General features: G+C 38.8%; 3 protein-coding genes and 1 pseudogene across 12 annotated transcripts in view; 2 read left to right on the forward strand and 2 right to left on the reverse strand.

Moving 5' to 3' along the window:
• Window positions 1–7,465, forward strand: part of CAP2 (cyclase associated actin cytoskeleton regulatory protein 2) — a 168,669-nt gene extending 161,204 nt beyond the window's left edge. For all 8 annotated transcript variants that reach the window (XM_079935519.1, XM_079935518.1, XM_079935525.1 and 5 more), the window contains 2 exons: window positions 2,175–2,315; window positions 5,422–7,465. In XM_079935519.1, coding sequence (XP_079791645.1) covers window positions 2,175–2,315; window positions 5,422–5,532 — 252 coding nt within the window. In that variant the 3' untranslated portion in view covers window positions 5,533–7,465. The remainder of the gene's footprint in view (window positions 1–2,174; window positions 2,316–5,421) is intronic.
• A 17,342-nt stretch (window positions 7,466–24,807) lies between these two features.
• LOC307193549 (small ribosomal subunit protein uS2B-like) lies at window positions 24,808–26,206 on the reverse strand (annotated as a pseudogene). Its single transcript has 2 exons — window positions 26,079–26,206; window positions 24,808–25,560 (listed from the first exon to the last, which is right to left on the reverse strand). The product of its transcript is annotated as a small ribosomal subunit protein uS2B-like (transcript).
• Window positions 26,207–34,819: 8,613 nt separating this feature from the next.
• FAM8A1 (family with sequence similarity 8 member A1) lies at window positions 34,820–41,566 on the forward strand. Its single transcript, XM_079935692.1, has 5 exons — window positions 34,820–35,791; window positions 36,869–36,989; window positions 38,601–38,724; window positions 39,236–39,375; window positions 40,871–41,566. Exons 1-5 carry the CDS (start codon window positions 35,062–35,064, stop codon window positions 41,013–41,015), a joined length of 1,260 nt encoding a protein of 419 aa, XP_079791818.1. The 5' UTR covers window positions 34,820–35,061; the 3' UTR covers window positions 41,016–41,566.
• A 139-nt stretch (window positions 41,567–41,705) lies between these two features.
• NUP153 (nucleoporin 153) lies at window positions 41,706–121,315 on the reverse strand. 2 transcript variants are annotated; one of them, XM_079935690.1, is made up of 22 exons: window positions 120,681–121,315; window positions 100,846–101,071; window positions 91,208–91,456; window positions 90,919–91,058; window positions 90,709–90,837; window positions 84,462–84,578; window positions 84,330–84,374; window positions 84,163–84,219; window positions 81,510–81,656; window positions 78,610–78,662; window positions 78,220–78,346; window positions 74,824–74,961; window positions 74,085–74,183; window positions 72,962–73,049; window positions 63,542–63,667; window positions 61,052–61,669; window positions 58,050–58,244; window positions 54,938–55,822; window positions 52,422–52,778; window positions 51,462–51,734; window positions 48,520–48,688; window positions 41,706–48,099 (listed from the first exon to the last, which is right to left on the reverse strand). In XM_079935690.1, the coding sequence occupies exons 1-22, from the start codon at window positions 120,789–120,791 to the stop codon at window positions 48,018–48,020; spliced, it is 4,431 nt and encodes a 1,476-aa protein (XP_079791816.1). In that variant the 5' UTR covers window positions 120,792–121,315; the 3' UTR covers window positions 41,706–48,017. The 2 variants fall into 2 exon arrangements, with proteins under 2 accessions (XP_079791816.1, XP_079791817.1); XM_079935691.1 differs by lacking the exons at window positions 90,709–90,837; window positions 90,919–91,058; window positions 91,208–91,456; window positions 100,846–101,071; window positions 120,681–121,315 and adding an exon at window positions 89,053–89,758.
• Window positions 121,316–121,896: the final 581 nt, after the last annotated feature.

Below are 121,896 nucleotides of genomic sequence, written 5' to 3' on the forward strand. Positions count from 1 at the left end.
TAATCTGGAAGGATAAATCATGGTTATCTGTCCAAGAGGGATAGAAACTTGGCAGCGTGGTTCAGAAACAAGGGAGAGACATTTTACTGAACACTTCAACCTTCTGGATGTTCAAACCAAGCGAATGTCATTACCTATTTAAAACATTTAATAAACTATTTTAAAAGGGCCTGGACACAATAAAGACAGAACGCAGATTAGTGCAGGCTGCCTGGGGATGAGGACGGAGATTGGCTATAAATGGGCATGAGGGGTATTTGGGGGATGACGGAAATATTCTAAAACTGAATTGAAGTGATGGTTGCACAAATTCACTAAATATCATTAAATTGTACACTTAAAGCAGGTGAATTTTATGTTTTCACATTTTACTTCAATAATGCTGTTAAAAAGATTGAAAGGAGGAAAAGCGCACAGAGGAAAGTTCATATGATTTACTTCAGTAATTCTGTTTTTTTGCAAACTATCCTAGAAAAATAGTACAAATTATGGGAGAGAGGAGACTAAGATATTATGTGGAAATTTTTTTAAACGTATAGAGAAATAAATTTAAGAAAAACAAAGAATACAGGTACATGTATTAAATGCTAGAGCATTGGCCTGGGCAAGGTCACATAGCACCTGTCACTCAACAGGGGAGCTACTTTTTAGTCCGGTTCTCCTGATAAGGAACAATCTCTGTTCTCAAAATGTTTACAGAGTACCAGGGAAAAAAGGCATGTACTGTATATAATTTACTCTAAGGAAATATTGACTAAAAATGATGTGGAAATGACAATTCTTATCCTCTCAGGTCTATTTAAAAAGTCTACTGCTTTTCAGATTTTCAGATACATCGATATTTTAGCATTTTATGTGCTAAATGTGCTATCCTCGTGTGACCCCACTCTGTCTCATAAATGAATCTCCTAAGACACACTGACAATTTACTTCTTTCCCTTTGCTTGCCTGGTATTCATACAGTTCTGGTCGCTATGGAAATGCTCTTCATCATTATAAAATAAACCTAGAAATTGCCAAAACATTACTGCTGACACATTCTTGATATATACATATAGATTTTATTTTATTTATGGCAAAGCCCTGTGCTTACCTGACCTTAAACTACCTCTGCCTTTTTTTTTTTTTTTTTTCTTTTGGCACTGGGGCTCAATTCCAACTTGGTGTCCAGTTTCTGTGGGGAGAGGAGAAAACAGAGAAGTGTGGTGACCTGGCTAGATTCCCCTAAGGAATTCTTTACATCACCTTCACCATCACAGGAGTTGCTCCTTTAATTTGCAACCCAGCCTATTCTTCAGGGTGAAAGAGGAGATGTTGTTATCACTTCAATTACCATTACGAGAAGGAAAATTATGTAGTTGTAATATGGTCGTTGGGGGAATAGTCTGTGCCTGTAGAGATTTGGGGGGCAGGAATATCTGAAAACTGACTGTTAAAAAAGAAATTTAAAACTGATCATAATGTTTATAGCACTTGATATTTGTAACAATACAAAGAACCACCTCCTCTTGTGTATGGTACTATTTACCTATACAGTGAGTAGCCTGAACCAAGTCTCCAGTTTGGGCTCCTGAAATGAATACATTTCAGAATACCTAGACACTCATTATCTCATTTAAGCTTCACATTCAGCCAGTGAGATTTTTATCTAGCAAAGGACTTATGTGAAAAGAATTGTAGTGTTTCTTATTTATTCTTATTTAGATTCAGGAAAAATCTTCTCAATTACAGAATAATTTATTTACTCTTAAATGACAGTATTAGTGAGTGTTTTAATCCAAGTTTCCTAGAGATTCGTCAAAACTAAAATTTTAAGCACATGAAAGCAAATGCATCTTGTTTCTTTTATCATGAAATCAAATATATGTTTCAAATCCACTAACGGGGTTGTGAAACTTTTTCTGAACATTTAGCTGCTGTTTTCCAATTAGTCCCTTTATTTTGTGTCAGGAAAGAGACCCTGAGGTTTGAGAATCCCCTTGTGTGGTCCTTTCATTCTGTCCCCAGATGACACGTACTAATTCACCCTGGAGACTTTGTTATTCAGCCAGCCTCTGCAGCCCTAACCCAGCCATTCCTAATGCTTGTTTAGGCCTGTGGACTGTACTTATTTGGGGACATTGGAATTTCTGTTTATTTGCTTTGGCCCTAGATTTTTTTCCCTTCTATTTCAGGTGATGGGGAAAGTGCCAACAATTTCCATTAATAAGACAGAAGGCTGCCACATATACCTCAGTGAAGATGCGTTAGACTGTGAGATTGTGAGTGCCAAGTCATCTGAGATGAATATACTTATCCCTCGGGACGGTGATTATGTAAGTACCTTTGAAAAGACTGTGAAGAATTTTTCTTATTAACATTCTTAGAGACTGATTAATCACCTCCCAACCTTTGACCTTCCTTTGGAGAATAATTCACAGGCAGGAGAGGAAGTCAGAGGGTGGCTTTTCACCTATCTGCTCCCCTGTTAGTTTCTTGACTATGCCCGGTCCTGGATCTGTGATTCTCACAGCATTTTCCTAATAACTACCTTAATGGGCTAGCTCTTATCAAATAGTACACCAGGCATCTGAGTTCATATTATTTAGGACTAAATATTTTCCTTTGCTGTGGTGGAGGCAAACAGAAAAGAGGGAGAAGCACTTTGGGGGAAAAAAGGAGGGAAAGGAGGTAATAATAAGTGGACCTATTTGTATAGGTATTCTCATGTCAGTGGTTCTCAAACCCAGCATAAGAATCAGCTGGGAAGCTTGATGAAAATACCAGCTCCCAAACTTCACACCCAGAGGTTAGATTCAGGAGGCTTGGAGGGGGCCCAGGAATCTGTAGTTTTAATATACCCAGGTGATTCTGATATTATCAGTCCATCCAGTGACCCTTCTAAGAAACGGTAGCCTAAGCCACCATGTATTTTCTTTGTCTCCTCTCCCCAGCAAAGCAGTTTCTAGAAAAAGCAAGCAGATATTCTCACACACTGAAGAGGAAGCATAAATAAATACCTTTTCTGCATCATGCAGTGTGATGGACTTGCTGGCTGTTGCCATTTGAAAGCAAGTTATTACTTCCTATTAGTTGTTGCTTTTTTTTTTTTTTTTGATGTGGACCCTTTTTAAGGTCTTTATTGAATTTGTTACAATAGTGCTTCTGTTTTACCTTCTGAATTTTTGGCCGAGAGGCATGTGGGATCTTAGCTCCCCAACCAGGAATCAAACCCACGCCCCCTGCATTGGAAGGCGAAGTCTTAACGCCTAGACCTCCAGGGAAGTCCCTAGTTGTTGCTTCTTGAAAGTGGAGAAGTAAATCCAGAGATCATTCCCTCTGGTTCTAGCTGTGCAAGGAAGCAGTGAACTGGGAAGGATGGGAGAAAACGTAACTTAGGCACACCTTTGAAAGAGGACCCCCCCCCCATTAGCCTATGGGTCAATCACCAGCTGTCTACACTGCAGTCAGCACTCAGGTTAATCTCCTTAGGCAGACAACTGGATTGCTGCCATGTTCTCCTTTCCCCACCTGCCAGTGAGCACTACCCAGGCACACACCACATATTTCAGTTCAGAATTCATTGTTTAAGTCTAAAGAACAAAACTCCACAAGCATTGGAGTCACTAGGTATCTGGACAGCCTAACCCTGAGCTAGAGAAGTATCTCCTCTTGGGCTCTCCACCTAAAAAAAAAATACTGAAGAGCTAAAGCCAATACAGAACAGCTTCAGAAGAGGAAAGCTAAAAATTAGGATGATTTCTGGCCTTTGCAGCTGTTTAAGCAGAAGGCTCAGCTTCATGGAAACTGGCTGGAACTGCTAAGAAAAGCAATGGGGGTTTGGACGAGCACTGCAGACTAATTAAACTAGAATCCCTGGATGTGGTATCCAGACATCTGTATTGGTTAAAACTTCCCGGGTGATTCCAGTGTGGAGCCAAGATTGGGATCCACTGACCTAAAGGATGAGTATAGCTCAGAACCTGAGCTTTTATGCTGAAAATGTAGTCTCCCCTCTATAGGTGAATTATCTTGTGTCTTCAGTCCATGGCCCACTTCACGCATTTTCTAACTGGGGGTAGTAGGGAGCAATACAGAGGTCCTGCCACGGGCATTGTAATCTCGAAGTAGATGGTGGGGATGATTCATCCTGAAGGGAATCAGTCTCCCAGAGAAGGTCTGTCATCACATTACTATCATGTCACTCCCAAGAAAGACTGGGAACAGCTGTAGTGCAGTTACCATCAAAGAGGTACCTCCACTCTGGAGCACTCTCCACCTGGCTTGGTTTATTCATCAAGAAGAGCCCCAGAAAGGATGTTAGCCACACACACACACGCGCGCGCACGCGCGCACACACTAGGTTTCTCAGACTGTGGCTTCTTTGCTTTCTCTTAAGACTATTGCAGATTTCACTCTAGGAGAATTCACCACTCATGACAGAAAGGGCCTTCCCTTTAAAGTAGTTAAATAAATAGCTTCTTCCAAAAGAAACAGCTGGACCCAACATCTAGGAAGATACGTGTTAGTGTGTGTATTCCAGTAGATGTGAAACATCACATCTCACCGACAGATGAGCACAGGCACCAGCTTATCACACTGCGGTACAGGAAGTCCAGGGATGTCACAAAGCCAGGGCTCAGGGGACCGCTCCTCAGCTTCCTTTCCTGCCCTCTCCTGCAATGACTGGGGAATCACTCTCCAGGAAAAGGAGAGAGCCCAAACTAATTTTATTTTGACTCTTCTGCATTTTTCTTTGTATGTGTGTGTGTGTGTGTGTGTGTGTGTGTGTGTGTGTGTGTGTAGGGGTGTGTGTGGAAGGGGGGCATGTATTCCCCAATGGGAAGAGTAGGAAAGCAGGATGAAGGGTAACAAGTTTATATATAACTTGCAGCACATTTTAATATTTCATCAGAGGGTAGACATAATGCCGGGATAAAGCCCTTATTCAGACTGGGGGCCAGCAGCCTTGGCATCCCCTTGGAACTTGTGGGAAATGGAGATTGTCATCCTCTTTCCCAGATCTACTGAATCAGACAGAGTCTGCCTTTCAGCATGATCCCCAGTGCATGTTTGAATCTGGTGCAGGGTCAAGGGTAAAAAGTCTCAGGTTTGATCTTTGGCTGCTCAGAGGCTTGACCTCTCAGGCCTCTGTTTCCTGTAGATGGCATCTCAATAATATCTAGCTCTTAAAGTTCTTGCAGAGATTAACTGAGTTCACGTATATCTGGTGCTTAGCAGAATGCCTGGTTCTTAGTAAGTGCTAGCATCAGTGAGGATGCTGGCAGGCAGTCACAGAGCTGACACGTGACCATGCATCGCTCCCTGATGCAGGTTTGGGTTCCATAAAAATGTCTTTGTCCATCATGTGACACTAATCAGCCTTCCATCTGTTTGCAAAGCCTTGGTTTAAATAACTTTGTTCTTCTGGCCTTTTTCCAGAGAGAATTTCCCGTTCCTGAACAGTTCAAGACAGCATGGGATGGATCCAAGTTGGTCACTGAACCTGCAGAAATTATGGTTTCTGAGAGACCCCCGAACCCCCTGACCTGAATCCCCCGCATCAAAAAAACAAACAAATAAAAGCAGCATTAAAGACCTAGAAGTTGCAGTAGCACCTACTGCTTTAGCTTTGGCCTCCAACAATTCTGTGCTATAGAAACAGCATAATTTCTGGCACGCCTTCGTGGGCATTTTGGAATATTTAACGTTTCTTCATGATTTGCCTTTGTGTGTGATTTGAGTTCCACATGATGACTTGTGAGCATTATACATTTAAAGGAAAAAAAAGAGAACTCTGTTCCCCTCATATCATTATCACAGTAGTTAAGAGGTAAAAATATTGCATGACTCACTTTTACACTTACATTTAATTGCTAGTTGATAAATAAAACCTTTGAGAATCTAAAATGTACATTTTTATCTTTCAGACAATTTCCATATATTTGGTAGTATGCTCTAAAAAATGTACGATTTTTGTTTTCTTCTTTTTACCACCTTTATCAGCATGAATACACTGTCAGCCTGAATACATATTTCAACCCATGTTTTTAAAACAACATAAGTTCCGTACTAAGAACCACATCCAGTTTCTTGGTCCTTGAAAAGACCTTTATTCTTTGCAGTTACCAGAAACCAAAAGTAAACTCTAATGATTTATCTTAAATACTTTTCTGCCATGTCACTTGGAAAACTTTTACTTTTCTGAGATTTTTTTTTTTTTTTTTTTTTGCGGTACGCGGGCCTCGCACTGTTGTGGCCTCTCCCGTTGCAGAGCACAGGCTCCGGACACGCAGGCTCAGCGGCCATGGCTCACGGGCCCAGCCGCTCCACAGCATGTGGGATCTTCCCAGACCGGGGCACGAACCCGTGCATCATCAGGCGGACTCTCAACCACTGCGCCACCAGGGAAGCCCTACTTTTCTGAGATTTTTATGCCAAAAGATTGATAGGAAAAAGCAGGGTGTTTTTTGCTCTATAATACCTCACAATGTTGCTCTAGGAACAAGCTCAGTTGTTATTTTCCAATTTTGAACCTGTGAAATATCAGATGCCTTGTAAGTGATGTCTTTAATGTTTTATTATAGACTTTCTTCTTTTCCACTTGCCAGACTCGCTAGCCAGTCTCAAAAATGAAAATGAAAAAGCCGTAGTTATATTACAACTTCTAAAGCCTAAGGGATTGTTTGTTGGCTTGGCTTGCCGCTCCTGTTTTGCAGTGTTGATAGTACATGCTTTTTCAACGCGAGAGTAACTCTGATACTCCTTTCTGTCTTGTTAGTACATAGTGCTGAAAACCTGCAACTTCTTGGATTACATGTAATGAATTTTAGTATAATGCTTGCAGACCCAATACAAGCATATATATTGTGCCTAGTACAGCCTTTGGAATACATCATTTCCATTTTTTAAATATCTTCTATAACCGTATAGTATTCAAATTAGTAATGCTTGTGTACCACAGTTTTGCTAGAAAAGTTTTTGTCCGTATGAAGAATGTTGTGGCTTTAGTAAATACCTTTTTTTCAGCTGTAAACTTATTCTGAAATAAAGTAAAATTCTAATTGTTTAAATACTGTGATGAATTCAGGGTGTTAAAATATTTTCCTCTTTGATTTGCTCCTTGCTCGTATGTCAGCTTTAGAAAATGCAGCTGAGCTTTTCTAGTTGAATTAGAGAATTTACCCAGCATGCCATCAGTTTCCCTGAAGAATAGCTTCTTCTAGATAAATATCAGATAAAGCCATTTTCAGTTGGAAGAACTGTCAGAAAAGTCTAGAATCAAGTTTTTTTAAATATTGCATTAGTTTAGTTTGAGGTGTACAGCATAGTGATTCAGTTATTTTTTTGCAGATTGTATTCCATTCTAGGTTATTACAAGATATTGAATATAATTCCCTGTGCTATTCAATAAATCCTTGTTGCTTATCTGTTTTATGTATAATAGTTTGTATCTGTTAATCCCATACTTCTAATTTATCACTCCCCTGCACTCTCGCCTTTGGTAACCATAAGTTTTCTATGTCTGTGAATCTGTTTGTGGTTTGCATGTATCACTAGATTCATTTGTATTATTTTTTATTTTAAGTTTTATTCATTTTTATTATTTGTATACATATAAGTGATATATAGTATTTGTCTTTCTCTGACTTATTTCACTAAGCATAATATTCTCTAGGTCTATCCATGTTGCTGCAAATGGCAATATTGCATTTCTTTATGGCTGAGTAGTGTTCTATTGTATATATATACCACATCTTCTTAAGCCAGTCATCTATTGATGGGCACTTGGTTTGTTTCCATGTCTTGGCTATTGTAAATAGTGCTGCTATGAGCATTGGGGTGCGTGTATCTTTACAAATTAGAGTTTTTGTTTTTTCCAGTTATATACTCAGGAGTGGGATTGCTGGATCATATGATAGTTCTATTTTTAGTTTTGTAAGGAACCTCCATACTGTTCTCCTTAGTGGCTGCATCAATTTACATTCCCACCGACAGTGTAGGAGGATTCCCTTTTCTCCACACTATTGTTTGTAGACTTTTTGATGATAGCCATTCTGACTGGTGTGAGGTGATACCACATTGTGGTTTTGATTTGCATTTCTCTAATAGTTAGAAATGTTTAGCGTTTTTTCACATCTCTGTTGGCCATATGTATGTCTTCTTTGGAGAAATGTCTATTTAGGTCTTCTGCCCATTTTTTGATTGGGTTGTTTGGGGGTTTTTTGATATTGAGTTGTATGAGCTGTTTGTATATTTTGGATATTAACTCCTTGTAGTTTGCATGATTTGCAAATATTTTCTCCCATTCCATAGGTCTTTTTGTTTGTTGATGGTTTCTTTGCTGTGCAAAAGCTTTTAAGTTTGATTAGGTTCCACATGTTTATTTTTGCTTTTATTTCTTTTGCCTTGGGAGATTGATCTAAGAAAATATTGTTACAATTTATGTCAAAGAATGTTTTGCCTATGATTTCTTCTAGGAGTTTAATGGTGTCATGTCTTATATTTAGGTCTTTAAACCATTTTGAGTTTATTTTTGTGTATGGTGTGCGGGAATGTTCTAATTTCATTGATTTACATGTAGCTGTCCAGCTTTCCCAACACCACTTGTTGTAGAGACTGTCTTTTTTCCATTGTATATTCTTGTCTCCTTTGTCATAGATTAATTGACGGTAGGTGTATGGGTTTTTATTTCTGGGCTCTCTATTCTGTCCCGTTGATCTATATGTCTGTTTTTATGCCAATACCATGCTGTTTTTTTATAAGATAAATTTATTATTTTTTTGACCAAAGTGCAATGATTTTTAAATCTTCTTAGACAACTATGAAAAAAAGTATTCAAGAAAATAAAATACAAATGGAAAATTTAACCATTAGATTTCTTCTACCATGCTGTTTTTATTACTGTAGCTTTGTAGTATAATCTGAAGTCTGGAAGGGTTATACCTCCAGCTCTGTTCTTTTTTCCCAGGATTGCTTTGGCAATTCTGGGTCTTTGAGGCTTCCATATAAATTTTAAGATTATTTGTTCTAGTTTTGTGAAAAATGTTGTGGGTATTTTGATAGGGATTGCACTAAATCTGTAGATTGCTTTGCATAGTATTGTCATTTTAACAATATTAATTCTTTTCATCCAAAAACACAAATTATCTTTCCATTTCTTTGAATCTTCTTCAATTTCTTTTGTCAGTGTTTTATAGTTTTCAGCATATAGGTCTTTCACCTCCTTGGTTAAGTTTATTCCTAGGTACTTTTTTTTACATGATTTTAAACAGGATTTTTTTTTTTACCTTCTCTTTCTGATATTTCATTATTAGTGTAAAGAAATGCAACAGATTTCTTATTAATCTTCTATACTACTACCTTGCTGAATTCACTTATTAGTTCTAGTAGTTTTTTTGTGGAGGCTTTCGGGTTCTCTACATAGAATATCATGTCATCTGCAAACAGTGACAGTTAGAATCCAGTTTTATAATTCAAGGCCTCTTCACTGAGAGAATCCCCTTCACTGATCTTTGTTAATGTAAACATCCCAGAAAATAAATGTAGTTTATAAATGTAATAGAGTATTATATATACTATATAATTAAATATATAATATAAATAACTTTTAGAATAAATTTATAAACGTGTGGAGGAAAACAATTTGTGGCAAGAAAAGACTTTTAAAAAACTGCTATATACCTATTACATAGTAATAATTTTATAATGAGAAATAAGTTCACTCAAAATTCTTGGAATCTCTCAACCAGCTTTGGACTTGGCATCCGCCTTTCAAAATACTTCATTGAAGATATTGAACATCTGCATTTGAGGTTCACAGAATTATTTTACCAGCCTTGATGGCTTAAATCACCTACTGGCTTTTTGAGCAGGTTGGATTTATTGAAAAAGAAAAAGAGAAAAACAAAAACAAAACCTTTGGCAATGTATAGGAAAACAATTACCAAAGACAACACTGCATTTCCAATATGTTTTTTTTCTTGTACTTCGTTGAATTCCAGTGTTACCAATGCTGTGACCTAATAAATATTGTCAAAGGAGTAAGAAATCCATACTTCGCAGAATTGCATGTTGTACACATTCACAAAAAGTCAAAACAGAAATATGTCAGAAAAATTAAATGCCAAGGGTCTCCTATCTCTCTTTGTAATAATACAAAGTATCATTTTATATGATCAAAATGATGAAATAATCCAAAAGAGTCCTCGCTGCCTTGAAAATCTTTTCCTTGATAATACTGTCTCCATTAGCTAATCTATTACTGATAAACTTGCTTTCACAGCAAGATGTCTTGAAGTGAGTAGTCAGTACTAACCACTTCTCCTTATCTATGAAAAGTATTTCTAGAACTGGTAGGAAATACACTTAGTTTTATTTACTCTTTCATTCATTGAAAATATCTACCTCAACTTCCTAGAATCTAGACGTGTTTATCAAGGGAATCCCCTCGTTTTAAAGATAAAAAGCTGAGGTCCAGTGACATTAACTTGTGTAAAGACAAGCAGCCAGTTAGAGATAGAGCAAGGAGTGGAGTGTGTGAGCATGCGCGCGCGCACACACACACACACACACACACACACACACACACACACACACCTTTTTATCACCTTGTAATGCGGCTTCTAGTCTCACCAAGTTTCAGAAACTCTCAAAGGTCATTAAATCCAGTGGCTTTATCTCATTCCTCATCCATTGAGATTCTTGATGCTTCTTGTTTCTCATTAAACTTCCTTAGATTTTGTGATACACAGTAGACTTCTCTGACTCTTGTCTCTTCTACCTCCCCCCCTGTCTCAAATGCTCATTCCTCTCCCTTAACTTCATCTATCACCTCTATGTAGATGACTCTCCAACTCAAATCCATCTCCCAAGAATCTTTTTTTTTTTTTTTTTTTTAATTTTGGGCTACATTGGGTCTTTGTTGCTGCACACGGGCTTTCTCTAGTTTCGATGAGCATGGTCTACTCTTTGTTGCAGTGGCTTCTATTCTTGCGGAGCATGGGCTGTAGGTGCGCGGGCTTCAGTAGTTGTGGCACACGGCTCAGTAGTTGTGGTGCATGGGCTTAGTCACTCCGCAGCATGTGGAATCTTTCAGGACCAGGGCTCAAACCTGTGTCCCCTGCATTGGCAGGTGGATTCTTAACCACTGCGCCACCAGGGAAGTCCCTTCCCAGATTCTTAACTCCAGGTGTCCACAGAGTATTTCAACCTGCCTGTCCCAACTTCATTCATCATGGCTAAAATTAATGCACATTGCCCACGCATAGCATATTTTCCTCATCTGCATTTCTAGTTTCAGTCGTAGCCTCCTCATACCTTTCATCATAGATGTAAAATCAGCTCTTTCCTGTGATAGGAAACAGTGAAATAGAACCAGGATCTGGAGGGAACCATGGTTCAGTCTTGAACATGTTTAGCTCAGGGCATCTTTGTGACACCTAATTGGAAATGGAGAATAGGTGGTTGGATATGGGTCTGGAGTCTTTTCATTATGTCTGATACCAAATCCTTAAGAATCATTTCAAAAGTATAATATTTTTTAAAATGACTTTCATTAAACATGTTCATTGCAAAAGAATTATTTTAAACCATTGGCACTTTCTGCACCACTTGAGATACACATATAATTTTAAAGACTTTAATTGCCTCAGCTGAGAAAAGCTGATTTTATAGTCTTTCACAGATATCTTTTGCAAGTTTAACCGTTTTAATGTTTCTGTGTATGATGAAGCTTATATCTATGCTACAAGCGAAAAATGAACCAACTCAGATTAGCCCTTGATAATTCATCCATATTTCTCCAAATGTTTTTTGTTCCTGTACTGTCTAGTAACGTGGCAAAGAATATGTAACTAATGAAGGATAATGTTTGCCTGTTGGTAGAGAATTTTTTTCAGGTTTCCCTCCAGTACAAGGTACTTATATTTAAAGATAATTCTTGCTTAAAACTACAAATTTGAATATTTGAGTTCTAAGTCAACTTTTATTTTAATATCTTGCTTTTTAGGATCCTCATAGTTAAAAAATGATACTTCATGCTGAAATGAAGATCCAGATGAAAGAAATACATCATTGACCACACTTACTAAACCATGATACTAATTATTAAATTTCTTTCACCAATATCACAAGGGTTTTTTCATTAAAATTCAATTAGTAATTTTCCATGGTGTCAGTAATTCATCTTAGAAACTAATCAGAAGGTACACGTTTAAAAATTTTTTGTTATTTTTAATAATAACTCTATGGCCTCATTTCAACTCATAAGCCAAGAAACTTGCAATAGGAAGCCTTCCCATGAACATAACAGTTCTGTAGATTTGTTTGGTATGATGAGATCTGTTTGGGAAGACTGTACTTTCCTGCTCGTGGTCCCTATAGGGCATAATCATGCCCACATATAATGAATGGTACACATTCCTAGCAGGGATGAGCTAATGACACATGTTCCCCAGCAGCCTTCCCTGCGTGCAGCTGATATTATGACACCCCGTGCTTCAGGTATTCCTCTTCAGCTTAAAAGCTATAGAGAAAATATCAGAGTTAGGCAGATGCAGACAGTTCCAGGGGGGAGCAATTGCCTTCTGCAATCAAACATGATAAAATCTTGGATCCTTTGTGGATATTTAAAGACATCATCCGGTAGCATTACTAAAAGATGTATAGAGGTCCAGAGAAGTATTGTACAAGAACCATGTATCATATGTGTCTTCAGGAAAATGATACAAGTTTATGGCAATAGGATATTTAAAGGAGTTGTAAGTTGTATATATTCTCCATATCCTGGGATAGAGAAAAATTGGATTAAAAAAAGCAGGAGTTTCCTCCACCATTGTGAATCTCACTTCTTTACCTCTGACTGTAATGGCAAATCAAAACAGATTTTTATATTTATCTAACTAACTTAGGCAAAAAGAAATTAATTGTATATGCCTATTGAAAAAGAAATAGTATTTGAAAACCAAAGGTATCCAAATTACCCATCCAGATTACCTGATTAAGTGGCCAATATTTTACTATATGCTCATTCACAGGTCATGTGTAATTGTCTGAATAAAAAGAATATTTTAATATAAGCCCATTCAGTGGATGTGGAATTCAGGGAGTGATGTCCCATCATTAACAACTAAAATCTGGTTCTCTATAGAGAGTTATCAAAATGTTCTCTCCTTTGTTAGCATCTAAAATAATTACACCAACAATATCGTCTACATTCTGCAGGCTGTTTCTACCAACTGGCTAGACAACTATTTTCTCAAATTAAATTAATTCCATACTCTTTAGTTTACAGAAATAAGTCTCTCTTCATCTACCAGACAGACATATTTCCAATAGAATTTATCTTCAGGGGAAAAAAGCTCACACTTCGTTAACTCTTCAAAAAAGTAAAATAAGTCTTGCATTAATCAGAAAGAACTTTGGCGGGGAATCAGAAGCTACGGTTTTCATTCTGGATCGGCCACAAACCAGAGATGTGCCCATTTGACAAATGCCTGTGACACCTTTAAAGACATGTAATTCTTTTAAAATGAGGTCAGTGTGTTAAAATGTTTTTCAAATATACAACAAAACTGCCTGTGACAGAGTCACTAGTTGACCACCAAGATCTATTCTTCTTTCCTTACTAGGCTGCATTTCCCAGTCTCCACTGCAGTCTGTTGGCCATGTGACTAGATGCTCCTTGAGGGAATGTAAGTATTAAGTAATGTAAATCCCACTTCAGGACTTAGTCTTTTAAGAGAGCATATTTTCTCATGTTCCCTTTCCCTTCCACCAGCCAGATCCTGGATATGGCAACCAGCCTCAATCATGCAGATGACAATATGCTCTTGTTACGCAAGAATAACAAGTTAGAAGGAGCCTGGGTCCCTGAGTTACAATATGGAAGACAGCCACTCACTGACCTGACCTGCTTTAGGTAGTTACATGGGAAATAAAATTACCTTGTGATTAAACTGTTACATATTTGGATTTAGTTATCAGAGAAGGCTAGTCTACCAAATCTAATATGCTATCCAGAAACCCCTGATTTACTGATTCAGTCATTAGAAATACCTCTAAAGAGTTTGAAAGATGTGCAGAGTACATTAAAATGAGCATGTATCAGAAAAACAGATTGTAAGAAAATTTTTATTAAAGTGTATGTAATTAAAAGAACTATATTTGTATATAAAGATGTAAATATATATTTGATGAGAGACAGTTTAGTATAGTTTAGTGGTTGAGAGCTTGGATCCTAGTTTTATCACTTACTGGCTGTACGATTTGGGAGGAAAAAAATCACTTCTTTACACTTTGGTTTGTTCATCTTTAACATAGCTATAATAATAATAGTACTTAGCTGTTGGGTTGTTTTAGGGAGTAAATAAATATACTCATAGCACACAGTACAGGTCATAGAAGCTTTAGTTACTATTATTATCATCATCATTATAGCATAGAGAAAAATATAGAAAGATACACACTAAAATGGCAACAAAGGCTTTATTCAGAGTATGGGGTTGGAGGAAAGAATCTTTCCACTTTTGATTCTTCGTATTGTTTGAATTTGTCAGAGTAAACGAGCATTTGGTTATTAAATTTCTCATAATTCTTAGTGATTACTAAACATCCAATAATTTAAAAAATATATTCAAAAGAAGAGAATTACCTTTTCATCAATTTATTTTATCTGATTCAGATTATAGGTTTTCGTTTCAAAAGAGTATACATGAAGAAAATGTTTTATAATCAACTTGAAAAACAGTCTGAATGGCAAAATCAAATGATATTTTTAAATGTTTATTTTACAGAAAGAGTGGTAAAATCTAACAGCACAAGTGTTTAGAACCTAGTGATTTCAATTCAGCAAGTTAAACATTTTTTAAGTACTTCTATGTAATTGGTACTAAGGATACAAGGAGCAAGAGTCATGGTCCCTGCTTTGAGCAAAATTATAGTTTGAAGAATTCTTTGAAGAAACTTACGTTTTATTTTCAATTTCTTAAAAATTATTTTAAAGATAAATACATACTTTCTAAAACACTAGAAAAGAGAAAACACAAAAAATAATTATATAGGGAGCCAATAAATGCCATCTCAGAGCAGCAAAAAAAAATAATAATAATTATATACAAAGTGCAGAAAATAAAAGGACGAATGAAATAGTAAAAATAGAGCAAGAGAAAAAATAGACCAAAGATAGTATAAAAATAGGTATAAATGTGACAAATTATATCATGAGAATAGAAAAACTTGATTCAATAATTATATACACTGTTTTTAAAAGCCAGATCTAAAACAAAGCATCTCAAAATATTACAGCTAAAAGGATGGGCAAAGGGATATTAAATAAATGCAAACAACAAGAAAGCAGGAATCACAATACTAATAATATATATAATACAATAAAATTCAAAGTAAATATATTAAACAGAACAATAAAGTTTATTTTATAATGAAGGGTGTAATTCACACTGAAAATATAACTCTCAGAAAAACTCTTTAATTGTATGTGTTAGTTTTTATTGCTGCATAACACATTACTACAAACTTAATGGCCATTACTATCTCTAGTTTATGCAGTCTGAAGTCTGAGCATGATGTATTTGAGTGCTCTGGTCAGGGTCTCACAGACCGAAATCAAATCAAGATGCCAGTCAGTCTGTGTTCTCATCTAGTGTTCATCTAAGGCTTGGGGTCCTCTTCCAAGCTCATTCAGGTTATTAGTAGAATTCAATTCCTTGAGGTTGTAAGACTGAGGTTCTCTTACTGGATATTGTCTTCTTTAGTTAATTTTGGCAATCTATCTTTTCTAGGAAATAATCCATTTCTTCTGGGTTTTCAAATTTGTTGGAATGAAATTGAACATCGTGTTCTGTTTATTTTTTTAATTGCCTCAGTATTATGAATTATATGTTCTTTCTCATTCTTAATGTCCTATAGCTATAATTTCTTCTTTTTTCTTAATTAACATTGCCAGAATTTTATGTATTGTTTTTTCTTCAAAGAACTAGTTATTGGATTTGTTGACAAGTTATACTATCATTCTACTTTCTAATCTTTTAATTTTTGATGACTAGCTCATTTCTTTTTATTGTTTTACTCTTATAAATAATCCTACAGGAAATATGCGTGACTTGCATCTTTTTACCCTAGTGCTCTTATGTCTATAAGGTAGATTCCTAAAAGGGGGATTAAAGAGTCACAAGTCTGATATTTTTTAATGTTGATGGATGCTGCCAAATTGTCCTTTTAAAGAGTTGTGCAGACTTACATTTCCACAAACTGTGAGTGAACCTGTCTCTCCATACCTCGTCAACACTGGGTACCATCAGTCTTAGTAATGTTTCCAGTCCAATAGGCAAAAACATGATACGGCCTATCAATGCACGGAACTGATGGGGTGGGAGTGGGGCAGGCTAGTGTATAAAAAGCAGGTACGTTATCATGGTTAGCTAGTGAGAATAAACTGAGCCAGGGTATTACATTTAGAAAAGAGTATACAGGTCAACAAAACTCTATGATAAGAGAAAATGGAGAAGAAACCAGCAGAATTGTGGAATTTTTCATTCTTTTGACCGCAAGAGTGAGGGGGGCCAAGAACAGAGTGGGCACTGGATGGAGCTGATTTGAAGTTTCAGTTAATGTCCTACGTGTTACAACTCCGGACTGGCCTGGCAGGGGACCCCGCTTTATCATAATGATAAGAAAAAATCATGTAAATAAAGTAAATAATAATGGGGTCTTGGAGGGAGCTCAGGAAGAAGCGTGGTAGGATGTGCCAAGGTCAAGGAGGAAGTTCCAAGGGGAGAATCTGAGTTAGGAAGCTGAGGACTAAATTGACCTGCGTGCTCAAAAGGTTCCGTGGCTTTTCCCCCTGGATTGGTTGCTTCCGGTGTTGTTAAATAAAGGAGAAGCCGACAGAGGCAAATCAATTGTTTTCACGTTCATCATGATGTACCGACACTCGATAGCTTAAAATATTTGTTCTTTGTCTTTCTTAACAGTTTTCCATTGTTGCCTGGACCAAAGCCAAACTCAGCCTCCTTCCTTGACCTTTATGCAAATCCTAACACTTTCCAACATCTCACCAGGGCTCTCTCTTCCTGGCCTCTTTCCTCCCTTATGTCATAGTCATTTTCTTCATACACCCCACTTATTTTCAGCTTTTTATCTCATGCTATACATACCTAAAAAGCTTTCACCTTACCCCCAATGCTCATATTTCACCAGTAAAATCTAATCCTAACCTAAAATAGTCTTTCCTTTTACCGGAATTTCCTGGGCTCTATGTGTATATGTAACTCAAAGCTAGTCAACATACATAACGTGAAGCTAGTCAACAGTCCTTGGTTTCTGTTAGGATAAAACGGAGAAGACTGGATGGATGACTTTTAAGATTCTCAGATTCTGAAGGCGGGTTTGGGGAGTGCCGTGGTTCTTAGCTTTGGAAATTCCTCCACCTACTGGTTGTCTGAAGTCAGTTTACGCTGAGATTGATGTTGCTTTGAGTCCGCCCATTTTCAGGAATAACATGTGCCTCTAGTGAATGCTGACACATTTATAAATCACTTCGAATTCCTAAAGTAAAAAAGGCTGTTTTGAAGAAAATGTATTCTTATAATATACAATATTTTTAAACAGATGATAAATTTCTTAATGCTCTTTGACAACCACTGGCGGGCAGAAAAACATAGAGCAACTCACTCCAAGTTTGGCTAGAGTCGGAAAAGATGCCTTATTTTAATGTGTATTTCTAAAAGTTAGAAATCAAATTATCTTAAAATTTAATCTTTTATTTTGTGCATTGGACATCTTTTCAGATGAAACCTATGGCAGTGGTTATACTTTTTTTTTCAAATTGTGTTCTATCAATGTATCAGATCAGACAAACCTTTATTCTAAAGTACACTTTAAAAAGCAATTTGCCATCAGGTGTGGGTTTGTCAATATTACTAATAAGAACAGTTGAAATATGTTGATAAGTTAAATATCACTAAAAATTAGAGAAATCAACACTAAAACCACAGATTCATAGCTGCCTGATTTTTAGGAACTCTCTTTTCAGTTATCTTAGCAAAACACAGCTTCAAACATGGCTTAAAATTATTAGCTATTTCCCTAACACCTTCTCTTCCAAAATAAACTCCCAGAAGTTTAGTATACAATTACTATGTCTACTTCCTCACCTTCCATTCCTTCTTCAATCAACCTTTCACCCTTCACCTCAAGAAACTACTCAGGTAAAGCCATCAGTGACCTCTTAATGGCTGAATCCAATTCAGGTTCTTTAGCTAGAAGGATCATAAACCAGCACTTGCTAACTTCCACGTCAGAGGAACTTACTGGAAGGATATCACAGTCTCTGAAATTAAAGAAAAATGTGTCCCAGTCTCCAATTTGGCACCTCTCCACCCCATATTCCACAGGACTACCAGAGAGATATTTATAAAAGACAAATATGACCAGGTTTATCTCCCTGATTAAAAGTCTTCAACAGCTCACACAGAACCAAGATGGCGGAGTAGAAGGACATGCTCTCACTCCCTCTTGTGAGAATGCCAGAGTCACGGCTAGCTGCTGGACAATCATTGACAGGAGAACACTGGAGCTCACCAGAAAGGGTACCCCACATCCAAAGACAAAGGAGAAGCCACAATGAGACGGTAGGAGGGGTGCAATCACAGTAAAATCCTATAACCAATGGATAAAGAGGTTGTGGTACATATATACAATGGAATATTACTCAGCCATAAAAAGGAACGAAATTGGGTCATTTGTTGAGACGTGGATGGATCTAGAGACTGTCATACAGAGTGAAGTAAGTCAGAAAGAGGAAAACAAATATCGTATATTAACGCATGTATGTGGAACCTAGAAAAATGGTACAGATGAACCGGTTTGCAGGGCAGAAGTTGAGACACAGATGTAGAGAACAAACGTACGGACACCAAGGTGGGGGAAGATGTGGTGGGGTGGGGATGGTGGTGTGATGAATTGGGCGATTGGGATTGACTTGTATACACTGATGTGTATAAAATTGATGACTAATAAGAACCTACTGTATAAAAAAGTAAATAAAATTAAATTTAAAAAATTTTTAAAAAGGATAATAAGGGAATATTATGAAAAGTAAAGCATTAGGCTAATAAATTCAACAACTTAGAAAAAAATGGACAAATTCCTTGAAAAACACAACTTACCAAAATGAATAAAATGAATTAGAAAACTTGAATATCTACTTAGGATATTAATTCATTATCAAAAACCTTCCCCAAAGACAACTCCAAGCCCAGATCATTTTGCTGATGAATTCTATCAAATACTCTGCAAAATTCTATCAGACACAATACCAAAGAAGATAAAGGAATAGCTAACAAGCCCACAAAAATATGTGTGATATAATTAGTCTTCAGGGAAATGCAGATCAAAATCCTATGAAGTGATATTACTTCATACACACTGGAATGGTTAAATGTAAAAAGGCATTGTGACATCAAATGCTGGCAAGTGTCTGGAGCCACCAGAACTCTCATACATTGCTTGTGCACTACGACCCCTTTGGAAAACTTTCTGGCACTTTCTTACAAAGTTAAAAATAAACCTATTCTATGACCCATAAATTCCATTTCTGGGTATTTACCCAAGATAAACGAAAACATATGATTATGAAAATACTTGCACAAGAATGTCTACAGGAGCTTTTTTTTTTTTGCGGTACACGGGCCTCTCACTGTTGTGGCCTCTCCCGTTGCGGAGCACAGGCTCCGGACGCGCAGGCTCAGCGGCCATGGCTCACGGGCCCAGCCGCTCCGCAGCACGTGGGATCTTCCCGGACCGGGGCACAAACCCGTGTCCCCTGCGTCGACAGGCGGACTCTCAACCACTGCGCCACTAGGGAAGCCCTACAGTAGCCTTTTAAAAATTGGGTACAAACTTTCAGTTATAAGATAAATACATTGTGAGGATCTAATGTGCAGCATGGTAACTATAGTTAATAATATGGAATTGTACACTTGAAATTTGCTGACAGTAGACTGTATGTGTTCTCAGCACACACACGAAAAAGAGTTAACTATGTGAGCTGATGGATGTTAATTGACTTGAATTTGGTAATCATTTCACAATGTATATGTACATCAAATCATCAAGTTATACACTTTAAGTATAAAAATTTTATTTGTCAATTACTCCTCCATAAAGGTAAAGAAAATAAATAAAAGTTAATAGCTCCAAATTGAATGTCAAAGGACAAATGAATGTCCTTCAACAAGAAATTAGAAAAAATACAGTTTATTTGTACATTGGAATGGTGCTTAGCAACAGAAAGGGACAAATTACTAATAAATCACAACACTGATGAATCTCACAGACATCATTTTGTTGGAAGAAAAGATACGAAATGTTATTCCATTTGCGTGAAGTTCAAGAACAAGCAAAAGTAAACCTATGTTGATTTGCCTCTCTGGGCATGGAGGATTGACTGAGAAGGAGCATGAGCTACAGTTTGCTGGAAAACTGGCTCTCGGGGGCAGGGGGGCAGGGGGCAATCTCTGGTTTGTAGTATTTGCTGATTTCCCGTCATGGCCCTCTTTAAGATAACAGCAGGATATGGGGATGAGATGTCTGGAGTTGCCTGTGTGGGAGCTATCTCCTGCACACCACTGGACCCAGGAGACTTTTCTGGGTTGAAATGCTTTGTACTTTGACTGGGGTGGTAGTTACTTTGGTGTACACAGTTGCCCAAACTCACTGCACTGTATAATAAAGATCTGCATATTTCACTATTAAAAAAAAAAAAGTCTTCAACAGCTTCTGTTGTCTACAGGATAAAGTCCAAACTCCCTCCTAAGGGATAAAAGCCCTTCATAATCCAGCCCGTCCCTACTTTTCCAGATTTACCTTTACTCCAGACCATAGTATCAGCTTAGCTCTCTGCACGATTTTAGCCTTGTTCCTCCCTCTCCCTGGAGTAACCTTCCCTACTATGCCCTTATAATAAATAACTATATGACTCAACTCAGCTCAAAATCACCTCCTATATAAAGCCCTCTGGATCCACACTTCTTGCAGCTAGAACAGACAGTTGTGCAAGACTAGAATTCTAGAGATCTGCTGTACAACATCGGGCTTATAGTTAACAATATCGTATCGTACACTTACAATGTTCAGAGGGTAGATCTCACGTTAAGTGTTCTTAACACACATACGCACACACACACACAGAAGCTGTCACTACACAACCAAACACTAGCTGTTCTCCTCTCCCTCTGCTCCCAAACCTCAGATGTCAGAGTAAGAAGGGTTAGGTAAAGATATAAAGCCTATTTTCTGTGATCTTGTTACCTATTAACTAAAAATATCAAATGTGTTTAAAGTAAAATTTTCTAGTTTGGATCTGAAATTCAAAATATTTAATAACAATTACAGAAGAAGAAATAAAATGGCCCCCTTGATACTTTATGTGTATAACTCTGTGCTGCCTTCTAATGCAGTTGTATTGTTGAGGTTTCCACATGTGTGATCTGTACAGAGACCTGGTCACCTTGGATGGGGTTCATCTTTTCCAGCATGGATCACCTGGGAAGAGGAGTTGCTGGACTCGGGTAAGGTATCAAAGACTCTGTCTTTCTCTTTACTGATTATCTGGATTTAGAGGCAGATATAACATTTCCTATAACTGTGTAGGAAATGAATTGGAGCAGGTCAAGACTAGAGAACCCTGGAGGCCGGGAGGCCGTTGTAGGCAGTGTTGTAGCGTCTGCACTAAAATTGATGATGGGAATTCCCTGGTGGTCCAGTGGTTAGGACTCGGTGCTTTCACTGCCTGGGCCAGGTTCGATCCCTGGTGGGGGAACTAAGACCCCCCCACACTCTATGAGGCTCGGCCAAAAAAATAAAATTGATGATAACCTGCTGTAGAGTAATACAGAGATGAATTCATTGGAGAATTTCAAAATAAATGTTTTCTGGTTAAGTGATAAAGTCCCACAGTTCAAGCACCCTCTCACCCTTTTCCTTATAACCTAGTTTCCATCCCCCTCAGTAGATAACCATATTATTTCCTATTTGTCCTTCCAGAGGTTTTGTCAACATACATAAAGTCATTGCATTATATATATATATATATATATATATATATATATATATAAAATTTTGTTCCTTTCTTATTTTACACAAATGACAGCACACCACACATGCTATTTTGCACCTTGTTTTTGCAACTTAATCTGGAGATATGGGTATAATTTATCTGGGCGACATCAGTGCATGAAGAGTTTCCTCATTTTTATTATAGCTACATAGCATTGTATAGAGTAGCTGCAGCACTGTAGAGTTTACCAGTCCCCATTGATGGACATTTAGTTTCCAATCAATAATGCTACAACCTTGTATATGTCATTTTGTCTGCATGCAAATAACTGTAGGGCACATTGCTGTAAGTGAAAATCCTGAGTTAGAGGGTATATGCATTTCTAATTGTGACCAATATTGTTAAATTGTCCTATATCGAGATTTTACCAATTCACACCGCCAACAAACTTTAGCGTGCAACTGGAGGTCTTATTAAAACACAGCTTGGTGGGGCCTGGGCCCAGAGTCTCTGATTCGGAAGGTCTGACGTGGAACCCAAGAATTTGCATTTCTAACAAGTTCCCAGGTGGTGTTGCTATTGTTTGTTGGTCCAGGAACCAGACTTTGAAAACCACTGTAACAAAACGACTGGGCTGCCACTGCACCATGGAACTATCCTCTCAAAGTCAGCAATGTCTTCGTCAATGTCGTGGTCTTTTCTCCATCTTCCTTTTCCTCGACTTTTCTGCTATATTTTAAACGTTCTCCTTTTTTTGAATCTTCTCTTCCTATTTGACTCTGTTAATGTTCTTTCCTGCTGCTGTTGTCTTGTTTTCAGTGACTTCCCTGCCACTTAACTGGTCCAGGCTCCATGTATTGACCCACAACTTTTCAGCCCTAGAAAGCTCACTCCTTCTGAAGACTAGGAACACAGAAAGTAAAGGCTGAAGCAATCTTTTGATCCTAACAGGAGCGCTTGCGTTGCTGAGAGAATCCAGATCCTGATGACATTACTTGAATCCTCTCTATTTAGCCATACCTGAAGCCAGCCCCTCCCTTCACTTTTTCTTTCTTTGCCATCAGAGTAATAGATATACATAGTTTAAAAAAATCAAACTGTAGACGAAAACTGGAAATACTCTGCCCCACCTTTCCCCGCTGCAGACCCCATTCTGCTCCCTGGAAGCAGGCTTGTTGCCGTGGAGAGAGTGCACTGCGTAACCCTTGCAGGTGTATTTACAGCACAGACATTATTTTCTTGCAAATGGCAGTGATTTTTTGTCTGTTTGTTTGTTTTGTTTGTGTTTCCTTTTTGGCCGCACTGCGTGGCATGCAGAACTTCCCCAACCAGGGATCGAACCCCCAGCCCCCGTGGAGTCTTAACCACTGGGCCACAAGGGAAGTCCGATAGTGTTTTTGGTTTTGCTTTTACAAAATCAAGATATTAAAATAACTTTCTTACAGGTTTATGTGTCTTGGAGAAGGGGGGCCTTCATTTAGTTTCCACGAAGGTGACCCTATGTACCTTCCATTCTTTTAGTTATTTCATCTGACATTTGCTTCTGTATTTAAAATTTTTTTTTGCAGTATAGTTGATTTGCAGTGTTGTGTTAATTACTACTGTACAGCAAAGTGATTCAGTTATACATACATATACATTCCTTTTTTTATATTCTTTTCCATTATGGTTTATTGTAGGATACTGAATATAGTTCTCTGTGCTATACAGTTGGACCTTGTCATTTATCCATTCTACATATAAAAGCTTACATCTGCTCACCCCAACCTCCCACTCCATCCCTCTCCAATCCCCTCCCACTTGGCAACCACCAGTCTGTTCTCTATGTCCATGATTCTGTTTCTGTTTTGTAGACAGGTTCATTTGTGGCATATTTTAGATTCCACTTATAAGTGATAACATATGGTATTTGTCCTCTTTCTGACTTACTTCATTTAGTATGATAATCTCTAGGTCCAACCATGTTGCTGCAAATGGCATTATTTTGTTCTTTTTTATGGCTGAGTAATATTCCATTGTATATATGTACCACATCTTCTTTATCCATTCATCTGTTGATGGACATTTAGGTTGTTTCCATGTCTTAGCTATTGTGAGTAGTGTTGCCATGAACATAAGGGTGCATGTATCTTTTTGAATTAGAGTTTTGTCTGGGTATATGCCCAGGAGTGGGATTGCTGGATCATATGGTAATTCTATTTTTAGTTTTCTGAGGAACCTCCATACTGTTTTCCATAGTGGCTGTACCAACTTACATTCCCATCAACAATGTAGGAGGGTCCCCTTTTCTACACCCTCTACAGCATTTGTTATTTATAGATTTTTAATGATGGTCATTCTGATTGGTGTGATGTGGTACCTCATTGCTTCCGTATTTCTAAAGAATATGTTTACTCTGATTTTCTTATATATCAGTTTTAGATGTCAACTATTGACTTGTATTAATAAGGAGATCAGCATTTAGCCGACTTATCTCTTCCCCCACTTCCTCTATTCTCTCTCTTCCTCTGTTCTCTCATAGTAAATACATCACAAATTTTGGTTAAAATAATAGTATTGATATTGTTATGACTCTGTAAATATTATTCAATGATAAGCCAAGTAGTAATTATGATTAATGTTTCCTTTCCTGGGCCTTTTTTTTTTTTTTTTTTTTTTTTTGCTATTCTGTCATTTAACTGTTTATTTTCCATCACCCTTATTTCCATTTTCTATTTAAGAACTAGTCTTAAGCTGGTCTGTAGAACAGCTTAAGACCCCTCAGTGGTTGCTCCTTCCCATTCAGTGGTCTAAGTGGTGGGAGCTGCAGACCAGTCTTTGGTGGCCAGCTGAGCGCTCCAGGCCTCAGCAGGAAACTGCTGGACAGACTCGGGGGCACCTGTGCTCCTTCAGACCAGTCTGTGACCTCAGGTTGAGTAGCAGTCAACTCAGAATCTGGAGTGGTCCATCCCCCCTGAAATTCTCCCTGGGTCCCGGCCTTTTCAGCAGCAGCCTGCTCTTCCTTTTCACTCTCCTCAGGATCTCTGTAGAAGAAATGATCAGGCCTGACTTCCCAGGGGTGGTCACAGGAAATGGTGCCGTACATGTGCAGAACCTCCTGAAGCAGCATCCACTACATCAGACGAGCTGAGTGAGTTCTCCTGCTGGTGCGTGGTGCGGCCGTGTCCACACAGCACAGAGGAGTGTCTGTTATACAGAGCAGCGGTAGGCAGGTTAACATAAGACGCCTCTGTGAGAGGCTGGTGGTCAACCCTGGGATCAGTAACCACTAGAAGTCAGAAAGCCACTCGCATCTGGCCAGTGAAGGTCCCAGGAGTAAAGCAGCCAGGAAGAGGAGTGGCTCCAGTGGCAGCAGCAAACTTCAGCACAGCTCACTGGCCGGTATTCCTGGAGTATTTCACGTGACACTGACATCAGCCAGGTTTTCAATGGCAACAACAGCAAAAGCTGCCAGGAGAAGCTTCTCCCAGGTTCTCTTCAGATTTATGATGTAGATGTCATCACTTTTTGCAGATATGAAACCATAGGTAATCATGAGTTAAATATATTTCATCTGCCTTCACTAATCAAGGTTATTTTAATTGCATGTCCTCCAAGCAGCAGGTAGCCTAACTTGGGACTTGGAGTCAGCTGTGTCTAGTTCCATCTGAGCTGATTAAACCTGGTTAGGACCAGCCACCCTCCAACAGGGCATGCGCTAGTGCCCCCTCGGTGACCTTTGACATCAGAGGGCTGAAGACTCCACCCTCAGATTGTGCTGAGTGCCTCCTCATTGGAACGTGGGGAGGCCTGTAGCTTATTACGCCTGCGCAGAACGACGATTACCGCACCTTTTTCTAATCACCTTTCCCGACTCTCCCCACACCTCAGACCGCCCTGCTCCCCTTCAGGGAGGCGGTTTTGAGATTTGTCCGCCCATATCCTCGTATCCTCACTTGGTTGCCCTGTGAACAAACCCTCTCTTGGCTGCAAACTGCAGGGTCTCAGCGTTTCGGCTTGCTGCACATCCCGCAAAATGAACCCGATTCGGTAACAGATGCTGTATTCCATTTGGAAGTCAAGGTTGATGCCACCAAGGTAGGTTCCTGCTGCAAGGAATTTGAGGACACCCTCCTCCTTCATTTTCAGGCTATCGGGGGCTCTGGACATTGTGATAGTTTCCTTTTGAGTTAAGATGGGAACTCAGAACAATGCCATATGGACCCCTTTCAGGGTAACACAGAAAGGCTTGCTTTTCCCGGTATTAACGATTGCCTTTCTTTTAAAAATTTGTTTGGTTTTCTGTATACCTATCCAACTATTTTTTTAATTGTCAAATACTCATCAATATTATTCTCTGCAATTCATATTTATAGATTTCACTTTTGTTTGGGTGACTAATAGGTTTGTTTGGGGGGACTTCTTTCTACACTTATTTTTATATACTAATAGGTTTCAGGTGAGAGTGATAAGCTGGTAAACCAAACTTTTTGCTCTTGGGCCTCCAAATGGCAACATATAGAAGGCTTTCTCTGGGACCATTCAGTTTCTCGAAAGAATAATACTCCAGTATCTAGTTTAGGAGGCATGGCTTTGGCTGATGGAGTTTCAAAAAGAGGAATGGGAAAAAAATGGGGGATAAGGAGTCACTATTCAGCATACAGATTTTTACTCATCAGCTTCCTGTAAGCACTTTCCACTTCCCAAAGTACCTTATACCTTCAAGTTCTGAGCCTCTCCTCAAATCAATGACCTACTGTCTTGCAAAACTGCAGCCACCTTGTCAGTTTATAACTATTCCTTTGTTTCACTTCAGTGGGTGCTTTGGAAAGAAGATGAGTGAATGTGGTCAATTCACTATGCTTTTCCAGACTCTCTTTCTCAAATTCATTTAACTCAGGAATTATATTCTTTCAGGATCTAATTTACTCAGTCATTTCTTTTTGCATCTCATTCCTTGCTTTTGAGTTCCATTTCCCTCTTACTAAAGTATATACCCTTTAGAGTTTAGGTGTTTGAGTGAAAAATTCTCCATTTTTGTCACTTTCATTAACAGCTTGGTTAAAATGTTTCATTAACATCTTGGTTAATAAACAGATGGTTGATTACAGGTGAACACACTTGTATTCGCTTTCCAAATCAAGAGTTTTGTCAGTCACACCAGAAGCCTGTGTTCTCCATTACAATCACAAATCCCCTGCCTCCCCCAAAAGTAATCACTATCTCGACTTTGATAATCACCACTTTTAAAAATGTTTTTAAGTGTGCCTCTAGACACTATAATATAGTCTTACTCTTTAATTTGATGTCTTTTAAAAAATACTTAATTGAAGTATAGTTGATTTATAATGTGTTAATTTCTACTGTACAGCAAAATGATTCAGTTAGACATATATATATTCTTTTTCGTATTCTTTTCTATTATGTTTTATCACAGGATAATGAATACAGTTCCCTATGCTATACAGACACTGTTGTTTATCCATCCTACATACATAATAGTTCGCATCTGCTCGTCCCAAACTCCCGTTCCTTCCCTCCCCTACACACCCTTCCCCTTGGCAACCACAAGGGGGAGTAGTATTCCATTGTGTATATGTACCACATCTTCGTCCACTCATCTGTCAATGGACATTTAGTTTGTTTCCATGTCTTGGCTATTGTGAACAGTGCTGCTATGAACATTGGGGTGCATGTTTCTTTTTGAATTATAGCTTTGTCCAGATATACGCCCAGGAGTGGAATTGCTGGATCATATGGTAACTCTATTTTTAGCCTTTTGAGGAACCTCCATACTGTTTTCCATAGTGGCTGCACCCATTTACATTCCCTCCAACAGTATAGGAGGGTTTCCTTTTCCCTGCACCCTGTCCAGAATTTCATATATGTAGACTTTTTAATAATGGCCATTCTGACCCTGTGAGATGGTACCTCCTTGTAGTTTTGATTTGCATTTCTCTAATAATTAGTGACGTTAAGCATCTTTTCATGTGCCTGTTGGCCATCTGTATGTCTTCTTTGGAAAAATGTCTATTTAGGTTTTCTGCCCATTTTTTGATTGGGTTTGTTTTTTGATAGTGAGTCATATGAGCTCTTTTAATATTTTGGAAATTAAGCCCTTGTCAGTTGCATCATTTGCAAATATTTTCTCCCAGCCTGTAGGTTGTCTTTTCATTTAATTTATGGTTTCCTTTGCTGTGCAAAAGCTTGTAAGTTTGATTAGGTCCCATTTTTAAAATTTTGTTTCTATTTCTATTGCCTTGGAGACTGACCTAAGAAAATATTGGTACGATCTATGTCAGAGAATGTTTTGTCTATGTTCTCTTCTAGGAGTTTTACGGTGTCGTGTCTTATATTTAAGTCTTTAAGCCATTTAGAGTTTATTTTTGTGTATGGTGGGAGGAGGGTGTGTTCTAATGTCATTGATTTACATGTGGCTGTCCAACTTTTCCAACAGCACTTGCTGAAGAGACTATCTCTTCTCCTTTGTGTATTCTTGCCTCCTTTGTCAAAGTAATTGACTATAGGTGTGTGTGTGTGTTTGTTTTTGGGCTCTCTATTCTGTTCCATTTATCCATGTATCTGTTTTTGTACCAATACCGTGCTGTTTTGGTTACTGTTAGCTTTGTAATATTGTCTAAAGTCTGGGAGGGTTATGCCTCCTGCTTTTTTCTTTTTCCTCAGGGTTGCTTTGGCGAATCTGGGTCTTTTATGGTTCCATATAAGTTTTAGGATTATTATTTTATTTATTTATTTTTTTTTGCGATACTCGGGGCTCTCACTGTTGTGGCCTCTCCCATTGCGGAGCACAGGCTCCGGACACGCAGGCTCAGTGGCCATGGCTCACGGGCCTAGCCGCTCCGCGGCATGTGGGATCTTCCCAGACCGGGGCACGAACCCGTGTCCCCTGCATCAGCAGGCGGACTCTCAACCACTGCGCCACCAGGGAAGCCCAGGATTATTTTTTCTAGATCTGTGAAAAATGTCATGGGTAATTTGGTAAGAATCACACTAAATCTGTAGATTGCTTTGGGTAGTATGGCCATTTCAACAATATTAATTCTTCCAATACAAGAGCATAGGATATCTTTCCATTTCTTTGAGTCATCTTCAATTTCCTTTATTAATATTTTATAGTTCTCAGCATAATATAAGTCTTTCACCTCCTTGGTCAGGTTTACTCCTAAGTATTTTATTTTTTGACGCGATTTTAAAAGGGATTGGTTTTTTACATTCCCTTTCTGGTATTTCATTGTTAATGTAAAGAAATGCAACTGATTTCTATATGTTAACCTTGTATCCTCCTACCTTGATGAATTCGTTTATCAGTTCTAGTAGTTTCTGTGTGGCTTTTTTTAAGGTTTTCTATATATCGTATCCTGTCATCTGCATATAATGACAAATTTACCTCTTCCCTTCCCATGTGGATGCCTTTTATTTCTTTTCCTGATTGCTGTGGCTAGGACTTCCAATACTATGTTGAATAGAAGTGGTGAGAGTGGGCATCCTTGTCTTGTTACAGATTTTAGTGTCCTGAAAATATCAATTAGTCTAACTGTTCTAATGTATCATTTAGGATAATTTGATGTCTTTTAAGTCTCCTTTAATCTGTTGGTTCTCCCCCTTCTTTTTCTTACAATTTATCTGTTGAACTCAGCCGTCTGATCGCAGGCTTCCCCACAGTCTGGATTTTGCAGATTGCACGCTCATGGTGTTTTCAATGTGTCTTTGTCCTCTATTTCCTGTAAATTGGCAGTTGATCAGATTCAACTTGATCAGATTCAGGTTTAATCCCTTTGGTAAGACTACATTATTATTATGAATTTATGTATTTAAACTTATTTAATGGGTTTCAGTCCATTCTAATTATTACCCTTATTGAAACTCAAATTGTCCCATCTTTGGCCAATGGGGAGCCTCTTCAAGTTGGCTCCTGTGTCCTTTGGACATGACCCTAGAAGTCTTTAATAGTTCCTCTGCTCTTCAGTATGTCAAGATATTTTATGCTCATTCTATACATTTCCTACCCCAGATCAAGAATCACCCATTTCTCCAAGTAGCCTTTGTTTCTTTAAGTGGGACTTGGTATTTCAAAACCACACTCCAGATGATAAAAATGAGCACTGCTACTGAAAAGATGCAGGAAACTAGATAGATAGTTCATACTAATGATAATTACTCATTTTACCCCATATTAAACATACATTCTCAAAATACTAATATTGCCACCATCAATATACTGAAAAGTTAAATTTTTGTCGATGCTCCTCCCAAACTCCTTTCCAGTTTTACAGTAATTTTGTACCAATATTTCAGAATACAAATCCATCTCAGATTATACTTTTTGTGGCTCTCAGCGCCAAATCTTTGTTTGCTGTGCAATAATGGAGCTGAACTCTATAAATACTTCTCCCATATCAGCTGGTTTAATGTTAGGCTTTGTTAGCAGAAGGTACTGTTGCAAGGAGGGGGCGGGGCCGGAGTAGGGGCGGGGAGGCACTGGAGGAGGAAGAGGCTTCTCTTTCTGATTCTCCTGTACTTAATCTCCCTGGGCTCCTGCAGAGTGTGTGGTTCCTTTCAGCAGCGCCCAGTAGCCAACAACAAGTGGCAGCTTCCCAGGGCAGCTTCCCCCAGTACACCGTTTCTTAGATGGCTTCATGAAGTGGTGTGCTGCTGGTACAGCACCTTCCTGTAAGTGGCTTCTCTGGGCACTCTGCGGTGAATTCTGGTAAAGGCACCTTGCTGTGGCTAGTTCTCCAAGAACTCCAGAGAGGATTTCTAACGGGGCGCACTGAGGCCACAGCAGGGAGCCACAGTCATGCCTTCTCCAAAAAGGAGGTGGATGGGGCATGGGGGCAAGGGTGCTTCTTGGCCATTCTATTTCAGTTCAGGAGTGGTGGCTGTTCCCTGTATCTACTGTTCCTATATGGTAAGAATTCTCTTTGCCTTTTGCTAGTCAGCCTCCCTTTATTCCAATTCCATTAATATTCTTCATAGTAAATGTCCTCTGTTCAAATTATTGTGTAGTTTCTTTCTCTTGACCCTGACTGAAACAAAGCCTCATTTAGTCTTGGTTCTACAAGTAATATTGAAAGTTTCACTAACTGTCTTTCTGTCACTGTCAGTAATTTTGTTGCCAAGCTTCACCCCTCAGGAAGCACTCAAGTAACAGTCTGAGCCCTTTCATTTTGATAACCAATAGGCTTTTATACTTTTTGTGTGTGTGTGTGTGTGTGGGGTACGCGGGCCTCTCACTGCTGTGGCCTCTCCCGTTGCGGAGCACAGGCTCCGGACGCGCAGGCTCAGCGGCCATGGCTCACGGGCCCAGCCGCTCCGTGGCATGTGGGATCTTCCCGGACCGGGGCACGAACCTGTGTCCCCTGCATCGGCAGGCGGACTCTCAACCCCTGCGTCACCAGGGAAGCCCCAAGGCTTTTATACTTTCAAGTCAGTTTTGATGGATACAGGGTACTTGGTTCTCATTTTCTTTCTTTGAATATTTTAAATGTTTCACCATTTTCTCCTCACATAAAGTGTTAATGTTGAAGTCTTATGGTAATCCAATTTTCTCTCATAAATTTTTTTTGGCCTAAATGACCATTTTTCAAAACGTAAAGTCTAGTAATTTTACTGACTAGAATACATCTTGTTCACGCTCAGTGCTTTCAGGCGCACAGTGTACTCTTTCAGTGTGAGGTTTCGAATATATATGTAAATGTATATATGAATATATATGTGAATATATATAAATAGAATATATGTATTTTACTTCAGGAAAAGTTCTCTTGAATTATGCGTTGTATTCTGTTAGCTAGCTTTGGTTTCCTTTATCAAGAACTCTTAATCCGTACACTGGATTTTCTTTACCTATCTTCAATATTTATCTTTTCTCTAAAATCATTTCTGTTTCTATATTTATTTAAAATCTCATTTTCAAATTCTAGTTCTCTTGGGCACCATCTGTATTTACTCCTGTGTTCCTTCTAGTTCAGTATTTTCTGAAACCACTTTTTCTCTTACTTCTAATTCTTTCCCAAGTTGTTACTTTATTTCTGAGGTATTTTTAATTCTGATTTTTTTTTTTTTTTTTGCCGCGTCATGCGGGACCTTAGTTCCCTGACCAGGGATGGAACCCGTGCACCCTGCATTGGGAGCATGGAGTCTTAACCACTGGACCACCAGGGAAGTCCCTATTCTGATTTTTCTTTCATGTCTTATATAATTTTCTTAATATCTTCACAGTTTTTATCTGATTTTTTTCGGCATTAACACTATGCAATTTTGCGTTTGTGGTTTGGTCCCACACTTGTATTTTGGGGTTTGTGGAGTTATCTGTTACCTAGTTTAGTTGTAAATGTTGCCCCATGCATTTTTGGTTTCACTATACAGTCTGTTTTGATGTGGTGATTCATGGAGATTCAAGATTCATGTACTGCCCTCTTTCCAGAGTCCATTTATATTTTTGACTCATGAATACTTCCCTTTTTATATCCCTGAGACTTCAGCCCTTGGCTGAGTATGATGGGAAAGGACTAGGGTTGATCCAGGGTGTTGTTTGGATTAGCAGTGGTGCATTACATCACATCCTCATTCTTGAGTGATGATTTACTATGTTGTCCAGGTTATTTATATATATATATATAGTTATATATAGTTATATACTCTGTACTATATATGTTCCACTATCTTTGGCATATTTTTACTTTTGACAATATGGCTTCCAGTCTAAATGTCATTTCTTTCTAGTTAGATTACGTTTTAACTGCTGCTATTTAAGATCATTATTTTTCTCTTTGCTTACATTCATCATATATGTGTTATATGTATATGTTATTTTCCTAAGACTTGATGTGCTTCTTCAATGTAAAGAGCCATCTTCCTTCAATTCTAGAAAATTATTGGCCATTATTTCTTTTTCTCTCTTTGGAATGCCTATTAGATGTACTGTTGAACCTTCTTCTATTATGTAGAACCTCTGAATTTGTTGATTACAAAAGGCAATAATTTTATTTTTGCTTAAGCCAGTTAGAATTAGGTTTATCACTGAAACAGAAACACTCTTACTTTCTCAAAAGCGAAGTCAAAGAAAGAAAAACAGGTGATTCCTGAAGCTGTTATGATTATCTGTAACTAGATATCCTTGAAACCTAAACTACTCCTGAACTTTCTATGCAAGTCAATAAATTCATTTACTTTTTCTCTCTTAAATCAGTTACAATTGGATTTCTGATAAAGCAGCAAAGAGTGCTGATAAATATAAATGTCTGCTATGTGAGTGGCACTATGCCAGGTGCTACCTAATCAGTGGTATGCAAAACAAAGACCAGTGTCTCCAATAACCACAATATTTTACACTCATTCCATGCCATCTTCATTTATTTGTTCCTGCTTCTCCTTCCTCCCCTACCCAAACTTGGAATGCATGTTTAAATGTTACAACTTTTTCACAGTTGATTTTTTTTTTTTAATTTTTGGCTGTGTTGGGTCTTCGTTGCTGCGTGCAGGCTTTCTCTAGTTGCGGTGAGCAGGGGCTACTCTTCACTGCGGTGCGTGGGCTTCTCATTGCGGTGGCTTCTCTTGTGGAGCACGGCCTCTAGAAGTGCCGGGTTCAGTAATTGCAGTGCGTGGGCTCAGTAGTTGCAGCTCGTGGGCTTCATTGCTCCACGGCATATGGGATCTTCCCGGACCAGGGATCCAACCCATGTCCCCTGCATTGACAGGCAAATTCTTAACTGCTGCGCCACCAGGGAAGTCCCGGAGTTGATTTTTAAAATCACATCTGTAAGGGTAACCTTTCTAGCAATAGGCCACCATTATCTTTCCCTTATTTTGGACTCATATTATATTGGTATTGTCTTAAATAGGTCTTCGAGTGTTTCATGAAAGTCTTTCCCTTTAACCAAATCATTAGCTCCTTCAGGGCAAAAGTTAAACCTTTTACTTTCATCTCCCAGAGCAAAGTCAAGAGTGATTAGGGGAATCATTGTTAACAAGTATAACCCACGATACCTGGCCCCTGTAGATCTCCTGTATGGGACTGGGGATACGAAGATATATTCCTATCACTTAACCAACTTAAGGACATAGGAAGGTGTATTAAACTATACATATGTAAGGCGCCATATATAATTTAGAGGAAGGGGAAATCGTGCCTGGGCTTCTGTACTCAGAGGAGGCTCCAAAGCCCTGGGATATGAACGGGGGCCTTGCCTTAACAGAAAATAAAAGGCAGGCACCAAAGGTTGAGATAACGGGTCTGAGGAAAGGCACAATTTTGCTGAAGTAGGCTTGTGTCTGCAGCAGTGGCGAGTAAGATATTATGGACACAGGTCAGCTCCAGGATAAGGACAGAGTCTAGCTCTAAAATCAACATAACTCCTCTTTTCTCTTACAATCAAGATCTCTGCCGCTGAGCCATACTATCTTGATAGATCCCAGTATGGTTTGGTTATTAATTTCTTATCCTCTAAGGGGATATGCCTCATATCACCTTGAGTACAGATGGGCGAGGACCAGTTAAGTGGAATGAACGCAGGCGGAAACAAGTAACAAGCCCTGTGCCTAGAGACCAAAACTGTCGCGGTCCCAAACAGAAAAGGCGGCGCCGAGCCCTGGGACCTCTCTCTGAAATCTTCTTCCATCAGCTCTTTCTCCCGGAGCAGCCTGAGTCCACATCCTGTGAGATTATCTGGAGAAGCCTCGGGCCTCCAACTTCATTAAAACCACAAGAGGTGTGTGTCTGGGGGACCGGTGATAGTCTGGGTCCCTCAAGGGATAAGCCCACGCCCAGCCGGTGAGGAGTCCTCCTGCCTCCCAAGGCTCTGAGCACCAAGGCCCACTCTCACGCCCCGCCTCCTGGCTCCGCCCCGCGCCGGCGACGCCGACGAGGGGGTGGGTTTCCGCTTCCGGTGGCGAATTGTTGACGCCTGCGGCTGCGGCGGTGGTTACCGGGCCGTTGGGGAGGGGCCAGTGGGGGAGTGAGACGGCGCAGTGACAGGACCGCCGAGCGTGCTGCTGAGGCGACGATGGCGGAGGGGCCGGAGAAAGCCCGAGGCCGCCCTCCCGGGCAGGACGACGGCGGAGGGGACCACGAGCCCGTTCCTTCCCGAAGAGGCCTTCCCGCCGCCGCCCCACGGCCCCGGGACGGGCCGCAGGCCGAACCCCAGGCTCCGGGCCGGCCCCCAGCCCCGGGCCTCGGTCCCCCCGCGGCCGCCACTGAGGAGTCGGAGCTGCCGCGCGAGCCCGAGAATGGCAGGGAGGCGGGCTCCGGCTCTGGCTCCGGCCCCGGCTCGGGCTCGCAGGCACCGGCAGGCTGCGAGGCGCCCGAGGCGGCGGCGGCGCCGCGGGAGAAGCCGGCGCGGCTGAGCGCCCGAGAGTACTCCCGGCAGGTGCACGAGTGGCTGTGGCAGTCCTACTGCGGCTACCTCACCTGGCACAGCGGCCTGGCCGCCTTCCCCGCCTACTGCAGCCCCCAGCCGCCCGCGCCCAGCTACCTCGCGGGCGCCGGCGCCGCCGCTGCCCCGGCCTCCGGGCCGCCGCCCCTGCAGCTGGGCTATTACAACCCCTTCTACTTCCTGAGCGCCGCGGCCGCCGGGCCCGAGCCGCCGGCCTCCGCCGGCCTCACCGCCTCGGCTCCGGTCGCCGGCCCGGGAGCCCGCGCGCCTCACGTGCAGCCGCCGGCCCGGGCAGCCCCCGCGACGAGGGTAGGACCCGCCGCTGCCTCGCGAGCCCCGAGCGAGACCGGGCGGCAGGCAGGTGAGAGGCTCTTCGGGGAGCGACCTGGGGGCGGGGCCGGCGGGCCCCTCTCCGCTGTCACCGCTGCCGCGGTCGCCGCGGCTTCTGCGCGTCCGTCAGCTCGCAGGGTGTACAGCGCGGCCCTGCGTGCGCCTCCCCTTAGACCTAGCGCTCCGAATCGGTTCCCTGGCCCCCCGGTCTGGTGGTTTCCACGTGCAAAGAAGTCTTTGCTCCTCAAAGCGTCCTCTTAGCCTTCGTCTCCACGGTGTGGAGTGAGATCCGAAGCTTAATTCACTCTCAGACGGCAAACCCGGCTTGGGGGTAGGGGAAGTTTTGACTGATGATGCTGGAAAGCATCCAGACATGGATGTATTAACTATATTATCTATAGTTAATATGATAACTTTTATGAATTAGGGACAGTGGAACTGACGGATATTAAAGGAGATTTTCAGGAATGCAAATGGAATTATGAACCTTTGGGCCTTGACTTCATCTTGTGTGTTGTCTGTTTACTTCTGTATGGGAATTAGAATATTCTGAATCACTTACACTTTTTAGTGTATTATTTAGACTTTTTGTTTACTTTATCCAGCCACAGATAATATGGGACAAGACCTAGTTGCCTGAATTTGATTCAGAATTTAGGATGGCAGCTTGATAATCCCTGGATTTGTTAGAAAGACATAGACAAACTAAATAAGGGGTAAGATGAGGGGCTCAGGGATTTACTTTGTACCGTCTACACTTGATATTTTGCTTAAAAAGTTTAATTTTGTGTCATAGGCTTGTAATCACCTGGAGTCTCCTCATTTGAATCCCTAGTGAAATGTATTGAGTACTTGAAATTTATCTGTGAAAGCATTTCTAAACATTAAGGGGGTGAAAACAAGCTTTAAACTGCTCAGTAAATAGTGAAGTAGCGTTGCTGTTTTAATAACATGCCCTATTGAAGTCAATACCAATAATTGTTGCAGTTATAAAATTTTTTTTATCAGCAAGTTGTACCTTGACTTTACATTCATTACCTAGCTTGGGTTCCAAGGTCTATGTGTAACGATTAGTTTTCCTAACTTTTTTTTTTTTTTTAATTTACAGGTAGAGAGTATGTTATTCCATCCTTGGCCCACAGATTCATGGCAGAGATGGTGGATTTCTTTATTCTCTTCTTTATAAAAGCAACCATTGTCTTAAGCATTATGCACCTCAGTGGAATAAAGTAAGTTAAGGCCATTTGCAGAAGGGTTTTAATGTCTACTGTCTAGAGATCTTGCTTTAATTTTTTTTCATGCCTGCAAGTGACTTTATGGATAATCTGTGTGCCAGTGTCAGTGATTTCTTTATAGGAGCTTTGTTGGATTTGCTTTCTTGTTGGTTTTAAGAAATAACTACAAAAGAGAGAAAAATACTTAATTCTGCAAGATGTGGGGAATTTCACCTATCAAAAGTAGGTGAAAGGAACCTCCAACCCTGGTTTGATTTTATTCACTATTTTCTTAGGCCAGTTGCAAATTTTTCTCTTACGATCATTTTCAGAGTGGAGTATCTAAACACAAAGGCATAAAGAGGTTTTGGTAGATGAACTATTAATAATCAGCTAGATGCCATTTCCAAATGGGGCTGCGTATACTGTCAGGCAAGTTCCAAGTGAACTGCAAAGTGAGCTATTTATTTGCATAATCTTCCTTTCAGATTATAGCGGTTATCACTTGCTGAGCACTTCCCATGTGCTAGCCTTTGTATGGATTCTTAACCTTGCCACCACTGTAGAGTAGAGGTTAATATCTCCATTTTATAGAGATTGAAATTTGGGCTTACAAAAAGTTAAGCCCAGAATTTACAAAGGCAGTAAGCAACAGTCAAGTTCAGACCCTGGTAATTAAATTTCAGGGCCCCTGCCAGGAGCCTGAATGTTACTATGATTTTTCCCTGTCTCTCCCTCCCTTATGCCCTACACATCCAATCAAGTACCAGCTAACTCTGTTCAGTCTCTTGAATAACCTTCAACCCATACCATTTCCTTTTCACTGTCAGAATTTCATTTTTCATCATTGCTTCTCCCTAGTCCAGTCACTGCCATCACTTGCTTGGATTATAACACAAGTCTTCTAACTGGTATCTCAGTTTACTGTCTCCTGTTTTATCTCAATTCAGTCTCTGATAGAAAACCAAAAAGATCATAAATTCTGATTCTGCCACTCTCCTGCCTTAAAATCCTTCAGTAGTTTCTCATTGCCGTCAGGGTAAGTCTTACTAATGTCCTCATATATTTTAACAGATACCCTTATTTCTTAATCACTCACCTCTCACAGTTATTTGAGCCACACTGAACTGCCTACAGCTTCCATCATACTCTTGCTTAAAGGCTTTCTCTCTTGTTAGTCCCTCTGTCTGAAATTTCTCCCTTCTTAGTCTGGCCAACTTCTCTTCATCCTTCAGATCTCACCTTAAGTGTCATTTTTGGGAAGCCTCCACTAAGTTAAGTGTGCCTGGTACGTGTCTCCAAGTACCCAATGGTTCTCTATTATAGCCCTTTCCCCACTTCATTATTATTTATTCTGCTCTACCTGCTGGGTTAGCAACTCTGTGAAAGCAGAGACCATGTTGAATTCACTTGCCATTTTATCCCCGGGGCTAGTACAGCGCCTGCTCAGGGTAGTGCTGCTTATTTGTTGAATAGCTAATGAATGTTTTGTGAAGCTAGACAGTTGGAAACCTAAAGATTAGTTTATAATTTCAATTAAAGTTTTTGATTTACACTAATGAAAAAGAAATCAATGCAACTGCTCTGGTAACTAATTCTTTGTAACCGAAAACTATTTTTTTGTAGGGATATCTCTAAGTTTGCTATGCATTATATAATAGAAGAAATAGATGAAGACACATCAATGGAAGACTTGCAGAAAATGATGGTTGTGGCGCTTATATACAGATTATTAGTTTGTTTCTATGAGGTAAGCTACTGACTTCAGTAAATATTAATATTTAACCATCTAATTTTAGATTATCAGCCCAAGACAAAAAAGTAGTGGAGATTTTTATTTTTAATCATGTATTTGTCAAATGTCTTTATTTTTTTCTAAATTTCCTTTAACATAATACTTTCCAAGTTAAAACTTTCAGAATGGAGACATTTTTCATTTGTAATACATTTCTTTGTAATACATTTCAGTCTTGTCCAAAACTATATTTTAAGTTGGTTGTGGAACTTGAAATGCATCTTTCCATAGAAGCAACTTGCTAAAAAATATAATGGGTCATAGAGAAATATTACAGTAGATATCTTGTGGTATTGAAGATGTTAGAGACCTGCAGAAATGCACTGAAAGGTTAACCCTTAAGTATTCTATGAAATTCTTCCAACGTGAAAAATTTAAAACATGAATCATACGGCAGGAAAATTTACCTTTAAAATTGGTATAGTTGAGCCAGTAAATTATTATAAAATTATCCTTCTTTCCTTAGATAATTTGCATTTGGGGAGCAGGTGGAGCCACCCCAGGGAAGTTCCTGCTAGGGCTTCGAGTTGTGACATGCGATACGTCGGTGCTTATTGCGCCAAGTCGGGTTTTAGTGATTCCTTCCTCAAATGTTAGCATTACAACGTAAGTTCTTTCTTTTAGCTTAATATATTATGTACTTATGAATTGTATTGATTACTGTACTTAAAAATTATTTTCATAAGTTATACCATTTGATAAAAGTATTTTTAGGATGTTGGTTCTTCATGGCATATAATAGGCTTACATTTATTAAGTTTAAAACAAAGTTTGAATGTTTTCAGTGATTATAGACTTCTCTTCAGCATATATCTTCAAAGGTAAGCATTTTATGAACTGTAGGTCACAATAATGAGGAGGATTTGGGCATGGCTACTCTCTATATCAGTGCTCCAGGCCTAGCTTTATTATTCTCTAGATCTGTGGATATTGGAGTTTAGTTACTGCTGTGCCTTGAAGCTTCCATTTGGTAATACCTGTCATTATCCCATCTTGAATAGGCAATAAGAATTTTGACAGCTATACATGCGTGCATCCTGCTCCTAAGTGATAGAGCTTGTAATACTTCCAGTACTCATGGCTAGCTGTTGGCATCTGGCTCTGGGGGAAGGTACAGATAGTGATAATGGAAGTTGTGGAGGTGAGTAGGTGGTAATCAGTTGAGCAAAACAGGATACTGGCTGGAATTGCTGCCAGAATGATTCAGAGTTGGGTTGTTTAAACAAGAGACTCTAGAAAAAGCCTTGAATTTGCTCACATCTTCAAAATTTCCTTACATTTTGTGATTCTAATAATCCTGGCTGTTACGTTTAATGAGTCAATAATGGCTAATATTTATTGAGCACCTCATAAACCAGGCACTGTTTTAAAAACATTGCATATGTATTAACTAATTTAAGTTAGGTACTATAGGTACTATTACCCTTTTATTACAGATGTGTAACACAACTAGTATAGTTGGTAGAAAATGAATCTGAAACTAAGCAGTCTGGATTCAGAGCCCACATTCAGCTGCTGTGTTATCCTATAACCATTCAGTGCACCGAAAGGCAGAAATCTAATGTTAGTGGGACAATTCTCCATTCTGAGCTACTGTTGAAAGCTTTCCTTAATCACAGAAGCCCACAGAGAAAGATCTGATAAACAAATACAGTAATTTGAAATGCTGGTGCTCTTCACAGAAGGTAGAAAATGGGACTGCGTAAGTGTACTCAGTTTAGAAGATGGTGAAAACACACAAAGTATAGAGGTACTGAGTGACTACAGAAAGGGTAGTAAAGGGAATATTCTAGTCTTCTGTCAAAATACTAGAAAATACGGTAAACTTTTAGTTCACATTCTAAGACATATTATTGCTTTTCATGTGTAAGTTCTAAAGTCGAACTAACTTTTATGTTACAAAGTCTTTAGAACTAGTCCTGGTGGTTTGATCATACTTTGCTGCTTGAAAGTAATTCAGTTATCAAAGGTTAAAACTCTGTTAATTATACTCTGAATATGTTTTAAATACATCTTGAACTTGATAGAATACTATTAATCTATATGTAGTTGGTATACGACTTATCTGTTTTTTGGTTTTTTTTTTGCTTTAATTTTTTAGGTCCACTATACGAGCTTTGATCAAGAATTTTTCTATTGCTTCTTTTTTCCCTGCTTTCATCACACTGCTGTTTTTTCAGCATAATCGAACAGCCTATGACATTGTAGCAGGAACCATTGTGGTAAAAAGAAATGGGGTCAGATGATGCCCCAAAAAGCCCTGAATTCCATACTCTCTGGAATAATGACAAGACTAAACTATATATCAAGGCCATCAGTATCCCTGGGTTACATTAACTGATGATTTAGAAATTAAAGCAGTCGCTCCAGTGTGATGCAGGTGACTATGCTGAAAGTATTGATTTTACTTGAATGTCAAAGAAAGAACTTTTCCAGAAGAAAAACCTGTTAAGTTCAAGTGTTAAAATTTTTAGATTGAACCGAAGGCAAGTAGTGTCATAATCAACAAGGGACAGTATATACTTAAGATCTAAGGTATTAGAACTTGCTGAAAGCATTTTCAGCTTTGAAATCTCCAAATGAAACTTTAAAAGCTTATTTTGGTTTATCCCAAAATGATGGAAAATGTCCAGTTGTGTTTTGTGAACACACTCATCTTTTAGTTAACACTTCTTAAGGAAACTTTTGTCTTTGCTTTTTGCGGGGAGGGAGTGGGGACACACATTTTATAAGCCACTTAGCGCCCATCCCAGGAGCTGGTGAGTTAGCTGCAAGAGAGAGGGGAAAGTGAGGCCGGCCTAGCAGTTCCCTGACTTGAAATTTTAAAATCTGTACTGCAGTTTACTGCAGGAATGATGTAACTTTATAACTATTCTTAATGCCTAAACATGTATTTGGGGGCAGATTTTGCATGATGATGAAAAAGTATTAAGTCATATTGCTATCTTATCCTTGATTTTTTTTTTGTTTTTTTAAAGAAAAAGGTAAGTTAGTGATTGCTTTTAATGGGGTTGGGGGGAGGGGTAAGTTTTCACTGTAAATTTAAATTGAAACTCACGTGCAAGTGTTTTCAGTGCCCTAAATCAAACCATAAATATGTGGGGAAAAGCAGTCCTATCAAACTGTTGCATATTTACTGTAAAACAATATTCCCAGTATGTGCGCAGCATGAAGAAAGTATTAGTGCTTTTTCAGTGTTCTGAATATAACTTCTCTTTATATACAGGATATCCACATACTAGTTTCCTTTTATTATATTGTTCAAGGAATTAAATAATCTTAGCATTTCATGATTAAATACTAGTAGCCTGTGAAATACTTACCAATTTTCCCGTTAAGGGACTGTTCTCTGTAACAAGGAAGAGTAGCATTTCCAGATGTTATTCCAAGTTCTTTGGTTCTGTGGGCCAACAGCTCATTTGGGGCCTGCCAGGGATGATGTTTTTGAGGGAAATGTTAAGTAACACTTTGTGTATTGCCATTTTAATTTATTCTTCGATTGCATAGTTGTAGAGTTTTAAGTGTATGTATGTGCTTTTTGTTAGATGGCCCAGTTAGCTGTGCTGAGGTATAATCTGAACTAAAAGTTTTGTTTCTTAGGCATTTTCTGAATCTGTTATTTTCCCCCAAAACACTAAACTGTGTTGAACAGTTCATAACTAGGGTGCTTACAGGATCAGTCTAGGCTTTATTTTGGTCTTAACAGCAAATACATTTGCTATTACTATATCCGTTTTTAAAGTGGGTTTTTTTTGGACATTTAAAACGTGAATATTTTCAATTTGCTTATAGAAACCTTAACAGTGTCCTTAATGCCTTTTCTTATTGTAAAATTTCATAAACCATGAACCATGGTTTTCATAAACAATGTTTTTCAAAATAACTTTATAGTAAATCCATCACAGAAAGCCTATTGGTTAAATGTGTCAAAATACTAAACAGATCATTCATTCACCTGTTTCTGGGAAGAGAAAGTGTTATGGTCCTTCACAGTAAACAAACCCAAACCATCCACTAACTTCTTAAATTAGAGGAGAAATTATTAGGAAATGTTACATAAACTTACCGATTAGTAGTGTATACATTAGCATCAGAGTATAACCCCCTTTGCCCCTGACTGGGAACTGGAGTTGAAACGTACCCTTCCGACATGTAGCTCTGGAATACACCTTTAATGTATAATTTCCTCGATGGTTCACCACTTAGGCTATTTTTATACAGTAAAACAAAAGGAAATATGTAGTCCAGTTTGTTTTATACTTTAATATCTATGTAGATGCATTTCTCAGGATTCAAGTTACACTATGTAGCCCTATCAAGTAAAAAGTGTTACTTTGTCTGCCTTTACAACAAAATCCAAGTCTGTTTATGAATTCAGCACTTAGGGAGATTTTTGATTCCCAAGTTGGGGGGAAAAATGACAAAATGGGGAAGAAGGGGGAGCCACATGTTTTTCTCTTGGGGCTGGGGCCTCCCTATTTTCAGTATACTTTATTATATTTCATTTACAGAAATGCTGAATTTTCTGTGTCAAGACAGAATTCTCATACTGAAGCTCTACAGCCTAAAAAGGCAAAAAGAAAGTTGTCTTCATAGTATTAACATTATTCATCACTTTTACAAGATAATAAGGGAACAAAAATTAGGAGTTATGCTGAGAATAGTATTTCAGTGAACATACCATATGTAAAAACCACAGGTCATGTGGTTAATTTAGGCATCTAGAAACTCTACCTGTTATGAAATGTGCAGCCTGAGTGGCTCCTGCACCTTGAGAAAAGTCTGACATACTAATGCACGCTGGGCTGAGCTAGGTGAGGGAGCAGCGGCAAGCAAGCTGTGCTTTTAGGGAGTCTGTGGCTAGAGAGAAAGCCAGCACCTGTGTGGTACTCGCGTGGCACTGCTTCAGAAGTTACTTCTTTCTCCCTAAACAGTCACCTAGTTTCTCCCAAATATTTAGGATTGAAAGAACATTATATTTGAGGGCTTTGTCTAAATTTATAAAAGTCTTTAATGTTTCAAATGATGGTAAAAATTATTCTAACTAAAAGAAGGATTTTTTTCCCTTAAGTGACTTGTTTGGGCGTTTCACTTAGGCATAAATACTTCCAGCAAAAGGAAGACAGGAGTTGAAAATTAAACTACTTGGGAATAAAGGGCTTTTTGATGAGAATGTATTAACTTTTTTTATTCTACACTTACCCCTATGAAAACAGGCTGCTGTTCCTTTTAAAGAATATTCCTAAATAATAGCAGTATTCCTAAAATCTGGCAAATACTTCAGTTACTTGCCATTTCCCACCCTCCAGCCCATACCAAAGGCCAAAATCTTTGCAATACGTGCTTGCCTGGGTAAAGTTCCTCATCTCAAGCTGTGTGCGTATTTCTTTGCAGTTCATTATAGTATGGCTTGATCCACAAACAGTATCTGATGGCCTGCCTATAAATGAAAATTCAACATTCTGTTTTTAATAATTTGCCACCAATTTGTATTCTTTGTCTCAATAAATACCTGGTCACCAATGCTTTTGTGTTTTGCCTGCTTCTTTGAGGTTTGCTCCAGAATCTCCTGCTTCCAAATACAGCTGCTCTAGCATTCTCTGCCTTCAGGAGATGAATGCTTTCAGAAATAGAGGTCTATCAAAAAAAAAATCATCCACTTTGAGATATATTCTTTTAGCAAGTCACTCAGAAGTTAGCTGTAGATGACTAAGCTTTTAATGTTAAACTAATCCTGTCCGTTCCTTACAGTTGTTAACCATTCCAACCGCAGTGCAAGATACTAAGGACCCACATTACAAATGAGGAACCAGCAGTCAGAGTCTCGTAGCTAGGAGAAGACTGAGCTGGGCAATTTAATCCTAGTCTGGTCTTGAAAGCGTTCCCTATTCAGACCTTTACAAACAAAACTAGGACAGGACACACAACAGGTTCCTCGAGAAACACAAAGATAATAAAGGATAAACTTAAATGTAGTTAAACTGTGGCGTGGTCTGAGTCCTGTAGACAATGTGCTGTCAGGACCTCAGCCATGAACTACTACACATTCTGGAAACCACAGTGGATGTCTGAGGTAAGCTTATAAAAATTGCCCCAGGGCTTCCCTGGTGGCACAGTGGTTGAGAGTCCGCCTGCCGATGCAGGGGACACGGGTTCATGCCCCGGTCCGGGAAGATCCCACATGCCGCGAAGCGGCTGGGCCCGTGAGCCATAGCCGCTGAGACTGCGCGTCCAGAGCCTGTGCTCCGCGACGGGAGAGGCCACAACAGTGAGAGGCCCGCGTACTGCAAAAAAAAAAGAAAAAAAAATTGCCCCATATTACAAGGAAATGAAAGCTCTGACATGGTACATATAGCTGGTGTGCGTAGCTAGACCCAACACACCCATTTTTATCAATTTTACTGTGGTACCAAATTCACCAGTTTCCAAACAGGCCCAGCACATGACATAGTGATACAATTAAAACATAAGTTTTTCCCCAGGCTAAACCAGGAAGTTTATGGCCTGGTTACAAATTCCTAAAACTAGTCCAACACTTATTTCAAGTAATAAAATCCTAATTCTGTGAATAATTCCAAGAGAAATTTCTTACAAATAGCTAAAGACTTATTTCAGTTGTCTGAATTGTACTTCTCAGTGCCCCAAACTGTAAATTACTAAAAAACCAACCTACCACTTGAGAGTGGCATGCCTGGACCTCATGCATCAGAAGTCTTCCAGGTGCTCATGTAATTTGGGGCCCTACCTGGACCCAGTGATGCATGAGTCTCTGGTGAGCAGGTCCCAGGATATACATTTGGCCCACCTCACCAAGCATGTTGATGTACATTCAGTGAGAACAACGGACCGTCTTGTAAATCAAATTATATAAACATACCTGATGATTCCATCTTTCTGCGTATGCCTTTCTTACCTTCAGAGATTATTTTCAGTTAAAAACAATTCCTCATTGATCCAGCACGAGAAGTGGGCTTTTATTGTTTTCTTTCCATAACGTTTCCCCTTCTTCCACAAACAGCGCTTGACTTTCATTTGTGTATGGAGCATGGAACCCAAGGCAGCTATTACAGCCACAGGGAGTGGGTCTACAGCCTGTACCAGTCTGACGAAGAGACACCTCTGCTGGGCTTAAGCAGGGACTGATTTGAGGCTGGAGCTGCTACCACGAATGTTTTCTATAGCTGCCATGTGCAGCCGGAGAGTTAAAGCAGTTGACATGAAAAGACAAGTCCTACCTAAGTCCCAAATACTCTAGCCCTAGAGATCTCAGTTCTGGGGGCCAGATTTCATTTATAAGATAAGCCACCCTAAGTTTGGTTTTCAGTTACTTGCTTTTAAAAAAAAATTACTAAATAAAATGTTTCCAGCACATTTTTAATGAAAAATCTTTCCCAGAATAGAAAGCCTAATATTCCCATCCATATCGACCTAAAGAATGACTAAGAGTGAACGAACATGCAGTTTAGTTAGGCATTAACTTCTCAGCATCAACACCCCACAGGTTTCCAGTTTACTTCTTTTAGCATTCACCATCATCTGCCCCCAAAAGAGGTTCATGTCAAATGTATATTATTTAATAAGGTGAGAATTATAAATACAAAATTCCTACTCTGAAACCAGCATTTGATGATGTCCTAAGACATTTTCAGTAAGAGAAACCATGTCACTGGAAACACAGAAAAGCTCTTAAACATTTTAAAGTACTGAATTTAACCACAAGTTCAGCAAAATAAAAGGCGGCACAGAATAATCATATGTACAGATTGAAGAATACAATTATCAAACGCTGTCCCAAGAGCACTTTTATGGACCACAGGAAAGAAATCTAGTTTAAAAAAATCGATAAAATAATCCAAAAGAAATTCCACAAAAGGACCACTGAAGTTTTTGTGGGCTATTTTGGGCATGCATCTCCAAGAACTCTATCAATAAAACATTGTCTAGCCACCTATCAAGGAAGATACAAACAGAAATGGCTGCGTGTGTTTATTTTCAACTTTTAAAAAGTATGTCCATTTATATGCAAAGTAGGTGCGATTCCTAGCACCAGACATAAAGCAGGGTTATCTTCAGACACTTCCCCTTCAGTTAGGAGTTGTCCAAATCACTTCAATGTATTCTTCAGAATTTTTCTTCTAACTGACCATTGTTAACCTTCATAAAAAGGTTCCCTTCCACTAACACTCATACCTTCACTAGGATTTAACACTAGAACAAAACGTATTTCATAACTTTTTATTGATGGCATTTATCCCATGGTTTAACATGTTAATTATACTGTAATAAACATGGCTTTAATATTAAACTTTTCCTTATTATCCAAAGTCACCACAGTCCATTTCAGTAAATATAAAAATATATGCTTAATACTTTGTACAATACTGGTTTTTGGTCCAAACAAAAACTGGATCAGAAAAGCCAATAAACTCACTTTAAGAATCCCCAATTTTTTTTTTTAAAGATTTCCAAATGGATTTAGGCAACTTTGAATAATGGGATTTACATAATAAAATCTGAGACAAGACTAAACAACAAAAAAAACTTTCTAACACAAAATTAAAATTTCAAGTTCACAGATTTATGTTATGCCAAAAAAGTACAGAAACAAAATTGTATTTACACAAGTTTCATAATAAAATAATGGAAAAGGCAAGACAGGTGATAGTCAGAAGAATGCCAATATAGAAATAGCATATAATTATTAAATGGAGAACGAACTAGATCTAACAACTCCTTAGCATGGACCACTCTTTAATCAGGCTTCCTCTATCAGAAAATTTTAGTGCACAATACACCCAACTCACTCACTTCACACATACACCAGCACAAACTCAGCATAGAAATCATTCATTTCAACATCCTCTAATCTATACAGAATTCCTCAGATATAATTACAATTTCAATGCGTTCCATAAAACGCATATCAACGCACACGGTGGTGCAGAGGTTGTATACAAAGCCATTCTCTTGAGCGGGCTCGATTCCTGGGTTCAGCCAGCCTATGCCAAACCAGTGAATAATTTGCTGGATCATAAAACATTTTTGCTGAAGAATAAGTCACCAGTCTAGCTATTATTTTTTTAAAAGGGGGTGGGAGAGGTAAGGTTGGGGCTTCTGTAAAGAAAAAAGGAGGAAAATTCCAAAATTAAAGATCTGACCTCAGATAACCCAGCACGTAGTACAATCCAGAATCTGAAAGTAGGGCACCAGCTGTTGTTAAAACAGTGTGTATAACACCATCAAGATCTTTATTTCCTGCGTCTAACAGCAGTCTTTATCTTGCGACCAGAAACTGCAGTTCCAGGAGAGAATGAGTTTTTCCCATTTGACCTGTGAAAAACAAAAACTCTATAATGTGACATCATGCTCAGATGAAAGTTCACAATCATAACACTAAATGTGACTGGTGATGGGGTGGGGGACACTACTTTCTGCTACACCTCATACCCTCAAGAGACACACGCACATGCACACACACCCTGCTACTTTCTGCTACACCTCATACCCGAGACAGCAGACAGACAGACACACGCGCACACACACACACACACACACTCTCTCTCTCTCTCTCCCTCCCTCCCTCCTGCTAGTTTTCTGAGGCCATGATCCTCCAAAATTGTAATACGGTAAACTGATGGAGAACATAGATTTTACCTCAGCCATACTGCACCTTGGTGATTCTATACACACACACACAAACACACACCCTCACTATGTTAAATTCTCCATTTCAACAAAAAGCTCTCTTACCCCACAGAAAACGCTGCTGGAGACTGGCTAAATTGAAAGCCCCCCGAGCCAGAGGGCTGGGCTGAGGCCGCAGGTGTGCTGGCATTTGCGCCGAACGTGAACACTCCTGATGGATTATTGTTTGTGAAGTTGAAATTTGTAGCGCTGCTGCCAAACTGGAAAACAGAACCTGCAATAGATGAAGCAGAAAAACTTTATTAAGGTAAAAATGATGGTTCTTCTACTAATGACTCTGACCTTTACATACAAAAACCTGTAAAGGGTTAAAGCTCTTGTGGTTACTTAAAGAAAATTAAGTATTTTCTCCACTCACACAATATATACCTGACACCCTCAAACAAGTGACCTAACTCACCCATGACCAAGGAAAAAAGGGCAGGGTGGACTTTTCGCTAAGACCGTGGAATCAACAAACATACTTACCTCTGTCTTCTTCAAAATTATGTTAAAATAACAGTAAAGGGAATTTTACAATAAATGGAGAGAGGAGACAACATAACAAAATTTTGAAGCTGGAAGGCTAACTGGAGCCAAGTACTAAACTAGCAGCAAGGGAAAGCACAGAAGTCTTTCCATTTACACTCAACATACCCAAAAGGTTTAGGTTCCAGGTACTTCCGGAAGTGAGAATGAAGGTGTGACTGAAAAAAACCCCAGCAGAATGGTAGAGTATCTGTTTAAGAAGCAGATACCTAGATCAATCCCTCCCCAGCACCAGACAGGATAATAAATCTCCTCTACCCAGCAGAAGAATAGAACTTTAGTCTCTGGAGAGGCCTCTGGACCAGGGGACATCACACATAAAGGCAAAGATACCATACTGCAAACAGAAGCATTCAGCATAGCTTGATACAATGAATATTGAGAGCGGCAGCCTTCTGCCCTGACTCAGCTCCCATACCGCTGGCAATCAGGAGTATATATACCCTTCAGGAAGGAGACTGGAAGAATCTTCTCTGGGAAATCTGGCAGTCTGAAAGGAAAGACCTAAAGATATTGTACTAGCATCCAGTTCTTCCCAAGAGGACAAGCCAGTTATTAGATAAACCTACAATGATATTCAAGATCTGTAAGCCCTAACCACATACAATGAATTATTGAGTGGTATTTAGGTGTCCTGCACTCATAAAGTTATAAGTAGAATGGAAGAAAATATTCACAAACCATGTATCTGATAAAGGGCTGATATCCAAAATACATACGAACTCCTACAACTCAAGAGCAAACCTCCCCCCCACCAACAAACAAAAACCAAAACCAAACCAAAAAGCCCCTCAAATAACCCAATTAAAAAACGGGCAAAGAACCTGAATAGACATTTCTCCGGAGACAACACATGGGTAAATATAAAAAGATGCTCAACCTCACTAACCATCGGGAGGAATGCAAATCAAAACCACTAGGAGATATCAGCTCACACCTCTTAGAACGGCTATTATCAAAAACATAAGAAATAACAAGTGTTGGCAAGGACGTGGAGAAAAGGGAGCCCTTGTGAACTGTCGGTAGAAATGTAAACCGCTGCAGCCACTATGGAAAACAGTATGGAAGTTCCTCAAAAAGTTAAAGATAGAACCACCATATGATCCAGCAATCTCATTCTAGGTATTTACCCAAAAGACTTGAAACTAGGCTCTCAAAAAGATAGCTGGACTCTCTCATTCACTGCAGCATTATTCACAATGACCAAGATGTAGAAACAACCTAAATATCCATAGACAGATACACAGATAAAGGAAACGACATATATACATAAAATGGAATGTTCATCTTGCAATATGGGAAAACATGCATGCATCTGGAGGACATAAGTGAAATAAGCCAATCACAGAAGAACAAGTACTACATGACTTCACTTCTATGAGGAATCTAAAATAACCAAATTCACAGAAGCTGAAAGAATGGTGGCTGCAGAGGAGGGCTTGGGAGTGGGAAGAAATGAGGAGCTGCTATTCAAAAGGTATAGAGTGTCAGTCATGCAAGACGCGTACATTCTAGAACTCTGCTGCACAATACTGTGCCCAGAGTTAACAACACTGCATTGCACACTTAATTTGTTGAAAGAGTAGATAGATCTCACGTTAAACATGCTTACTACAATTAAAACAAAACCCCCAAACACTAAAAGTAGAGAGGCAAGAAGCACCAAACACGTGAGGAAAGTATTTCATAAGAAACACTAAGACCAGAACAATAATAAAGAAAAGCAATTTGGAGAAAACTGACTAAGCAAAAGCTTTAAGAAGGGGGAAAAAAACCTCTGCATCATTAATATCTTCAAGAGATCAATAGAAAACGCTTCTAAAACAAAAGCAGAAGGATATAAAAAGGAGACAGCCACAGAACAAAGAGGACCACTCGGAAATTAAAAAGTAATACACGTAGAAGTAAAATCTCAACAGGTGTGTTTAAAAGTAAATTGAGGGGGACTTCCCTGGTGGTGCAATGGTTAAGAATCCACCTGCCAATGCAGGGGACACAGGTTCGAGCCCTGGTCCGGGAAGATCCCACATGCCGCGGAGCAGCTAAGCCTGTGCGTCACAACTACTGAAGCCCACGCGCTCTAAGGTCCACGTCCCGCAACTACTGAGCTCACGTGCTACAACTACTGAAGCCCACGCACCTAGAGCCCGTGCTCTGCAACAGAAGAAGCCACCACAATGAGAAGCCCACGCACCACAACGAACAGTGGCCCTTGCTCACCGCAACTAGAGAAAGCCCGCGCACAGCAACAAAAACCCAATGCAGCCGAAAAGAAGTGCTTGACTGTGTGAAAGTTGGGAATGCTGTTTATAGGTAATACACATCTCTGTTCTGCCAAGTACAAGAGACAAAAAAAAAAAAAAAGACATGCATGGTTTCAAAGTTCAAAGAAAAACATTGTATTTAAGACATACAGAACCCAAATGCGGAAACAAAGGACATGACTACTACATACTTACTGGAATTAGGAGCTGTTCCTGAGCCAAATGCAGACTGACTAGGCTGCTGTCCAAACACGGGAGGCTGGCTGCTGCTCGACACTGTCCCAAAAGTAGGTGGTGCAGGCTGAGAGCCAGCAGAAAATAATGCTGCTGAAGATGACAGAGACCCAAAGCCTGGGGGGTTAGGCTGGCTGGCACCTTGGCTTTGTCCAAATGCTGGGGTCTGGTTAGCACCAAACGCTGGACTGGCAGATGGTGCTGAAGGTCCAGTGCCGAATACAAAGGAGGATCCTAGAGGCCCACAGAAATACTGAAATTACCATGATGGTTAAAATGAGATAAGCCTCAAGAAATCTCTATAAACTGAAAAGCACATTTCAAGCTTCTTTCCAGACTCTTACCTGCTGAACACATCTTATCAAGACAAGTTTTGAATACTGATTAAGAATACAATTCTCTCTACCATTATTTAGTAAAACCATATAAAATCCAAATAAACAAAAACTTCATTAACAAGACTCCTGTCTTAACAGCCCCAAATTTTTAGGTCTTTAAAGAGATAAATCTAAGAAGACAACTGATCTGCCATCAGAAGTGTGACACACTGCAGAAATCAGCTAATGTTGTGACTATGTATCCGTTGCATAATGAGGACTAATGTCTATTAAAATAACCTTTGGTGTCTGGCTATTTACAAATTAACATTGCAAAGAAAAACAAAACAAAAACCCCCAAAAAGACAAGAAACACTTGAAAAAACTAAAGATTATACTCCTAATGAGATTAGAAATATTGCTTCCAAGAGTTACTTAAACTATACACAAAATGCACATCATTCCACATACTGAATAACTACCACACCCTGGGTAGAGATGACCTAAAAGCGGCCATGCTCTTTTGTGGTATTATTTGCTAAGAGTTCATCTGCTTACAATGAAAGCCATTCAAATTAACATGTCTCTTCTTTTTTAAAAGTACCTGCAGAGCTCGATGTGGTGGGAGCTCCAAAGCTGAAACCAGAGGCGGCAGTATCACTGCTGCTGGCACCCGGACCAAAGACAAATGGGGCGACAGCTGTGCCCGCGCTCGACGTGGTTGCTGGTTTGCTCTCTCGAGAAAATAGCAAAGACTGAGATGTACTGGATTCGGCAGAGTTCCCAAAGGCAGAGCTGCTCACAGGACTGTTGGCCTGTCCAAACACAAAGGCAGCCGCAGGCACACTGGAGGACGAGGTGGAACTACCAAATATGCCACCACCAGCTGAAGTGGCTGGTGTACTTGAATTAGAGGAACTGTTGTTCAAGAAACTGAAAACTGGCTTTGCTGTACCTTGATCTATAAGACAGAAATTAAGAAATAAACAAAAACCTTTAAAAACAAGTAATACCAAAAGCATTTTTTCCTAGTCTAAAGTCTAATACGAGTCCATTAGAAAACAATCATTAAGTTTTTAATATAGATTCATTCATCAAATGGACATCTGTTACGTTAAATTTTTTTTTTTTTTTGCGGTACGCGGGCCTCTCACTGTTGTGGCCTCTCCCGTTGCGGAGCACAGGCTCCGGACGCGCAGGCCCAGCGGCCATGGCCCACGGGCCCAGCCGCTCTGCGGCATGTGGGATCCTCCCGGACCGGGGCACGAACCCGCGTCCCCTGCATCGGCAGGCGGACTCTCAACCACTGCGCCACCAGGGAAGCCCTGTCATGTTAAATTTTGATGTAGTCAAATATATCCACCTTTTCTTTTATGGCTTATGAATTTTGTCTAACATAGCAAAACCTTTGGCATTCAGATTAATAAAAATAAAAAATATTCCTTAAATCCAAATCTAACTGGATACTTTGGATAACAAATTCAGACAATGGGAGACAGCTACACTTTTATAAATTTGATCTTGCAATTTATGTTAGCAGGATTGTAACTTCAATTTATCTGAACAATGGCCAATTTTCTCTGCCGCCTTTACTGACTGGTGTACCCTTTTGCTCACTAATTTGTAACTCTACCTTTACCACGTATTAACTTCCAAACCTCTACAGTTACTGTTACTAGACTATTTTAAATATTGTAACTTTGTAGTATTGTTTGATATTAGTAGGGCAAACCTACCTGACTGTATGTGTACCCTTCTCCCCAAAATTTCTTATACATTTTCCCTTCCACGTGAATTTTAGAATTATTTTAGCTTGTCAAGCTCCACAAAAATTCCTCTAAGAACTGAAATTATATTGGGAGTGAGGTGAAGAGTAAAGGATATTCTCACTCAGGAACAAGTATAAAACATGCCTTTTATGTTCTCTTAATTCTTTAGCATGTTGCAGGTTCTGCTGATATTATAAAATACAAATTGGAAATGTTAGTAAATACAAATGGGAAATGCTGTCCAACTATTTATTCTTGATTTGGAGAAAAGAGAATGATTTTTTATATGGTGACCCTGAATCCAGCTACCTTCAGTAGAAGACTTTTTTTTTTTAAACTTGTTCCAATAACATCTCAGTTCCAACACTATTTACTAGACAGGGCTGGTCACATTGTGGTATGGGCATTGGTATAATTTACAGAAAATGGAACATGTTAGCTCACTTTCAGGTGGTTTAATAGGACGTTAAAAATGTCTATTTCAATGGAAACAGTATAGCGATACCAGGATTAAATTCGATTAGACCCTATCTCATTTTTATTCCTTTCTAAATAATAATGTATAATTTAGTTTTTGTTTCCTTTGAAGGGTGTGTTAAAATTTAAGCAGAATTTTATAGACAAAAACTGCTCACACCTATGTGTGGAATTCCATACTTCTTTTTTCAGGTTAATTTTTCATTTTCTTGTGTTTCTAATTTATTATTCAAAAGTGTTCATGTTCTTTTGCATTGTGTTCTGGGAAATTCCAGTTCACTAATCCAATTATCAGCTGTTTTTTTGCCCCCGCTGCTCCTCAGTCCACACAATGATTTTATTTCACAAACCATGTTTCTTTAACTTTTAAAAATACTATTTCATTTTTTTCTTCCAGATCTTAGTTTTCATAATCACCTCTATTTCTCAGGGATTTATCATATTTGTTGTCTGTGTTCCTTAAATGCCAGATGAAGACTGGTTATCTCTATTTGTAAATGAAGGCCTGTACATAAAGATTTTATTAGTTAAAAAATAAAATATTTCATGAGCTTAAGAAAAAATGCTTATTTTCCTGAACAGTATATGTCAATTCTGATTATAAAAGCCCAAACAGAAGAGAGTAAGTCACGGACAAATGTGCAAATACTGTGGGCTTTCCATTAGAGCTGTGTTTCTCAAAATTAGATATGCAGATAACTTCATGAGAATCACGGGGGGGGGGGGATTCTGAAGGAGCTGAATCCTCGGCTGCTTCCCAGAGAGTTCTATTACTGGTACTCTCTCAACTATTTCCAGTATAAACCATTCCTTGACTTGCTACCTTTGACACCTTGTAAAAAAAAAAAAAGCAACAACAATGTTTAATACCTACCAGCTGTAGTACTGGTTTGAGCTCCAAAAGCAAAAGTGGCCTTCGTTGGCTGTTCAGATTCCTTCTCAGATGGTTTTGCCATACTGAAACTAAAGGTCGAAGACTTGGAAGAACCCTCGTCTTTGGTTTGCTCTGAGTTCCCAAAGGAAAACACTGGTGTACACTTTGGCTCTTCACTGTCAGCTTTTTTCCCAAACACTAGAGATGTAGACGTGACAGGCTCTTGCTGTTTCTCTTCTGTCCTTCCCAAAACAAACAACGAGGCAGATGGCAGGGGGGCAGGGTCCACGCTGCCGAAAGTGAACCCTCCTTTGGAGGCAGGGGTTTCTTCTTTTTTTGCTTCTGGCGTCTGACATGTGAAAGGAGCCCCTGGGACACTCTTGGTGTCCACGGTTCCAAAACTGAAGCTGCTCTTGCTCTCAGAGGTCACTGTGGTGTCAGTAGCAGCAGGGGGAGGGTTAATGACACCAGAACCAAAGCCAAAGCCTGCTGATGAAGATTTCAGCGGTTCTTCTTTCTTTTCTTGCTGCCCAAGACTAGACACCCCAAACTGAAATGGAGCTAAAGAAGGCGGATTGCTTAAACCAGAAGCAAGTCCAAACTTAAAATTATCGTTTTTACTATCTTTTTTAACTTCTTCAGGTTTAGAATCAGATGAAACTCCAAATTTAAAATCTCCTATTGGTTTAGAAAATTTAAAGCCTTCACTCAAAGGGGTTACAGACCCAGAATCTAATGACACACCTATTTTGAAACCTCCTTGATCTCCAAATTTAAAATTTCCAGTGTTTGTTAAAGTCTGAGAAGGCCCAGAAGAGGATGACGGGATACCAAATTTGAAGGATGAGGTTGCTGGGTTCGAAGATGAGGAAGATGGGCTGAAGCCTTCAAAAATATAAGAAACACCAAAAAGACAATGAATTACTACTACTCTCTCATACAGAATGTCAACCTTGAAAAGTAAAGGGACATGGGACAACTCTGAAAAGGCCTACTTCGAAGAGTATTAGTTTAACAATGGCAGTAAACATGAACCAAGTTGCCCATATTCAGCATCTCGATACTCACAACTACACGGATGTGCCACATTTCATCTATCAGACTGACAGAGATCAAACAAGTTTGATAAAACAGTGCTGGTGATGAGACTAGGAGTAACAGACACTCCAGACATGGCAGGTGGATGTGTAAATCAGCACAAAATTTGTGGAGGGCAACTTGCCAATATTTACCCCAAATTACAGACACATGTACCCTTTGACCCAGCAAGTCTACAGCTGAGTCTTTATTTGAATGATAAACTCAAAGATATGCAGAATGCCATATGCAATCCAGGCAGCTGTAAATGAAGAACAAAGTCCAAGCTAATCTGTGGTAATGTCAAGGGTGCAAAAAGGCGGTGTGGTATACAACCTTTTCTAACAAGGTAGAGAGAAGTAAGAATAGAGAGAATAGAAGTATATTTGCTTGTGATGTGCATAAAGAAACACTGAAAGAGTTACAAGAAACTAACCACAGATAGCTATTACCACTGGTGGAGCAGGAAGGATGGAAAATGAGCCAATAGGGACAAGACAGAGACTTTTCGCTGGGAATCCTGTCATAATTTGCTTTTTAAATCCTGTGAGTACATGTGTTATTTACTTAAGAATTAAGATTTTTAGCACCAAAGAACTAGAATTATATGAGTGGAAGCAATATATTTTTTTTTTGCGGTACGCGGGCCTCTACTGTTGTGGCCTCTCCCGTTGCGGAGCACAGGCTCCGGACTCACACGCTCAGCGGCCACAGCCCACGGGCCCAGCCGCTCCACGGGCCCAGCCGCTCCACGGCATGCGGGATCTTCCCGGACCAGGGCACGAACCCGTGTCCCCTGCATCGGCAGGTGGACTCTCAACTACTGCGCCACCAGGGAAGCCCTGGAAGCAATATTTTAAAAAATAAAAATACTATACTGACAAGATCAAAGTCTTGGTTTCAGAATTCTTCTCTGTAGTGGAATAAACTAGAAATGAAGCACTTGAATGACTGGCTCAACACAAAAATCATTAAACGGTGCCAAGGTATTCATCCATTACTCTGTTTACCCACATGTAAATAGAGACAGGTGGCAACCAAGGGCTTGTAAAAATCGCTTGTCTTCAGATTTCCCCCTTTAATGATTACCCACCCCACTTTCTTTCCATAAGAAACTTATTTGAAATTATATCAGAATCTCAAAAGCAGGACTCCCCTGGTGGCACAGTGGTTAAGAATCCACCTGCCAGTGAAGGGGACATGGGTTTGATACCTGGTCTGGGAAGATCCCACGTGCCGAGGAGCCACTAAGCCCAAGCACCACGCAACTACTGAGCCTGTGCTCTAGAGCCTGCGTGCTGCAACTACTGAGCCCACGAGCCACAACTACTGAAGCCCGCGCGCCTAGAGCCCGTGCTCCACAACGAGAGAAGCCACCGCAGTGAGAAGCCCGCGCACCACAATGAAGAGTAGCCCCCGCTCGCCGCAACTAGAGAAAGCCCACGTGCAGCAACGAAGACCCAACGCACCCAAAAAAAAATCTCAAAAGCAAATGGCTATCCACACGGTCTCTGAAATACCTTAAGTGATATTAGACAGAAAGCTAAAAATAAAGGTGCCAAAGACAATAATTAACTAGTTATCACCTCTGACTCAAAGGATCTCAAAGGCACTTCTGCCTCAAAAGGAAGGTTTAAAGGTATGGTGATTACTGTACTACAGGTGGGGAAAACGGGAAAGGGACCATGAGGTAGCAGCCACATAAGGAGCTTTAGTGATCTTCTAAAACCCAAATGCAGTGTTTTTCAAACCAGTTGTATCCCCTTAGCCATGTTAATTAATTCAGTGGGCTGCAACCAGCATTTTCCTTCTCAAATGAAAACAAATAAAATAGAAAATGTACTTATCTTCACTGCAGACTAGCAAACAATTCAACTGCATAGTAATTCAGAGACAGATACGAGCTAAAGGTCCAGGACAAGAGCTCATTTTACATGAATTTTCAACAGAGAATGAATAGTTTTAAAACCAAAGCTGTTTGTAAATATCTCACTTTAAAGTGGTGACCTAAGGAGGCACTTTGCCAACACCGTACCTGTAAACTCAGACTTCGTGCCCGGCTTTGCACTCTCGCATGCTGCGCATCTGTTAGCATCTGCTTTATTCTCCACCAGGCACACTGCACAGTCCCAGCTTCCCTCAGGTTTCTTGAACTTGTCCAATCCTAGGCAGCCTCCAGACAACAGAGAGACAGAGACAGTGCTGCTACTTGAAGCAGGTACTGAACTTCCTAAAAAATAATGGGGAAATACAGGAAAATTCGGATTTACATTATGTCAAGATCTCAATGACACCACTAAGTCTAAATGTACAGTTTTTCATGTGTTTCCTATTAAGAGAAAATGCCAGAAATCTAAACATCACATTGTTAAAAACAGTACAGACAGCTCAGATTTCTTTTAATCTTACAAAAGAGCAACTCACACTCACCTTGCTCAGTGATGAGCCCCCTTTTAATCCCCAGTTTGAACAGCCATGGTTTTTAAGAACCACGCTCACAAATCAGAGCCTAAAAGCCTGAATTTTCCTTAATAATCTATCCAATTTTGTTACACATCACAGATTATAAAACATACATTCTCAATTGCAGGCAACAGCCTGACTCATAAAACACACCGCCCAGGCAATATTCATTTCAAGATTTCAAAGCACAGATCTCTGGCTTTGAAATGACTATTTTTGCATAGAAGTGCTCTTTTATCCACTTCGCAATTCAACTCAACACTACCTACTATGTTCATGGCATTTCTGTTATAAGGTAGCCATTTAACAGACATTTATTAAGCACCATAACGTGCTTAGGTTCTGGGGATATCGAGATGAATAAAATGTTGCTTAACTTCTAAAGGTGTTTCTGGTCTAAAAGGGGGGAAAGCAAAACGAACATAAATGCATAGCAGCACCATCACTAAGACGGAGAGTGACAAATGATCTAAACAAGAGTACAGAGAAGAAATTACTATGGGATAGGAGAAGGATTCACAGGGGTGGTATTTACATTTTTAAGCAGAACTAGCAATTTTGTGGGCAGATGCGGCGGCACAGGAAGGATAGCTCAGCAAGGCACAGCTGCATGAAGAAATACAGTGTTGAGAGTGGAGCCATTCATTCTGGTAACCTCACTTCTCTAAATGTCCTCTAGCTGTTGTCACTTTTCCCAGTTACCTGATCTGTGTTTTACTGGTATGTTCTCTTCCATCTTGCCAACAGAACTGTGCCATCTTTGGTCCACTGCCCTTCTCATGAGCTCTCATCTACTCTGATGATTTTAACCACCAACAAAATCTTTCCCATCCATACCTGAGACCCACACTTCTGGTTTTCATCCCTGTGGTATCTCTTTGTTGGTAGTTCCACTATCCACCTGGCTACCTTGGCTAGATGACAACTCTTCCCTTATACATCTCTCCAATCTATTTCATTCTCTTTCTCTGACCCTTCTACTGCTCTTCTGATTCAAGCCCCCTCATCTCTTGCTTAATAGCCTTGTTATTGAGACCTCTGGTTTCATTCCCTTGAAATCCATCCTCCTAAAAAGCAACTAGTACCACGTGGTTTTCGTTTTTCCTCTCTGGTTATTCATTTAAAAGATTAACTGCTCCAAAGTTCTATTCTTGCTACTCTCTTAAGTTGGCAGAGTTCAGTTTTAGGCTGTCTTCTCTATTTGCTCTGCTCACTCACCTTATATCACCTCTACTCCCATGACTTACTTGAAAACTATGGGCTAATGACTCCCAAATCTGTATCTCCAGTCCAGAGGGTCCATTATCAGTATATCCAAAGGCCTCACACATATCTGTCAACTTCAGCAGTTTGAAATCAACATATCTTCAAACTGTACATTATTCTATACCCCATTTGCTTGTATTAGTACATATCACTACTATCTCTACCTATATTATTGATCAACTTCCTAATCTGTCCTCTGGTTTCCAAATTTTGCTGCCTTCAAATCTATCCTCCAAAAAGCCACCAGGTGATTTATCAAAAATATAAGTTTGACCCATCAACTCAGAATAAATTTTGGTTTCCTACACGTATCAAGAGCTTTCTTTCTTTTTTTTGTTAAGGGGAAGAGGAAGAATGCCAGATGGAAAGAGAAAAATATTTCGGAAAAAAGATTCTGAAATCTTATTCTTGTAGAGATGTCTAGCAGGAATCAGAAATATGGCTCACCCCTGGTGTTAAGAGAGGGATGTGGGCTATTAACTCAAGAGCTTTCCATTGCAGACACAAAATCACACATCCATGATAATGCAATAAAAATAGGAAGTATAATTCCCAGGATACTCATAACATGTTTTATTTAGTATCCATGTTACCATATATCTGTACCAAATAATTATATAATAGCATTACAAACACAGCAGAGTCAAATGAATTAATTCCAAATGAATTAAAGATCAATGTAAATCTTCAGTTAACTCTTTCAAAATTGAACAGAAACAGGAAAAACTCAACTCTAACTTCATTTTTCTGGTTACTTAATAGAACTTTTCATTAATGATTCAGTAGTTTATGATCATTGCAGTATCTCTGGCAGATAGCGCATACAGGTACAGGTATCACCATTAACATTCAGCCACAGCCTTCTCATAATGCAATGAAACCAGCTGTGTAAATGACCACTAGCCATCCTCACTTCTACTTAGAGGAAAAGAGACAAAGGAATATTTTATTCTGTGTAAAGGTCTGAGAAAGATTGCCCCGTTTTAAGACCTTTGCATCTATATTAGCCAACTTTGAAAATGATCATGAAGAGCAAGAAGCTTCTGATAAAATTACATACAAAAAAAGAGGTCAAAGCAAATGCTGGACTGATTTTAACACACAGCCTCTCCTAAGAGAACATGCAGTTCCAGTCCCAAGCAAGTCATTTTAATTTCAAGACAGTTCAGAAAAATTAAGACATATGAGGAAATGCTCATCTTGAAACATCTAAAATATTGAGGTTATTCTTAGCTGTTTTACAGAGAATAAATTAAAATGTTCTATTAAAGAAATGAACAAAATTATTCCAAACAGCCATAAACGTACCTGGTTTCTGAGACATACAGGACACACATTTATTGTCTTCTGCATTATTAGAAACACAGCACACTGGACACTCCCAAGATCCCACGGGCCTTTTGAATTTATCTGTAAATCCTAAGGCACCAGTGGTCTCAGTGCAGCTGGAGGAGGAAGCAGCCACAGTAACAGCGCTTTCTGAAGCCACTGGCAACGTAAGGACTCGCTTAACACCAGTTCCCGGTTTCGGTGTTTCACAAGCTACACATTTTATCGCTTCAGGTTTATTTTGCACTAAACAGGTATCGCAATCCCAAGTTCCTACTGCTGGTTTAAATTTGTCTCCAAAGCCTGTCTCTGGTGCAGAAACAGTTGCTTTGCCACTTTTACTCGGTGTCCCAGTTCCGGTCTGTTTAGCAGTATCTTTTGGCGGCAATTTTGCTGCTTGACAGGCTACACATTTGTTGTCTGTAACCTTGTTCTGGAGTAGACAGGTATCACACTGCCACGATGGCCCAGGGTTTAAACTTTCCCCAAACCCAATTCCACTAGAAGAAAAGCTACTTATTGCTGGTCTTGAATAAACTACCAGGCTTGTGGTGGTAGGTTGAGCAGCAAGAGAATCTGCCTTTGGTGATGTGAAACCTACAATGCGGGGGAAGAGGGGAGTGGGAAGGAAAAGATTAGTCCACGTTTTGATTAGAAAGCCTATTATTTATTAATCATTAATAAATATTAATAATATTAATATAGACAATAATTATAGAGTAATAGCTGTTAATGATAAAAATATTATTCCTGGGAGGAAACATTTTTACCTTAATTACAGAGTTATTACAGTCCAAGATGGACTACTTAAAAGTAGTTTTTCACCTAAGCTATATTTCTAGTACTAATCACATATTTAATAAGCAACAGACCTAGGTAAAAGTCTACAAAAGATGTTTGGTTTATAGTATATCATCTTCCTCTAGGAATCTGTTTACTGTAGTTCAACCAATACCTAATTTGAGACTTAATTAAGGTATACACATAGAACCATGAAATAAGGAAAAGTCTTTGGAAATAAGGAAAAAAAGCATGAGGAAAAGTCTTTGTGCTATCAAACTGGCAACAGTTGAGTTTCACTCAAACTACACTGTATTTGTAGAAATGACCTTTCAATCCTTTACTCTGGACCAATTAACTTTTATTTTACATACACCAAAAAAACACCCGTTTCTCTAGCCTTTAGCATCAAGGGAAAAGAAAATCAGAGGGAAAGATGATACAGAAAGTTGTTAAAGAGGTTTTCTAGTGGTACCAAGAAATAATCCAGCCTAGAGCTATTTTTTGCCTAAAGATAAAACAATCCCACATACTTCAGTTACTCCCAAAAGAGGAAAATGTACTATTTTGTTAATGATTAACGTGAGTCACTAAGGTTGGCAAAATTTTAACAGTAACCACTTCAAGGTGTTACAAGTTTTCTTTTCCTCCCACTTTTTTGGATTTTCCTGATTTCCCTCAAGAGAACATGTAACTTCTCCAAATTTTTGCTATTTAAAAAAAGTTTAAAAGAGGGGAGGAGTGGGCATTATGAATGCAAAGTGTAACTTCTATGAAGATAACCTATATGCATTTGATGCTGACTACCACTTAGTTCACCCTAACACAGGCATCCTGGAGTCCTGCCCATAACTGCATAAAACCGTCTATATTGGGACTCTAGTAGGCAGTATACCCATCTATAAAATGGGAGCTACACCAAAAAAACCTAATCCCTCTAAATCTTGCTGTAGCATCCAACCTTATTATTGAAGCTCACATGCAGTTATACATGAACACATGTGCTGGATAAATCTAAATTCTTTCTAAGCTACTAGATTATCTTACAAACACTTTTATATTCTTATAGTATACATCCCAGTTGGAATTATACTATCCTTTTTGATTTTCAAACTGAAAACCTATTCCTATTTGAGGACTTCTATTCATTATCTTCAAATTCTTACCCACTAACATTCATATCTTATTTTATTTGAAGTGAGTACTATCCTGTGTGTGTGTGTGTGTGTGTGTGTGTGTGTGTGTGTGTGTTACAGTCAGCATATATTTCCTTTCCACCTGGCTTTGTTATATATATCCCGCAACTGGGGAATAATCTGAGAAGAACAAGGCAGTTCAATGCTCTCAGAGAGAGACATGTCCAGGTATATCATCAGGTTTATTTACTTTTTTCCAATTTTTGGCCCATCTCTAATTAACAGGCAATTCACATTTTCTCCTTCTATACTTGCCCCTTAGAGATTCCATTTTAGTGCAGAGTCCTTAAATTCTAAAGAAATAGTTACTAAGGTCTTGCACCTAAAAAGTTACATCTGATTACATCTACATTCAAAAGCCAATCTCCTATCAAACTAGACATCATTTTTTAAAAGCCTGAAGTACAACAAAGTATTAACAAATGATATTAAGATGAGATCATGATTTTGCAATTAAGATTTTAGATTATCTCAAGGGCAGCCATTATCTTACCAGGGTTCTTCAGAACATCTAGGACACTTCCTTCTTTCAGGGTTTTTGCAGGTTTGAAAGGGCCCTTGCAATCTTCATCTGGTTTCTTCTTACAGCTTGGACTGTTCACTGCAGTGATATCTTGAGCTGTAATTTTTTTTAATTGTAAGAGATATTATGCTAAGAAAAAGCAAGTTACATGTATTAAAAATCTCTCAAAGTCAATTTGAATCAACATCTTAAAAAAAAAACAAAACACCAAAAAAGTCACTGTAATTCAAAGATAATGAACAAATGATTTAAAGTACAGGGTTAACTTGCCATTACAAGGAAGCAAAAAATACTATTTCCCATACTGTACATCTCTCTCCTCCAGAAGGACAAAAAATTATATAAACTATATATAATCTGTAATTGTTACCAATAAGTTCACCAGTTTCATCAGACTGAAACCCTGAAGAGGATATGGCAACAGGGGTGAGTTCAAACACTGTATGAAATAGGTATTTGATTACACAGCAATTTACAACACTGATTAAAAAAAAATTTTAAAAATTAATGTTTATGGGAGCAACCTAAGTGTCCATAGACAGATGAATGGATAAAGAAGACGTGGCACATATATACAATGGAATGTTACTCAGCCATAAAACGGAATGAAATTGAGTTATCTGTAGTGAGGTGGATGGACCTAGAGTCTGTCACACAGAGTGGAGTAAGTCAGAGAGAGAAAAACAAATACCGTATGCTAACACATATATATGGAATCTAAAAAAAAAAGGTTCTGAAGAACCTAGGGACAGGACAGGAATAAAGACGCAGACACAGAGAACGGACTTGAGGACATAGGGAGGGGGAGGGGTAAGCTGGAATGAAGTGAGAGAGTGGCATGGACATATATACACTACCAAATGTAAAACAGATAGCTACCGGGAAGTAGCCGCATAGCACAGGGAGATCAGGTCAGTGCTCTGTGACCACCTAGAGGGGTGGGATAGGGAGGGTGGGAGGGAGACACAAGAGGGAGTGGATATGGGGATATATGTATACGTATAGCTGATTCACTTTGTTATACAGCAGAAAATAACACAACATTGTAAAGCAATTATACTCCAATAAAGATGTTAAAAAAATTTAATGTTTAATTAAGCCAGATATTTCATTTCTATAAATTTATCCTATGATTGAAAATATCTTTCAGTTATTATATTGAAAACCTGGATGATACTTAATAAAAGGGGCTAGCTACATAAATTACAGAACATTGACATGATGGAATGCTATGCAGCCAGAAAAAATCATTCTTAGAAGCACAGTTATGGGAAAGAGTAGGTTAGAAAGTCCAGAAGATTTTGACTGTTTATATCTAAAGAGTGATATTTTTACTTTTCATAGTTCCCAAACTTGCTAAAACGAACATATCCTTATACTTAAAATAAGAGATCTATATTGTGAGTACAATAATCATTTTGTCATTATATTTGTTTACAGATGAAATATGTTTGGGATTGTTTCAAAATTACCTGATAGGTGTGTTCGTGTGTGTGAGGGGAGAAGGAAGGAGGGAGAGAGAAACAAGATTGGTCACAAAATGGCAAATGCTGAAGCTCAGTAAAGTGTGTATGGGGACTCAGTCTACGCTTCCACTTCTGAGAATGTTTGAAATTTTCCATAATAAAATATAAATAATCAGGTTTTTCTTCTAAAGTGCTTGCCAATTTAAAAGCAGTGGGTAAAGAAGTTCAAAAACCCTACCTACCCTTACCTCACACCATAAACAAAAATTAATTCAAAATGGATCAATGGGGACTTCTCTGGTGGCACAGTGGTTGAGAATCCACCTGCCAATGCAGGGGACACAGGTTAGAGCCCTGGTCTGGGAAGATCCCACATGCCGCGGAGCAACTAAGCCCATGCGCCACTACTACTGAGCCTGCACTCTACAGCCCACGAGCCACAACTACTGAAGCCTGTGCACCTAGAGCCTGTGCTCTGCAACAAGAGAAGCCACCGCAATGAGAAGCCCGCACACCGCAACGAAGAGTAGCCCTCACTTGCCACGACTAGAGAAAGCCCGTGCACAGCAACGAAGACCTAACACAGACAAAAATAAATTAATTAATTAATTTAACAAAAAAATGGATCAATGACCTAAACATAAGAACTGAAACCATAAAACTCTTAAAAGAAAACCTAGGAGGTGTATCTTCATGACCATGGATTTGACAATGAATTCTTAGATATGACACCAAAAGCACAAGTAAATAAAAAACTGAACTTCACCAAAATTAGAAATCTTTGTGCATCTAAGGACATTATCAAGAAAGTGACAACTGACTGAATGGGAAAAAATATTTGCAAATCACACATCTGATAAAGATCTAGTATCCAGACTATATAAAAACGCTACAGGGGCTTCCCTGGTGGCGCAGTGGTTGAGAGTCCGCCTGCCGATGCAGGGAACACGGGTTCGTGCCCCGGTCCGGGAGGATCCCGCATGCCGCGGAGCGGCTGGGCCCGTGAGCCATGGCCGCTGGGCCTGTGTGTCCGGAGCCTGTGCTCCGCAACGGGAGAGACCACAACAGTGAGAGTTCCGCGTAGCGCAAAAAAAAAAAAAAAAAAACGCTACAACTCAGCAACAAGACAAACCAATTTGAAAATGGGCAAAGGACCTGACCAGACATTTCTCCCAAGAAGATATGTAAAGGGCCAAAAAGCACATGAGAAAATGCTAAACAGGAGTTCAGGTTTTTTAAGCATAAGCCACCTGTTCTCCTTGCTTGGCCCTGCAATAAACCTTTCTCTGTTCCAAAAAAAAAAAAAAAAAAGATACTAAACACCATCAGTCTTCAGGGAAATAAATGCAAATCAAAACCACAATGAAGGGCTTCCCTGGTGGTGCAGTGGTTGAGAGTCCACCTGCCGATGCAGGGGACGTGGGTTTGTGCTCCAGTCCGGGAAGATCCCACGTGCCGCGGAGCAGCTGGGCCCGTGAGCCATGGCCGCTAAGTCTGTGCGTCCGGAGCCTGTGCTCCGCAACGGGAGAGGCCACAGCAGTGAGAGGCCCGTGTACCGCAAAAACAACAACAACAACAAAAACCACAATGAAGCATCACTTCATACCCACTACGACGGCTATCATCAAAAAATGGAAAATAGTAAACATGGTGAGAACATGGAGAAATTTGAATCCTGCTGGTGGGAATGTAAAATGGGCCGGCTGCTGAGAGAAAGTTTTGTAGTTCCTCAAGAAGTTAAATACAGGACTATCATTTGATCCATCAACTCCATTCCCAGGTATACACTCCAAAGCACTGAAACTAGTATTCAAACAAATACAAGTACATGCATATTCATAGCAACACTATTCACAATAGCCAAAAAGTGGAAACAACTCAAATGTCTATCAACGAATAAACAGATAACTTATGGTATATCCATATGATGGAATATCATTCAGCCACAAAAGGAATGAAGTAATGATACATACTACAAGACAGATGAACCTTGAAAACGGTACGTGAAAGAAGCCAGATACAAAAAGTCACACTGTATGGTTCCAGGATAGGTAAATACATAGAACACAGATTAGTAGCTGTCAGCAGTTGGGGGGTGGGGGGGGAAATGGGGAAAAACTGGTTAATGGGTACAGGTTTCCTTTTGGAAGTGATAAAAATGTATGGTACTAGTTAGAGGTGGTGACTGCACTAAACACAATCAACATTGTGATTGTACTAAACACCAATGTATTGTTCCCTGTAAATGATTAACTTTATCTTATGTCAATTTCACCTGAATAATAAAAATGTGCAAAAAACAAAACACCATACCTATCTCTTACAACTGTGTCAAAACAAAGAAAAATGCTTTTATTACTTTATCACATGCTATCTTCCTTTATAATTAAAATTGAATTGCTTTTAGCAACTTAAGGTAAATTTTAAGGATTTCCTAAAGTATACTCAAAGAGATGGAAAATGAAGATAATGGGAAAATTAGCTCCTATCACAGCGTAACCATGACTTCCACATTTTCATCAGCTTTTTAATGACAGAAGTGGTGAGAAACAGAGGTCTCAATGTAAGAACAATTCTATATATGCCACTCATAATAAACTCCTGAAAAATCTGGCTAATTTCCCCAGATGTAATGAAACACAAAAGTTGTTTTAACAAACTATTACTCATTCGGTTACCATTAGTAAAGCATTAATAAAAACTGAAGGACTTCAATGCCTTTCCCTCATAACCAGGCATGAAAATGAAATTTGAACTGGTTTATTCTTCTTGAATTCACAGTAACATTAAAGAAAAAAAATCATGTGTTAAGTACACCTGAAATATGCTTATTACTTTCTCTTACACAGGGCTGTTTTATTCAACAAAAATCAGGATTGAAAACATACCAGTCAAATTCTTATTTTGTGCCACTCTTGTAACCTATGCTCTTGTCTTCCAGATCATCCAAAGACAAAGACTTTCTTAGCTGGCTCTTTGACAGCTTTTTAAATCTACCTTTTGAGGGAGGATCTAGTTTTTAAAAATTCCCAAACTCAGCAGATAGTCAACAAAACACTTCTGAATAAGGCAACAGCCCCTTAACTGGTGTCTCAGCATATGACACCCCACTCCCACCCACCTGCCCACTCAACACACTGCTGTTACGCCAAGGCACCATCTCACCCCCTATAAAAACCACCCAATGTTTTCCTACCACATTCAGATTAAAATCCAATTATTGAGCATAGCTTCGGAGAATTTTTAGAATTTAAAGCTACCTCTCAATCTCATGACAAATTATTTGCGGTTTTCAAAGTATGCCATGCTTTTCCTCTTGTTCTCTTGCATTTGGCTGTTTGTTGGGTGAGAAATGCCCTTACTCAGAATTCTTGACCTGAGTAACTCAGCCCAGATTATTCTTCATTTCCCAAACACCCAATACTTGAAACAAAACCACCACCACCACAGCAAAAGCCTATGGTTTAATTATCTGAATATTCATTTCTTTCCCTCTATTATGCCCATTTTTTTGAGTTTAGAAATTATATATCACTATCTGCAGAGGCTGGCATAACCCTTACACATAAAAATGCTTGTGAACTCAAGAGTAAACCTACAGATGGAATTCACTGTAATTACAATGTAGACCACCCATGAACTTCCTGTAACATTTCATTTATAGAGCTTCCACGGCCAGAGACCCGCTGAGGGAGCTCTCCTGTTGCTCAGATGATGACGTCTGCTTAGCACAGAGGAGAGTCTGGTATTGAGAGCACTGGTAGACAGGTTAATACCAGACACCTCTGTGAGACCTGGTGGGCAGCCCTGGGATCAGTAACCAGCAGTCACGGCTCCTGGAAGGATGCCTAGATCTGGTGAGTGGTGGCCTAGGAGCAAAGCTGCAGCAATAGGAGTAGTTCCAGTGACAGGAGCAAACAACAGCACAGCTCCCTGTTGCTTGGTTCCCACAACTGAGGACAAATTTATAACCATCAGGATATTCCTGAAATAATACATCAAATATGATACCAAGAGAAGAGTAACAATAACCGCTGTAATCAAAAGTAAACACAGTGGGCGACCTTCAAGATGGCGAAGGAGTAAAACGTGAAGATCACCATACACTATACGACTAGATACCAATTACAGGAAAAAAATTATAAAAAATACAAACACATGGAGGCTAAATGATATGCTACTAAATAACCAAGGGATTACTGAAGAAATCAAAGAGGAAATAAAAAATACCTAGAAGCAAATGACAATGAAAACATGATATCCCAAATCCTATGGGATGCAGCAAAACCAGTTCTAAGAGAGAAGTTTATAGCAATACAATCCTACCTTAAGAAACAAGAAAAATCTCCAACAACCTAACCTTACACCTAAAGCAATTAGAGAAAGAACAAAAAAACCCACCAAAGTTAACAGAAGAAATCATAAAGATCAGATCAGAAATAAATGAAAAAGAAATGAAGGAAATGATAGCAAAGATGAATAAAACTAAAAGCTGGTTCTTTCAGAAGATAAACAAAATTGATATACCATTAGACAGACTCATCAAGAAAAAAAGGGAGAAGACTCAAATCAATAGATTTAGAAATGAAAAAGAAGTAACAACTGACACTGCAGAAATACAAAGGATCATGAGAGATTCCTACAAGCAATTATATGCCAATAAAATGGACAATCTGGAATTCTTAGAAAAGCACAATCTTCTGAAACCAAACCAAGAAGAAACAGAAAATATAAACAGACCAATCACAAGCACTGAAATTGGACCTGTGATTAAAAATCTTCCAACTTGGGCTTCCCTGGTGGCCCAGTGGTTGAGAGTCTGCCTGCCGATGCAGGGGACACGGGTTCGTGCCCCGTTCTGGGAAGATCCCACATGACACGGAGCGGCTGGGCCCATGAGCCATGGCCACTGAGCCTGCGCGTCCGGAGCCTGTGCTCGGCAACGGGAGAGGCCACAACAGTGAGAGGCCCACGTACCGCAAAAAAAAAAATCTTCCAACAAAAGCCCAGGACCAGATGGATTCACAGGCAAATTCTATCAAACATTTAGAGAAGAGCTAACACCTATCCTTCTCAAACTCTTCCAAAATATAGCAGAGGGAGGAACACTCCCAAACTCATTCTACGAGGCCACCATCACCCTGACACCAAAGCCAGACATGGATGTCACAAAGAAAGAAAACTACAGGCCAATATCACTGATGAACATAGATGCAAACATCCTCAACAAAATACTAGCAAACAGAATCCAACAGCATACTAAAAAGATCACACACCATGATAAAGTGGGGTTTATCACAGGAATGCAAGGATTCTTCAATATACGCAAATCAATGAATATGATACAGCATATTAACGGACTGAAGGATAAAAACCATATGATCATCTCAATAGATGCAGAAAAAGCTTTTGACAAAATTCAACACCCATTAATGATAAAAATTCTCCAGCAAGTGGGCATAGAGGGAACCTACCTCAACATAATAAAGGCCACATATGACAAACCCACAGCCAACATCATTCTCAATGGTGAGAAACTGAAACCATTTCCATTAAGATCAGGAACAAGACAAGATTTCCACTCTAACCATTACTATTCAACACAGTTTTGGAAGTTTTAGCCACAGCAATCAGAGAAGAAAAAGGAATCCAAATCAGAAAAGAAGAAGTAAAACTGTCACTGTTTGCAGATGACATGATACTATACATAGAGAATCCTAAAGATGCCACCAGAAAACTACTAGAGCTAATCAACAAATCTGGTCAAGTAGCAGGATACAAAATTAATGCACAGAAATCTCTGGCATTCCTCTACACTAATGATGAAAAATCTGAAAGAGAAATTAAGGAAACACTCCCATTTACCACTGCAACAAAAAGAATAAAATACCTATGAATAAACCTACCTAAGGAGATAAAAGACCTGTATGCAGAAAATTATAAGACACGGATGAAAGAAATAAAACATGATACAAATAGATGGAGAGATATACCGTATTCTTGGATTGGAAGAATCAACATTGTGAAAATGGCTATACCACTCGAAGCAATCTACAGATTCAATGCAATCCCTATCAAACTACCAATGGCATTTTCCACAGAACTAGAACAAAAAAATTTCACAATTTGTATGGATACACAAAAGACCTGAAATAGCCAAAGCAATCTTGAGAAAGAAAAATGGAGCTGGAGGAATCAGGCTCCCAGACTTCAGACTATACTACAAAGCTACAGTAATCAAGATAGTCTGGTACTGGCACAAAAACAGAAATATAGATGGATAGAACAGGATAGAAAGCCCAGAGATAAACCTACGCACATATGGTCACCTTATCTTTGATAAAGGAGGCAGGAATATACAATGGAGAAAAGACAGCCTCTTCAATAAGTGGTGCTGGGAAAACTGGACAGCTACATGTAAAAGAATGAAATTAGAACACTCCCTAACACCATACACAAAAATAAACTCAAAATGGATTAAAGACCTCAATGCAAGGCCAAACGCTATCAAACTATAGGCAGAACACTCTAATAAATCACAGCAAGATGCTTTTTGACCCACCTCCTAGAGAAATGAAACAAAACCAAAAATAAACAAATGGACCTAACGAAACTTAAAAGCTTTTGCACAGCAAAGGCAACCATAAAAAAAAGACAACCCTCAGAATGGGAGAAAATATTTGCAAACGAAGCAACTGACAAAGGACTAATCTCCAAAATATACAAGCAGCTCAATATCAAAAAAAAAAATAATCCAATCCCAAAATGGGCAGAGACCTAAATAGACATTTCTCCAAAGATATACAGATTGTCAACAAACACATGAAAGGATGCTCAACATTACTAATCATTAGAGAAATGCAAATCAAAACTACAATGAGGTATCACCTCACCAGTCAGAATGGCCATCATCAAAAAACCTACAAACAATAAATGTTGGAGACAGTGTGGAGAAAAGAGAACCCTCTTGCACTGCTGGTGGGAATGTAAATCTCCAGCCACTATGGAGAACAGTATGGAGGTTCCTTAAAAAACTACAAATAGAACTACCAAATGACCCCGCAATCCCACTACTGGGCATATCCCCTGAGAAAACCGTAATTCAAACAGAGTCATGTACCACAATGTTCACTGCAGCACTATTTACAACAGCCAGGACATGGAAGCAACTAAGTGTCCGTTGACATATATAATGGAATATTACTCAGCCATAAAAATAAACGAAATTGAGTTATTTGGAGGTGGATGGACCTAGAGTCTGTCACACAGAGTGAAGTCAGAAAGAGAATAACAAATATCATATGCTAACATATATATATGGAATCTTAAAAAAAAAAGGGTTTTGAAGAACCTAGGGGCAGGACTGGAATAAAGAAAAAAGACACAGACGAGAGAATGGACTTGAGGACTCAGGGAAGGGTAAGGGTAAGCTGGGACAAACTGAGAGAGTGTCACGGACATATATACACTACGAAATGTAAAATAGATAGCTAGTGGGGAGAAGCCGCATAGCACAGGGAGATCAGCTTGGTGCTTTGTGACCACCTAGAGGGGTGGGGTAGGGAGGGTGGGAGGGAGATGCAAGAGGGAGTGGATATGGGGATATACGTATACGTATAGCTGATTCACTCTGTTATACAGCAGAAACTAACACACCATTGTAAAGCAATTATACTCCAATAAAGATGTTAAAAAGGGAAGATTTCATTTATAATAAACTATGACTTTATTTTGACTAAACAAAGACAGTGGATAAATTTGTTATTGTGACCATCCCTTTCACATCCAAACTGTAACCATTCACATTTAGAGAGCTAATTGTATTCAAATGAAACCATTTACAAGAACGGCCAAAGGTAAAAGATAATTTAAAATATCAATCTAATGTATTTTTATGTGAAATATTATGGAAATGGTTCCTTACCTGAACTCCTTGTAAGTGGCTCTGAGGCACCACTAGTGCCACAACGCTCTGCTGTCTTTGCCACGGGCACACTAAATGTAAATCCAATCTGTAGAAAGAGAAGGTGTCTTTTCAGTGTCCATTTAGCTTCAAATGATTATCAAATATAAAGCTCTACTTTATGCCAAGTCAAAAAAATATACTGAATACCACATGTTCTAAGATTCACAGTTTCTCCCATTTTAAATCTCTAAAATTGGTGTGCTTATAATGAATGGTGTGTCACAGTTTAACAAGAGCATTTTAAATTTCTGAAGCATTTTTTCATTCAAAGCAATACGTAAAATAATGTGTTCCTAATGCCCAGTTCTGGATTTCTAAATGCCATTTCCTAATAAAAAGTATGAGACTTTATGGCCAACAAGTGCATTTCAGGCATGTGGCAGGGAAGTTACAAAATGATCTGGAACATCTAGTTGTGACAGAAAACAAGGACACAGTAAAAACAGAAAGTAACATGTTAAAATGATACACATGCCAAATACAGGTAGGGCAATTTGAACATTAAACTTATGTATTTTCTTACTCAAAATATTTATTCTTAATTATGAAGAAACAAATACATATTGTGGGACATAAAAACTTCCAACTTTTCTAGATTAAAGTCAATTCAAGAGACATGTTAACTAAATTCAATATGACTTAGATCAGTCCTAATTGTAAGTGGATCCAGGACCAAGAGAAACAAACAGCAATTAAAGGACAGTCTGGGGCTGATGGGTAGATGTGAACATGAACACTATTACTATTATATCATGTTACATTTCTTGGATAGGATAACTGTATTGTGGGTATACAAAGGAATATCCTTTTTCTTAGGGGATACATGGAAAGGTATTAAGGGTACCAAGATGTCTGCATCCTAACTTGCAAATGGTACATAAGAAAATGCATATGCATATATATATATATATATATATAGTGAAAAATATATAGATGTTCATTCAAAGTTTTCTGTACATTGGAATTATTTTGGTAAGAAAAGTGGTATTTCTTACTACCAATGGCATCTTAGATTTGATTTTAAAAATACAGTATGCCTTTGAAATCAATAAATATGAAATATTCCTTGCTTGTTACTTACAGATAATGGAGGTAGTACATCTGCCTCAGTAGATTTTACAATTGGAGATGAAAATCTAAACAAGGGGCTGCCAGTGCTGTTTGGAGAGGTCATTTGTACCTAGTTTTCCAAATTATTAAAGAAACGACACAAAAATAGTTTTTTAGAAAAGAAATTGACAATAAAAAAACACACCTTAAGCAAAATTAATTATTACAAAGAAGCCAAAAGCAATTTTTTCCCCTTTTGAATTTAAAAATCACTTTTTAACTTCTGAAAACTACTTAACAGTTAACTGCTATAAGATCTTGCTTCCTCTTGGAAGAGGAATATACATTACCTTAGAGGGAGATATTTATCTAAAGGGGAAAAATAACATCTATAAAAATATGTTCAGAAGATGTAAAAGGGAAAAAAGCATAAAAATTTCAGGAGATTAAAAATGTTAATACTACTTGAGAAACAAAAACATAAATCCACTCTCACTGAAAAAAAAAAAAAGTATTTTAACTGGCAACATTGTTTGGAAACAAACTAATAATCAACTCTTCCTCTAATGCATTCATAAGAATTGAAGAATGCTCCCATCATGATGTACATTAAAAAAAAAAAAGCAAAACACTATTTCCATTTTTCTCATCTTACTGAGTTGTTAATTTCCATAGTGAAAATTAATCATTGCTTTAAACAGATTAGCTTTTTTAAAAATAAAGAATGAGAAAAAACGAAAATCACCTCTATTGGTACAATGGTCTTTTACCTGGTTTGTTAATGATTGTGAAGGAGTAGTGGGTGATGGAGAGGAAGTTGTAATCACAGAAGAACTAAAATTGAAGGTAGGCAGTGAAGAACTGGTGATGGGTAGAGAGATTTTCGGTAATACTGGGACTTCCATTTCCTAAAACACAACATGTTTTACAATGGTATATTTCATCTTTCGTGTCATACTTTTGACTCTACTTATTTTCAGGTAGAACTGATATATCAATAGTTACAGGTAAGTTTAGAATAAACAGGGATACGGTAGTATTAATGTGAGCTCTTGAATAAAAAAAAAAACTAAACAAGATATGAATCCCAGCTGTGCCACCAGTCAGCCATGAGACTTTGTGAACCTAACTGTCCTCAGTACCAATTTCCTAACTGGTGAAAATGAGAAAAAAAAAAAAACATACCATAGTTGTGGTATTAATACGAAAGAAAGTCACTTTTGGTCTTGGCATGCAAAACAAGCATTTAATAAATGTCAGCACTGTAAGTCTGGTGAACTGCCTTGGTTTTTAACTCAATATAGCAAAGACCACCACTAGTCTCAAATGACCCAGATTCGAACAAACAAAAAGAGTTCCACTTCTGCTAATGGTGGAGGAGCTTGTGTCTGACCAATGCTCTGACAGATAAGAATTATAGACTCTGGACAATATATTAAAAACATCCATCTGAAAACACTACAAAGCAACCAAAAGCAAGCAGATACTGTAGGGAAAAAGATACTTAGAAGACGGGCTTCTTCTGAGTAAGCTTCCTGCTCTCTTTGAGTTGATGCCAGTTGGATAGTTGAAATTCAGAAAGAAAACTGCAAATCTGTTGGTTGAGGCATTCAAAGGACACACAAGGGTGATCACAGTAGGCAGAAAATAAGGGGAGATGCAGGAATGAAGAGCCACAGAAGGGGAGTCCCCAAGTCTGCATATAAACTGTCTAAATCTCTGGCAAACCAAATCTCTGTAAACTACAGGTGTGTAATAAAGGCACTTGGAGAAAACAAAACTAAGAATCTGTCACCATAAAACCTGCTCTATAGGTTCTTCAGGGTGAAGGGAAATGATACCAAATGGAAATTCAGATTTCTGGAAGAAGTGCAGAATATGTGAGGTAAACATCCATTTTTCCTCTTAATCACTTAACCTAAAAGAAGACAGTTTTCAAAAGGTACAAGAGAGAAACAAAAAACAAGTGGGAAAAATAGAAAATTTTAAAAAAGGTAGACCTTAATCCAACCATACCAATAATATAAGTAAACATTCCAATTAAAAGGCAGAAAATAGATAAAAAGGACAAGACTCAATTATATGCTGTCTATAAGAGACTTACGTTAAACGAAAAGGCACAGATTGAAAGTAAATGGATGGAAAAAAATATAACTTGTAATTAGTAAGCATAAGAAGGCTAATTCCAGTAACAAGTGGCTGACTATATTAAACACCGGCTAAAGCAGGTTTCAAAACAAAGAATATTTCCAAAGATTTTTTTAAAGGACATTTAGTAATATTAAAAGGGGCAAATCACTGAGAAGCCACAATAGATATAAGGTGTATGCACCAATGAGGGCCTCAAAATAAGTAAGCAAAAATTGATATTATAAATGGGAAAAAGATAAATTCACCAAATAAAAGTTGACAATTTTAACTCATATCTCAACAATACAGTAAACAGACATCTCCCCACCCCACTCCCTCCAAAATTCAGCAAGAACAAAGATCTTAGAAATACTATCAGTCATCCTATCTAACTGATATCTAGAGAATACTATACCCAACAAACCGCAGAATATACATTTGTCAAGACTCATCAAGCAGACCATGTGCTGGGCTACAAAACAAGTCTCAATACATTTCAAAACATTAAAATCACGACTAAATCCACTTCTTAATAATCCACAGATCATATAAGGAATCAAAAAGGAAACTAGGAAAAACATAAAAGCAGTACTATAAATCTCCTAGAAGAAAACATAGGAGACTTTTTTGGCAGCCTGGGGATAGGTTTCTTAGGACACAAAAAACAGTAAAAATAATGGGAAAAAATGGGTAAGTTCAGACTTCATAAAGTTAGAACATCTGCTTATCAAAGAATACTGTTAAGAAAAGGATTAGGCAAGTCAAACTGGGAGAAAATATTTGTAAGACACGTATCTGACAAAGTACGTGGGTCTAGAATTTACAGAGTTCCTACAACCTGATAGTAAGACAATCCAATTTTTAAAAGAGCAAAAGGTCTGACACTTCACAAAGGAAGATATTATGGCCAATAAACACATAAAGAAGAACACATTATTAAGCAAGAGGGAAAGGCAAATTAAAATTACGAGACACCATCATAGACAAAGCAGAATGGCTAAAATTTAAAGGATGACAGTCAACTACTGATAAAGAGTAGTTGATTAAGAAAAGCCCCACACTGCTGGTGGAAGTGTAAAATGTTACAATCACTTTGGGGAAAACAGTTTGTCAGTTACTTAAAAAGTTAAATACATATCATATAACCTCATAACTCCACTTCTAAGTATTTACCTTAAGAGAAAAAACTTATGTCTACAAAAAGGTTCAAGGATGTTCACAGCAGCTTTATTCACAATAGTCAGGAACACAAGAATACATACTGACTAACTATCAATATGAAGTTCTAGAACCAGCAAAACCATATATATATATGATGGAACAAATGAGAATAGTGACTGTCCTTGGGGCAGGAGGCAATGGGCACTGACAGGGAAGGTGTATGAGTGAACTTTCTGGAGTGATGGAAATGTTTGACAGCTTGAAAGGGGTTTGGGTTACACAGGTGGAAACATTTCTCCGGACTTCCCTGGTGGTCCAGTGGTTAAGAATCCATCTTGCAATGCAGGGGATGCCAGTTTGATCCCTGGTCGGGGAAACCAAGACCCCACATGCCATGGAGCAACTAAGCCCGTGCACCACAACTACTGAGCCTGCACTCTAGAGCCCGCAAGCCACAACTACTGAGCCCGCATGCCACAACTACCGAAGCCCGCACGCCTAGAGTCCACGCTCCACAACAAGAGAAGCCACCACAATGAGAAGCCAGTGCACTGCAATGAAGAGTAGCCCTTGCTCACCGCAACTAGAGAAAGCCCGCGCAGCAACGAAGACCCAACGCAGCCAAAAATTACTTAAAAAAAAAAAAAGCCTGACAGCTTAACATACACACACACGCTTTTAAGGAACTGTTTCAATGGCAGATTATTCTTGTGTTGGGTCTCCCCAAACCGCACCCCTCCAGGGGACCTCCAGGTCTCCCCCTCACCACCACACCAAAGCTTTTAATAATAAACTTCAGGTATTACGATGCTTCAGAACACATTAAGAGTACAACCCTAAAGATGTTAAAAAAAAAAAAAAGAGTACAACCCTACCTCCTCCTCTTGAGGTTCAGATGCCACAAAGCGCGTCCTCTCTCGCCTCATCTTCCCACCTGCAGCACCTACTCCAGAAGACAAACCATTGGCTGCAGACACACTGAAATCTGGGTAAGAAAAGCCGCTAGGCAAAGGAAAAGAAAATTAAAACCAATGATGTATTACTCTGGTCCATAACTTGTTAACTAATTGAACACCAAAAAATTAGAACTGCTAACAACTGAGAAAATAAATGTTCAGCTGAATGTCATTTTAAAAGCTGACAGATTTGTGTGTGTGTGTGGTTTCTATTTTTTTAACCTTCTTAATCTTCAAAAAGGCAGATACAAATCAAATACAGACCTTACAAATAAGTATAAAGAAGCTTCACTATAAAGATGACATTACCTTTCTCGCTGTTCTCTACTTTGTCCTGGTGTCATATTTTTTTCATATCCAGTCTAGGAAAGAATAAACACAATGTATTTACACGCTTGCTTATTTAATTTTCTTAACACCACCCTTCTATCTGTGAATTTTAATATCTGGAATCAGGAATTTGATGATTTTTTAGTTAGTGAATCCTAAAATCTGCAACCTATATACCCTGTCTCCTGAAAGATGACCAAGAGCTACAGTGTGATTATACAAATAAACTGTCACTAAGCACAATTGTCCTTTCAACAAAACAGCAGTGTACAAATTTAATACATTTACCAACCACAAAAATACTTTTACTTATCTCTCATTATGGCCTATTAAATGTGCAATCAAATTTACAAGGATATTCCTTTTGAAATGATTCTCTGCAACTTAAGAGTTCCTCCATCTGAAGGAATCAGGGTTCCTTGGAGAAATGGCTGATTACAGGGCTGGGGCTGAAAACTCACAAGATGAGCCTGGGTTGTTTTATAGTATCAAAAAGAAACTAAGTGCTTGAAAAATGATGGGGAAATATTAAAAGGACACACAGGAGCCAGTTCAAAGGCCAAATATGGGACAATATGAGCATCAAAATAAATAATGCTAATAAAAGATTATAATCTTATGAAGAATTCACGCTGACTTAAATAGAGAAATACACACAAAAAAGAGAAAAGAAAACTTCCTACAGTAGAAAACCAACTTCATAAAGGTAGAAGAAATAGTGTAATTAGAAAACCACCATTTGGCATCTACAAATAATAGATTCAGGCAAACATCATCAATAGTGCTAACACTGGTGGGTGAAAAAGATACTTATCCTCTCAAAGTTATCTTATTAATTACGAAAGGTAAAATAGTAACTTCACAGTGAAGAAATCCCACTGACGCTACCTTACCTAGTTATCACAGTGTCAGGAGTGGGACAAGCTGGTAGAGCGTGCCTCCTAATACGACACACTGAGAAGAGTTCAGACTCTATTCTGTGGTATTACTACCAAAAGTACCACACTGGAGTCTAATCATGAGGAGACGTCGAACACGCAGCTTACTTTACTCTTCAAAACCATCAATGTTATGAAATACCAAAAAACAAATAAAAAAACCCTAAAAACCTGTTCTAGACTAAATGAGATAAAGAGATATGACAACTAAGTACAAGACATGATCTTGCATTTTCTTTCTTTTGGGACAACTGGCATCTAAATAAAATCTGTAAATAATAATACTGTACCGACGTCAAGTTTCTTTCTGGTTTGAGTAATTGTTCTGCAGTTATGTGTTTGTAGAAAACACAGAAAAACATGAAGGAAATGTAGTAAAATGTGGAGCTCTTAAGATTTTTCTTGCAAGTCCAAAATTATGCTCAAATCATTTTTTTAAAGTTTGATAAAGCAAATATAACAAAATGTTAAAGATTGGTGGGTCAAGTTAAAGGAAATGGGTAAATACTGTACTATTCTTTCAACTTTAGTTTGAAAATTTTAAAGAAATTGAGTTATGAAGATTGAATGAAATCAAACATAAACAAAGGCACAAATAGGAAGATGTTATGTAAATACAAAAAAATACACTTTAGTTAAATGACACAGGAAAACAGACAAACCCAGGATACGAGACACATCATATAAGACAACTGACCTGGCCTTTTCAAATACCAATGTGCCTAACAATTCTACTCCAAGCTGTAAGACCCAAGAGAAACGAATACCTATGTCCACAAAAAAACTTGCACACAAAAGTTCACAGCAGTATTTATTCATTACAGTTAAAAAGTGAAAACAACCCAAATGTCCCTCAACTGATGAATGGATAAACATGGTATATCCAAACAATGAAGTATCATTCAGCCATAAAAAGGACTGAAGTTCTAATATATGATGTGAACCTCAAAAACATAAGTGAAATAAGCCAAACACCAAGGACCACTTATTTTAAGATTTCATTTATATGAAATGTCCAGATAAGCAAACCTATAGTGACAGATTAGTGGTTGCCTAGGGCTTGAGGGGTAGAGGTGGAAAGTGACTACTAACGGATGTGAGATTTGGGTGAGGGGGAGGGGATGGTGATGAAAATGTTCTAAAATTGCCTGTAGTGGTAGATGAACAGCTGTGAATGTACTAACACCACTGAACTGTAAACTTTAAATAAATAGGTGAACGGCAAGGTATGTGAATTATACCTCAATAAGGAAGTTATTTAAAAACAAAAACAATGTGGTAAGCATGAAGATTTGAGGTCTAGAAAGACAAAACCAAAAGTAATATGTGAAACCTGTTTGGATTCTGGCTCAAAAGTAGCCATAGGGAATTAATTCCCTTGCAGTCCAGTGGTTAGGACTCTGCGCTTTCACTGCCTGGGCCCCGGGTTCAATCTCTGGTTGGGGAACTAAGATCCCACAAGATGCATGGTATGGCAAAAAAAACAAAACAAAACCGAAAAAACCCCAACAGCTATAAATAACATATGAATATGAACTACATATTAGATAATATTAGGAAGGAACTGACAGTAATTTGCTTAGACATGACAACATACGAGATCTATACCAAAGTAGTTTGGGGTGAACAGTCATGGTGTCTAAAATTTATTTTCAAATAGTTCAATAACATTAACAAAACACACAAATAAAGCTAGTGTGGCAAAATTATTTAATCTAAACAATGAATATATACTAGTGTTTACCAGTAAACACTAATTTAGGATTTGACCAAGGTGCCAACCATTTAAAGCCATACCAATTCGTAATCATCACTAATTCACAAACTTTATGCATTATCTAGTTGCTAGACTGCAGTAGTAAGTTACTGGTACTTTACATTACTTATCCTTATTCATTTTAATCGATATTCAAAGACTAGTGAAAATAAACACATACTCACACTGTGCTTTTTATCTATTCTTTGATTAGTCTTCCTTAATTCACCAGATGGGGTCAGAGATGGTTTAAAATAAACAGTTCGATTTGCTGCTATGGAAACTGGCTTTGGGGTCATGAGTCTCTGAACAGGGGGGTGTTGAGAGTCCACCTTACAGACAGGCAGAAATCAAAAGACAAACTTTTATTTTCATATATCAGCAATGCATATCTAAAAATTATCTGACAACAGCTAATGTAACCCAGAGACTATGAGTACTTCCTAGAGAAATACCCAGTGGGTGCAAACAAATACTAGGAAGAAAAACTGAAAGTAAAGAACCAAGGGTGTGCGGGGGTATTTATATTATTTATGTATGTACTTATTTATTTAGACATATACCTACATATACACATATAATTTCAAAAGTTTCACAGACTATTTTATTCTAGACTTAATGCCTTTTCACACACATGTGACACACACAAAATGGAAACTATTGCAGAACATTTTGAATAATCTAAGCTTTTACAAGATGAATTTCAAACATATGAACTGATTCATACATAAAACTGATAAACATACATATTATTCAAACATAAAACTGATTTTGCCACATTTTCCCCAAATTACTATCTACATTCTCTTCAGCTGTATTTTTTAACTAGCTATGAAAATATCTTAATTGCTAAAAAATGAGCAAATCTCTCTCCAAGTAAATTTTCTTCCATTGTTATTTAAAAACCAAATCAAAACTCGTACAATTTAAGTCTAATTAGTAAAGCATTGTGAAGAATTCCAAATCTTAAGATGAACTGACTTCATTATCTAAGTACACAAGTGTTTTGTCAACATTCTTTTGGTACACTGAAACACAGTAAAAATCCTGTTGGCGTAAGACGACTATAAAGCCAAGAGCTTCTACTCTGTCCAAAGACTAATACTATGAATACAGTCCTTTCACCCAGCAGCAGCTGTGAACAACACTGGTTTCCAGGGCAAAGCCTCTGTATAGTTACTAGCTCTTCCTTAAATCCTCATCACAAATGTGCTGATCCTATAATTCAATGAACAAGTCTGTTTTGTAGACTGTTCTGATTACAACCATAAAACCTGAACTACAATACTGTATTCTGGTCTTTATACTTCGTAGCACCCATTACCAAAATTTTACTGATACTATACTCAACCATTAATAAAATTTTTATTGATGAGAACTTCTCTTATGGCACAATTTTTTAATTTTACGTCTTTTTAAGCAATCTGATATAAGTGAGTCTGAGAAAAGCAGTTAATGGCTTAAATTAATCCCATCACAGCAGCCAATAATGAATTCTCTCTTGCCTTATTACAAATGTCTGGTTACTACGGAAAACTGAGAAGCAATGCTATCCCAAGAAAAAACTCAATTAAGCTTTCAGAATTTCAGTAACAGTAATTATAATTTACCAATATCTTGAATATAGTTACCACAATTAATTCAGAGATTTATGATAATTTTAATCAATTACTGCTGGGGGAACTTGGTATCATAATAACTGCTTTCACAAGTAATGATCTGGGAATCTGCTTCCCCTGAAGGATATTTAACTAGCCACAAATATAACTGACAAAAAATATATCTCTTTAACTCTATCAAGCTTTTTTTTCCCCACAGTAATCTCCAAAGCTAATTTTAACCAAATAGAATACACTAAAAACGGTTATCAATGTATAATCTATATTTTATTTTTTATTAGCTCTGCTATCTTGGAACAGTACATTGGCTGACTGATGGAAGATATGCCAACTAGAAATCCCATCACACATAACAAATTTGACATAATGTTTGTTTATGAGGAAAATTTACAAAGATAACTATGTTCAATGAGGGCTTTAGTTCACTGAACTTCTAATTAATAAAAACGTCAAACTCTGTTCACTCTTACTTTCATTTATCAAAAGGTAAGAGTCACTCATAAAGGCTGACAGGAATATATAAAATAGATAACTAATAAGAACCTACTGTATAGCACAGGGAACTCTACTCTATACTCTGTAATGGCCTATGTGGGAAAAGAATCTAAAAAATGAGTGGACATATGTATAACTGATTCACTTTGCTATACACCTGAAACTAATGAAACATTGTAAATCACCTATACCCCCCCCAAAATTTTTTAAAATGTTAAAAAAAAAAAAAGACTGCCAGGATACTGAAGATGGAAATGCCAAATAACCAAGAAATATTCACTGAGCATCTACTACATACACAGCATGTGGTAAGGCCCTCACAAGAGGCTACAATGTCCAAGTAAAAAAATCTATTTTTTCAAACATGTTCCCTAATGACTACCAATTAAAGTCAATTTGTATATTTCCCAACTTAAAAATAAATACAGGGCCTCCCTGGTGGCGCAGTGGTTGAGAGTCCGCCTGCCGATGCAGGGGACACGGGTTCGTGCCCCGGTCCGGGAAGATCCCACGTGCCGCGGAGCAGCTAGGCCAAAGTTATAGTATCACCTGGATCAATTTATCCCTGATATTTAAATCAAAGAGCCATGGCCGCTGAGCCTGCGCGTCCGGAGCGCTCCGCAACGGGAGAGGCCACAACAGTGAGAGGCCCACATAACGCAAAATAAATAAATAAATACAACAAAACTGCCAATACCTTAAATAAATGCTAAAGAAGTCTTACCTTTTCCCTTCTGGCCTGAAAATTTGTGGTGGTATCTATCCCACTCCTATCAAGAGGCTGAAAAAATAAAACACTATTAGAATAGATGGGAAACTTTGAAAAAATATGACTCTCATCACCAATATATAAAAATATTATCTCCTAAAAAGATTTAAAAGTCAACTTACGGAATTCAGAGGAGAAGAAAAAACAGATGGAATTCTTTTTGCATCCTGTTAATGTTGAAATAACAAAATTAAGATTTTTTCACTAAACTCAAATTCTGTTACATTCCTGAATTTGTGATTTAAAAAATTTACCACTAGAGGGCTTGACATCTTCTCTAAAGACTGCAATATCCTCCGAGCTGTTGAACTAGTCACACCATAGGATTGTGCGTTCAGTTGCTTAGCTTTCATCTGTCTTCTGACTGGTGCCTATAATGTAAACCGTGAGTTATTTGTTGGAACCGTAAACTCTAAAGCACGTATTTCAGGCAATGAAAATATTTACAAAATAGAATGAAAGTGAGAAGTGAAATAGGATTAACTGTTAACAGCAACTTATCTCTGGGTGGTATCATTAAGCTCATGTTCAACGTTTTTTCTTTATGCCTTTATTGAAAATTCAATTCTCTGAGAAATTACTTTTACAATCAGATAAAAATGATAAAATAGCACATGCTACTCTAAAGACCAGTCAGCTATGTTAAATGTGAAAAATGAGACAACTGGTAAAAAGTTATAGTATCACCTGGATCAATTTATCCCTGATATTTAAATCAAAAAACACTAATGAGAACTGCATTAGTATTAATTATTTTTGGTATTAAATAACTTCTAACTATAGTAACATCCAAGATAGCTAAACAAGACTGTAAACTTTTATTGAAATGGAAATTAAAAATTTTAAACTGACTTGTTTCTCAAATTTTAATATAAGAAAAATTTTAAATACTCGGGCTATTTCTTAATAAATAACTTTTAAAACGTTCTTAAAATTGGAGTTAAGGAAAAATCCTTATAAAGAATAAACATGTACCCTTTAACACACAAGCAATGTTTACAAATTCTAATAGAAACACTTCCTTTTGTCATGAACCCATTATAACATTCCAATAGCCAAGTGACTACCACAAAACATCCAAGTGACTACCACAAATGTAGTCTGGAAATGCTTAATATAAAAAAAATATATGCTCACAATCAAAATATAACTCAGTTTCTATAAATAGCTCATAATATCTGAAAACGTGAATCAAAATAACTACTTTAAATAAGTTTCTCTGATACCAATATTCATTTTATTTTCAGAGTAGCTGCAATATTCTACGTTAGTTTTATTAAGAACTTGGTGCACTGTTTAGGACTGCTGTTCAGGCCAGAGGCTTTGGCAAACATGAGGTAACATTAAAATCCTCGGGGAAAACATGACAGTCTGTCATTGGATTCTGCTGGTCACTGGCCTCTCAGGGCCTCAATTCACAAATCAATAAAATGGAACTGAATTAGAGAATCTTTAATATACCTCCCAGCTCTAACACCCTAGGAAAGGAATAGGAAATAGATTTAACCCCAAATATCAATGATGAACAGTTGGAAGCTCATGTTGACAAGGATTCTAAGGGTATGTCAAGACTCAGCATTAAAAAGTATAGGATTTGATACAAGAAACAGAGGAGGAAGTAGCAGAAATATACTCTGACTTGGACTATTCCATGAATCACAGGCATGCTTCATTTTATCTTCTAATATACGCTGAACTATTTGAACTGTAAAAATTTTGTGAAAAAGAGTAATATGATCCAGTTTAAGCTCTAGAAAAAACTCCAACATCCAGTTAACACTTTAAGTAACAAAATATTGCCCTTCATGAACAACACACTCAGAAATAAGACTCAAAATTACTGTCAATTACATATAGAAGCATCCTCTACTTAGGAAAGAAACTACTCCTAAGGACAAGACACAATCTTCATATATACTTGTTTTGTGTCACTTCTATATCATGGATTGTCATCTTCAAATGGATCTCCCTCTCCAAAAGTCTACCAAAAGCCTACAGGCTTAAAGTATTATTACACCTCCATCTTTAAAAGGTCAAAACCTGTAATGTAAGCACCATGACAACATACACATGAAACTGGACTTTTATGATCAAGTAACTCTTGGGACAAAGCACAGAATGATGCAATTTACCTTAAATTGATGTTTTTAAAAAATTAATCAATTTCCAATTGTTCTGTTAATATATGTATGTAAATACAGCTGATTTTGTATGTTGACCTTTACTCTGTGACCTCGCTAAACTCATTTGTAAGTTCTGACAACTTTTTTTTGGCGTTTCTTAAAGGTTTTCTATGTAGATAAGCACGTTGTCTATGAATGGGAGTCATTTTTACTTCTTCCTTTCTAATCAGGGTGCCTTGTATTTCTGTATTCTTGCTGTGGGTCTTGCAGCACAACACTGATCAGTAGCGGTGACAGCAGACATCCTTGTTCTCTTCCTGATCTTAGGAAGAAAATACTAACCTTTCACCATGAGTATGATGCTCCCGAAGATTTTCCGTAGACAAAATTTATCAGGTTGAGTAGGTTCCCATCTATTCCTAGGTCACTGAAAATTTTTATCATGAATGGATGTTCGATTTTGTCAAATGTGTTTTATGTATCTGTGGAGATGTTCATTCAGTTTTTATTCTTTAGTTTGTTTCCATGGTAGATCACATTAATTTTCAAATGTTGAGCCAACCTTGCATTCCCAGGATAAACCCCACTTGATCATAATGTAGTATCCTTTTTATATATACTGGGTGCCTTGTGCAGGTAATTCAAGAGAAATACTGGTTTGTAGAGTTCTTGTAATGTCTTTGTCCTGTTTAATATCAGGGTAATGTTGGCCTCATAAATGTGTTGGGAAGTATGCCTTCCTATTGTATGGAAAAGTTTGTATAAAATTGGTATTATTTTTTTCTTAAATGTTTGGTAGAATTTGCCAGGGAAGCTATCTGGGCTTGAAGTTTTCTTTGGTGGAAAGTACTTTAACTATGAATTCAATTTACTGAATAGACTATTTGGGCTATTTATTGTTGACTAATACCAAATAACATAAAATACTTAGGTATACATCCAACAAAATATGTGCAAGGTCTGCGTGATGAATACTACAAAACACTGATGAAAGAAATAAAAAGACCTATATAATGGAGAGACATACTGTGTTCACTGACTGGAAGACTCCATTTTGTTAAGATGCATATTCTCCCCAAATTGATCTTTAGATTCAATGCAATCACAATCAGAATCCCAGCAGATTTGTGGAAACTGATAAGGTAATTCTAAAATTATGAAAAAGTAAAGGAACTAGGAAAGCCAAAACAATCTTGGGCGGGGACAGGGGGGTTTGGAAGACTCAGATTACTTGATTTCAAGACTTAATATAAAGATATAGTAATCAAGACAAAAGGACAGTATTGACAAAAGATAGGTGTATATATATATACATGTACGCGGACACAAACACACATCAACGGAAAAGAACAGAAAGTCCAGAAATAGAGCCACATATATGGTCAATTGATTTTCATAAAAGGTGCAAAGGCAATTCAATGGAGAAAATAGTCTTATCAACAAACAGGACTAGAAAAAATGAAAACCAGTATGTTAAAAAAAATGAATCTTGATCCACACCTCATACCACACACAAACATTTTACCTCAAAATGAATCACAGATCTAAATTAAAACCTAAAACTATAAAGCTTCTAAAAGAAAACAGAAGAAAGTCTCTGTGACCTTGGGTTAGGCAAAAATTTCTTAGATATGATACCAAAAGCATGAACCATAAAAAGAAGAAAAAATATGCTGAATGTCATCAAAAGTAAAAACTTCTCTTGACAAGATATTGTTCAGACAAGCCAGAGAATGGGAGAAAATATTTGCAAAACGTATATCTAATACAGGACTTACATCCTGAATAATGAACTCTCAAAACTCATTAATAAGAAAAATTTTTTTTAAAAAATGGGCAAAAGGGACAGACGAAATAGGTGAAGGGGATTCGTAGGTGTACACTTCAGCTATAAAATAAGTAAGTCACAGGGATGTAATGTACACACAGGGAATATAGTCAGTAATATTTTAACAACTTTGTATGGTGATGGATGGTAACTGGTCTTAATGCAGTTGTTTCATAATGTATAAAAATATCAAATCACTATGTTGCACATCTAAAACTAATATTCTATATTAATTATAACTCAGTGAAAAATGTTTTTAGATTTTTTTTTTAATGGGCAGTAAGATTTGAATTAGGTACTTCACCTAAGATATATTGATGGTAAATAAGCACATGAAAAGATGCCCAACATCATTAATCATAGGGAAATGCAAAACCACAGTGAGTTGGAGTTATCACTACATGCCTACTAGAATGCCTGAAATAAACAAAACACTGATGATAACAAGTGCTGACCAGAACACACTTGTAACACTGGTGAGAATGCAAAGTGGTAGCAGCCACTTTGGAAAACACTTTCATGGTTTATTATAAAATTAATGTATATTTACCATCTGACTCAGCAGTCCAACTTCTAGGTACTTACCCAAGAGAAATGAAAATTAATGTTTATAGCAGTTTTATTCACAATGGACAAAAATTAGAAACAACCCAAGCATCCTTTCACTGGTGAGCAGATAAACAATAACTCAGCAATAAAAAGGAACTAACTATTGATATATGCAAATACAGAGGCTGATCTTAAATACATTATGCTAAGCTGAATAAGCCACATTCAGAAAACTACACAGTATGTGATTAAGTTTATGACATCCTGGGAAAAAACAAAACTACAGGGAAAGAAAACAGATCAGTGGGTGCCAAGAGGTAGAAGTAGGAAGAAGGGTGCACCGACCTCCGCGTAGGCTGCGCGGCCTAGGCCTCAGCGGGCCGCTCACCGCCTGCTTTCTCCGCAGCCCGCCCCTGGGGTCACTCGCTCACAGGCGCGGGGCCCTCATCGGGACGAGAGCACCCCCACACACACACCGCTGCGGGCCCGGGGGTGGGAGACCCGGGGGACACGGACACTGGTGGGTGGTTCGGTGTAAGTAGAGCGGGCCGCGCGCAATGGAGCAAGCGAGGGGGGAAGGGAAAAGAGGAGAGCGAGCGAGGCTGATTTAAAAAAAAAAAAAAAGGAATTTAGGAAAAGGAAACGGGCCGCAGAGACAGGCCGACTGTCTGTCTCCCCGCCCGCCCTTGCTGCCCCGGCTTCCCCGCCCCCGCCGCAGTCAGAAATTCACACAAAATGGCGGCTCCGGCCCGGACGTGCCAAGATGCTGAGGCGGAAGGAAGGGCGAGATGGGAGGGGGAACTGGGAGGTGGAGGCGGCGTCACGACGAGAGAGGCAGACGGCTCTCCCGAAGGGCCACGGAAAGAGCCGAAGGGAGTGAGGCATAGAAAAGAAAAAAAAAAAAAGGAGTAGGAAGAAGGGCTGACTACAGAGATACACAACGTAATATTCTGGGGTGATGGAAATGTTTATTCAGTATTTTGATTGCAGAAGTGGTTACTCAACTGTATGTGTTTAGTTAAAATTCAAATACTGTGGAAAGGGTAAATTTTACTACATGTAAATTATACCTCAATTTTTTAAAAAAGGAATTAATCATCATACTTCCTAAAACACACACACACGGACTTCCCTGGTGGTGCAGTGGTTAAGGATCTGCCTGCTAATAATGCAGGCAACACAGGTTTGAGCCCTGGTCTGGGAAGATCCCACATGCCATGGAGCATCTAAGCCTGTGCGCCACAACTACAGAGCCTGCACTCTAGAGCCTGCGAGTCACAACTACTGAGCCCGCGTGCCTAGAGCCCATGCTCTGCAACAAGAGAAGCCACTGCAGTGGGAAGCCCGCGCACTGCAACGAAGAGTAGCCCCCACTTGCCGCAACTAGAAAAAGCCCGCGCTCAGCAACAAAGACCAAACGCAGCCAAAAAATACATAAATTTAAAAAAAAGAATCCACCTGCCAATGCGGCAGACACAGGTTCGATCCCTGGCTGGGGAAGATCCCACATGCCACAGAGCACCTAAGCCCATGCACCACAACTACTGAGCCTGCACTCTAGAGCCCGAAAGCCACAACTACTAAGCCTGCATTCCACAACTACAGAAACCCACGCACTCTAGGGCCCACATGCCACAATTACTGAGCCCACGTGCTGCAACTACTGAAGCCCATGCACCTAGAACCCATGTTCCGCAACAAGAGAAGCCCACATACCGCAACTAGAGAAAGCCCGTGTGCAGTAACAAAAACCCAACACAGCCATAAATAAATAAATGAATGAATGAATGAGTGAATGAATGAATAAATCACAAATAATGTATAAAATGTTCCCTTAGGTCTCAAATAATATTAATATAGCCCCTAAATGAAAAGAATGTAATCCAGAGTTCTATCATTTCACCAAAGAATAACTAAACCAAAACTCTATTTGAGTGCCAAGTTACTTATTGATTATTAAAAAAAAAAATGGTTACGAATCCTCTTCCTATTCAAACCAACCTGATAGGGTGTGTTTTGTAGTTTAGACTGTCTTACAGCAGCTGCTGCCCCACCATATGTCGTTTTTCCAGGGTAAAAAGGAGAATCTCCAAGCTGACTTGTTTTAAGAACTGAAGAATTCCCAAGTGACTGCACAAAAACATAATGATAAATTATAAGCAATAAACACTCAAAACTAACATGGTTAAATCACATCAAATTAGTACTCACAGGAGAAAGTGTTCCAAAGACAGACAAGTTGAATGCTGGTTTTTTTGAGCTGGTGGCAGTGTGCTGTGAGAGTGAATGAGAACGTTCAGCCTCTGGGGACCACAGAGGTGGCACTGAAGTGTTCTTTGAAACAGCTATATCTGAAACAAGAATATGCAATGCATAGTAATGCCACTAATTACAAGGCCTATATTTTTATAAATTGAAAATGACAACCAAGTTAGAAAAAATTATCCCATGAAATTTATTTTTACTACCAAAATTATATACTACCAAATGCCAAGAATACCTTTATCAGAAGCTCTTGAAGAAAAACCACTGGTGGTTGAGATGTTATCATCATCATGCTGAGAGGTAGAATCTTTAATTTCCTTTACGAGGGAAAATCCAGAACTGCCAATTGGGAATGCCGAAGATGTGGAGGGCTGACAGTGTAACGCAGGAGATTCCAACATGGAGAAATTCAGATGGCTCCGATGAAGGGAAGGCCTTGTTAATACATCTGGATAATTTGAAGCAGTACTAGTTGTTGAGGGTTCTTAAAAGAAAAGCATTAATATTATGAATACTCAACTTAGAAAAAGCAATATACTGTCAAAACAAAACAGTGTTTGTTTCAAGAAAATATACTGTATAATAAATATAGCTTCAATTCAAAACACTGAAGCCTCCCATAAGCCCAATTTAAAATATTCTTTAGCCAAAGTTTCAACTAACTGAAATTTACCTAACCTAGTGTCAAAATATACTTCATTATCAAATACACTTCTAAAAGTACAAGCTTCTTGATTTCCCTTGAATTGGTATTATAAAACGTGCTCAATAAGAAAGAAAAAAGACAATAAAATCTGCTCATGGAAAAATAAAAGCAAAGAAGCTATATAAGAAAGTCATAAAACAAAAAGGTAAGTCCATCCCTCCAGAAACAACCCCTATTAAATTTGTATATCCTCTAATGGAATACTATTCAGTCAATAAAAAAAGAATGAAATTTTGCCATTTTGCATCAACATGGACGGACGTGGAGAGTATTAGAAAGTATTATGCTTAGTGAAATAAGTCAGCAAATGGCAAACAGTGTATGATATCACTTACATGAGGAATCTAAAAAACAGAACTAATGAATATTACAAAAAAGAAACAGACTCACAAATACAGAGAACAAACTAGTAGTTACCAGTGGAGAGAGAGAAGTGGGTGGGCACCAGACAGGGGTAGGGATAGTGAGAGATACAAACTACTACATGTAAATGTATAAGCTACAAGGACATATTTATTGTACAGCACAGGGAACACAAGCGATATTTTACAATAACGATAAAGGGAGAATAACCTTTAAAAACTGTGAATCACTATGTTGTACATCTGAAACATATAATACTGTAAATCAATTATATCTCAAAAAAATTTGTATATCCTCTCAGACATTCTGTATGCATACACATTTTCCCTAATCACATAATCATGCTTATGCATTATGTTCTGTGACTTGTTTTTTTCATTTATCATATAATTTTGTCTCCACATACAGAGCACATTCCATGTGAAGACCACATTCTATTTTATCAGACTGATTTAGCATCATTATTTATGTAATTGTTTTCTCAATATTCTATCAAACATACAAGCACTTATATTTGCAGACTTTGTATTCTTTTTGGATAAATCCATGGTTCTTTAAATATGTAAGAGAAACATGAGGAGAAATTATTTAAGAAATATGCCTACGTGACCCACAAAAAATCTGACTGTAAGTCTGAAATTGGGCCCATAAAGCAGCCTAAGTACTGCAAGGTATCCTCAGAATCAATGGATAAACAATAATTTGTGGAACTGCCCTGTCATACTGGATCAGAGTACATGCTCACTTTTGCTTATGAGAGATACTGTGGATCCAAAGGTTTTCTGTTAAGCTATACTGCATAAATAGTAAATGACAATGTATATTTCCCCCATGCTCTCCAACACTGGATAATAATAACCTTTTCTGATTTCTGTCAATCTGCTGTGTCCAGTGGCATCATTACTATCTGCATTTATTTAAATGACATATTGAACACCCTTCCCTGTTCATTAGTCATTTATATTTCTTCTGTTAACTGCTCATTGATATAGTTTATCTTGCTAATAAAATTAGTCCAATCTAGTTTTTGATCAGTAAGATTAGTGTGACATGATCTGAAATATCACAACTAATTTTTTTCACTGTTGGTTGAAACCATTATTTTTTTGATGGTGTCCTTTGTAATACAGAAAATAATATGTATTTTTACAGAGACTTCTACCATTCCAAGACTAAGAAATAAAAAATTTTACTCTCTTCTTTTTGGTAGTATTGCTTTTATTTCAATATAATGTTTAATCTTGATTCCATATGGAATCAGTTATGATGAAGTAGTCAGGGAATGATTTAGCTTCATTGTTTTCCAAATGGTTAGTCTGTTTATATTCTAAAATAATCTTCTTAAGTAAGCCATCTTTTCCTCACTGATCGAGAAGCCACCACTACCACATAGTAAATTCTAGGAGGCCTTCCCCAACGATATATATCTATACCAGTACCATAATGTTTTAAATCCTATAGCTTTATAACACATTTAATACCTGTAAAAGTTACTCTGACTTACATCACATTTCCCTTACTCTTTTTCAGGATTTCTCTATTCATTTTCTGGTGTATTTTTAAGAACTTTAGAATCATTTGTGAAGTTTCCAAAAGACTCTCTTCCAGTTAGGCTGGAATAAGTGAGGCCCTAGACTAGCCCTTCTTACTGTAAGTAACTATAAAAGTGGACAATATACATGAGGTAGTAACTTTCAGACAACAGAAAACGGACAAGAAAAACTCACAGTGAGCCCTATCACTACCCAGCTGTCTAGGAACATTTCCAGACCTCGCAGAGAGAGTTGGAGTCAAAGCAAAATACAGTAGGCAGAAATCAGAATTAAGGGTATTGAACAGTAGAAAACTACGCAGGAAGGGGCCTCCAGAAGTCTACACAGGAGTGTCCAGAGCGTGGACGGGCTATACACACACAGAGCAAGACCACCTAAGGCTTACCAAATAGCAGCTGCTATGAAATTGAGAAAACAGCTACTAGAAGGTTGATCAGTGCTAGGGGGAAAAAGCAGTGCTGAGGACAGTGAAGTTCCAAGACTGCCAGAATTTAGAGGCCCCATAAACACTTCCTTAAATAACCCTGGCATTCAGCTGAGATACCAGAAGAGCTTTCCCTTGAGACCAAGGGCCATGTCCTAGAACAAGACCTGCTGTAAACCCACCTAAAAAGCCACAGAGGAGACAGAGTTTGAAAAAGCCACAGAGGAGACAGAGTTTGGAGGCTAAATCCCTCCACCTTAGGGGACTTAACACACACCTTAGATTTTCCACAGATGGACATTAATAAAACATAAAACTATATAAGAGTTCAAAATGATCATTCAGTAACAAGTGCTTGCTGAAACAAGAATCAATACTTCTCAGAGGAAGACAACAGAACCCAGAATCTCCATCCATATTCTACAAAATAATTTAGTCAAAAGTCACTTGAAAAATCACATTTTAAAAAATGCTTCTATTGTTTCACCATGACACATGATTTCTGGCCTGTGGATGACTGACATATTAAGCAGTGGTTTCCATATTCCAAGTATAAATAAAGAACAATAGATTTGCCATATATATGAAAAACTAACAGCTAACATCATACCTAATGGTGAAAGACTGATTTTCCTCCAAGACCAGGAATAAGATAAGAATGCCTGCATTCCCCACTTCTATTTAACACAGGATTGGAAACTCTAGCTAGAGTAATAAGGCAAGAAAAAGAAACTAAATTCATCCAAATTGGAAGGGAAGAAGTAAAATTATGTTTTCAAATGATATATCTTATACGCAGAAATCCCTGAATATTCCACCAAAAAAAGTGTTAGAATAAACAAATTCGGCAAAGTAGCAGAATACAAAATCAACATACAGGGCTTCCCTGGTGGCGCAGTAGTTGGGAGTCCGCCTGCCAATGCAGGGGACACGGGTTCGTGCCCTGGTCCGGGAAGATCCCACATGCCGCGGAGCAGCTAGGCTCGTGAGCCATGGCCGCTGAGCCTGCGCATCCGGAGCCTGTGCTCCGCGACGGGCGAGGCCATAACAGTGAGGCCCGCGTACCGCAAAAAAAAAAAAAAAAAAAAAATCAACATACAAAAATCAGTTTTGTTTCTATACACTAACAATGAACAATCTAAAAAGTAAATAAAGAAAATGATTGCATTATTAATAGCTTCAAAAAGAATAAAACACTTAGGAATTAACTAAGGAAGGAAGTGAAAGACTTGCATGATGAAAACTACAAAACATTGCTGAAAGAAATTTAAGAAGATGTAATAAATGGGAAGACACCCCATGTTCTTAGGTTGGAAGACCTAATGTTGTTAAAATGTCAATACTACCCAAAGTGATTTGCAGATTCAATGCAATTCCTTTAAAAAAACCAATGACTTTTTTGACAAAATAGAAAAATTCATCCTAAAGTTCTTATGGAATCTCAAGGGACCACTTATAACCAAAATAATCTTGAAAAAGAACAACATTGGAGATCTCACACTTCCTGATTTCAAAAACTTATTTCCAAACAGTAATCAAAAGTATGCTGCTGGCATAAAGACAGACAGGTAGACCAATGGAAAAGAATAGAGAACCCAGAAATAAACCCTTGCATACATGGTCAAATGATCCTTGACACAGTGCCAAGACCAATCAATGAATGGGGAAAGGGCAGTCTCTTCCACAAATAATCTTGGGAAAACTGGATACGCACAGGCAAAAGAAGGAAACTGGACCCTTATCTTACACTATATACAAAAATAAACCCAACCTGTTTTAAAGACCTAACGTAAGACCCCAAACTGTAAAACTTATAGGAAAAAAAACAGAGAAAAGCTTCAAGACATTAGTCTTGGCAGTGATTTCTTAGATATGACAGGCAACAAAAGAAAAAAGACATGTGGGACTATATAAAACTTAACTTTTGTGCACTAAGACACAATCAAGAATAAAAAGGCAACTTACAGAATGGTAGAAAATGTTTGCAAATCATATATATGATAAGGGGTTAATATCTAGAACACATAAAAGACTCCTATAACTCAACAACAATAACAAATCAAATAACCTGATTAAAAACTGGGCAAAGGACTTGAACAGACATTTCTCCAAAGATGATATACAAACAACCAAAAGCATATGAAAAGATGCTCAGCACCACTAGTCATCAGAAAAATGCAAATGAAAACCACAGTGAGATACCACTTCACACTCATTAGGACAGCTACTATCAGAAAAAAAGAAAGTAATGTTGGCATGCATGTGGAGAAGCTAGAAACCTTGTGCACTGTTGAGAGGAAATGTAAAATGGGTGTGGCCACTGTGGAAAACAGTATGGTGGTTCCTCAAAAAATTAAAAATAGAATTACCATATGACCCAGCAATTCCACTTCTGGGTATATATCCAAAAGAACTGAAAGCAGAGTCTCAAAGAGATGTGTACAACCATGTTTCTAACAGCATTATTCACAAGAGCCAAAGGTGGAAGTAACGTTAAGCATCCATCAACAGATGAATGAATAAATAAATGTGGTAAATACATACAGTGAATGTTCTTCAGCCTTAAAAAGGAAATAAATTCTGATATATGCTACAATAATGTGAATGAACTTTGAAGACATTCTGCTAAGTGAAATAAGTCAGTCACAAAAGATTAAATACTGTATGATTCTACTCATATAAGGTACGTAGTCAAAGTCATAGAGAAACTACAGTGGTGTTTGCCAGGGGCAGGGGGGAGGGGGAATGGGGAATTAGAATTTAATGTATATGTAATAATTTCTTATCAAGCTTGCTCAAGTTAAGACAGAAACTGGCTGGAGCTTCGAAATCTACTGGTATCGGCATTTAAACCTATTGGCATCTAAAGATTATCATATTTCAATTTCTCTGCAGTCAGGATTCATACATATACAGGCTGAAATGTTTCTTAGAGTATTAAGTATTCTAACTTTGTAGTATGTTATATCCTAAAAGTGCTTTTTACTTACCCATTCTCTCATGCCTACAGCAGTTCATCCTATAGGATAAAAGTGATAGGACAACTTTCTAGATATTGGCAGACATTTACTAAATCTAGTATATACAGAAGCTATAGAGAAAAAAGAAATCTAGTATGATATACTTCTACTGGAAGGTATGCTGCTAATAGCAATGCCAGTTTTTTATATTTACAGAGCTTCCTTAACCTCCAAATCAGGCCCAATAAAGGATGCATTTGGGGATAATAAGACTAAATAAGGCCACATCATCTACAGATTCACATCAGCCGTAAATGCCCAGTTTCTAAGAGTACACCTATGATCACATAGTATCAATCAGCCAATGCAGTCTACAACTTCAATCTACTGCTGACTAGCATACTAAATATGCCATTGTGGGGCTCTCAGAGGCCTGAACTCTTACTGAATCAATAAAAATCTAACGGGTACATTATTTGAGGTTCTTCTCACTGATCCATTTCATTACCCTAGCAGAAGAAATCTAGACACCTAATGGCTCACCATCATTAAGACAGTCAGTACAAGGAGGTACATATAAGCAGACAGTTGCAGACAACAGATCTGAAAGGGGCCACAGATTCTATAACTGTCATACTGCACTGTGCTATTTGAAGAATGTCCTATACGCTCCAGCTCCAGTTACTATTAATACAAAAGTTACAGTGGTGAAATTACTATTTAGTAAACAACACTCAGGACTGTTATATCTAAATTATTTTAAGCTTTTGATAATTTTACACTACTTTAAAAGCAAGTATATCTAAGTTATTTTTTGTGGTACGCGGGCCTCTCACTGTTGTGGCCTCTCCCGTTGCTGAGCACAGGCTCCGGACGTGCAGGCTCAGCGGCCATGGCTCACGGGCCTAGCCGCTCCGCGGCATGTGGGATCTTCCCAGATCAGGGCACAAACCTGTGTCCCCTGCATCAGCAGGCGGACTCTGAACCACTGTGCCACCAGGGAAGCCCTCTAAGTTGTTTTGAGAATGCATTGTCAAATTTAAGAGTAATGTTTCACAGAGTAAACATAAACTGATTTGCTACATCTAGTAAGATCTATATTCACCATACTGGGGAGTTATCAACAGTACTGTAGTCACACATGTGACTACAACTATTGAATAAATACTTTGAGAAAGGTGGAGGCAGATTGTGAGACGAGAACTGCCTGGAACTTACAGATTTTAAGACAGGAGCAGGAGTCAGCTCTTAGACAAGACAGAGGGAAAATGCCATCAAGTTTTTGAAGTTAATATCAGAAAGCTGTTCACAATTTGCTTCTAAATAATCAGGGGAGTTAGACGGAGAAGGTAGGTAAATAGATGTGGGAATAAAGAAAACAAAGTCAGCCATAAGCTCGTTGTCTTTGAAGCTGGGTTACAGGTACATGGAGGTTCATTGTACTATCCTCCTTACTTTTGTAGTTTGAAAATTTCCACAATAATTTAAATTTAGACGTTATTCACAAAGGTGTGTAATATACACATAACAGAAAAGCTACCTTACAAACCTAATAATATAATGAATAAAATCCAAGTTGGAATTAACCTTGGCAGACCACTGAATTAATTCCATAATTTCAATGAAAATACAAACGGAAAAGAACTTTACAGATGTAAAATGAGAAACGCCATTAATCTCACAGCTGAATTAAATTCTTCAAGTTAGTTAATCCCCACAAGCATACTCATTAGGATGCAAAAGAAGGTTTCAGTCACTGTAGATATATGCTGCTGCACACTAAAAGTCTCCAGTCAAAAGAAAGAAAGAAGCTGTGGTCCCATTTGATGTCCAGAAAAGAGAACAATATAGAAGCAGTCACCTTAGAGATCTACCAAATAAAACCTCAAGATGGTTGCTGGTAATATATTAGAAAGAAATCTTGAACAGTACAGATATTAAAACTCCCTAAGTTACTCTAATAAAAATAAGCAAGGATTTGAAGACTAAGCCAAACTGAATATCACTAAGAAAACTTAGATTTGCCATTTCTCCCAAGTAAGAATCACTCTTTCAGCCCATTTCACCCTCACTAGTTTTCCCTTATAAGCAAATCAGGCAGGAAAATAAGTTACTAAGTATACCAAAATTAATAGGCACATATCCACATCAATTATTTAGGCAAGACAAGATTTCAGAGTTCAAAAACATTTTTATAATTATAAGTCAAAACATGTAGTGAAAGAAAAAATATATAAACCGAAAGAAACATATACTTGAGGGATAAAGTGGACTTCATCAAAATTTAAAATTTTGTGCTTCAAAGGACACCATCAAGAAGCCAGAATAGGAGAAAATACTTGCAAATCATATACAGGTAAGGGCTTATATCCAGAATATGTGAAGACCTCTTTCAATTCAACTATAAAAAGACAAATAACCCAGTTAAAAATGGAAAAGGGGGATCTGCATAGCCATTTCTCCAAAGATGTATAAATGGCCAATAAGCATGAAATAAGCTCAATAAGCTCATTATTAGTCATCAGGGAGATGCAAATCAACACGAGCTACCACTTCACGTCTACCAAAATAGGTATAATTTATGTTTTTTTAAAAAAGGAAAATTAGTATTTGTGAGGTTGTAAAGAAATTGCATTCTTCATACACCGCTGGTGGGAAGGTAAGATGGTGTAGCCACTTTAGAAAAACAGTTTTTCCTCAAAATGTAAAATTACCAGATGACCCAGCAATTCTCCTCCTAGGTATATACCCAAGAGAAAACATATCCACACAAAAATGTGCATAGTAATACTCAAACTGGCACTGTTCATAATACCCCAAAAGTAGAAACAATACAAATGTCCATCAACGGATGAATGGATAAATAAAATGTAGTTTCTCCATTCCATGAGCTATTACCTGGCAATAAAAAGGAAGTTCTGATACATGCTATGACATGGATGAACCTTGAAGACATTATGCTAAGTGAAATAAGCCAGTTACAAAAGACCACATATTTTATGATTCCATTTATATGAAATGTCCAGTATACAGATTGGTGGTTGCCTAGGGCTGGAGGGGTAGGGATGGGGAGGGACTACTAATGGGTATAGGATTTTGCGGTGATGGGGAGGGAAGGATGGTGATTAAAATGTTCTAAAATTGACTGTGGTGACTGAACAACTCTGTATATACCAAAAACCACTGAACTATACAATTTAAATGGGTGAGTCCTATTGTTAGGTGAAGTACATCTCACTAAAGCTGTAAAAAATATATAAAGTGAAATGACAGAGTAATATTCCCAAATATGTCACATTCATGGGTTACACTGAAGCTATTTAATACTTGTAAACTCCACAAAAACGCCATAAACGGATCCACAAAAGCATTTAAAATGCAGGGTCACTCAGTGGTAAGATTAATGAAGTGGCCCAGCTGCACTAGCTGCAGAGGACAGAAGACAACTGCAGTGACACCGTACCCAAGTCCGTGTGCTGTGGGAAGCACTGCCACGCTGCTCCTTTAGTGCCACGACCTACTCAAAGGGCTTCAACTTTACTTTTTTCAAAACCACTTCTGAGGGTACAGAGGAGAACAAAGATTATCTTGACCAAAGCCACATGACTAACAATTGGTGTTATGAAAATTCAAACCCAAAGTCTAACAGCAGAGCTTGCACCCTCAACTGATCTATTTCAGCCTCCCTTAATAAACAAAAAAGCTGATAAATAAAAAAGATTTCTAATTTGAAGGTGATCATCACCCTCCTCCAACATCGTTTCTGTACTACACAATTAGATTTACCATAGCCAGGTAACATAAACATATTTTAAATTAAGGCATGAAAACCTATCATTCACAACAAAATATCCACATTCCATTTACCTTCTGTATTACTGACTGTTGGCTCAGGAGTGATTCTCCCATCATGAATGTTAGGGTTCTCCTCATCAGCATATATTATATGGTCATCTTCCCTATTTTCCGGCCACTGTGCCACCTCTCTTGTGTCTGTTGAGCAGCTACATACGTCTTCACTCTTGTTAAAGTATCTTTGTAACCATCCTGGCACAATATTCTTAACAGATTCTGTAACCCTGCTGAGAATGCCCTGTTGGGGGGAAAACATGTAAGGCAGTTTTAGAAATTTATCTTTTAAATAAGTACCTATTTACAGAAAGCCATACCAAGCAAAACACAACTGTTTCCAACAAAGTTTCCTAAAATTCAGTTACGTGAGTTAATGTTGATGTAATGTATTTTACAAATTCTATACTTTATAAAATTCCTACTTTTTTCTTTCTTTCATATGCATATGTCCATGAGCCAATAATTGTCCCAAATGGCCATACTATTCTAATCTTTAAAAAACTCACAGGTCTTCAACTAAGCAATATAAATTTTAGATTTAGTAATAAGATATGCACTAAAATGTTAATCCCAGACAAAAGGCATCCATCTTGATCCCAGCATATTAAAAGAAGCAATAAATACCTTCAACAGCTTCCTCAAATATTTTATTGCACATTCTTTAAGAATAAAAATTTAGACAAATGAGAATTTTTTTAAAAGGCAATAAGACAACTAATCCAACATAATAAACTCAAGAAATAATCTAAGATTTTTTTTTGATGGTAAAATTTTGTTATATCAAATGTTGCCTGAAAACCAATTATTTTATTACAGTAACTTTTAAAGGGAGAAAAAGATGTGGTATAACAACTACCAGCATTATTAACATTCATCATAGAACAGACACTGTTCTCAGCAGTTTAAACATATTATTCAATTTAATCCTCACAATAATTTTATGAAATTGGTTTTAACCGTGCCACTTTACAGATGAAGAGAGACAATGAAGTTAAGTAACTTGCCCAGGTACAAACACAACTGCTGTGGTATATCTAGGATAGAGTAAAAGCATTGACTTCGGGGTTGGCAGGCTGTACTATGATTTACTCTAGGTAAATAAGAATAACACTCTCTCCTACTATTACCTGATAGGAATTATAATGAAGATCAAATGAAGTAATGTGAAAGCACTTCACAATTTACTAAATATTAACAGAAACATACACTGATAATTTTATTACTAATGAGAAAAAAAATTAGCAGAAACAAGCTGGGGTGAGGTAATCAGTTTTAGGCAACAATTCCCTTCACAGAATAGGATTTCAGAGAGAAAGTCACGGAAGGGAAAGAATGAATCAGCAGGTACAAAAAAAAAAAACAGTAAAGTTAAGGCAGAACACATGAACCTTGAAAGCAAACCCAAGACAAAGAGGCCTTGAAAAATTCTGTCAATAGGAAAGATGGAAGACACCTCTGATATAAGCACTTGAATAGTATTTTCCTGATTATCTGAAAAGCTGTAGGTAACAACTGGGAAAAAAGTAATTAGTTTTCCTCCAAACAGAAACTTTGAACAGATCTACATTGTGTAAGATCTCTAACAACACATGAAGCCAGCAGCCCTAGAATACTCACTAATGAAAAACACAAATTCACTGTTCCCCTTTTCTATGCCAATGTTACACAGTATTAGTTTCTTTGGAAAGAAAGATTCTATACCTACTCCAAGATTTAACATTTATAAAAACATTCATGTTTATTATTTTGCTAATTATTTATATTTAAATATTTATTTACCCCCTCCCCATATTCCAAAAGACTTGAAAGTGCTTTCAATACATAACACAGTTTAAATAAGAAAAAAAAAAAGACACACTTGATACAAAGCGATGTTAAGGCACTACAGCAAGAACTTAGTGTAAAATAAATCTTTTGTAGACTTCCTCTAAGGGGTTTAGCTACTAAAAGTATCAGAGATTCCTGTGATCTCTAGTCACTGAAGGAGGCAAGTACAGAACAACTTAAAATCAGCACCGTACTTAACCAAAGGTCACTTATGTGGCAGCATTAGGTATTGTGGAGAATAATCAGTAAAAATTGAACAGTCAAAATGGATTAAAAAAAAAAAAAAAAGCTCCTTCGTTGAAACTCATGAATTTTGCTTGGAGACCTTCTCTTTTCTAAACTAAAATGTAACCAATTTATTTAATCTCAGCCCAGAGCAGCTTAGTACAAAATTACAGTGAGAGGGCTTCGCTGGTGGCGCAGTAGGTAAGAATCCGCCTGCCAATGCAGGGGACACGGGTTCGAGCCCTGGTCCGGAAAGATCCCACATGCCGCAGAGCAACTAGGCCCGTGCACCACAAGTACTGAGCCCATGGGCCACAACTACTGAAGCCCGTGCACCTGGAGCCTGTGCTCCACAACAAGAGAAGCCACCACAATGAGAAGTCCCCGCACCACAGCGAAGGGTAGCCCCCGCTTGCCTCGACTAGAGAAAGCCCGCATGCAGCAATGAAGACCCAATGCAGCCAAAAATAAATAAATAAAATAAATATTTTAAAAAATTACAGTGAGAGAGGAATTACTAATGGCACAATGAATGACAGCATGATGCACTTGACAACAAAATTAAATACAGATGCTAAAATTGACCTGGAACCATTATTAAAAAGAAATATCCCCTTATTTCAATATGCCTCTATAGGGTAAATGACCCTAAGTCATCAAGAAAAGTTAAATTAAGCTCAGTATACCCTAGTACTAGTGGTTCCCAAGATGTGGTCCCTTCACCATTTATATCTGCATTACCTAAGGCCCAACTCCAGCCCTACTAAATTCAGGAGACAGGGCTCACCTGTTTTCACAAACCTTCCCAAGTGAACCTGATGTATGCTATAGTTTGAGAACCACCAATCTCATTAAAGAGATTAGGAAATTAGATACATTTCAGGAAATCACAATACAATTCAGGGAAGAAATCCCTCTACAAGAGGTGAATAAAATTATGTATACTTAAATCTTAATATTCAGTTATCTGGAAAACATACATGTGGAGCACTAGTCAGACAATAATTAAAATATATCATAATATTAAAATGCTATTTAATGAATCAGAAAAACAAATCTTATAGTGGACTGTGCTGAATACAATGTGGATTAATAACTATTTCCCCAGTGTTTCCCAAACTGTAGCCATGATTTTTACCTGTACTGTTATTTAATGGTTTTCTTTCTATCTATTTATTTTATTTCTCTTAATAAACAGTTTTTCCTATACAATAAAATCTTCCTGACTGGCTGTCTCAACGAACTGGCTTCTGGATTGGCTCATGAGAGATTCTGGAGGATATTAGATATTAGAGTATGGGAGGAAAGAGAAGTCTTTCTTCCTGTGCTCCCTCTGCTCAAGCGCCCCTTCTCCAAAACTACAGCTCCAGCCAGGTAGCCAGCCCTTCCTCCACTCCAGTTGCACAGATTCTTCCCTTTATCCATCCAGTCCTAGGGATGGTAGCAGCTTCCCACTGTTGCTAGTCTCTGGGTATCCTGCTATCCTGCATGTTATTCCTTTAATCACCACCATATCTTTGAGTAGACTCTTTCTTAAAGATATTTCAGCTGAACTATCTGGAGAACTGTTTCCTGTTGGGTCCTTACTTGTTAAATTTGTTTTCTAATTAACATGAAAAATAAAAAGTCAGTCCACGTATCAGTTAGATTCATCTTCTTTAGCAACAATGGAACACATATACCACACTTGGGGAAGCACTCACTATCCAATAAGTTACATCCAACTTTTATCTCTGTAAAACAGTACATAAACGGACCAGGAAAGAGGCTTACCCTGATGAATATTTTAATATCTTATCTAGCTCACAGAGGTAAAAGGCAAACATTGCTTTTCTTCATTTAATCTATACTTATTGATCACATACTACATGTCAGGCAAGAACACTAGGGATAAAAAACAGGGAACAGGTTCCTGCCCTCTTGGAGCTTAGATCCTAAGTTAGGGAGACAAATAAGTATAACACGTAACACATGATATGGTGATTCAGTGCTATGGGCAGCAATAAAGCAATAAAGGGAAGCAAAATGGGGATAGTCGTTTTTTATATGCAAAGACCTGAAAAAGTGAGAAATGAGCCATGTACGTTTCTAGCAGAGAAGTATTATAGGCTGAGAAAGCAAAAGGTGCAAAGACTCACATGTAGGAATGTCCTTGGCACGTGCCATCCAAGCTTCTCGTAACGCTGTTAATAAATGCAAAACCTGATAGACCTGAAATAACTATTTCGATCCTTCAAAATTCCCCTTTAATCATGTGTGTGTGCACGTACATGTATGTGTGAGAATGTACGTGTAACCTTTTGTTCTGTGGCTTATCTAGTGACTATAAAAAAGCCTAAAAAAGTGGTTCTCAAATTGGAATCTTCAGACCAGCAGCCTTGGTTTGGTGTCACCTAAGAGCATGTTAGAAATGTACATTTGTTTTAACAAGCTCTTAAGGTGATTCTTACGCAAATTAAAGTTTGAGAACCACTGTACTAAAATCATCTAAAAACTCTGACAAGTTTCCCAATTAAGGCCATGATAAACATAACCCTGAGTATAAACTTAACTACAAAATAAACTGTTTCCGAGATTATCTCATCAAAGATGTCATACCATTATACCAACTTTCATAAATACCTACTTTATAATATGAATTCTGAAAATCAAATATAGAAGTAAACAAAAGTGAAACATAAAAGGCTACCTTTGAATCTCTTTTATTTCCAGTTAAAGACTTAACATGCTTATTTATAGTAAATAACCCACTACCAGATACTAGAAGTTTAAAAAGCTGTTAGGGAAGAGAAATCTTCTGATTATGCACAGAATAGGGTAGACTGAAGATGTAAGGGACCCTGTGTATCATATAGATTTGGAGAAGTACTTCCCTGGCGGGCAATTTTTATGAGTTTCAAAGTACTTCAGCCACTAATGGAAAACTGAGAAAAAGTGAAGGAAGCTAGAAAAGGGGGAAAAATAGTTTTCTTATGGAAGAAAAGGTTCCTTTTACAATCACCAAAGAAGGTCTATCTTTTCAAGAGTTATTGAGATAATACGCTTCAGGTCTTTACAGGAATGGGGCAAATCAGCTTCCTATATGGACTTGAAGAAAGAATGTTTTGTGATATTAAAAATAATCAAGCAGGTTTTCCCTGGTGGCCCAGTGGTTGAGAGTCCGCCTGCCGATGCAGGGAACACGGGTTCGTGCCCCAGGCCGGGAAGATCCCGCATGCCGCGGAGCGGCTGGCCCGTGAGCCATGGCGGCTGAGCCTACGCATCCGGAACCTGTGCTCCGCAACGGGAGAGGCCCCAACGGTGAGAGGCCCTCGTACTGCAAAATAAATAAATAAATAAATAAGCAAGCAAACAAACCAACCAACCTTGCGGGGGAAAGAGGTACACTAAGTAAAGGTCTACTAAGCAGTGAATACTCAAATCCTACTTTACCAGAATAGCTTTCTCTCCACTTCCACAGGCTTCAGTGGTAAGCATAACTGCCATCATTGTAACTTGATGTTTAAGTTTTCCTACAGAAAATCTTCTCTGATCCTCCAAGTCTAGGACAGTCACTCACTTACATGCACCAACAGCACCCTGTACTTCCTACAGGCAATCTGTCATATGGGATGGTAATCACAGTCTATCACCTCCCCTGGAGGATCAGCTCTGTGAAGGTAGGCAACAGGTCTGTACAGTGCGCAGATTAGCTGGTGCATGATTTTAATTTTCTACAGCTGCACTAGTCAACCAGCTTTTTATTCCCACATATGAATATGCTGTGGCAAGTTTCAAAAAAGGACATCAATAATCCTAGAATTCAAAAAAAAAATAATACATTTACTTGGTCTAACAGCTTCAACTTAAACAAATATTATTTTTGTTGCCACACTAATAGTCCTTCCTCCAAAAAACAACTTGTGAAGTTAGCCAAGAGCATGGGAAAACTGAACCATCCTCTGGAATGATAAATACCACAAAGCCAACTAAATGAAGAGAAGCAGAAAAGTAGTCAAAGAAATAAAAATTAATGAAGGGCTTATCAGAAAAAGCAACAAAACAAATGGGGCATTAAAATCTTTAAAATACTCCTCGTAGCCAAAGCAAAGTCTACACCAGATGATCCTAAGTAATGAAGTTAAATTCAAGGATTACAGGAGTGAATCTTTAAACCTGGACTGATTAAAATGATTGGACTTTTTTTATCCTCAAGAACTAAGGGTTCTTCATTTGGCAAACATGGCAAAAACAAAACAAAAACAAAACACCTCACAACAAAAACACTATCAAAATGTCACTGAGATCTAGAATAAATACTCAATTTGGGGGCCAGAAGTAAATTCAATACTATACACATATCAAGCACATCCAATCTGTAAGGTACTGTGAATATATTAGCTTTTCAAATTTCATTTAACCTGAGTTCAAGGGTTAATGAAAAAGGCTGAGGTGGGGCAAGGCTCTTCTACAATCCTAACTCAGAACTCATTTGTAATGGAAAAAAAATTCCTGTATATCGTCTCACCAATTTGTAATATCGTAATAACCAGAGACACCTCTCCTTATAAATACTATATAGCCTTCCTTCTTCTTATATAATGCTCTCTATTCCTATTAGTTTACTTGAGTTTTGACTTCAGTTCTATTCAACTGTTTTTTTGTTTGTTTTTTTGCTGCACCACGCTGTGTCGCTTGCAGGATCTTAGTTCCCCGACCAGGGACTGAACCCAGGCCCTCAGCTGTGAGAGCACAGAGCCCTACCACTAGACGACCAGGGAATTCCCTCAACTCTCCTTTCTTCACATTACCCTCTACTAAATAGCAGTATTCAGATTATAAAATCTTTCTCATGTAAACTTTACGGGATTGCTAACTATAAATATCAAACATAACCCATCTTCAGTTTTAAGGTTCTGAAGCCCTATTCTCCCAGAATACACTGCTGTTTTGATTTCTGTCTGTTCTTTCGGCTGCCTTTATTTTGTTGAAGCTTGTCACTGACCCTCAGTTTTCTTCCAGGGGCCTGTGAACTCTCTCCTTACCCACTCAACTCCCGTATCACTAGTCTCTCCACACTTCCTGGAAGTCTCATTTCATATAGATTCCCTAATCAGTTTTCCCCCTGCTCCATCCAAGCCCAAGTGAAGAACAAGGGCTAAGAACCCAAGACTTCACATGAGACTTAAAGAATATCTAATTATAAATATAAAAAAACTTAAACACTAAATAGTAAAAACCTAGATGCCATTCTAATCTTTCAGTTAGTTTCAGCTTTTTAATATATCCATTCTAACATTACTTATTTTAACAATGCATCTCTATTATAAAGTATTCAAATTCTAATGCAGTTATACTGAATCTAGTTTCAATAATCTGAATTTAACCTAAGCTATTATTTGTCACATTTTACAACCTACAGATAGTCATTTAGCAGCCAAGTTTCTCCTAACCACCCAGTCCAAATCTTTCTAGCCACGTAAAATCCATTCCTTATACTTTTCATTTCTCTTCTCAACATCAAGAGATAAACTCAAAAAACATGAGCATAGGGACTTGCCTGGTGGCACAGTGGTTAAGAATCTGCCTGCCGATGTAGGGAACATGGGTTTGAGTCCTAGTCTGTTAAGATCCCACATGCTGCGGAACAACTAAGCCCATGTGCCACAACTACTGAGCCTATGCTCTAGAGCCCGCAAGGCACAACTACTGAGCCCACGCTCTGCAACAAAGAGAAGCCACCGCAATGAAGAGTAGCCCCCACTCGCTGCAACAAAGACCCAACGCAGCCAAAAATAAAATTAATTAATTAATTTAAAAAAACAAAACATGAGCATAATAGTTATTGTAGCTAAGAAAATTTTAAATTACAACTGGCCACAATTTTCAACGTCCTTTAAGACTAACACTAATTCAGGAAGGAGAAACATGACCTGGCTTAGTCTCTTATTTTTAGAGATCTACATTATAGAGGTGGTATTAATAGATAATTAACAGTAATCAAACAACAAGGACAAGAAAAGGAGTCCCTAAGAGACCTTTCAAACTAGCAATAGGAGACACAATAAAAGCCTAAAGCAACTTAATCCACTAAAAGTTATCTACAAGATATTGTCACTTTCCTTTCACAGTCTGTTTGAAAATTGGGTGTTAAAGTTTATTCTTTAAGTCACAAGCAAAGGGGCAGGGAAGCTGAAATATCTTTAGACGGAAGAGGCGTTCTACCATCCTTTTTCCAACAGTAAACACAGTAAATTGTATCTGGTAGCAAGACTTTCAACTGGGCTTAGCAACACAGAAGAATCCTTTAAAAATATATTACAGAGAGGGCGGAGTTAAGATGGCATACTAGGAGGACGCAGAATTCGCGTCTCCTCACCACTAGGGCACCTACCAGGCACCAGTGGGGAACCACAGACACGGGAAGAACCCCCAGCGACCAGGTAGGACAGGGGGCGTGGGGAGAGTGAAGGCAGAGGAGAAGTGGAGGCTGGACGGGACTGGCGCCCCTGAGGGGCGGTTGGGGGAGGGGAAGGGATCCCACGCCCGAAGGGGGAAATTGGGGAACCACTGGGAGGGCAGAAGATCAAAAGGGAGCGTGCCCACTTGGGCCCCTGGGAGCCTGCTGAGATCCCGGGCCTGATCCTCTGCCCACCAAGGGCCCCTCCAGCTGCATGGGTCCTGAGGGACTAGGAGGGAGGGAAGGGGGAGCAAAAGTAAAGGCCGCAACTCTGGGACCGGCACCCCTGAAGTGTGGCTACGGGAAGGGAGGGGTTCCTACAGCAGCAGGACCCACACCGGTTAGGGGTCCAGTGGCTACGGGGGAGATGGTGGGGGAGGGGCACAAAGGAACGGGAGGGGCACAAAGGAACGGAAGCGAACAGGGCCCGTGCTCTCCCTGTCCACTTGGGCACCAGGACGCCTGCTGGGCTCCCAGGCCTAATCCTCTGCCCTCGGAGTCTCTCCTGCCACGCAGAGCCCAAGCCCCGCCCCTGCCCCCCCCACCCAGGGCCCCACCTCTGCCCTCAGAGATCCACTCTGAGACCCCTTCCAATGCGCTGGGCCTAAACCCCTCCCACACACCCTCAACCAGGGCCCTAGGAACTCCACACTCTGGAGGCCCTCCTTTGGAGGTGCTGCCTCACCCCTTCCAAGCAGGTCCTAAGCAGAGGCCCCGCCCCACGCTTGAACAGTCACCCTGCCTAGGCCCTGCCCAACGCTAAACTCTGCTCCTGACTCAGTTCCACCCCCGCATAAACTCCGCCAAGCTTTTTTTGACTCCCATAGCCAAGGCTTTTTTATTTTCTTTTTTCCTCTTTTAGATTGGGGTTCTGTTTTACCTTGTTGATTCACTGTTCCGATTCTTTTATATTTTTATTTTCCCTAATAAATCTTTTATTTTTCTAATTTTATTTTATTCTTTATACCTTGTTATTGTTCTCTCCTTTTGGCTTGTTGCCCCCCCCTCCTTTTTTTCTTTTTTCTGTTGTAGTTTTATTTTAACTTGCTGCAGTTGTTTCAACTACAGTTTTATTTTTCCTAATATATTTTTTATCTTTCTAATTTTATTTTCTTTTTTATTCTTTGATACTGTAGTGCTCCTTTCTCTCTCTCTTTTTTTTTTTTTTTTATCGTGCCACAAAACTTGCAGGATCTTGGTTCCCAGGCCACAGGTTAGGGCTGAGCTCCTGTGGTTGGGAGCTCTGAGTCCAAACCACTGGACTAACAGAGACCCTCAGACACCAGGGAATATCAATCTGAGTGAGGCCTCGCGGAAGTCCTCATCTCAGCATCAAAAACTGGCTCTATCCAACTGCCTGCAAACTCAAGCACTAGATGTCTCAGGCCTAACAACCAGTAGGACAGGAATACAGCACCACCCAAAAAAAAAAAAAAAATATATATATATATATATATATATATATATTACAGACTAAGTAGCAAGGTAAAAACCTACAAGACCAAATAAATGAACACAAACTAGGCAACCTACCCCCAAAAAAATTCAGAGTAATGACAGTAAAGATGATCCAAAATCTTGGAAACAGAATGGAGAAAATACAAGACACACTTAACAAGGGTCTAGAAGAACTAAAGAGCAATCAAACAGTGATGAACAACACAATAAATGAAATTAAAAATTCTCTAGAAGGAACCAATAGCAGAATAACTGAGGCAGAAGAACGGATAAGTGACCTGGAAGATAAAAGAGCAGAAATAACTACCGCAGTGCAGAATAAAAAAAAAAAAAAGAATGAAAAGAATTGAGGACAGTCTCAGAGACCTCTGGGACAACACTAAACGAACCAACATTCAAATTACAGGGGTCCCAGAAGAAGAAAAGAAAGGGTCTGAGAAAATACTTGAAGAGATTATAATTGAAAACTTCCCTAACATGGGAAAGGAAATAGTCAATCAAGTCCAGGAAGCGCAGAGTCCCATACAGGATAAATCCAAGAAGAAGCAGGCCAAGACACATATTAATCAAACTATCAAAAATTAAATACAAAGAAAACAAATTAAAAGCAGCAAGGAAAAAGCAACAAATAACATACAAGGGAATCCCCATAAGGTTAACAGCTGATCTTTCAGCAGAAACTCTGCAAGCCAGAAGGGAGTGGCAGGACATATTTAAAGTGATGAAAGGGAAGAACCTACAACCAAGATTACTCTACCCAGCAAGAATCTCATTCAGATTTGACGGAGAAATTAAAACCTTTACAGATAATCAAAAGTTAAGAGAATTCACCACCACCAAACCAGCTCTAAAACAAATGCTAAAGGAACTTCTGTAGGCAGGAAACACAAGAGAAGGAAAAGAAAACAAACCCAAAACATTAAGAAAAGGGTAATAGGAACATACATATCGATAACCACCTTAAATGTAAATGGATTAAATGCTCCAACCAAAAGACACAGACTGGCTGAATGGATACAAAAACAACCCCATACATACGCTGTCTACAAGAGACCCACTTCAGACCTAGGGACACACACAGACTGAAAGTGAGGGGATGGAAAAGATATTCCATGCAAATGGAAATCAAAAGAAAGCTGCAGTAGCAATTCTCATATCAGACAAAATAGACTTTAAAATAAAGACCATTACAAGACACAAAGAAGGACACGACATAATGATCAAGGGATCAATCCAAGAAGAAGGTGTAACAATTGTAAATATTTATGCACCCAACATAGAAGCACCTCAATATATAAGGCAAATGCTAACAGCCATAAAAGGGGAAATCGACAGTAACACAATAACAGTAGGGGACTTTAACACCCCACTTTCACCAATGAACAGATCAACCAAAATGAAAATAAGTAAGAAAACACAGGCTTTAAATGATACATTAACCAAGATGGACTTAATTGATATTTATAGGACATTCCATCTAAAAATAACAATACACTTTCTTCTCAAGTGCTCATGGAACATTCTCCAGGATAAATCATATCTTGGGTCACAAAGCAAGCCTTGGTAAATTTAAGAAAACTGAAATCATATCAAGTTTCTCTTCTGACCACAATGCTATGAGACTAGTTATCAATAAAAGGAAAAAAGCTGTAAAAAACACAAACACATGGAGGCTAAACAATACGTTATTAAATAACCAAGAGATCACTGAAGAGATCAAAGGGGAAATCAAAAAATACCTAGAAACAAATGACAAGGAAAACACGACGACCCAAAACCTATGGGATGCAGCAAAAACAGTTCTAAGAGGGAAGTTTATAGCAATACAATCCTACCTCAAGAAACAAGAAAAATCTCAAATAAACAACCTAAACTTACACCTAAAGCAATTAGAGAAAGAAGAACAAAAACACCCCAAAGTTAGCAAAAGGAAAGAAATCACAGAGATCAGATCAGAAATAAATGAAAAAGAAATGAAGGAAACAATAGCAAAGATGAATAAAACTAAAAGCTGGTTCTTTGAGAAGATAAACAAAACTGATAAACCATTAGCCAGACTCATCAAGAAAAAAGGGAGAAGACTCAAATCAATAAAATTAGAAATGAAAAAGGGGGAGTAAAAACTGACACTGCAGAAATACAAAGGATCATGAGAGATTACTACAAGCAACTATATGCCAATAAAATGGACCACCTGGAATTCCTAGAAAAGCACAACCCTCCGAAACTGAACCAGGAAGAAATAGAAAATATAAACAAACCAATCACAAGCACTGAACTTGGAACTGTGATTAAAAATCTTCCAACAGGGTTTCCCTGGTGGTGCAGCGGTTAAGAGTCCGCCTGCCAATGCAGGGGACACAGGTTCGTGCCCCGGTCCGGGAGGATCCCACATGCCACGGAGCGGCTGGGCCCGTGAGCCACGGCTGCTGAGCCTTTGCGTCCGGAGCCTGTGCTCCGCAGCGGGAGAGGCCACAACAGTGAGAGGCCCGCGTACTGCAAAAAAAAAAAAAAAAGAAAAAAATCTTCCAACAAACAGCCCAGGACCAGATGGCTTCACAAGCAAATTCTATCAAACATTTAGAGAAAAGCTAATACCTATCCTTCTCAAACTCTTCCATAATATAGCAGAGGGAGGAACACTCCCAAACTCATTCTATGAGGCCACCATCACTCTGATACCAAAACCAGACAAATGTTACGAACAAAGAAAACTACAGGCCAATATGTCTGATGAACATAGATGCAAATATCATCAACAATATACTAGCAAACAGAATACAGCAGCACATTAAAAGGATCATACACCATGATCAAGTGAGGTTTATCCCAGGAATGCAAGGATTCTTCAGTATACGCAAATCAATCAATGTGATACAGCATATTAACAAACTGAAGGATAAAAACCATACGATCATCTCAATAGATGCAGAAAAAGCTTTTGACAAAATTCAACACCCATTTATGATAAAAACTCTCCAGAAAGCAGGCATAGAGGGAACGTATGTCAACATAATAAAGGCCATATATGACAAACCCACAGCCAACATTGTTCTCAAGGGTGAAACACTGAAACCATTTCCGCTAAGATCAGGAACAAGACAAGCTTGCCCACTCTCACCACTATTATTCAACATAGTTTTGGAAGTTTTAGTCACAGCAATCAGAGACGAAAAAGAAATAAAAGAAATCCAAATCAGAAAAGAAGAAGTAAAACTGTCACTGTTTGCAGATTACATGATACTATACATAGAGAATCCTAAAGATGCTACCAGAAAACTACTAGAGCTAATCAATGAATATGGTAGAATAGCAGGATACAAAATTAAAGCACAGGGGCTTCCCTGGTGGCAGAGTGGTTAAGAACCTGCCTGCCAATGCAGGGGACACGGGTTCAAGCCCTGGTCCGGGAAGATCCCACATGCTGCAGACCAACTAAGCCTCTGCGTCACAACTACTGAGCCTGTGCTCTAGAGCCCATGCTCTGCAACAAGAGAAGCCACCACAATGAGAAGCCCGCGCACCACAATGAAGAGTAGCCTGCACTCACCACAACTAGAGAAAGCCCGCGTGCAGCAACGAAGACCTAACACAGCCAAAAATATAAATAAATTAATTAATTAAAAAAATTAATGCACAGAATCTCTTGCATTCCTATACACTAATGTTGAAAAATCTGAAAAGGAAATTAAGGAAACACTCCCATCTACCACTGCAACAAAAAGAATAAAATACCTAGGAATAAACCTACCTAAGGAGATAAAAGACCTGTATGCAGAAAACTATAAGACACTGACGAAAAAAATTAAAGATGATACAAACAGATGGAGAGATATACCATGTTCTTAGATTGGAAGAATCAACATTGTGAAAATGACTATACTACCCAAAGCAATCTACAGATTCAATGCAATCCCTATCAAATTACCACTGCTATTTTTCACAGAACTAGAACAAAAAATTTCACAATTTGTATGGAAACACAAAAGACCCCGAATAGCCAAAGCAATCTTGAGAAAGAAAAACGGAGCTGGAGGAATCAGGCTCCTGGACTTCAAGTTGTACTACAAAGCTACAGTAATCAAGACAATATGGTACTGGCACAAAAAAAGAAATATAGATCGATGGAACAGGAAAGAAAGCCCAGAGATAAACCCACACACATATGGTCACCTTATCTTTGATAAAGGAGACGAGTACACAATGGAGAAAAGACAGCCTCTTCAATAAGTGGTGCTGGGAAAACTGGACAGCTACATGTGAAAGAATGAAATTAGAACATTTCCTAACACCATACACAAAAATAAACTGAAAATGGATCAAAGACCTAAATGTAAGGCCAGACACTATAAAACTGTTAAAGGAAAACACAGGCAGAACATTCTATGACACAAATCACAGCAAGATCCTTTTTGACCCACCTCCTAGAGAAATGGAAATAAAAACATAAATCAACAAATGGGACCTAATGAAACTTAAAAACTTTTGCACAGCAAAGGAAACCATAAACAAGATGAAGACAGCCCTCAGAATGGGAGAAAATATTTGCAAATGAAGCAACTGACAAAGGACTAATCTCCAAAATATACAAGCAGCTCATGCAGCTCAGTATCAAAAAAACAACAACCCAATCAAAAATGAGCAGAAGACCTAAACAGACATTTCTCCAAAGAAGATATAGATTGTCAACAAACACATGAAAAGATGCTCAACATCACTAATCACTAGAGAAATGCAAATCAAAACTACAATGAGGTAGCACCTCACACCAGTCAGAATGGCCATCATCAAAAAATCTACAAACAATAAATGCTAGAGAGGGTGTGGAGAAAAGGGAACCCTCTTGCACTGTTGGTGGGAATGTAAATTGATACAGCCACTATGGAGAACAGTATGGAGGTTCCTTAAAAAACTAAAAGTAGAGCTACCATATGACCCTGCAATCCCACTACTGGGCATATACCCTGAGAAAACCATAATTCAAAAAGAGTTATATACCACAATGTTCATTGCAGCACTATTTACAATAGCCAGGACATGGAAGCAACCTAATTGTCCATTGACAGATGAATGGATAAAGAAGATGTGGCACATATATACAATGGAATATTACTAAGCCACAAAAAGAAATGAAATTGAGTTATTTGTAGTGAGGTGGATGGACCTAGAGTCTGTCTTACGGAGTGAAGTAAGTCAGAAAGAGAAAAACAAATACCGCATGCTAACATATATACATGGAATCTGAAAAAAAAAGGTTCTGATGAACCTAGGGGCAGGACAGGAATAAAGACGCAGACGTAGAGAATGGACTTGAGACACGTGGAGGGGGAAGGGGAAGCTGCAACCAAGTGAGAGAGTGTCATGGACATATACACACTACCAAATGTAAAACAGACAGCTAGTGGGAAGCAGCCACATAGCACCAGGGAAATATCAGTTCGGTGCTTTGTGACCACCTAGAGGGGTGGGATAGGGAGGGTGGGAAGGAGGCGCAAGAGGGAGGGGATATGGGGATATATGTATACATATAGCAGATTCACCCTGTTATACAGCAGAAACTAACACAACATTGTAAAGCAATTATAGTCCAGTAAATATCTTAAAAAAAACAAAAACAGTTATCTAAAAGGGAAATATATATATATATATATATATATATATATAAAACAACCATGACCATTGGCCAAGTAGCTACAAATAAAACATTTTTGAAAATACAAGGTCATCACATCTTTCCAATAATATTCTGTGCCTAATGAAATGGTTTTAATTAGTGACATCAGACCATTCTACTTCAAGTAATAGGTAATTGCCTTATCAAAGGACTTTCCAGGAAATGGAGACAACACCTGGGCTTTTTTGTCATTATCTGAAAAACTGGTGAGTAAATTGATAAACTATCACACACAAGGGCCTCTCATCACAAACAAAAAAACCTACTATGCATTAAATAATTTAACACTTGGATTTATTTTCTTATACACTTAAATGACAGGCATTTCTATGAGGAACATGTTAAAAATAATGTATTTTTACGCAGTTTAAGGTAGTTTAAAGGTTTGGCCTCATCACTCAGAAAACAAGTTTTTAAATCTAGTACAAACCTATAAAAGATTGAACTTTGGTACATAAAAGAAAAATACCTCTACTAAGAGGCAGCAAAATTCAGAGACGATAAAACATTTAAATCAAAAGGTTCTACTTAATCACAACAATTTCAAATGAGTCCTTACTCTATATGCCAGGCTCTGTTCTAAGAGCTTTCCTTATATTATCTCATTTAACCCCTCCCAACCATTTCCACTTTACAGATGAGTAAATTAAGCAGAGAGAACTTGTCCAAGTTCTGGCAGAATAGGGATTCAAATCCAGAGGCCCTGACTGTATTACAGCACATTTTTTTCCTATCAACTATTTCCATTTCTGTTTTCACTAACAGTATTAATTAAACATCTAGGATAAAGCAAATAAAGATAAAATAAAAGTCAAAACTACTCAGAGACTTCTGGAATGAGTTAAGTATTCAGCCATTAAATATCCCTCCTTTTCAAAACTGAGAACACTCTTTTGCCATCAGAATCCAAGCAGGACATAGTTATTTGGGACAAAGTATCATACAGAAGCTACCAAAACAACAAAAAAAACTACACTATCATATAAACCAAGATTAGGCAAACCACCGTCTGTGGGCCAAATTCAGCCCTCAGCCTGTTTTCATACAGGCGGCAAGCTAAGAATGATTTTTACATTTTTTAAAGGGTTATAAAAACAGAACAAAGAACCTGCAGCAACAAAACCTAAAATATTTACTATATGGTCCTTTACAGAAAACGTTTGCAGACTCCTGATTTCAGCTACTGAATAGATAAAGGGGTTTCCTCCCCCCCTTTTTTAAAAATAGCTAAATGCAGAAACTGACTTGTAAGACAAACTGTATCTAGGAAGATAAAATGAGTGGATTCCCTTAGCTCCAAACCAGAAGACAACACCTCTGAAGCACACCCCCCAAAAAAGGGCAAAAATAAGTAGTTCCCTTCTCACCAGGAGGTGGCAGTAGATTCTTCCAGAGGCAAGGTTCTGGTTTGCCCATGGGCTCAAGTTTTTTGTGGTGGCTATTAAGAAAAGCAGCTTGACCTCTCCAGAGCTGACTTTCTGGGCCTGACAATCTGCACAAAAAGGAAAGGGGAAAGGAGACTGAACAGGTGACAAGAACTAAGCACATTCTCTTTACTGACCTGTTCACTCCCACTAGCAAAATGATACCATTTCCTAAATGCATCTGGGCTAAGAGTTAGGGGGTAGGAAAGAAGGCAAGTGAAGATGATCAACTTAATCATTTGGTGCTGTTCTTCATTTTTGCTTCTACAATTCTTAGGTTACTACCCTTCAGTTAGCTGAATAAGACAATGGATTCTTGTCTCCACAACTTGAAGCAAGATGCCATTTTAAAGATCAGAAGTTAATAGGAAAAAAATGTGAACTTTAGCTATACCTCAGCAGAGCTAAACCAGAATAAGTCAAAACAGGAAATTACAAGTCAGTTGAACACATGCGAAAGTCGCAGGTACTGCATGACTGCACAAGCCGGTTGGCCTGACAAGCAATGGCAAACATCCATCAACTAACAGTGCCAGATCGCTCATTCTTCTTTCAAGCCTCTACTACACAACCCAAAAACTTCATTTTTGCCCAGAAACCACTGGACATTTAACCAAAATACATTAGTACAAAACATGCCATGTCATGAAGCTCCTTGCTATTCATGATGACTCAGCAGTTGCTGCAAAACAGAGAGGTGACCGCCTAGGATAGTTGACAGCAACTAGGTAGTCTACAAGTTCACAAAAGTTCCAGTAAGGATTAAAGAAAGTCCTTATTTTAAGATTTAAAAAAAAAAAATCCTTAAAGTATTCTTTTGTATATTCCTGGATACTTTTCTTTGGTAGTATCTGCCAATATTAATACCTTCAGTGTTGATTAAGAAACCCCCAAACACCTTTGATCCAATTCAAAAGCTAAAAATGTACTTTCTTTTTCAATTAAATGGGTGGGGCAAAAAGCTGAAAGTACTTTAGATAGGGGGAAATGATAAACTATCAGGCTTTAAAACAAAACCACACAGTCTGAAATCATACCAGCTCTAAGACAAATTGGATCATAGGTGTTACGTTGTTAAGGCATCATCTCCCCCAAATTAGATTTTTATCTAAGTACATTTAAAAATAAGGTGTGATTTTTGGCTTTTTCCACTCAGAATATATGAGCTCCTTTCTAAACTCTGCCCAGACCATCCAATGATCTGTATTTACAGATTTATTTTATGTAGTAACTTTCTTTTGAGGAGATCTAGAAAGCACTCAAAGACATTTATCTTCAGGAAAAACAGAAAGCATGTGTGTTTAACTTCCACTCAACCAAAGGATTCGGTTAAATGGCCAGGCGTGTGACCTGAATTCTAATCTTAAATCTGCCTGCAAGTACCCCTGCTCCTCACAAAGGAATCTGAAAACCAAGCTCTTTTTGGTATATATCTGGGGGAAAACCGGTGGGAGGTAAAAGTAAGGCCAAGACCTGTAACCGTAAGTAGAGAGCTACCTAGTATTATAAACCACAATTTTTACTACTAAGAAATTTCTCTGAAATCTTTTAAAATTCTGTTTTTAATGATACAATTTAACACCAGCACCAAACATGTTAAAGTGTTCAATATTCATCATCATCCAGAACAAGGCAATCTAGGAAGTCTACCCTTAACAGTAAGGGACACGTTATCAGACCCTTTTGCTATACCTTTGTGTTTTTTATAAGTTTAAGACCCACACTTACTCCTACCTTAGTATCCCTGAAAAGTGTTATAAGTGACGTTTATTAGAATATTCTTAACGTATTCCTACTCAATCCCCATAACAAGTAAAATTTTAAAAATAGAGTTGTCTCAGAATCAAATGTCTCAGTTACAATTAGGATAAACTCCTTTTCATAATTTCAAACACCCACGAGTGCACAGGGTGCTTAGATTATAAGACCACCAACATTCCTGGAATGTCAAAAGTACCTAAACTTCTAGAATACGCCCCGTAACATTAAAATAGTTTGTGCGTGAGATCAGAACTGGAGTCCCGGTCAGCTGTGCAGAATGGCCAATTCCAGCTTCCAAAATAAAAGGCGGGGGGGTGGGGTGGCGGGGGGGGGGATTGGACAAAAGTGGGGAGGAAAGAGTCTCGCGACGGAAAAGAAACGTAAGTGCGGAGAGGGACTTTCAAAATGCCCCAGTGCCACTAACTATAAGCCGGTTAAGAAACAAACAAACAAACAAACAAAACAAAATCGAAGCCAGTGCTCTCAGATCGGGGAGGGACACCGGGAGACGGAGAATTAATTAATCGCGTTGTAACTTACTTCACTTTCCGCGCTAACAGCGCCCCCGACAACCCCCGGGTGCCCCGGAGGCAGATTCCTCCGGGCAGCCCCCTCCCCACACACGCTAAGACGCGGGAGACTAGCAAACAGCAGGCGTAGGGGCCTCCAGCCACATCTTTTTCCTTCTCCCTCGAGAGGACGTGAGTAATACCCCCAAACCCCCAATCCCCGCCAAAAAACGGAAGAATTCTAGGCCCAGCGTGGCCTAGGATTTCTGTTCCCGCCCTGCGCTGGTCGGGGGAAAACCCCAGGCGGAGAGGGCTGCGGAGAGGCGGCCGAACCACACGTGTGCGCCGCAGGATTGGCCCGTCTCAGCCCACTTCCCGTCGCCGCCCCAGCGGCCAGAGCTCCCGCCGCCTCGCTCGGGCCTCCGCTCAGGCCCTCCCGTCCGCTCCACGTGGGGCGCCGGGGCCCCTCGCCGCCCGTCCACTCCCGCCCAGTTCCCGACCCGCTAGGCCCCCACGGCGCCGGGGTCCCGTACCTGGTGCTGTTGTCGCCCCTGCTGGTAAGGTTTAATTGGCCCCTGGTGGCAACGCCGAGTCCGGATCTTGCCGCCACCGCCCCCTCCTATGCCTCCAGCTCCCGAGGCCATGGCGTGAGCCTCCGCGGCTTCCCCCTCCGGGGCGGGAGAGGCAGAGACGGCCTTAGAGCCCCCCCCGCCCGGCCCCAGCCCAAAAGTACGCACGCGCTGCCCACACAGCGGGGCACAGGCACACCAGGAATCGCGGGGCTGCGAGCAGGAGCGGAGAGAGAACGCGCGCTGGCGGCAGGGAAGGGGGTGGCGGCGACAGAGGCCGAGTAGCTGGCTCCGGTCCGGCAGCCTCCCGCGGACCCCAGCCTCTGTGTATGTCACCGTCTCTGTGTAGATTCCCCCGCAGAGGACAGTGCGGGCGGCTCCGGGCGCTGCTTAGGCCTAACTCAACCGCCGGCTGCTGGAGATTCTTCTTCCGTCGCCCTAGCCGTAGCTGCCGCAGTTGAAGCCGCCGGCGCCGCCCGCCTACCCCTCCCCTTTGCGCACAGCGCCCGCCCAGCCGTCGTCGTCTTCCCTGCAGTCGCCGTTGTTGCGTCTATTGCCGCTGCTAAGGCCGCCGCTGCAGTCGTGAGCCAGAAAGTCGTCACTTGTTAGCGCCCGACGAGTTTGCATAATCACGCTGCGACCGGGTGATAGGCAAGGAGGAAGGAAGGGCGGGTCGAGCCCGCGCTCTCGGCTGCGCGGGCCTCTGGGAAACGTAGTTCAGCAGAAGAAGACGAATTCTCAGGACGCGGAAGATGGGCGGTTCGCCGCAGAGGCACAAAGCCAGGGGTTCCGTTCGCTTTATTGCTCTTCACTGCAAACGTAGACTTCGAAAGAGGCGTTTAGCACAAAAAGAGTAACCTCCTTCCCAGTCTCCTTCTCCCCGTGGTTGGTAAAGCGGGCAGAAAGTGAGCTGATCGTAAAATCACAGACAGAAGCTAACAATACCTTATAAAAAGAAAAAAACTGGTTGAAAAGACAATGTCCATGATCTTTAAGCCTAAAGCAGAAATAGAAAATACATAGTTTCGTTAATGTTCCATTAACATATAAGGGCTTTGTTGTCAAAACACACAAGTGCTGGAATTCTCACTCCACCACTCTCTAGTTTGACCTTGGATAAGTCAAAACCTTCCTCCCCCCTATAAAACGGGAACTTTAAAATCCACCTCATAGAGCTGTT

Source organism: Stenella coeruleoalba, assembly GCF_951394435.1.
Source record: "Stenella coeruleoalba genome assembly, chromosome: 10".
Lineage (NCBI taxonomy): Eukaryota > Metazoa > Chordata > Mammalia > Artiodactyla > Delphinidae > Stenella > Stenella coeruleoalba.

Bases quoted from the DNA above. Each gene is read 5' to 3' on its own strand.
- FAM8A1 (XM_079935692.1), top strand. From the start codon at position 35,062: ATGGCGGAGGGGCCGGAGAAAGCCCGAGGCCGCCCTCCCGGGCAGGAC. The intron at 35,792-36,868 runs GTGAGAGGCTCT...TTTAATTTACAG, and splicing joins CGAGACCGGGCGGCAGGCAG to GTAGAGAGTATGTTATTCCA. The intron at 36,990-38,600 runs GTAAGTTAAGGC...ATTTTTTTGTAG, and splicing joins ATGCACCTCAGTGGAATAAA to GGATATCTCTAAGTTTGCTA.
- NUP153 (XM_079935690.1), bottom strand. From the start codon at position 120,791: ATGGCCTCGGGAGCTGGAGGCATAGGAGGGGGCGGTGGCGGCAAGATC. The intron at 84,375-84,461 runs GTAAATTTTTTA...CAACATTAACAG, and splicing joins AGATGTCAAGCCCTCTAGTG to GATGCAAAAAGAATTCCATC. The intron at 58,245-61,051 runs GTACGTTTATGG...ATTATTTTTTAG, and splicing joins CTGTATGTCTCAGAAACCAG to GAAGTTCAGTACCTGCTTCA.